The following is a 106,743-nucleotide window of genomic DNA, read 5'->3' on the forward strand; positions in this document are numbered from 1 at the left end:
ATGTAATTTGAGGAGGAAGTGCAACCACAGGCTGATCAGGAGGATGGTACAGATGGCACATAAGGAGCCAAGGAAAACAATCAAACCATTCAAGCTGAACGCCAGAGTCAAGGTATGTGGTCACATCGTCTATGAGCAACAGTGGGCTCCGTCCTTAATTACCTAACAAAACGATCTTCTTAAAAAGAAAAGAACTATTTTTTTAAAAATCAGATTCCAATTTGTTTAAATGTTTAAAAAGCTTTTTGGCAATAAAGCTTTCAAATAAAAAAGAAAAGAAAGAAAGCTCATGATGCCAGCTGTGAAACATGAAGGTCATGCTTGTTGTTTGGAGGCTGCTCTCCTCCGTCTGGCGTGGGGGCTTGAATCGGTCCAGGACACAATGAAACCTCAAGACTATCAAGGCATCCTGGAGGAGGAAGCCGCTCCGCCTCAGGAAGCTCAGCCTCCGTCAAAGATCACGGGTCATCCAGCAGGAGCTTCTGCTTTCTCCCCTTTGAGAGGAAATCCACAGTGGATCGTCCCGTTCCACATGTTTCAATGCCAGGTACCCTTCCTGACACAACTCCCCCCATCTATCCCATGGTGCCCGTCCCTTGGGTGGGTTATAGCAATGTGGCAGGAAATGAAGCATTACCCATGACCAGCTAATCAATAGAGATGAATCTCCAACCTATGGGGAGCTGGTTGTCGACGGCAACCCTCAGACCTGAGACAGCGGGAGCAGTTTGATGAGGAAGAGCGGGGTAACGTGCCCGTTAGACCTATGAAGAGCTCGTCTGTTAGACGTGACATCTCATTGAACTACAGAAACCCTCATTGTTGTTTAAAGTTGTGCAACAGAAAGTAAAGTTAAGGACACTATTATTGTCCGTGCCACCATTAACTTGTTTCCATTCCAAGTTATATCAGAGTTGGTAACGAATTTGTACACATCTGTACGTCATTTCCAGTTATTTAAATCTTTTAAATAGGTTCCAGACGTTGATGTCAGTTTTTCAGCATCATTGACGTGTGTGCTGCAGAAAGAGCACATGCCCTCTTTGTCACGCCTCGCATCTTAAAACTTTACAGAATGTATGTTTTACTTCAAGTTGAATTATTATGCTAAAATATTGTTGAAACTTGTTCTGACTGGGAAATATCTACGTTTTATGAGCTCACACTCAATATCACAAAGTCAAAATTCATCCTTGAACAAAAACTCAGATTTTTTTTTTACTTTGACCACTTTCCTTTGAAGATGTCCAGAGGTCATTTCAAGAGCTTCGTGCCAACATCCTCCCACCTCTCACCTCATTATCTTGAGGTTTTTAATTAGCTGCTCCGTACTGTACCGCTCTATGTCTTCTTTAGGCGTCGTCCTCGTGTACGTGTTCGTATGCTGAGGATCATTATCCTGTTGAAAGATTCAGCTTCAGGACTGAACTCTTGGACAAATGGTTTCAGTTTATTTTGTAGGACTCTTTGATATGAGTCAGAATTCATCATCAGATCAAAGCCTGTAAGATGTCCAGTGTCTGTGCCAGTTAAATCAACCGCACATCAAAGTATTTCCAGCCTCGCTTCCCAGTCTGAGATGATGTTGTTGGTCTGCATCAAACATGTCGACAGCGACTGCAGCAGCACAAACCTGTCTTTGATTCATCCCTCCCGAGCAGATTACCCTGAAAGGCCTGCTCTCTGTTTGTGTGTTTACTGAGAAAAATAAAAAAATCTAGTTTTGTTCACATGTTCTTTTAGGCTCGCAACAACCTCTCTCTGATTATAGATGCACGCACTTTGAAGACAACAGCTGGACGAGTTAGCCGCAAATCCTCCTGGTTACATTCTAGGGTTTTTGCAAACTTCTTTTCATCAAGCAATCTTCACTTGGGATTTGTGGGGGTCATCAGCTGTGTGACAGATGAACAATGTGTCCGTCTGACTGCATTTGAATGATTTCTTGAAAACAATTCAGGGGTCTTTACAAAAAATCACTACAGTTTTGAAATCCCAGTATTGGATTCTGAAATATTTAGTGCATTTTGCAGCTTTAATAATAAAATGAGCACCGGTCCTTGACCGGCTGCTAGGACCCTCAAGAGGACCTTCGGTCATGTTCAACGAGACATTAGGATATAAGGACATTATTCTCATCAACTGGTGGTGAGGCCTTTTATTCATTACAAACTGAAAAAACCCCGGCTGTACTAGTGTTACACCTTTACAGTCCGATTCTCCTGTCATCCAGTTGTTATGCCTCAACTCTTGAGAAGGACATTTATACTGTATTTACTGTCTGCAGTAAGATTTGTTTTATATAAGTAACTGAATCTTCAATGTTTATTTTCTGGCCTGTGTTCACATTTTTCAACTTCCTCTTCCCTATACATCATAAAGTATAATTTTAAAACCTGATGTTGCTGTTAGTCCATCATGAACCAGTAAGTAAAGTGCGGTGAACATATTTAACGTACAATCATCTCTGGAGCAGAGAGAGTTCAAGTTCTACTTGAGAACAGACACCTCGCAACAAAATTTCAGTTATTTCCTTCTGTTGCTGTTATCTTTGGACGTGTGACGTCACTCCCCCTAGACTTGCCCATGCATGTCGTGCCCGTGGCCCCGTCTTGTGTTACAGCTCCTGAACTCGGTGTCAGTGGAGCAGTGGAGCAGCAGTACCCGCCTCCGCCAGCAGATGGCAGCAGAAAACAAGGCATTTATTTAGGTCTTGTTTTTCATGACCTGGTGACTTCATTCTTCTCAATTTACCCACGTTTTTTTCTTTCTTTCTTTAAAAGGACATCTACAAACCATGTATAATTATGGGGTGGCTATAAAGGAGTTATTCTTGCAAGTAGATAGACACGTGTGTGAATTAAAGCAGATCTACTAATGAGGTGTATATATATATATATATATATATATATATATATATATATATATATATATATATATATATATATATATATATATAAATGTAGATGTGGCACAGATAGTCTCCATTCAGTTCATACTCTTAGGTGTGTTTGTTTTCCCAGCAGCTCTCTCACATTTCAGAGGAAGGGGGAACATAGGGAGCTCTTTGATAAGCAAAGGCGGAGTTGGAACAATCCGCCCGTGAAAGCTGCTTCTCATCGTCGAGTGTCGTCCGGGTTTCAGGGGGAAATATGTGCAGATATTCGGATCAATCAGCGCGCTGGTAGCTGTGCGTGTACATGGTGTAGTGATATCATCCTGGCTGTTTACCCGTCATTGTCACTATCTGATCGCACAGCTTCCTGCAGCAGCGCCCCCGCAAGGCCGACGGAGGAACTGCAGCGAGTACACAGCGTCAAGTTAGACGTGCTCAGATAAGGATTTCCCGGTGAGGACTTTGAAATTAAAACTCCGTCAAAATAACATGAACAAATATGAAGACATTTATGATGCATTCGTGCTCCAAAAAGAACTGATGTCCAGTTGAGAAGCTGGGGAAGACTCCAGAGTGTGTTTGAGAAGAGGGCTGGTACAACTTTAAAACTACTTTGCATTTCTAAGATAAAAGTAGGGAAACAAAACAGATGCTGCTCTTTTTAAGTCATGAAGCGAATATAATCAAGCAGTTGCATGATTTTCAGATCTCACCAAGGAGATTTTACAGAAATAATTCACTTTCAAACAGCAAGGCAACAAAAACGTTCTTATTCGCAAAAGGGACTTAATTAATTCAACATTTTGTCAATAATGAGTTTGGCCCTCAGACAGGTTTAACGTAGCCTTCAGCTGAGAGTATTTTTAACTTTTATGGATAACAGTGATATCAGGAAAGAATACGTGCCCTGGGTATTTGCATTTAATTGAATCTGGCCTTGATCACTTCCCGGCCATACATGAAGGGACATTTTATATATATATATATATATATATATATATATATATATATATATATATATATATATATATATATATATATATATATATATATATATGTATATATATAAAGCTTTCATACCATGTAAATAACAGTTTTGTTAAATTAAATTTTTACACAAATGGTTTCGTCTTGATGATTTGTTGTCTTAGCTGGTCCATCCATCCATCATCTATAACATTTACATTAAAATACATTTTCTGCTGTAATAAAGATGCCACATGTGGCAAATTTCCACAAAACGTGACAATATTAATAAAATCTCAACAATACTGGAAACACAATATTTCAGATGATCAAATAAACGTTATTTGTTAACCATCATTTAATCAAATAGAAGAAAAAAACATATGATTTAAAAATGTCTTCTTCAAAAATGCCCTGACCAAGACAGGCAGCAGCTAAAGAAGCTGAAGTGGTTGAGTGTAGGGAGTCCAGCCCTTTGAGGTCCAGGTCGAGGCTCTGGAACGATCTCCCGCTGTCTCTACGTTCTCTGGACTCCATCGATGCGTTTAATGCGCACATCCTGGGTCACCTTTGTACAGACTCATTACTCCGGCACTTTAAATCCAACATGCTGTACATTTTTTCTTTTAATATTATTTGTTCTTTTGTATTGCACCAATTACCATAACAAATTCCTTGTGTGTGTTAAACTATGTGGCAATAAACTTCTTTCTGATTCTGATTCTGATTCTGATTTTATGTACTTTTATTCTCAGAGCTTTTATCGGTATTGTCTTGTTTTTTATCGTATTTCTACTTTTATTGTAGTATTTTATTTGTGTTATTATTGATGTTGTTTTATTTTTTGTGAAGCACCTTTTTTTAGTTAGTTAATCTTTATTTCGGTCAATTTTAAGCATGAAAATCACTACGCAAAATAATAAACATTTACAGGTTTTTCTTTGGTCAACATGGTGATTATTTTGACCGAAAAGGTATGGGCTTGAAGCATAAACTTATCTTGCCTACCTTTTAACATAATAGAATATGCATAGAAAAAGAACAAATTAAGTATCATGAGGTTACACAAAATAATAATAATAATCCATCCATCCATCCATTATACCCGCTTTATCCTTTGCAGGGTCACGGGGTCTGCTGGAGTCTATCCCAGCTCATTTCAGGTGAGAGGCAGGGGTTACACCCTGGACAGGTCACCTGTATATCACAGGGCCACATATAAACACAAACCATGCTCACAACTGCACTCACACCTACGGGCAATTTAGAATCACCAATTAACCTAATATGCATGTTTTTGGACTGTGGGAGGAAGCCGGAGTATCCGGAGAGAACCCACACAAGCACGGGGAGAACATGCAAACTCCACACAGAAAGGCCCCTGCCGGGCCTGGGAGTCGAACCGAATAATAATAATAATAATAATAATAATAATAATAATAACTGTAATAACTGTAGTAATAATAATATTAGTAATGATAATGATAATAATAATGATAGCTCTGAAAACAGAAAGTGAAAAGATGCTAAAGAAACCGACAAAACCCTTTGACATTCCTATGTCTGTGAAAGGTGCTATATAAATACAATTTAATTACTTCCTATTTACTATGTCCTTAGAGAGTCGGAGAAGCATTTCTAAATGTACTTATCATCTCAGTTCACACTCCCACTGTTTTAGGGGGGTGTCTTTGACATTTTAAAGTAAATATGACTTATCATAAAAAGTACTTCATTCTGCTTGCAGGCACTGCGGCAAAAAAATGTATTTTAACAAACTGGAAATCAGAAAAAAAACCCAGCAACCAAACAGTGGATCGATGAACTTGCATCGTATAGCACTCCAGAAAAAAATACAGTATTCTGTTAGAAAAAAACCTAGAGACTTTGACCTTATTTGGGGACCCTTTTTGGATCTTTTGCCTTTTGTTGGACTAGCAAATGATCTGAATCATCTACTGCATAAATGAATGTGTTTTTTCAGGACTTGATTATTTACTTTATTATTCATTTGCTCCAGTATAAGCTAAATGGGTAAATCGGCCTTTTCCTTTTATGCACCGCAAGCTTGGAATGAGCCACAACACATACTCAACTTGAAATATTTACCCTCTCTTTACATGTTCAAACATATGTTAAAATCAGTTTTCACAGAACAATGTCATTGTTTTTAATCAAGTGTCATTATTTGTCATGAATTCTTTTTAGCTTTCTGATCCTTGTATGTTTTAATGTTTATTTGTTTCTTGTTTATATGTTTTTATTTTTTTTGTTGAGTTACTTGTCCTTGTATGTATTTTTTTTTTTATATGAAACTGAATTTATTTTTCTGCTGCCATCTTGACCAGGACTCCCTGGCAGAAGAGATATTGTATCTCAATGGGACTTTCCTGGATAAATAAAGGATAAATAAAAATAAAATAAATGATTTTTTTTTTAATTATTTTTTTATTGGAAATAGTTTCACATTGTACAACAGTAGTAAAGCAAAATAACTGGGAATACTTCCATCCTTCCATTTTTCCCATCTTTTTATATCCCTCCCACATTCCCATCCCCAACCCAGCACTCACAACAGACCCAGAGACAAGAAAAACAACCAAGTACAGTATAAAGAAAAAGAGAGAAAAAAAAACATAAATAGTAATAATGATGCTACTCATTAAAAAAAAAATAAAATAAATGATTTTGAATTATGTAATGTATTGCCCATATGAGGGAGGGAAGGGGAGAGGGGTGTGTTACAACCAAAAACGTAATAACGGCCAATAACGTAATAACTGCCAATAATGTAATAATTTTGGCCATTTCAAATGTAATAAAGCCAATAGTGTAATAATGTGCCAATAATGTAATAAAACTTTTGAGTCAATAATGTAATAACTTTTTGCCGATAATGTAATAATTTTGTAATAATTTTTTAATACCAGGCCAATAACGTAATAACCAGCCAATAATGTAATGCCTTATTACGTTATTGGCAAAAAGTTATTACGTTATTGGCTCAAAAGTTTTATTACATTATTGGCACATTATTACACTATTGGCCTTATTACATTTGAAATGGCCAAAATTATTACGTTATTGGCCGTTATTACGTTTTTGGTTGTAACAGGGTGTGTTGTTGTATTTATTTATTTATATTTATTTATTTATTTATTTTTCTTCTTATTTATTTATTTTTGTTTAATTATTGTTATGAAAAGTTTTTAAAAAAAGGGGAAAATATTGATATTTCTATTGTTATTGTAAATCTTTTTTTTTTCATATTGCCCTCAATAAATATATATATCTATAAAAAAGAGTGTGTGTTTTTACTGTAAAGGTGTTTTCTGGACTAAGCATGCATACAGCCTGTGCAGTAGTTTCCGTGTGTTTATTGTGCCCCTGTTCCGGTGCAGTGTGCTGCAGCGCCGCAGCTTGACAGCTGGCCGGGCTGCTGCTGCTGCTGCAGGCGTGCTGTGTGCGGCAGCGGAGGATCCTGCTGACATGCCTGGTGGACGCAAGGCGCTGCTGCTTTCTGCTCTGCTCGTGTTCCGGTCCGATCGCAGCCTTCATGCTCCGCGGGGGGTTCGGCGGGGCGTCCTAGCCGACTGAGCCGCTCCAGCGCGCAGCGGCGGCGGCATCGGCGGGTCCGGGGCGCAGCGGCGGCGGCGGCTTTTGCAGCCGGGGATGAGGCCTACTCGCTGAAGCTCCCCACCAACCCCTCCACCGCCATGGCCGAGGATCAACAACAACCTGCAACCCACAAGCCCGCCTCGGGGCTGGGCTCGCTCCCGGCGCTGGTGCCGGGGCTGCAGGGGCCCGAGGCCAACGCGCTGCAGTTCAAAATCAAGAATTCCATTTGGTGAGAATCATGTTGCAGGAGCAGCCAGATGCAGATGCGGGGTTTGGTTCGTGCAGCGGCGACGGGCATTAGCAGGCATGAGCCGCGGGAGGCCGAGCAGAGCAGTTCTGCTGCTGCTGCTGCTGCTGCTGCTGCTGATGATAATGATGATGATGATGGTGATGATGATGCTGACAGGTGTCATGCCTGGCACAGGTGTCACGGCAGACAGGTGTCACGGCGAGGCCTCGGCCCATGGACGGGCTGCAGCCGTCAGGGGGGATTATTAAAGATCACCTGGTGGCTGTTTACGTCCCTCCATCACACACGCGCGGCTCGTTTATCCACTAAATTACATTAATTTTTTTTAAATTTTAAATTTTTCTAACTGCCCATAACATACTGGTCGGTGTATTTTGAAATTATGATTTGCTATTGATGCTTTTGAGTGTTTATATGTGGGGATGTGCTAGTTTTCCTTGTGGGGCCTGAATCATGCCCTCAAAGCATCTGGGTTCACTGTTGATGTCTGGTCATGTCAGGCTGGACGTCATCAGAACAATTAATGTAATAATATCATCATAATAATGTAATAATACATACCTGAATCAGTCACGTGGGTTGACACACACTTTTACACAGAATAGAGGTCAAGTGACTGGTATCAGCAGCATCCCCACCACGGTTTCAACATTTTACAAGAACACAACGTGTTTTGAAATAAAATAAAATAAAAAGGGGAAGTGCTGTATTTATTTATTTAGTTATTTCATTATTTCAAGAGCCAAGTGAAAACCCCAGTTGTGCCACATCGGTCATTGATAACCAGATACGGAGTGCATAAATAAGTCTTACCTGTCTGCCGGTCCCCCCTGGGCGCGGTGGTGAGCGTGTCGGGGCTTCGGTGTAGCTACTGGACGCCCAGATAACGATGTCCATGCTAAGGAATGCCTAGAAATGTGAAAAGCTGATTAAAAAGCTAAATTGTTCTCTGTGCGGTTACAATAAGGGGTTCAGGCCTCCTTGCGTGGGTTGTTTCCCCTGCATGCTAAGACTAGATGCGTAACGAACAGACAACAGACACTTCTTCTTGTACGTCCCTTTGGGGATGAACGTACTATTGAGTTGAATTTTAACGGTGTACGTATCGATACGCAGACCTCCCCATGTAAAAAACAAGGTGTCACCCAAAAGCCAGGGTGAGGCCTGTAATCGGTAAAGCATGGCGGTGGCGTCATCATGCTGTGGGGTTGTTTCCCCGTCAGCATCAACATAACATGCCAAGGCAGTGTTGGGATGGCTTTAGGATAAATCTACGTTGGCCCCGATGGTCCCATATTAAAGTTCCAGTTTACTGAACTTCCCAGACCGAGGTTCCAGCATGTTTGACTCCAGATTAATGCACGTTCACTGCTGAACCGTTGATTCTAGCTGAATAAATGCAAATGATTGACTCTTGAGTGCTTAAATGATGTTGTGATGTAACTTAATGGGTGTCGCTTTCTTTCTCGTTGTAGCAAATCTGTACAATCAAAAGTGGACAGCATATTGGTGAGTATCCGTAAACACCGACGCAGACGTACAGGTCCACCACCGGGGGTCCATACTTTATAAATGTGCTTTCAGTACACTCAACATTTCCTATGAACAAGAAAAAAAGATCTTTTGATATTAACATTAAAGCATTAACAGTCACACTTTAGTATTTTTTTTTGTGTATCTTGTATATTGAAGTTCATATGTAGTGTCATTTTTAACTTTAATCCAGATTTTGCAATATTCAAAGGTATTTCTGAACTTATGTATTTGGAAATTTAAAGTTTAGATATCAGAATGAGTCTGATCTGTATGTGAATATCTGCAGTTTTAGTCTCTGGCCCCGTCTGATCTCTTCTCGTCCGTCTGTGCATGTTGGGAGCTGAGAGCGCGACGTCTCTGTTCAGGCGCCGAGATCACAGAAAAACCTCTTTTTTTGTTGTTTTTAAAATGGTATAATTTAATTCCAAGCAGTCTGTATTGAGTTTGGCAACTTTGGTCTATTTTTGTCTTGACGTGAAGTTCGGTGGCTCCGACATTGATGTCGCTGCAAATGGGCCTCGAGAGGAAGATGAGAATGCTGTCCTGGTCCTGCTTGTTTACAACTGTGATGTTGGAATTCAAATATTTGTTTAAAAACAATCAACACGCAGCATCATGGGGGGGGGGGCAGCTCTCTATTGATAATAATAATTTTCAGTTGATCAGCTTTATTCATCGGTGAATGACCCCTCACTTTTGACCATCACGAGGTGGACCAGGAGCGCCCACGGAGCGGTTAGGGCGTTGGGGAGACGTTGGGGGTGCGTGTCTTCAGTTTACTGAAGCAGGCGGGGCTGACCGACACACCGCTGTCGTCACGTGGTCGAGTCGGGACCAGAACGTGTTTTAGCCACCTTGGGTGTAGTCTCCCCGTGATGGTGACGGATGGAGAACCTGCTTCCTGCAGACCCACCGACAAAAACAAACAAACACAGCGACACCGAAGCTCAGGGATCCCTAAATGTACGACAGCGCTGTCCTGCGAGGTGACAGGAAGCAGAACGACACGTCTGAGCCTCTTAAAGCAGTTGACGCCACGACTCCAACTTCCTCGTTTTGAGCATTTCTTCAGTGCAGCTTCTGACGTCTGCTCCTCCAGACGGGGGGGCGTGGTGACAGTCAGCTGCTTCAGTGTGTGAACTGGATACCCATTCACACCCCATGAAACCTGCTTTAGAGGACCGGTTCTCCCTTGAACGAGCTTTAACCAACATTCTCTCACTACAAGAAGAGATGAAGTGTGTTTTTGAAGTTCCCATAAAGTTTCTCATCGTGCTCGGAAGAAGAAAAGAAACCAGCGATGGCCTCCGGCTTCGTCTTCGTGATCATCTGTGCTGATTAACAGAACACATGTAGTCGTCTGAGAGGAGAAGCTAATTAAAACCTGAAAACTGGGACATTTAGGCGAGAATAAAGCAAAGATGGTTTTAAGATGTCATTTCTGTTGTTTTTAGTAAATATGTAGAGAAAAACGCAACGCTTTGTTATGTTTCCAACCTCGATGTCAGACAAGCGTCCGCTGAGCGCGTGTAGCGGCTTGTAGCGGTGTCGTGGAGTAGGCAGCGCTCTCATTTACTGCTCATTAATAGACAGCACTCTGCTCATTCATTTAAGCATCTGTTCCCATGGCAACAGAGGGGCCCCCAGAAGAGGGAGAGGTGACATGAATCCAGCAGACGGGGAGTTAACCTGCTGACGTGGGCGTGTCCGTCGTACCTGTGTGGGTCTAACTCTTATTTAGGGCATGTAATCAGCTGGATGGTTTCTCCATTACCCACGTCTCCCTATCACGTGTGTGACGGCGAGGGGAGGAGCGTGGGGAGGATGTGAGCACTTGTGGTGAGAGGAACGTGTATTGATAGTGCTTCTTTCTTGTATGTATTTTTTTCAACAGCAAGATGTTGAGAAGTTTACAGACATTGAAAAGCTCTACCTCTACCTTAAGCTGCCTTCTGGTCCCAGCAGCGGCAATGACAAAAGGTATGTGACGGACGCGGCAGAGCCCTAACCCAGCTTTACCGCCTTCCTCTCGGGGGGCGGTAAATGTTTTGCTCTTCTTCTTTCTTTTTTCTTCCTTTCTTTCTTCCCTTTTGGTCTCTCTCTCACACGCGTTTGCACTTTGTTGTGGCTTTCATTACATTACTGGCACCGTCTCATTGCTGGTCAATTTCAGCCTGCTCTCTGACTAAAACACAGACACGGGTTAGGCTCACGCCCCAAAAGCGCCAGTGAAACCCAGGTTTAATTCTTGTGAAATTTTTTGGGGTCGTAGCTGGTCACTGTTGGATATTTTTCAGCTGTCTGATTGATTATCTCTATGAACCAAAGCGCTGACGTATAGAGACTTTTGCTATACCTAGCTGTCTGTGTTTCATTTGTTTCCCCATATCTATTCATCACCCCAACCCCCAAATTCTACCCATTTGGACTGAGAATGAGAGGGGGTCCTCCACTCCTGGATTATGGTATTAAAGTTTTTGTTTTAACAAGAAATGATGCACGGCAGTCGAGCGCTCCGGCTCACCAGACGGGTCTTTGTTGTGCGCTGATTGCAGTGATCAGAGTTCCATGTCGTCGAGCCGTACTCAGCAGATGTATGCATTCAACTGGATACGCAATCACCTGGAGGAGCACCCGGAGACGTCCCTCCCCAAGCAAGAGGTGTACGATGAATACAAGTGAGTGCGGCCCAGGAAACGGCGAGGAAAAAAACATGTGTCGTACGTAGTAAAATGCAGCACGTGCACTTTTTTGTGTCCACCAGGAGCTATTGTGACAATCTGGGCTACAGTCCTCTGAGTGCAGCAGACTTTGGGAAGATCATGAAGAATGTCTTTCCTAACATGAAGGCTCGCCGCCTGGGCATGAGGGGCAAGTCCAAATATCCTTCCGATCTGCAGCGTCTCTGTGCTTCCTGTCCTCTGTGAGCGGAGGAGCTGTGAGGTGGTGAGTGATTGCATCTGTGCTGCAGTGACCTGGAGCTCAACGCAGGCCGCGCTCGGTGCAGCTCGATCCGGGCCGCGCTCCGGAATGCGCTCCGGGCCACGCTTGCTGTAGGTAGAAAATAACCTGCACCTCAAAATAAAATGTGGGGTCATGTGAAAGTAGACAGTGACTGCGTTTACATGCACTCAATAACCCTTTTAAAACCCGAATATTGGCAATAACCCGAATTTGCACGGCCATGTAAACACCAATAAACCGAATTTGCTCATATTCCGGTTTTTAAAAACCCGAATATGACCCCTGGGTTACTCCTTTTAAAACCCGAATATTCGGTCATGTAAACGCCTAACGGGATATCCCGATCAAACGGAACAGGAATTTGTTTTCTGCGCATGCTCTGTTCGCAAGGAATCCTGGTCTTTTGAGTCCAGGAAGTTCTTCTAAAACACGGCGAAACGCAAGACCAGGAGGAGACTAATCACTTCATAAATGTAATGAAGAATATGAACATTTTGGCATTTGTAGACGGTAGAAAGTACCGGGATAGCGAGATTTACAAGAAGGTGAGCGAAAAGTTGCGCGAAGCAGCATTTGTTTTGAATTTGGATACAGGAAGAAGAAGCGGAAATGAGGGGAATTGCGTCATCACTTTCTCCGCGCGTCGCTGGTTTGATCCAGATATCCCGAATGATTAATTACCATGTAAACAGGGATAACCCTGTTTGCTCACGCATGTAAACGGAATATTCCGAATGTTTCAGTAACCGGAATATTAGTAATAACCTGAATTTTGACTGCATGTAAACGTAGTCCGTGATAAGTTGTATCTCTTGTAAACAAACATTTAAAATATTCACAGAGCTCTGCTGAGTGTTTGTTTTCATGCAAGTAACCACTTTTGATGACATAACGACCCCGGGGTGAATCAGTAACTGAAATCAGGGTGCAGCCGGTCAGCATGGTTGTCATCACGCTTTGAAACCCTTAACTCCTCTGCACATACTGTTATAGCGGGTTGAGGAAGAAGGCTTTTGTTCACATGCCGTCCTTACCCAACCTGGATCTGCAGAAATCTGGAGACGGGGTAAGTTGCACTACGCTGCAAAACATTTGACTAGAGTCGGACCTTGAAATAGTCCCTTGTTCTGAACCCACGGGCTGCTCTTCCCTGACTAGTGCGAGCTGATGGAGTCGTCGGGCCAGTCCCCGAACGCCGAGGATGAGATGAGATCTGCAGCCTGTGGACTGGTGTGTGAGTGGGCTCAAAAGGTCCTGAGTCGGCAGTTTGACAGCGTGGAGGACTTGGCTCGCTTCCTGCTGAATAGCCACTACATTGGTACCAAGTCCATGGCTGCGCTCACCGTGATGACGGGAACCCCCACAGGTAAAGGTGGCCCTCGACATGCGCAATTCACACTTAAGCCTAGGCCTGTGTTGAAAAAAATCGATTTCCCAATTCTAAATCGATTCTCATATTAATTCCAAAAAATCGATTCATATGTCTAAAGATCGATTATTTTATTTTTTTTTTATTTTTATTTTTTTTATGTATTTATATATATTTTTTTTTTTACATTACATTACAACTTTTGGTTATTTTTTTGTTTATCCCTAAAAAAGGAATGTTTTGTTGGACACGAGAATAACTGGTGCCATGTTTTTGCCTTTAAATATGTTTAAAGGTATGAAAACATTAAAGTGTTAGGTTATAATTCCATAAATTGTCTATATTTCATTACTTTATATACTGTCTTGGGGTTACATTTGCAAAAAATGCTAAAAACCAAATGCTCAAAAATTAAAAACCAAAATAGACCAAAAATGGAACAAATAAAAACGGAATGTGGGAAAAAATAAAACGGATTTCATACGACTCTGTTTCCTCCCTGGATCTGTTTGGTAATTCTGACCCACATGATGTTTCTGAAAGCAGTTCTATCAGCATTCTGGGAGCTGATTGGTCCTTACAGCATCATTAGCTGACAATACTTGCTGTTTAATCTCAATATAATACTAGTAGTAATATTTTGCATAACTACAGTCATATAATTCATGCAACAGCTCAAAAAACAGTTTTAATAACACTAACCCAAATCAATATCGGAATCAGATCCAATCAAATCTTGATAATCGATTCTGAATCTTAAGGATCGGAATTGAATCGATTCTTGACATTTGAATCGATCCCCAGCCCTACTTAAGCCTAACAAATAACCATGTGAAACCTTCATATGAAGTTACCGGGTCTTTGATATTTGTAGGTTGGAGGTGATTCAGTAGAATCAGCAACATCCGAGAGGATGATCAGTCTAGTATCAACCTGCCTCACGACAGCCTTGTACCACATTGTCATAATCCTTTTTTCTCCTGATTTGAAAGGAATGAAGACCCCGACTCCGGCCTCTGCGTTTGTGCCCACCGCCGAGGCGAACTCGTTCCAGCCCCAGGTGAAGACCCTGCCCTCCCCGTCTGTTGATGCAAAGCAGCAATTGCAACGTAAGATCCAGAAAAAGCAGCAAGAGCAGAAGCTGCAGTCCCCCCTGCCCGGTGAGAGCCAGATCAAGCGAGCAGAGACCAGCACCCCCGGTCCCACCATTCCCTGTGGAAGCCCGGCGCTGCTCTCCCCCCAGCCCACCATAGGGATCGTAGTAGCGGCTGTTCCCAGCCCGGTCACGGTACGTAGTAGCTACTATGTTTGCAAGTGTTGTGCGTGGATGTGTTTGAAAGTACTACAACATCGTATTGTCCCTCCAGGTACAGAGGAACCGGCAGCTGATGACCTCCCCCAGCCCCGTGGGGACAGCAGAAGGAAAGGTGTTGCCTGTGAACTTCCAAGTGGTCACTCAGTCCATCAAACAGTCTCCCAAAACCCCCCAGAATATCCCAGCGAGTCCTGTAGGCGACCGGGTGGCCAGACACGGTACACGATACGCCCAGATCCTGCCCAAGCCCTCTGCCACCAGTGCCATCACGCTGCGCTCTCCCCCCACCCTGCTCATCACCAACAGCCCCATTAAAACTGTGATGCCCAATCCCCACGTCAGCTCGGTCAACGTGGTGAAGATGACGGCCATTGCTTTAGCGCCCAGCAGTAACAGCAGCAACGTGCGGCCGGCTTCGGCTGGCCTCGGCAACACAGCCCTTTTGGACGATTCCCATCATCAGAGTTCGGCTGCCCCTCATTCTCCTGCAGTCAGGTCCAGCGCCCTGACGTTAACCCCCACCCTGTGTGCTGACCCCAAAGGGCTGTCTGAAGCTGGAAGTGACGCTAGCGCCATGAGCGTCAAGGAGGAGAGGGTGGCTAAGTTCAGGGCCGCCAGTGAGCCGAGCTTCCTGGTGAAGTGTTCCCCCGGATCAGACAGAGGGGTCAGGATAAAAAGCGAGTCCACAACCCTTCCCGCCCCCGTAGCTGCAGCTGGGACTCAGGACAGCAATAACAGTAACTGCCATGACAGTACTTTGTACTTGACTGTTGATAATCAGAACTCACACAGCAACACATCATCTAACGCCTCATCTGTCGTTTGCACGACGATGAAAGATGCCTGCCCAGATGCCAAGAGCCCGAGGAAGCGTGCAGCTGGGGAGCCCCACGTTATTCCTGTGAAGAGGGTGTTTATTTCCCAGCAGCCACTTGCCATTATCGACAATCCCAGACTTGGGGTCAGTATTGCAGACAAGAGGATTCCCAGACCAGGAACCCCTGCAAGACCGGAGAGTGCCCCCTGCAAAGGGACTGCAAAACACACACATATAGGGCCCACACAGATCCTTGCACTCACTGACATACCCATCGCACACAAAGAGGGGATGCAGGTGTCTGTCAAGCAGCAGGACATGCTGGTGAAGCATGAAGACCATTCTGCCAGCGCTGATACCAACGCTGGGGTGGTTGGCAGCAGCGCCACTGACCAAGCACTGCTGCAGCAGATCACTGGAGACCCTCGTGCCATACCAGCCAACTCAGGACCACACGAAGCCTCTGTGATGACTGAACTAAAAAGCACAATGTGGGACACACAGCCGATGTCAGCAGAACACAAACAAACCCCTTCTGACCATATTTCAATGATGGCCCAACCTTCGGAGCCGTCGGGCCAGCTCAGCCTCGCACAGGAGATGGTCGACTTTGGAGGGTCTCAGTCCAGCATCGACTATTTCCCGTTCAATGATGACGACATGACCCAGGACAGCATAGTGGAGGAGCTGGTCCAGATGGAGGAGCAGATGAAGCTGAAGGGCCTGTTTGTTAACTGCGTCGACGTGCCCCTGCAGGGTCAGTCGGCCGGCGGCCAGGGCTCCATGCTCGGCGCCCACCAAGCCGGCGCCACCTTCTACCACTCGGCCCACAGCAGCACCACTCCTGTCCAGACCCCCACTCCGACGCCCACCCCGACCCCGACGCCCACCCCCACCTCCGAGATGACCCTCTCCCACAGCCTGACGAGAGAGAGCCCCTGCTCCCGGATGGCCCCCATCACTCCCGTGGACGGAGCCATGGGTCGCCACACCCCCATCAGCACCCCGCTGTCCAACTGCAGCAGCAGCGTGCCCCCGAGCCCCGTGGAGTGCAGGAACCCTTTCGCTTTCACACCCATTAACTCCAGCATCACGGGTTACCACGACGCGAGCATCGTCTCCAGCAGCCCCGTCAAGCCCATGCAGAGGCCCATGGCCACACACCCGGACAAGGCCAAGCTGGAGTGGATCAACAACCGCTACAACAGCAACGCTGCCGGCCCTCTGTCCAACCACAGTATCGGCATCCTGCCCAGCTACCAGGACCTGGTAGATGACCAGTTTCGTAAGCCTCATGCATTTGCAATCCCCGGCCAGTCGTTTCAGGCTCAGTCCAGGCCGGACGCCGCTCACTTCGGCATCTTGAATCCCATTTCTCCGGTGCAGCAACAACAGCAGGTAACGAGTGTCGCTACTGCCACTAAACAGGAGAGTTTTGCCGTGCCCGCCCCGCTGGACAACAAAGCCTCAACCTCATCTGCATCCGGTACTTTCCGTTGCCGTAGCGTCAGCCCTGCGGTGCGGCAGCGGAACTTCAGCGGCAACACCGCCACGGCCACGGCCACCGCCACCAGTACCACGGTAACAACTCGAGCGGTGGTGTCGCCCTTCAGCTCCCCCATCACCTCTGAGGTACTCAGCATCCTGTCCAACAGCCAGGGCGTCGGCTCTGTGCACAGCATGGTCCAGCGCAGCCAGTCGGTGCCTCTGAACATCATGATGCAGAGCGAGATGCTGCCGGTCCAGGGCCCGAGCAACACGGCCAAAATCACCAACGTTCTTCTCAGTAAGATGGAAGCCGAAGGGGACGATTCTGTCCGTGGTCTGGGCATGAACAACCTCCCCTCCAACTACACGGCTCGCATGAACCTCACGCAGATCCTGGAGACCAACCCTGCGTTCGCGGGAGGGGCCGCCGGACAGACGGCGCTGCCCGGCGGCTCCACCCCTGCTGCCTTTGAGCTGCAGCAGCACGGCTACCTGGCCGCCGGCGGGAGCGAGCAGGGGAGTTTTCCTGCAGGGGACAGTCAAGCACAAGCAGGTGAGCAGGACCAGCAGCAGCAGCAGCCGCCGCTCCAGCAGGATCCGGCGCAGACACAACCACAGCTCCTCCTCCAGAGCACACAGCAGCAGGAGGCGGAGGACGAGCAACAGCAACTGGACTTCAACAACACTGTCAAGGACCTGCTGGGGGAGGACGGCCTCAACCCCAGCTCCCAGCTGGTGGGTCAGGTGGCCTCGGAGCTCAACGCCGTGGCGTCCGACTTCTCAAACGACATCAGACTGACCTCGGATCTGTCCAGTAGCATCACTGACCTTAACACGTTGGACACCAACCTGCTGTTTGATCCCAATCAGCAGCAGGAACAATACGAAGACTCGACACTGGAAGAACTGAAGAACGACCCGCTGTTTCAGCAGATATGCAGTGATACTGTAAACTCTGGTTTTGACTGGCTAGAAAGCAAAGACCAGCCCACCACGGTGGAGATGCTGGGCTAACATCGTCTTTTATTCCACATGGTTTCTGTTCTCTGTTGTTTGGTGCGTTATGTTGTACATTTGTTTTTCAAACCATAGTTTGTTGAGGTCGGTCTGGACTTCAGTTAAAGTGCCAGACTCACCGGGACATTTCTCCTACTGATGTTTGATTACTTCCCTCCCTCGTCGTCTGTTAACCAGGGTTTCATTATTTAACCACTTTCCTCCCTCATCTGAAATCGGAAACGTAAGCATTTCAAGTGAAGAGTGAGCGCGCTCGGCGGCGGCGTGCCCCTACAAAGAGCAGTCCGTGTGCTACCAACAGTGAGAGGATAATCTTCAACGATGCAATATTTGTACTTCACGAACAACGGAAGAAGGCGAGATGGTAGGAAATCTGGCACAAAAGACTTCACCAAAAAGGTCTGCCGCTGCAGACTACTTACAGCATGTGCAGTTCAAGTTTAACCAAATGGGGACAAAATTGCTCTTGTAATTTATGCACATAATAGTTCTAGTACGTTCGTCTGCCATATCTAAATAGTAAAAAGGGTGGCGTCCCAAGCTGCCAGGTGCTGAATTTATGACATAATCTTTATACTTTATCATATACCAAATCAGTGGAACAGCTGATTCACATCTGAGCGTTGTCCAAGAGTGAAACTTTCTTAAAGCCTATTCTTCTTGTACTGTTTAATATCTTATAAAGGGAGTAGACGAGTCAACAGGGAGGATATGGAGATGCAGGCGGCTTTGAGGACAATACATTGGAAGGAATCAACAACTGGCTGCCTTATTCCCAAAGTCAAGGCCTTACGCCATCTTTAGAGAGACTGTACACAGAATAATGTTATCTTTGGACCCATCCAGAGCTTCATCCTATTAAGGCAGCTGTTACTCTGATATTTTCAGTACTATTTCTTATTCTGTTTTGCTTGGCAGTGTTACGGTATAGATGAATATTGTATAGGCTAATGACTACACTGTGTGTGCCCATATAATTAATGGATTTCGAGGAATTTGCTGTCCTGTCGTTTCATGGAAACGGTGACGGGTGCACTTTCAGTCATGAGATTTTTTTTTTAAATTCTTTTAAAAATCAGAATATCGATGGTGCGGATGATGCTTCACCTCCAGGTCGGCGTGGAGGCCGACAACAGTCACGTTGCGGTGTCATCTAGAGTGGATATTATGTTTGTGGAGGTCCGGCCCGGCGTCCGTGCCGGAGATGGTCTATTTGAGGATCTGAAGAGATTATTTGACGTAGAAACACTCCTAGTAAACGTTAACAACAACAACAACAGCGGCAAGCGGGCAGCCACAGAGATATAAAAGAGTTCTAACATTTGAGGAAACGGGATTAAGTTGCGTAAATCTTATGTACAGTTTGTAAATTTGTGATATGGTCACTGTCCTATGTTTGATAGGTAACTATGGACCTGAGAGCATGTTGAAACCATCACTGCTAGCCAGGTAAGCTATGTGATACAGTAGGATGCTTGCTTGAGTTTTTGGCTATTGTCAATGTTGAACAAGTCATGTTTAAACTCCATCTGTAAATAGAATAGATACATAGAAGTTTGATGTATCAAGACACTATATTATGGCCATTATTCTAGCTAAGTATGTGCCATTTAAAAGGAAAAAAAAGCTTAACAGATTTATAGTCGGCAAAATACTGTATGTTGTGTGTTACATTTCTGGCTCGATGTGTCGTAACAGTGATGCTGTCTGGTCTCGCTTGCTGATTTGAGTTTATTATGAGTTGTTTTCTTTTCTATTGGAAGATAATAGGGCTCTGTCGCTGCAGAAGTGATGCGTCCTCTGAGCGGGAGCGATAGCATGTGTTGAGAAAACAAACAAAAACTCGTGTTACTGTTAGCTGGTCGCAGAAATCTCTGCGGCAGACTTCGTGCTCGGTCTTTCAGCAGACACTGGAAAAAAAAAATACTTGTGTTTCAACAAACTTTGGAGGTTCACGTTATTGCACTAAATTTTTATGACACACGGCTTTGCCACATTCTTACGGACAAATGAAATGATGGATGCCCGCAAAAAAAAATAATTTTTTGACAAGATGAGTAAGGAAATTGAATGGATTGTCAGAAAATGAATAATTGTCTTGTAGCAAAATGTGCATTAATCTCAGTGAGATACACATTTCTTACTTATTCTCATACATGAGAATACAAAGCATTGAGGGAAAAAAGTTGAATAACCTTTTAAAACCTACATGCTCATTATGTTGATAAATGATTGTACGCACGCATGTGTGATGACTTCTCTTGTACTTTGTATTCCTGGTAACCACTGTCTCTCGTGAATTGGGCAGGTTCTGTTAACCAGACTGGCAGTGCTAGTTTCATTACATTACTTTGGTTGTGTGCTGTTTACTAAGTTAATGGTCTGTATGTTATGTTGACGACTGTTTTCTGACAATTTACATATTCTTATTTTGCAAAATGCATTTGTGAAAATATGTGTTCTCCTCTCTTTTTCTTTCTTTCTTTCATAATATGGCACTGATGTTTGAATTTGAATGAAGGAAACCTTCCTTGTGATCACAGGAGCTCCATCACGCAGCGACTCTGATTCTTAACCTTTTACTGACCCGACTCTGTTTGACCATGTTGTCCATTTCTACCAGTAGAGAAAAAAGAGAAAAACTCAAACAAACCCTCCTCTGTGGTGTTGTCTGGTGTTCTGCTTAATGTACAGTAGCTTGTTAATATTGCAAACACGTTGTTTCTTTCTTTTTTTTTTCAATGGAAAGTACTCACTGGTGAGATTTTTAAAGTGGTTTTAAAAGCCAATAAACTTTTTTAAAGAATGTTGTTTACGTGGCGATGATTTCGAATTTTATTCCAGCAGTTTAAAGTCCGTTACCACGGGATGAGCCGTGGATAAAAGAACCGGTGATTTAAGAGGTCAAAATAATATTTAAATCCAGGATTTATCCCCAAAACCGAGCTTGCTAAAGAAAAACAACTGTTTTCACTCAAATTTTATCTAAAAAAAATCTCTCTGAAATTATAGTTTTTATCGTATTATTTTTTTTATGTTCATTTGCTTTTGGTTGAGCTTATAATATTTCTGTAGTCAAATTCAAACCCTTTTCATCAGGCTCTTAGCATGAGGTCAGAGGTCATCAGCTCCTCGGATGACATCTAAAGCCGGTGGGAGGGGGGCTTTTCTAACAACACGGGCCAGCCAATTAGAGCCCAGAGTAGAGGTCCTCTGCTCTGCTTTCCCAGGGCCTCGTGGTATTCATAACATGCTAATGACCTTAACCCCATTGATGGTGGCCGAGCAGCCGGACCTACAGCCGCGTGGCGCGCGGCGGTCACCTCTGCGGCCACCTCGACCTCCGCGGCACACCTGGCATCACGAGTCACACGTTTCATGAGAGCTGCAGCGTTGTGATTCTCTTTTAACAGTGAAGCAACAACAGACATGTTTCAGTGGACACTTGCACAGAAATATTGTCTCTTTATGTCATGATCAAGAGTAGCTGGAAGTGTTTGAGAATAAAACATGTTTGTGTTCAGAGAAATAAAACACCAGCATTGTTTGGGCTGAAAATAGATGATGTAGATAATGTTAAATGTATATTTGTGTTATTCATCTAAAGTCACGTACAAAAAATATAAAACGTTTAATGTTTAACAAATAATAATTTGTAATTTTGATAATATAATCTAAATGTTAACTACTGCGTAAACACATTAACAGATGCAATTAATCTGACAGCTGGTTTGAGCCTTAAATTTAGGCTTTAAGGCTTTAGATGATTAAATCAATAGTTAGGTTTAATCAATACATAATTACACTCTTCTCTCCTCATTTGATTGGATATTGAAGTGTGCAGATGCAGGCTAGTGGCAGTAATCCCTTAAACGCATCGCACAACATTCACAGATATAGTTTAGAATATCAATATGATATGTTTTGTTTGGCAGTAACCATCCTTAACGTGTGGACTTTATTTACCTGTGCGAGTGGAATGGTGTTTCGCTGATACAGCAGTGCTGATCTCACAGCTGGAGCCCATTGTGTTAGTATTGAATGAGGGCCGGACACGGGAGGGTCATTGTCAAAAGGCACGGTCGCAGGATCAATACCTGAATTCATTAAGCAGCTGACTTGCAGCCGTCAATACTTCTTCATAATTACCAGGTCGCGTGGTAGCAGCAGATGCTCTTCACAGGGATCTTTTCGCACACTGGTCACTGATAATTCACAATGTTCATCTAATTTTGTGGTGCAACTCATCAAATGTACGGAAAAAGACAATCTCACAAAGCCATGTTGCATCATGTGAAACGTAAGGTTACTGCCTATCGCTGTGTGGGTGATCTGTGGCAGATTTGATCAGAGCCTCATGTTTATAATCCACTTCAGCTCTGTATGGAAAACTGCCTGAAACAGTTGAGGATGCATTCACACTGTGTAAAAAGGGAAGGTAACATACAGGGAGACACCCAAATACCCACTCAACTACTAAATTACATGAAGCACAAAAAAAGACCATAGATCAGACACCTAGCTGGGACAATCATGCTTGACCAAAGCATGCCCCAATAAAATATGTGAAATATACCCCACAAAGAGTTTTCACCTAGAAAAAAAGCTATTTTTATGGTATTAATAAATCAGTTTTTAAGAGTCATAGAAACCGTACTCATTTAAATCATTAAAACAAGGAGATAGGATCCAAACTCAAGTAGATCCACTTCAAAGTGCACTTTATAAAGTTGCCCGTATAAACCTGACGTCACAGAGCCAGTGCAGTTAGTTTAGTTTAGTTTAGTTTATTTGCACATAAAAGAAAACAGTAAAAAACAATGGTCAAATGAAGCATTGTGCAGGAGAGGTGGAAGCCAAAAAGGCTTATTAAAATGCCTCCCCTTTATAAAACAATCATAACAACAATAACAACAGCAGTAAGAGCAGCAGTTGTAGCAGCTGACTTTAAAGCAAAAACACAATATAGAAATACATAATATAAAACAGAAAAAGACAATTTAGCATGAAAAGGAAAAAGAATACTGAATTATTGAAAGATAGGAAAAATAAAGAAGATGTAGGATAATTGCAAAAGTAACTCCAGAAGTGTTTCTGAGTTAGGCCTACACTGGAGACCAAATGAAAATTGACCTAAAATATCACTTTCAATCATTTTCATCGACAAGTTAAACTCTTAATGCATTATTTTGTCTTGTCACAACACTATAAAGGTATAACTTTATAGACTTTTCTGCTCGTTGTTGCCATGGTTGCTGGTTGGCGGTCGCTGTGCCGTAAACGCGCATGCGTGTTAAGGCTGACTTATGGTTCCGCGTTACACCAACGCGTAGCCCACGGCGTAAGGTACGCGGCGACGCACACGTACAGTGCGCGTCGCCGCATACTCTACGCCGTCGATTTAACGCGGAACCATAAATGAGGCTGTGAGGGGCGGGCCAGCGGCCCCAGCAGGAGCGCCGGTGCGCTCCGCCGGCAGAAGCTCCGCCGGCGTCTGGGGGTCAACACGCGGGGGGCCGCCGCTTCGTAGACGGGGGAAATGAAACCACATTCTGGATAAATGGCCAATTTTAAAAGGATTTTTTGCCATCGGTGGCTTCTTTTTGTTTTGTTTCTTCCTTTATCAAGTAAGTCTAATGTTTTTGTGGTTGTGTTTTAGTTGTTGAAGAGCTTTTCTGAGTGATGCAACTGTTGGTTGGTAATAAAGACACCGTTTGCTGGCTTTGTCAGTCACGTTCTTGAGATTGTTGTCTATTTTATTTAGTTTTTTTTAATTTAATCTATTATTTCTACTGAAATTGATTCAGAGGCTTTGCAAAACAACTTGGAAAAGGTGTGATTTAAGTTATTTTGGTCGGGATGCTCACGTCCACTTTAATGTCCGATATATCTGAGAAACAGCACATTTTATGTTATTATACAGTAATTGTGTGTCTCTCCCTTTTTTGTTTTCTTTTTTAAACGTGACATTACTCAAGAGGATATTATACCTTTTTTGTGGCTTTTATTTCATTATGAAATTAATTTATGGTCGATGATAATTTTTATGTGCATTGTTTTCTTTGTATATCACAGAAGTTTAACCTGGCATAAACCTGCGGGGCACTCATATATCAGCTTGTGTCCTCCATCACCACATCCTACCTTTCACTAATGTTTTATTTTCTTCCCTGTAGATGTTTCATGTTTCAGTGAGCTGTCCTTCATCACAGAGCCCAGCGATGTTACTGTGCTACCAAAGGACCCTGTTGTGTTGGACTGCCAGGCCCACGGGCAGCCCCCGGTCACCATCAAGTGGCTAAAGAACGGAGTTAAACTGGGAGAAACTGATCACGTGAAGTTTCTATCCAACGGCTCCTTGTACATACCAAAGACAAAGCGTACCAATGAAGATTCAGATGAAGGATTCTACCAGTGCCTCTCCCAAAACAGATACGGAGCTATCTTGAGCCAAAGATCACGTTTGACTATCGCCAGTAAGTATGGAGCTGCTCTGCTGCTGACATGGACTCGTCCCCACTGCTGAGCTTTCTCTGTGGTGGTGTCCACGCTCAAGCATCCGCGTGGCCCTTCATGGGTTGTAAACCTGGAGATGGGAAGCAGATGTATCCTCCACTTCTCTTTTTTTTATGTGGCGGGGCAGAAACCTCTAATGCTTTGGTCTCTGTGTCGTTGGAGGGTTGTGACTCTTGAGTTCAAAGATGTCAGGTCAGTTAGAGGATCATTTTAAGAGATAGTTAAAGACAAATAGTGAGTCAATTCAGATGCTCATAAATGCTCCATAAACAGGCAGCCCCACGCTTGTACGTTGTTGTTGTTGTTTTAAAGACCAACGTGCACGCTCATGGAGATAATCTATAGTATTGGCAGTGTTAGAAGTCACTCTCTTCAGTTTAAATGGTGTGCTAGGCGCAGGAATCCCGCGAAGGCCGCCTGCCCGTCAGCCATTGTTTGGAGGGTCTCTGACCCCCCCGAGACGAGGCCAGACCTCTGGACATTTTGTTTGTCCACATATCAGTGGACAAGACAGATGTGTCTATTCACTGAGGTCTGCTCAACCATTGACTCCCTCAAAGCTACTATGAGGGATGTCCCTCGGCTGGTTGCCATGGAAATGACAGTGACCTTTGGAGTAAACTGATTTTTACACTGAGGATTTAGAGTTGTTCCATTTTCAATTCAATTACATTTTATTTATATATTTACAACAGAAGTTATCTCTAAGCGCTTTCCAGAGACATGACCCCCCCGGGCAATTATTACATAAACATAACAAACAGCAGGTAAAACAGGTAAACAGGTAAAAACTCCCTAGTGGGAGAAAAACCTTAAACCTTAAGCCTTGTTGCTGTTTTTATTTACCATGTTGCTCCACTTTGAGAAAGTTTCCTCTGACGAGGGTTTTTGACTCTAGAGAAACATGCAGGAAAGAAGATCGTGTCTGCACCCTCACGTTGTGATTGTTCACTATCTTCAAATCCAAAGTTCCCAGTCTTCTTTACAAGGAGCCATGAACAACTCCAGCTTTGCTCGGGTTTTCTTTCGTCAGTGAAAGGGTTAAAGATTTCTGGTCAGCTGTAGGCAGCGAGTGGAGGAGGGGGCTTCTCCGAGCTCCCCTTCTGTCCAGAGGTCCTGAGGGTCAGGGGTCGCTGGAGGAAATGCTTTGTGATGTCACAGGCCTGTTGTGGCTCGGGACCCCTGCTGTTCCTCCCCCCAGCACACCGGCCCTTTCAGGGCTCCGCCGCTCATTCGCCCTGTCGAGCAGAGCGCTTTTGTTGGAGAAGTTTGTCATGCGATGAATAGATCCGGCTCACCGCAGCGGAGAGCAGTGCAACACTTTTACATCCACAACGCGTTTTAAACGGCGTCCTTTAGCTTCAGGGTTTCACAACTGTCTGGTGGATGTCACTATTTTCTTGCACAAAACGTATAAAATAAGCAGATACATACCTTGCAGATATGATCTATCACCATGGTGTATTTGGTGCAGGATATTGATTACAGCAGATTGATCAAACCTTCTTTTCTGGACTCTTGGTAAACTTGTCGGTTGAACTCTACTTTGGGCTAAAATGAACCGGACAGGGGGTTACGGTGAACTCTGACCTCTTCATAGAAACCTTTTGTGCTGCTTCATCTAGACATTGATTTGTTCCCTCCGACAGACGAGACCATATCCCCAGATAGGCCTCGGCCACCACCTGCATCGCCATGGAAGCCGGCCCGCAGCACGTTGTCGTTCACGTCCGACTAGTTCATGTTTCCGTTCCGTTCCGCTCGTCCGTGTTTTTACGAGACAAAACAGCTGACGAGGATCCGAACACAAGATGCTGCGACTAAAGGAGTAATTCCCAGATCTATTAGCACGTGAACAACAGTTTTAGTCGTAGTTGAACTCGCGAGCAAAATCAATAAAACCACTTCTATGAAACAACAACACAACATTAAAGACTTTATTTTGTTCTCTTGAAGCTTCTGGGTTAAATGTGAAGTTTTAGTGGGGGAATAAGAATATTGATTTTCTTTAACGTAATATTGGCTTCCTCCCCTTGAGTGGGGGGCGTGGGGGGTTATCACCTTAATGAATGAAGGTCATTGATCATACTGTATTGACTGTGTCTCGGCTAACGGAGCTTGAGGGTTGCTTCTTCCTGGCGATTATGGAAAAATCTTCTGAATGTGCATAAAACGAGTGTGACTCAGCAGATTGTGAAAAGTTTAGTTATTTATGGTTAATAGTTTTTACTTTTAGTCGGTTTCCACATTGCGGGATTAAGTGGAGTTGTGTGGATCCTGGTGGTCGTAAAAATCTGCAACTTCAGAAGTAAAGTGTATCTGGAAGGTTGTGTTGTGCCTGTTTGTAAAGAGATGGGCTACATTTCTTTATTCCAGTGTTTGTTTGTTTTTCTCTTTCTTGCAGTACTTTTAATGCAAAGATCATTGATTAGTTTTTATCTGTAATAATGCATCATTCTCTGTCATTCCTCTATTGATCCATGGATTTGAGCATCTGGTCAGAGTGGGACGTGTTTGCTCATCTGCACAAAAGCCCCTGGTGTCTTACAGAAATCAATTCATTTGTATGATCGGTTGACATCCATCTAAGTCAGGCCTTTGTAGGCATGAAAATAGATGAATTATGCGTGGTTTAATGGGGAATATGTTTTCAAGCACACATCTTTTTTCTTTTCCCAGGGATCTCAGAGTTTGTTTTGCATCCTGTCCCCACGGCGGCGGTGGAGGGTTCTGTTGCACGTTTCTCCTGCGCGGTCGCCGGCAGCCCTCCCGCCACCATCACCTGGGAGCTCAACCAAAGCTCATTACCCCTACAAACAGACAGGTGCTTACAGACACTGTAATATGCTTCTATCTGTAATGTACTACCAGGCCCCAAATTCTGTCAATGTCCAGATAAACCTTCTTTATGGACCCTTTCTTAAATGTTTTGTCTCTTCAGATTAACTGTTTTGCCCAACGGAGTCCTTCAGATTCATAATGTTCAACTGGAAGATGCTGGGTGTTATCGATGCGTGGCAACCAACATCGGCAGCCGCCTGAGGAGCAGAGAGGCCCTGCTGACCGTCAGCAAAGGTACGGAACTACACTGAGAATCATTCAGTGCACCTTCTTCTTAAAACGCATCATTCACTCTTGACATTTCTCCTCTGCGTTGAAGCTGTTGGCCCTAAACCACGCCAGAGGCCCCGAATCATAGCTGGACCTCAGAACGTGACGGTTTCCCTGCACCAGACTGTGGTGCTGGAGTGTGTGGCCTCAGGTAACCCCTCACCAATCATCTCCTGGAGCCGTGCAGACAGCAAACCCATCGATGTTTACAAGGCCAAAGTGCTGGGCAATGGGAACCTGGTTATTACTGATGTCAGTCCCAAGCACAGTGGAGTCTACATCTGCAGGGCCACCACACCAGGAACCCGCAACCACACCACTGCTGCAGCCAACATCACCGTTCTAGGTACCCTGAACTCTCCATGCAGGTCCTACGACCACACTGTGTGTTGATTTCTTGTAAAACATGCTATCACACAACAGAACTGTTGTAGAATTCTTGTTTGCGAGATGCTGCACAGATTTAGTTTTATGGGTCGACACGTGGGAGGCATCGGACAGTAGGGATGGGCGGTATGGACTAAAAAATGTATCACGATAATTTCTGGCATTTATCCCGATAACGATAAAAATGACAATTAAAAAAATACCAATTCAACTCCACCTTTTTAACTATAAATCTATCACCACATTCAGTCTTTGGAGCCCCAGAAACACTGCTCTAAAAGAATACTAAATGATACTAAACTACACCAATTAAATTCAATTAATAAAAACCAATTAAATTAGTACCACTGTACTGCAAAACTGTAATGACTCAAATGAAACAAGTTTGAAATGTAAGAACAGATTCAACATTTATTCAAACTGCATGGATTAAACAGTGGGATAACAGTGCAAACAGCAAAAGTACCATCATCCTTCAAGTTTTCTTAGCTTATAAAATCACAAAGTAGGAAAAAATACAACCTGATAAATAAAGAAACAGGACAAATAAATAAAAGTTTACTGAAAATAAAATCCAATCAGTGATGACCTCTTCTAATATAAATAAAATGTGCAAATTAACCTGTGGTTGGAACATGCCACAAATACTATTGCAATTTGTTTTCGTAATAGTCAAAGTTATATCAAAATGTAACAACCATTTCCTTCTGTTGGGTAACAAAATAGTGCAAAAGACAACATGATGAAGAACAAAAATATATAGCCATCCTTTGCACTCACTGTTTTTTTGCAAACTCTGCATATAATAGATGATGTTTGCTCCTCGTCTTTCTTTTTAAATCCAAACCAGTTCCAGATAACGGAGCTGGAGCCTCGTTTAACAACGAGCTCCTCGCTCTCAGATCCGCCTTCCGCCATGTTTGTTACACAAAAACATCATCAACGGGAATTTATCGTTTTTACCGCGAGATGACAAATTCTTACCGTGGGGAGTTTTTTTGACGGTATATCGTGAACGGTAAAATATCGCCCATTCCTATCGGACAGGTCTCTGAATGAGTTTTCTTATTCACATCTCCCCCAGTGTCACCAAGGATTGTGGAGAAGCCCGAGAGCCAGACCCGTCCCAGAGCAGGCACGGCCCGATTCATGTGCCAGGCCGAGGGCGTGCCGCCACCGCACATCAGCTGGCTGAAGAACGGGAAACAGGTGCACTTAAATGGGAGGATTAAGATGTACAGCAGGTACGGTCCCACGGGAGTGGTGGTGGTTCAGCAGGCGTATAAAAGACTTTCCCAAGTTAATTCAGTGGCTTTTGGTTGTTTTCACAGTAAACTGGTGATCACCCAGATCATCCCCGAGGATGACGCCATCTATCAGTGCGTGGCGGAGAACCGGCAGGGTTCTGTGCTGTCCTTGGCCCGCCTCATCGTGGTCATGTCCGAGGACAGGCCCAGCGCCCCCAGGAATGTCCACGCTGAGACCATCTCCAGCTCTGCCATCCTACTGGCCTGGGAGAGACCGCTCTACAACGCTGACAGAGTCATCGCCTACTCAATACACTATATGAAAGCTGAAGGTGAGACTGAGACGCAAGTATGTGTAATGTTGGGGGGCTGAAGGTGTGAAACAAATACTCGATCACCGTCGACCTCGATAAGCCACATCAGCCTCACATGCCGTGAACTTCCCTCGGCTGAAGGCCATCTGCCGTGGCTGCACGGGGCAGAGGTCAAGGGGGCTTCACTTAAATAACAAGAGGCGCAGTCGGCCCATTGTCGGCTTCCCAGCTCAGGCCGCCCGCTTTTAAAGGGACAGCGGGTTATTTAAGTCCGGCGGTGCTGCGAACCAATAGTGCAAGGAGATATTTCACTTTGACACCCACATTTACAGCTAAGCAGCAATATAAAGTCTTTTAGATGATTGAAAGAATTCGTTTCAGTGGTCGGGAAGCAGTGATGAGTTTGTACCGTGCACTATTTAGTTTCTAAACACTGACCATTTAAATTATGCATGCTCAGCCCCCCCACCCTCCTGGTTTGGTAATATAAGCCTGTTTGCTAACTTGTGTGTGATCTGTTGCTGTGCAGGTCTCAACAATGAGGAGTACCAGGTTGTTATTGGCAACGACACAACCAGTTATATCATTGATGACCTGGAATCAGCCCGAAACTACAGCTTTTATGTTGTGGCTTATATGCCGATGGGGGCCAGTCGAATGTCCGACCAAGTCAGTCAACACACCCTGGAGGACGGTAAGCACAACACGCCGAGGCTCCCAGCATCCTTGGCAGTAAATCAGTCTGGCTTTAAAGCAGGGAACCTGTGTTCAGAGCAAACGTGGCTATAAGCATGACGATACCGTTGTTTTTTATGTTCTTTGTAATTTTTTTCAAATTTCTCTGCCAAGTGGATGTGATGTGCAGAGGTGTCAAAAGTTTTTTACTCAAGTAAAAGTATAAAAGTACTGGTTTCAAAACTACTTAAAGTATAAAAGTAAAAGTAATGTAAGGGGGAAAAAAGCCATTAAGGACAAAAGCCAATGAAAATGAATGCATCTTAGTATAATGTAAATATATTAAAGAAGCATATATGTGTACTATTGAGCATTAACATGTGTTTCAGAGAGCAGGAGATATGATGACTAGTTGCCTATAAGTATTGTAATGGTGCAAAAAGTCAAACTTCAGAGGCATGTTATCATTTATCCTAACCTTTATTGGAATGTACATCCAAGTTTAGTTGCAGGAATCTGAGGGAACGGATGTAAGAACAAAACTGGACAAGAACATCTGAAACAACCACAACCAAATTCACTCTATCCGGATGGAGCAATTTAACTGGATAGTTTTTTTTTAAAGGCCGAAATGGAATAGCGTAACAAGGCTGTTTTTAAAATGTAAGGAGTAAAAAGTACAGATAATTGCGTGAAAATGTAAGGAGTAAAAGTAAAAAGTCGTCTGAAAAATAATTACTCCAGTGAAGTATAGATAACCAAAATTTCTACTTAAGTAAGGTAACAAAGTATTTGTACTTCGTTACTTGACACCTCTGGTGATGTGCGATGCATAACTGACTTCATATTGTTGCAGTTCCTCTGCGCACCCCAGAGCTAACTCTGGCCAGCCAAAGTTCGACAGACATCCAGGTGAGCTGGCAGCCGCTGCCGGCCAAGATCAGCCGCGGAGAGCTGTCGGCCTACAGACTCTCCTATCGCACCGCTGTGGACAACACCGTCACGTCTGTGGAGCTGCCGCACAACAGCACGGAGCATCTCCTGGAGGGGCTGCAGCCCGACACCATCTACCTGCTCCGCATGGCTGCAGCCACGCGGGTCGGGTGGTGCGAGCCCTCCGCCTGGACGTCGCATCGCACACCCAAGATCTCCAGCAAGAAAGGTATGAAAAGTATGAAGGCACGCTTCTGAAAACTGGTCACTTATTCGTTTCTTATCAGTATAATTGATCGTGATGTTTAGTTTTTGAGTTGACTTGCATGACGACGTGCACGATGAAGGGCATGCTAACTAACTTCTCTACCAGACCAATCGGCAGCTACAAGTGGGTCCAACCCCGACGTCCTCTTTGCTTTGGTCACATGTCTGCATGGCTGCATGCAGGTCACCGGCGTATGATCAGCGTGCTCTTGTAGCATTGTCCCGTAGCCGTTCTGATGGTTACCCAGAAACCCCTGCCCCTCGCTGTCCGTGATGTTAGAGTGGCCTCAGTCACGCATCATAAAGAGGGGGCCCCAGGCTTCTGTGTGGGGGGAAGAATAGCCGTTTTAATGGCCTGCTGCGTTCGGGGGGGTGTTTTTGTCTCCTAAAGCTGAACTTTACGTTTCCAAAGTTTTTATTCAATTTGTTTTTTTATTTCTATACTTGGGTTTTGTTTTATAGCCCATCAACAGACATGATCTCAGAACATTTCTCACTTAAAGTCTATCGTGCACAAAGTTCTTATTTTCATTTCAACACATCCAATCTTGTCTTGTTTTGTGCTAGCTTCCCTTTGTGCTGATTAAAATATGCTTCTTCTTCTTCTCTCTCTCTCCGTCAGTCCCTTCAGCCCCTATTCTTCAGCTGGAGCCTCTCAACTGCACCTCCATCGCGGCCCGCTGGCAGACCTCCGTAGACTCGGTGGCCGTTCAGGGTTTCAGGCTGTGCTACCACGAGGAAGGCCAGCCAGAGCAGCCCAGCGTCCCTCTGCCGTCTCACACCTATACCTACACTATAGCTGGTCTTGGTGAGCAATGTGGAGGGATATATTTGACTATAAGTTGTGGTTCTATCATCTGGACACACTGGTCGACCAGTGTGTTCTCACGTAAATGGATCTTTTTGCATGACCTCATTTAATTCAGTGGGCAGTTGGATGCTGCTTTGCATTTCCACCCTCTTCCCTAATCAATATGAGCTGACCCCTCTTGTCTGACCGGCCGTCTTCTCCAGTCTCACTGTGGTATTGTGTGAAATCAGGCTCCCGAGGTCAGAGGTCGGTAACCAGATGTCCCTCCCACTGGCGCTTGTCATTCTAAGGCTCGCTTAATTATGCACAGCCATTGTGTGGAGTCCTGGGCCAGACCTGCCCTGCAGGACCCGGGCCACCACCTCCCTTTAGCTGGACACTGGTGCACACAAAGACCCCTGGGATGGGCCAGACCCGGGCCGAGCCGCTGACCTCTGGCCGTGAGACGGCAGTCTTGGCTTTGAAACCCCGCCCCCACTGGTCATCTGTGCCGTCCGTGTAAATAACCCTCATCAGTATGTACGCAGCGTCAACCAGCGTCAACCAGGGCCAACCAAAGCGAGGTTTAAAGAAGTAATTTTGTCCTTCAGCACAGTCCACTTCCTGCTCAGTCCCAAATAAGAGTCTTTGTTTTGGTTTAGATGTACATATAACTAGGGCCGGGGATCGATACAAATATCAAGAATCGATTCGATTCCGATTCTTAAGATTCAGAATCGATTATCACGCTTTGATTCGATCCAATTCGATTCGATCCGATATTGATTTGGGTTACTGTTAATAAAACTGTTTTTTCAGCTGTTGCATGAATTATATGACTGTCTAGTTATGCAACATATTAATACTAGTATTATATTGAGATTAAACAGCAAGCATTGGCAGCTAATGATGCTGTAAGGACCAATCAGCTCCCAGAATGCTGATAGAACTGCTTTCAGAAACATCGTGTGGGTCAGAATTACCAAACAGATCCAGGGCAGCAAACAGAGGATGAAAGAAATCGCTTTTATTTTTTTCCCCATTTATGAGAATTTGGTTTTTAACATTTATGCAAATGTAACCCCAAGACAGTATATAAAGCAAAGAAATATAGATATAATTCATGCAATTATAACTGAAAACTTTAATGTTTTCATACCTTTAAACATATTTAAAGGCAAAAACATGGCACCACATTTTTTTTTTTTTTTAAATCGATCTTTAGACATATGAATCGTTTTTTAGGAATTAATATAAGAATCGATTTAAAATCGGAGAACCGATCGTTTCAACACAGGCCTACATATAACCATCATTTTGTAAACCGTCCTTCCAAAACCCTTCAGGCGGGTTGTTTGGTGAGTGATCTGTTGTGCTCCAGGGTTAGTGTTAGAGTACCAGAGTGCTGCTGATATTCTCCTCTGTGCTGTTGCTCCAAGCCTTCACCTCAGGAAACAACAAGCAAGGGGGAACAAAAGGGGCCCGCCTCCCGACCTGCAGCCCTGCGCCCAGATTCCTTCTGTTCTATCTTGGCCTGGCCTGCTGACCCCAGTCACCCCCCCCCCACAATCCCATGGGCCTCGGGTCCCAGCAGCTGAACACTGGCCCAGCCCCCAAAACAGGCCTGGACACACGGCCGCCATTGGTCAATACCCAGAGACCGACCTTTCACCCGTGGAGCATAAAACAAAGCTTAGCGCCTCCTAAAGCGTCCTGATTTAGAGTCTCGGGACGTGGTCGTTTTTCAAGCTTAAGCACTTTCCAAATGAAAGGTTCCCAGTGCCAGGGTTCGGTGAGGACTGTGAGTCCTGATCTTACGTGCCAGTACTTGACGCAGTTGTGTATTACAACGCTCAGAGTCTGTAGTTTGTTTGTAAAAGTAATTTGTGGGCACCAGAGCAGGAAGTGACTTTGTGCAGCTCTGAAAAGGAAGAAAAAGACCACGTCGTCCTTGTTGATATTATCATTATAATCCCGAAGTTTTGGGGGTCGCTGAGTTTCTCCTGCTTTCTGCACAACAACACATGATAAATGAGAGGCTGAGGTAATAAGTGGGCCGAGCGCTGTCCACGTATGGGGGGGGTAGCGCTCCCTCCTGCAGCTAATTGTTCTCATGTCAGTCTGTTTTAAACTATCCTGCTCTGTTATTAACCATCAGTTTTTTTATGTATTAGAGCTGCTCTGTTCAGCGGTTGCGCTGCTCTTTATTTTAAGAAAATTGGTAAAAATGGCTGAGAACGTCATTTAATGGGTTCCCTGTGTTGCAGATCCCAGGAGGAAATATCACGTCAAGATTCTGGCTGTCAGCAGCTTTGGAGATGGTTATCAGACGGACCAGACCGTCAGCACGCCCGGATGCTTGTGTGAGTACATTAGCCTGAACTTTATTCCAAATAACCGCAGCTTCAAACACGCGAGCTGTCTTCTGTACACGTGTCTGCCGTGCATGTGTCTTTCCTAAAAAGTGTTTTGCTTGTGCGTTTAGCGGCAAGAGACCAGCTCGCCGTGGCTCCTCCCCCTCCACATCAGGTAACCGTCCTGACCAGCACGTCCACCGCAGCGTCCCTACGTTGGAGTCATCCCGCGTTCCCTCCGGGGAAGCCTGTTAGCTACACGGTGCGCTGTACTCCCGTGGGCACGCACAACGTCTCCGCCATACGCTACCTGCAGATGTGAGAATCCCTCAAACACAACCATCACGCCGGGTCTGGTGCATGAAACCCTGAATCTCCTTTTATGTACGAGTGTTTTTTTTTCCACAGTAACAAGCAGAGCGTGATGGTTCAGGATCTGAGTCCGAACACGCGCTATGAGTTTGTGGTGCGTCTCCATGTGGACCAGATGTCCAGTCCCTGGAGTTCTGTTGTCTACCATCAGACCCTGCCAGCAGGTGAGGAGCTGAGCGCTGCCCTGACTGCGTAGCCTTTTTAAAAGCCTTTATCTTTCATTGCGTGCAGATGTGGTAATTGCATATTTTTAATAACATTTCTTAGCAAGGGTTGCTTATGTTGACCGTGAATGCTCTGTGTGCAGCGCCTCGCCGCCCACCAGCCGGGGTGCGAGTAACGCTGATCGAAGACGACACTGCGCTGGTGTCCTGGAGGGAGCCGAGCGAGCCCAACCTCTCGGTTACACACTACACCATCCTATACGCCCAACAAAAGTCCTGGATGGCAGGACACTGGCAGGAACTAAAGAGAGAGGGTGAGTCGTCCACTTTCATCACCTTTCTGTCAAATATGTGATGCAGAGTTGTTTCATGGGATGCCCCAACAAAGCAGAGCATCGCCTACATGAATACAGAAACAGGCATTCCAACCAGTCAGTAGTTATATATTTCTTATACAGGACTGTCTCAGAACATTAGAATATTGTGATTTTCTGTAATGCAATTACAAAAACAGAAATGTCATACATTCTGGATTCATTACAAATCAACTGAAATATTGCAAGCCTTTTATTATTTTAATATTGCTGATCATGGCTTACAGCTTAAGAAAACTCAAATATCCTATCTCAAAAAATGTAAATATTCTGGGAATCTTAATCTTAAATTGTAAACCATAATCAGCAATATTAAAATAATAAAAGGCTTGCAATATTTCAGTTGATTTGTAATGAATCCATAATGTATGACATTTTTGTTTTTGTAATTGCATTACAGAAAATAAAGAACTTTTATCACAATATTCTAATTTTCTGAGACAGTCCTGTAAATGTTTTAAAGTCATGTTTTTGTTACTGAATGTTGCTGATTATCAGAAGCAGCCACAAAGTGACATTTCCAAGCAGGTCGTTGAGGTTTTTGTCAGAACTCTGTGAGTTTCAAACCGTGTTTGATTGTAGGAAGCCACACGATGGCCCTGCTGGAGAAGCTGCAGCCGGGGAGTTCGTACCTGGTGAAGATATGTGCCTCTAACGGAGTAGGCGACGGGCCGTTCTCCGAGCCCGTGGAGCTGGCGCTGAGGCGAGGACACCGCAGCAAGAACCCCAGACACTCGGACCACGTCCCAGACGCTACAGGTCAGCAACATGAAACCAGGATGGAAGAGTCTCATCTCAATACCTTTACACTATGTGCTATGTAGTACAGTTACTTGGTAGTAGCGGTGTACCTGCTGGCAGGAATGTTTCCTTGCTGTGGTCCATAGTGAAGCTGAAGAAGGGCCAATCCCAATACACCCCCTACTTTCTACCACTAGCCCTAAAAAAAGAAGCCACAGATTTTAGGGCACTTGTAATCTTCCCAGGGGCCTGTCCCAATACTCCCACTACCCCTACTTTTCAGCACCACCCCTAAATTTTGCTGTCACTGCGTGGTTTACGTTCGGGTACGTAAGCGACTGCGTAGTTTGCACATACGTCACACCATATCAGGAAGCCGAGAGCTAAAAGCTGTTTTAATTTCAGCTGTAGCGCTGTTAATATGGCACTTTATTAAGTTTTAATATTTTTTCAGGTGTAAAAGTAACCGTTAAGATCCCCAACCTGGGCTCAGTTTATCCAAATAACGCCTGTTAAGAAATTTGATCCGATGTTTTCGGCGATGATAAGAGCCGCCGGTCCGGGGCGCAGCAGCAGCCGGAGTACAGACGTGATCGCCGGGTCAACCTGCACCAGGGAGAAACCTGCAGCTCTGTGGAGAATCACCGCTGGCTGAAATAAATCATTTAGGAAGATAAATGTTGGTTTAATAGATGAAATCTAACAGTTGTAGCTACGCCTGTTAGGAAATTTGCTCCGAAAATTTCGGAATGAAGACTGCCTGCCGGCTCAGGAACTTATTTATGGTTCCGCGTTAAATCGACACAGAGCCTACGGCGTAGAGTACGTAGTTTGTGTAACGTGGAACTATAAATCAGCCTTTATTCTGGCGAGGTTTGAAAAAGACTTCGCAACAACGGGCAAACGAGTGATTATGTACATTCACTGAGTGAATATTATTTTTTTTTTATAAACTTTGTTTATTGATTTTTAAGACACAAATTGACAACGATAAAGTGCATGTAAATAACACTGAGTGAATATTATGAAAGTAAAATATATATTTCTCACTAGAAATGTAATCAAAACGCATTTTTATGCAGAAACTAACTGAAAATATGGATTTTATTCACTAAAAAATAAGAAATGTCCGCCATGTTTTTTTTTTTTTATTCAGTCCGCAAATGACGACGAAAAGCATTCTGGGAAATTTTTCTGGCCCTAGGTCATCTAGGGTGCATCTGAAAACCCTCGCTCTGAAGGGCTAGATTCATAAGCACTACCCCTAAATAAGCATACTACCACTAGGTGAAAAGAGGAATTGGGACACCACTACCTTCACGGGAACGCGCAAAAATTAGGGGTAGGGCTGAAAAGTAGGGGTAGGGGGAGTATTGGGACAGGGCCGAAGTCTTTTCAGGATGATGATAACACTTTTAAAGAGGGAAGCACATCCCTTGAACGCTCCGGTTTCTCGTTTCATCTCAGTCATGTTTTCCTCACATGTAGCTGATGTTGTTGACGTTCCCTGGTTGTGTCTCCCAGTGTTCTCGGACGGTCTCTACCGCCTCGACCAGAGGTCTGTGACCGGGATCATGGTTGGTGTCAGCATCGCCTTAACCTGCATTGCCTTGTGTGCTTTAATCCTGATCAGCAAGGGTAGACCGAGGTACGGACAGTCATATTATAAGATACGGACAAAGTGACGGCGCACCTGTGTTACGTGACGTAAACAGTTTTCTCTGCTGTGTTTGTATGACTGATAGAAAATCCTGCAGCACCAAAGTCGTTGCTATGGGAGCTGCTGAGGGTCCACATGCTGGTTTGCCGTTGCCCCATCCCTGCCACTCGGAGAAGGGGGAGGCTGTCATACCTATGATGAACGCTCACTTCATGGATGCAAAGGTGAGACAAGCAGATCAACCAAATTTGATTAGATTGCTAAGTGCTAATTAGGTACAGCATATGCATACAGACGTGGACGCGTTTGTTGGTACCATCCAAGAACCAGCCCCCGATGTTTGAACCTGGCCCGGACCAATTAGCTGATTACCCGAGGTCTCACAGAGGGACTCAGAAACAGAAAGATTGAAGCGATTAGCTCAAAAGGTTGGGCAATAGAAATAAGCTGAGGTTACCACCTAATGAGTTCAGACCAGTTTAATTTGTTTTTGCTGTTTTTTTTAATGATTCTGTTGAACCGCAGTTCAAAAGCGCTGTCATTTCATTGGTCAAGGTTCAGTAAATGATTATTGTGGGGTTTTCTTCCTTGAATGGAAGGAGACTACCAAATGCATCCTTCTGTGTATCTAAACTGCTTCACGTTGGTTCCAGGGGGGGACCGATATGGTCATAAGCCGGGCCGGTCCGGTCAGCAGCAAGGTTCAGAGCAAGAGGTGGCGGCTTTTCAAGGAAAAGCTGAGAAATCCCCCCAAAAGTGACGTGAGTGAAGTGTTGTTACTCGTCTCATTCAGCCTCGTCACAAACGTGTGGTTTTATTCTAATTGAATGATCTTTCTCTTTTCAGCTGGAAAGGAGAGCCAGCTTGTATGAGACTGGCAAAACCGTCCTGAGATACGACGAGCATCTGGGCTCCGCCCCGCTGTCCCCGTCGTCCCAGGAGATCATCTACGGACCGCTTCACGTGGCGGGCTCTCGCGCCAGCGAGGGCAGTCAGGAGACGGGCGACTCCGGTCACTACTCCAACGAGGACAGCAACGAAGACATGAGCAGCACATCAACTAACCACAGCTCAAGAACTGAGTCTCTGGGGTCGGACAGCGGCACCGAAGACCCCAAGCAGTCTTGTAAGGTGGAGAATGAGGAGCTGCAGAGCCGCCGCTTCCATCGGTCGGCCAACGATGCTTCCTGGCTCTGCCTCTCCTCCAAACACCAACATCCTGCCCCACAAACTCCAGCAGCTGGCCTCTCGTGACATCACCTGGCTCGTGTCTCTGCGCTCCAGCGGCTGAAGCGACGCCATTTCTACCGTGTTCCCCTCCTGGCCCGGTGTTTAAAGACGAGGGCTCAGGAACAAGCTGCTGCAGTGGAAGAAATGTGCGTCTGCTTCAGACTCACCTCAGGATCTCGTATGAATGTTCCTTATGAAGTTTTATTTCAGTTTTTTAAACACTGTCTACCTGTTTGCGTGTTCGGCACCGTCGGTCCTAACCAAAGCTCACCAATGATGAATGTTTTCAAGAAGAAAAAAAGAATGTCAGAAATGTACAGCGATACGTTTTCCTTATAGTACTTTATAAGGAAGTGTGGTGGTGTCGTGGAGTCCGTTTGAATGGATCATCTACCTCAGTGCTCCGCTCTTTGTCGACATAACTACCTCCTCTTCAGCAGGACTCTTGCAGTATTCTCTCAGGATCAGGGGACTCAGTGAAAACACTTCATTGCCAGGTCTTTTTTACCTCTTTTAGTGTGTTTGATTTCCATGGTTGAAAGAGCTTTTGTTTAACACTGTTTGACTTTGTTGTGAATATGACAAGTGCATTACATTTTGCCAAACTATTTTTAGCTTTATTGAACAGTATTGTTTGGCGTTTTCAGAGCTTTATCATGGCCTTAATGTGGGAAGGGCTAACTGCTGCCGTAGCAGGTTGGATCCAAAGACAAGACGTATCCAAAGAATTTTGATGATACAATAGAAACTATAAAGTAACCAAAAATATTGGGGATATACATTAAGGGGGCATGTTCCACGTTAGTGTTCCTGCCAGAGGTGTGAATTCCTCTGAGAGTGATGCTAGTTTTCTCAGTGTAAATATCACGAGTGCTTTATCCTGGTGAAAGCTTTAGCACAAGCCTTGTGCTCCATTTGCCTTCGAGACCATTGCTAAATGCAGAGGTGATACCGATGCTATTATCCAAAGAGTTGTGTGCTTCCTCAGATGGGTATAACTTTTGTTTTAATGCAGTTGATACTCGGCACGGTGACGAGTGCGAAGACCAAAGATCTCGCGTGTCCTGCCTTTAACGGGTGATGATATTTATTCTTTTGAGAGAATCATCTGTTCCCATTTGCAAATGTTGTCATATGGATGAAGGATTCTGTTCTCTCTCTCTGTTATATTTCATGTCCAGGTGTGATGTGAAGAGAATTTGAATAATTCTGACTATCATATTGGAAACCCTCTGTGTGAAGAGCAACATAATCAATTTTTATACCTTTGTAATACTAATTATCCTAACCAAAGAATAAAAAGTCTGTCTTTTAGTGATTTTCTTTGGTTTTCAATTATATACATTATCTATAAGTTAAGGTGAAATGATTTCCTTTGGATTTGGTTACTGAATTTTTTTAAACTGAGATGTCAGAAACTGTTCGGCTCTCTGTTTACTACTTTGGATTTTCACCTGAATTATGCTTCGGTTGAGTTGGAATTTCTGTTTTAGATTTCCCTTTTTAATATGATGTAAATGAAATGATTTCTGAGTTTATCATGTGACATTTTCCAAAACATGTTTGATGTCAGTTTCATTTTTCAGTGTAATAAATATTCTAAACGACTAATTTGGAAGTCACTGGTAATGTTGGTGGTTTAACACGGACTTCAGATTTAGATTTAGAATGTAGATTTAACTGTTATTTAAGTTCTCTATTTCTGTTTTTGAATGCCAGACTACATTTTTGTAATCCAAAGAGGGAAACAGAGTATTATTTGACATGTGGAAATGTTGCAGCAATTTTCTTTGATGCTTCCAAGATGATCATTAAAAACTAGATAATAAAATTGTTCTTGTGGAAACAGAATTGATCTTGTATTCCTCTGTTTAATCCTACCACTGACTCTGGGCTGAAATCAAGTATCAATTATTTCTCACTGTATTTCAGATGTGAGGCTTTTATTTTGTTTTCTTGCAACGTGAGAGGTGTCATTACAACTTATTTCAAATGCAGCTGTTCTTTTATGTAACAGGATAATCCAAATTCAAATGAAGTACCCCTAATCTATACTCATCAGCACTGAGAGTACTTATATTATAATATATTTTATAATATATTTTAAATATTTTAACTGAATCGTAGTCGAATTTCAAGTATACAGCCAGAAGTATTTGACAAGTGGACGGCGCTACAGAGCACTGTACGCCAAAACCTCCAGACTGAGAGACAGTTTCTTCCCTCAAGCTGTTGCTCTGATGAACTCTCATCACTCATAGAGTTTCAGAGTAATCAATCACTGTGCAATAATAATTATCAGAATCAGTTTTATTGGCCAAGTTTGAGAATTGTCCAACAAGGAATTTCACTTGGTTATTTCGCTCACTGTAGCCAGATTTAAAAATAGAAAACAGTAAATAAATAATAACCACAATCATATGCTGTAACAATGCACCTTTCAATAACCATGTCTACCTCATACTGCTGTGCCTTTCACTTTTTTTTAATTGTATGGAAATAGAAATAGAAATAGAAATAGAAATAGAAAGCTTTTATAATCATTATAATGAGATTAGGCAGCAGCTCCATAAAAGTGCACACATGTAAAGACTATGTAAAAAAACAAAATAAGAAACAGGAAATATAACTTGGCCAGTAAACCTGATTGTGATTCTGAGAGGATCCAGCAGGGGGCAGCAGAGCTCTAACGGGAGCTGCGGCCGCTCGCGCGAGACTAAACGAAGAAGGAAGTAACGCGACGGTCTTGTTTTCATTAGCTGCAGCACGCAGCTCCGCTGCTGCCAACATGCGCATTGAAAAGTGTTATTTCTGCTCGGCCCCAGTCTACCCCGGACATGGAATGATGTTTGTACGGAATGACTGCAAGGTATGGCTTTTTTTCGGTACCTGAAAATGATTGTATATTAAGGGAGGTCGTTCTTGTTCTCCGTTAGCTGAGTGGCTAATGCTACCTTGAGAACGTGTTGGTCAGTCACGTGGCAGCAGAAAAGAAGACCGTAAAACTGTCCCCGGCAGGTTGATTAACATCTGTTTAGACGAGTTTCTTAGGTTGTAAAGTTTAGATTTTAAAAAATTTGATGGCATTGGCTGTGATGTTTCAAATTAAAGTGAATTTAGGGTAAAGCCGTAACCTCGGGTCTCATGATTGTCTGTAATAGAGCCACTGCGCCCCTTGGCGGTGGGTGTGGAAATGTTGTTAAAGGGCATCTCCAATCTTTCTATTTCTGGGATTCAATGGTTTTGTATCTTGCCGTTCTTTTTCCTTCCTTCTGTTTTTCTTTTTTATGTGAGTACACATTTTTCGATAGGAAAGTCCTTCTGTAGTTTGTTTAGTTACACCAGCAGTAATAGTTTGAAGTTATTATTTATATTTCGTTATGGGTTTTTATATTTATGTTGGTAATAAGTTACCGGTATGTTAACATCAGTATTTTGGTTGAATTAATGTTCCCTTTCTCTGCCATTACTGTAAATAATATTAAAAACAACACTCCAAAAAATAGTTTATATCGGACACTGCAGCCATAAACATAACTTCCTCAAGTATTCGTTAATTTATATCAACAAATGCAGTTCTTCCAAAAATGATTTGGCTCTGCTGTTAAGCAGGTCTATTCCTTGTGTGATTTCTGAGACCCGTCTCAGGTGTTGGTTTTTTTTTTTTTGGTAATTTTTTTTAAATTAGTTAAACTAAAATTAGTTTGTTTTACTTAATTTTTTGTGCCTCGTGTGAGTTTTTCTGAGTGTATATTTTAGGTTTTCATTCTATATTTATTCTTCTGTGCAACACTTTGCTCTGCTGTGGTTGTTTTTAAAGTGGAATGCTTTGTAACTTTATGTTTTCATAGTTTTATTTATTTTAGCCCAATAAAAAGGAAACTCACAAAATTTACATTTATATATTTATTTTAATGCAAATTGTCTCAGAAATGAATGAAAATCACAAAATATTTGATTAGATTATGACTCACTGTTTAAGAGAATTTGCTACTGGCTTCATCCAATGTTCACATATCTACAGTATTTTTGATATTTATTCACAGTAGTTGGTGAGATATGTAGAAAATATAATCTTGAAGGACAGATCAGAAGTTTACTTAGATTTTGATCCAACAAATAAAGCCATTTATGATAAACGTTGTAGTAATTTAGTCAAAAACGAAAGTGCTCCCTCTGGTGGATAAACTGTCACAACACTAAACTGCCTTAAAGTCTCCTCTAAAGCGGGGGTCTTCAACCCTGGTCCTCAGGACCCCCTGTCCTGCATGTTTTAGATGCTAACCTGCTTCAGCACACTGTGATACAAAGGACTGTGACATTAACACACATGTCCAGACCTGGATGAGAAGCTGATGACGACCATTAATTAGAATCAGGTGTGATGATCCAAGGAAACATCTAAAACATGCAGATCTGGGGGTCCTGAGGAGCAGGGTTGAAGACCCCTGCTCTAAAGGATCAGTTTTGTTTAACTACAGGTTTATTGCTTTATGCCAGAATCTAGGACCATAACGTTTTGGAAGAAAATTTTGAAGAAGAAAGAATCTCCATTTAATTTATTTATTTATCATATCCTGCAAAATTGTTTAAATGGGTTAGTCATACATTTTACATCCAATGCAATGTTTTTGAATTTCAGTAAAACTCAGGTGAAATGGTTGGTATTCCTCATCTTTACTGAAGTAGGGTAACTTGTTTTTCTCTGTAAATAAGCAGCCACAAAGTCATGGACAGGAAGTTTTTCTCAGCCATTTCTTTAGTCACTCCTTTTTTGTTTTAATGTATATTGAGCAATGTGAATGTTGGTTTGTGTCGCTCGTGCAGCTGTTGCCTGAACTGCGGTTCAATCTCAATGAATACAAGAAACGAATAACTTTGGACACGGCTTCAAATCTTTTGTTCTAATTCGGAATTTAAATCTGCTTTCTCTGTTTTTTGTTTGATGCATTCAGGCATTCAGATTCTGCAGATCAAAATGCCACAAAAACTTCAAGAAGAAGAGAAATCCCAGAAAAACCAGATGGACCAAAGCATTCAGAAAGGCATCTGGAAAGGAGTTGACAGTGGTAAGCTGTTCATCCATATTTGTGTTTTGTTTTCTCAATAAATTAATTCTGTTCCTGAACCCATATCCGTTTATGGTCTTGCAGGACAACTCTTTAGAGTTTGAAAAACGCAGAAATATTCCAGTTAAATATAATAGAGAGCTGTGGGACAAGACAGGTAATGTACACATTTATATTATCACTTTGAAACATGTCGATAAAACATCAGGTGGATTTCTCAGCAGCTTATTTGTGTGTCACTGTTTCCTACTTCTCCAGTTGAGGCGATGAAGAGGGTGGAGGAAATCAAACGCAAACGGCAGGCGAGATTCATCATGAACAGGTGAGAATTATGAACTTTCTTAAGTTATAATCATCCGGTTTGCAGCTGCTGTCTTTATATTCAGTGTTTTCAGTAGCGAGAATATCCGGGATCTGAGAAAAAGAAAATATTTTTTTCTGTCTTTTCTGCCGTATAGATTAAGGAAGGGCAAAGAGTTGGAAAAGGAAGAGGCCGTCAACGAAGTCAAGAAGAACATCCACCTCATCAAAGCTCCACATGCAGGTAAAGGATTTAGTTTGACTCTGGGGCGCTTTTATGAAGTGATTACAGTCCGATATGACAGGAAATGTGCCGAACCTGCACTCAAAAAATCCAAATAAGTTTGATATCCTTTTTCCCAAACTGTATTACATCCACACATAAACATGAAGCTTTACAGTTTAGTGGTGTATATTTATCAGATCCAGTTTATTAGAAAGAGCATCAAACTTGTAAAGATGGTACAGTAACGGTGTTATCTTTGTGACAATGTTCTAATTTTGTCTGTTTTTACAGGAAAAGCCAAACAGATGGAAGACAAGATGGTACAGAGGCTACAGGAGGATGTGCAAATGGGGGATGAAGATGATCTATCTTGAACCCAAGTGTGTTACTTTGGCCAAACGGCAGTGCACCTTGGCCTTGCGTTAATATAGTAACTTTGTTTGAAATAAAATTGGGAAAAATCATAAAATGTACATTCATATTTTCCCATGACTGTAAAAGGATTGGACTCACTGACGGAACCAAGCTCGGTTTTCTCCTCCTCTTTAAACTGTCATCATAACGGACTAAAGAATTTACAAAATCCTGATGTGTATTGAGATGTTTTGGATATGAAGCTAAAAAATGTTCAAAGCTTATAAACAATAAACTCATTTTTGGTTGACCTTGTTTTTCAAAGTATGTGAAACTTGAATTTTGTGTTTAAAGTGGTAAAACTCTGACATAACTCAACTTTGTGTCTTGGTTTTGGACAATCCGAGTCTGAAAGTGTTTGGTGAGCTGTTCAGATTATGCAGAGATCCATGACATCCCAGATCCAGATTACAGCAGTTATCCAGCCGTCTCAGTTTCTCTTAAATTCACAACATGCTTCATTCACTGATCGCCTGCAGTCAATAACACCAGGCTTTCATCTCTACCTGCATGTCTGGCAGAAGAGAGGCATGGAATGATGTCAATTAGCTGACTCGCCCCTAAAACCAGTTGCTATAGATGTTAAAGGGATGAGTATTGTACTATCACAGCAAAGGCATCAAAATCTTTCATGGAGGCCTCAGGATATTGCAACACCACTGGAAAAAAGATGCAAGATGTTTGCAGATGGTCACAAGGACAACACCACGCCTATACAGGAGGAACTTCCCCCAGCAGGACCCAACAAAAGCTGCTCAGGAAGCAACAAAGGATCAAAGTGTAGTGTCTGGATAGCAGACACCGGAGGACATCCTGAGAGGTTTTGTCTTCTTCACCGGTCACAGATTTTATGGTGGCACGAAGGAGATCTGTCTCGGTATTCAGCGACTGGTAATCATTTTGTGTGTAAATTGTACAATACAAATGCATGTTTCAACAAATAGGCATTTGTTGATTTCAACATATGTTTTAAATCTACTGTAAAAATACATATAACTGTATTAATATTGTAGCAATGAATTGTATATACAGGACCGTCTCAGAAAATTAGAATATTGTGATTTTCTGTAATGCAGGGGTCACCAATCCTGGTCCTCGAGGGCAGTGTCCTGCATGTTTTACATGTTTCGCTGCTTCAGTGCACCGTGATAAAAGTGACTGTGTCGTTAAGAGAATTGTGCAGACCTCAATGACAAGCTGATGACGATGATTAATTAGAATCAGGTGTGTTGAAGCAGAGAAAGCTCTAAAACATGCAGGACACCGGCCCTCGAGGACCAGGATTGGTGACCCCTGCTGTAATGCAATTACAAAAAATGTCATACATTCTGGATTCCTTACAAATCAACTGAAATATTGCAAGCCTTTTATTTTAATATTGCTGATCAAGGCTTACAGCTTAAGAAAACTCAAATATCCTATCTCAAAATATTAGAATATTCTGGGAATCTTAATCTTAAACTGTAAGCCATAATGAGCAATATTAAAATAATAAAAGGCTTGCAATATTTCAGTTGATTTGTAATGACTCCAGAATGTATTACATTTTTTTTTTTTAATTGCATTACAGAAAATAAAGAACTTTATCACAATATTCAAATTTTCTGAGACAGTCGTGTGTGTGTGTGTGTGTGTGTGTGTGTGTGTGTGTGTGTGTGTGTGTGTGTGTGTGTGTGTGTGTGTGTGTGTGTGTGTGTGTGTGTGTGTGTGTGTGTGTGTGTGTGTGTGTGTGTGTGTGTGTGTGTGTGTGTGCGTGCGTGCGTGCGTGCGTGCGTGCGTGCGTGCGTGCGTGCGTGCGTGCGTGCGTGCGTGCGTGTGTCACAGTATATCAAGTCAATTTTCAGTAATATTTACTACGTAAAATGTTATGCAGGAAGGGATTTTGTCATCAAGAACTTGAGGCATGTTTAGTCAAATCAATAATACTTGCCAGTACAAACGTATATATTTAATGTTGTACAACCACATGAGGGCAAATTACCAAATGTGTACAATCATGTTTATACTTTATACAAAAGCAAACAGGTGTTTTATTCCCACGTTTTTCACCCACCTGCAAAATGCTTTAACATTTATATACTTGCACATTGAAACAAGGTTGTCCAACTTAGGTGTTGGCATTTGCCCAGAAAATATGAAATAATTAAAATAATTGAAACTTGTATTAATATGTAATATAATATACTATAATATACATATATATATGTATGTACATATATATTTTATATATATTTATATATATAAAAGATCATACCGTACGTGAAAGTAAATTTTTAAGAAGTAATGCAGAAGCTGATTTTGCTATCAATAACTTTGAGGTGTGCATAGATGGAAACTCACTAATGCATGTGGACTTACGAAATGAAAGTAATATACAGGACTGTCTCAGAAAATTAGAATATTGTGATAAAGTTCTTTATTTTCTATAATGCAATTAAAAAAACAAAAATGTCATACATTCTGGATTCATTACAAATCAACTGAAATATTGTAAGCCTTTTAATATTGATGATTATGGTTTACAGTTTAAGATTAAGATTCCCAGAATATTCTAATTTTTTGAGATAAGATATTTGAGTTTTCATGTAAGCCATGATCAGCAATATTAAAATAATAAAAGGCTTGCAATATTTCAATTGATTTGTAATTAATACAGAATGTATGACATTTTTGTTTTTGTAATCGCATTACAGAAAAAAACAATATTCTATTCTTCTGAGACAGTCCTGTATAAGTAGAGTGACGGTGTAGCTGGCTGCATCTGCGTCTCTGGCATCTACATCTCTCTGCCATCGACGTCTCTGGCATCGACTGGACGGCCTGGTACTGCACAGCTTGGCGCTACTTCACACCTTCTGTTTGCTCAGGTTCATCCTCCTTTCGGTAAAAAGAGAAAAGCTTCGGTGCAACAATGTCTGAGGAGGTTGAAGGAACAAGGACCCCGGAAGAGCAGCAGGTAAAGTTAAAACCTTCACTTAAATCAACTAATCTGAGCAATTAGCACTGCTAGCACGTGAAAATTGGGGGAATTAGCAGGAGGAAGCTAGTTAGCCGGCTAGTTTTGATGGATTTAAACCTCCTGAATGCCACCGGAGTTGCATCAGTATATATATATATATAAACCCCATCGATCCCGCTGTGGTTACATCAACATCCTGCTGCCGTTTGTTGGTGGTATAAAGCGGATCTTGGGTGGATGTTGCCTACACCTTTGTTTGGCCCTGCTAACCATGCTAGGACTGGCCTGGTCTCTGCAAACACGTTATACTTTATTAGGGTGTAACGATGCACTAATCTCACGATACGATACACGATATTGAGGTCACGATAACGATACGATATTATAGCAGTTTCTTTTTAACAACCTTGAATGAGGAACATATGACTGGAAAAAATGTCTTTTATTTGAAAGACACAACATACAAAACAATACTGTGTGTTTGCCCTATTGTTACAGTTTGTAATGCTTTATAACTGTTTAAGTTTTAAAGAGAAAGCCAGGCCAACCATTTTCCACAAACTGAACTAAAAGTAATTGTCAGGTTTGCATTATGCATCTTCAGTTTCATACAAGTACAAATATTTTGCCACAAACTGAATAGTTTCTCTCGTGTATGATTTGACTTTTTTCCCTTCCAGAAATTTAACAACTAAAATTAAATAAATAAATACAAGTAAATAAATACATACAATTTTACATCATAAAAAAGATTGATTTATGCTCACTTAAGTGTAAGAGATTTATTTTTGTTAAGAAGGTTATTTTGGTAATTCAGGGTTGATTATTTTATAAATATTCTTTATATTCTGACGTAAATCAGGGACTATAATTACACTAGTCAGTTTATCTGTAGTGATTAGTCTGTTTTAGATTGGGCGGAGTGATACGCCACAGTACGGCACTAGGTGCTGTGTTGATGTTCTAAAATCCTACACTGTTGAGGGACATTAAAGTACACTGGAACTCAGCAGAAGTTGTCCCCGTGTTTATCCTACTCATGACCCCAAAAACGTTTAATTTAATAAGGTAAGGCTTAACTCTACACCAGCCTTGCATAAGTAAAAGTTCAGAGCTCAAAACGGGACCACAAAATGGGACTAGTTTCTTCTGAGCGGAGTAAGATTTTGGTCCGTGGGTCGAGGCGCGGTCGTCACCAATACACTGCACGTTTCTAGTCAACACAATAGATTAATATTAATAACCCAATATCGCGATACACTTTGTCACCTCCACGACACGTATCGTGACGTTTTTGTATCGCGAAATTTCGTGGCACGATATATTGTTACACCCCTATACTTTATTAACACGCTTATACTTAAACAAGTGCAAACATGCACAGTTTTAATTTTCCCCTATTTCACATGTGCTCTCGGTGGGTTTGTTTTGTGTCGTGATGGGGTTTTGTGCCCATGTGTGTGCAGGAGATGGACGACACCGTGACCAGCCCGGAGAAGGCGGAGGAGGCCAAGCTGAAGGCCCGGTACCCGCACCTGGGGGCCAAGCCGGGGGGCTCCGACCTGCTCAGGAAGAGGCTGACGAAGGGGGTGCGTTTCTACTTCAGTCTAGGGCTGCCACCTTTAGAAATAAGAGATGCCCCGATTTCAGCAGTGCAGGAGCCAAAAAAAAAACCCAAAACTTCTAAACAGCATAAAAATGTGTTTATTTTATATGAAAAAACAAAATGCTTTGATCTAAAGTTTAAAGTGCTTTAGTACCATTGAACCTGCAACAGCCAACCATACTAGCAACTGAAATAGCCTCCTATTCTATGTATGTCCACATCAGCCCAGATGTATAATATAACCTACAGGTGAAGAATATGGTGTAAAAGTTAACTTATTTCAATAATTCAACTTAAAAGGTGAAACTAATATATTACCTAGTCTTATTACATGCAAAGCAAGATATGTTAAACCTGTATTTGTTATAATTTTGATGATGGAATTGTTTATTGATTTCATAAAATATTCTCTAATTTATTTTTTATTTGGGATTTTCATAAACTGTGAGCCCTCATCAAAATAACAAATAAAGGCTTGAAATATCTCACTTTGAATGTAGTGGGGAAATAATATATTTTATTTCACCTTTAGTTAAATTTACTACGAATGAAGTTTTGCAATATATTCAAATTTTCCCACCTTCACCTGTATATTATGACATCAATAAATAAGAGCATAATATGTGTCCGTATTGGTTCAATACAGAACGCAACTTTTAATTCCAACCCCTACCTGGAGGTGAAGCCCGAGTCCTCCCCGCTGTCTGGCACACACATAGAAAGATATGGGCACAGACGCAGCAGGTCCTGTTGTCCCGCCACAAAGATTTTGCTGGCCTTAATGTTTCCTGTTTTATTGTGTTCATTTTTGTTAAATTTAGTGTTGATGTGTGTGTGACAGACGTTTGTGTGTATGGGGCGTTAATGAAAATACGGGACAAATCCATATTTTACGGGACGGGTGGCAACCCTACTTGAGTTACTCACAGAAATAAAGTCCAGGCTGGTAATGGCTCTCATTTTTATATACCTGCCTCTTTGTTCAGCAAAAGTATTTCGACTCTGGTGACTACAACATGGCTCAGGCCAAAAAGAAGAATAAGCAGTTGCCTTCAGCCCCAACGGAGAAGACCGAGATCACGGGGGGACACATCCCAACACCTCAGGACCTGCCTCAAAGAAAGACTTCCATTGTGGCCAGCAAGCTGGCCGGTTGACGGTTCCCGGTCACTGTTTAGCTATCATTCCACTGCCCACTTGACATTTACCTGCTGTTTACATCTTATTTTTTGCTTTGTATGTATTCTCTAACATGGTATGTACTAAAATGAAAACTCGAGAACAACTGTTAGGAGCTGATTTGTCTGATAAATCCATTTATAGCTGAAAATTTATTTCAAGATTTTGAGGACTGAATTGTTTTTGAAGTCTGAACATAATATCACACACATTTTCATCATTTCATGTGAAACGTTCACATTTAAGGACCTGCCTCCATAGAAATTGTCAGTGGAACAGCATATACAGGGGTTCTGTTTTCACCAGGAAACAGGACTCTGTTGATAATTGAGGAAAAAAACGACGGCAGATGGACTAAATACCAGGCACTGTTAATGTATGTTAAAAATAGAAATACAGTTATCAGCTTTTCTTGAAACGGTTTCGGTGTTCACCTGCTCAAATGGAGGCAAGTCTGTTTTAAATAGTGAAATGTGAAGCAATCTTACTTGATTTCTTTTTTCTCATCTACTCTTCTGGCTGTGAGATTTAATCTAACTTTGTGCTTTGAAAGTACTAAAAACTGGATGATACATAGCTTTGTTCCCTGTTGCGTTAACCTGAGTTTGCAATGACTTGCTGCTGTTCTTCACATCCTTCTGACCTCCTAGGATAACCTTAAAAGTAACAAACCATCGTTCCTCTTGAGCAATATTTGCTCCATCACTGAGAATGTTGGTTGTGAATTTTGCCTGAAATGTTTTTCTCTGTCCGACTGGAATTACCGAGGATTTTATGAGAAGAAACCCACCACACGTCTGGAGTGTGCATGTGCATTTACTGTGCAGGAACACTGTGCCATTTGTTTTGTAAATAAAATAGTTTTTCATAATATCTTGATTTCACGTGACTTTACCATTGTGTTTATTACTTCGACTTCTTGACATGACTGACATCCATCCAAGAAAGAGCAGTGTGTTATGTTTGAGCTCAATTCAGTTTATTTGGGAAGGGACAGTGTACATTCATATACATTTAGAATTAAAAATGCAAATGCACCCAATTTTAGCTACAGAGCTAGTTTCCATTGGCAGTCCCCTGGCTAAAAATATAAAAGACAAGTTAGGACAAATACAAATAAAGCGTGCAAAAAGTTTCTGTTCTTGTTATTTTGCTTCTATTTAAGATAGAAGGAACAGGAGGACAACCTGCATCAACCAACATCAATCTTCATACTAACACGATCTTAGACAAGATGTACTCAAATGTACATTCGAATTTTGTGTTATTCTAATTGAAAAACATCCTTTAGTAAAAGCACGGGTTAAATGTTCTTTATCTCTGCATAATGGCAAAACAAAATGCTGATACCTATGATAAATTTTTTTTTTTTTTAAATACACAAATGTATATAATGCAGTGTTGGAGTTTAATTCAGTGTTCCAACATCTGAATTACATTTACCTTTGGCAATCAAATTTCAGGACTTTTTTTTTCAATTAAATGAACCACAGTCATTCAAGGGAGGTGTTTTATTCTCAAACTTGAGTGGAAACCAAACCAGGTACCAATATTAGATGCCAATCAAAGTCAGTCCAGTAAGGAAGGAGCAAAAATTGCAGTGTTACTGACCACTGGGGGTGGCTCCGAAAACAAGTCGGTCTCCACTGATTTTCCAGCAGAAATAAACATTTACAGAGGGTTCAAAAAGTTTTGCTCTCCATCGTTAAGAGTTCACATTTATAACAACTGTACCAAGCGGAAGTATTTAGATCCCCTACTCAACCAGCCTGTGATGCCTGGAGCAGTAGGGCCCAGTGGAGATGTGCTCGTCCCCATTTCAGCTCTGGAAGCACCCAGTTAGAGACACCATTCAAGGATTACAAAGTTTCTAAAGATTTAAGTCTTGAATATGTGGCTGTACAGCTGAAGGCCTCATCCAGAGTCATGTTTCTGAATGTTTACACCCCCCCCTCACACACACAAAAAAATACTGTGCAGACTTCTCGGTGAACTGCCGTCTATGATCTGTGTTGATTTAACAGTGTACTTATTGTTGGGGATTTTAACATCCATGTGGACAACTGTCAGGACAAAGGGACTAAACACCTGAGTTAACACACTGGACAACTTTGGGCTGACTCAGCATGTAACAGAGGCCACGCACAATGGGGGGGACACTCTAGACCTGCTGGTCTCTGAGGGTCTGAGCATCTCCAAGGTTACTGTGTCTGATGTGGGCCTGTCTGATCACTCCTGGTGTGGGTGTGTCTGGTCACTCTGATCACTCCTGGTGTGGGTGTGTCTGATCACTCTGATCACTCCTGGTGTGGGTGTGTCTGGTCACTCTGATCACTCCTGGTGTGGGTGTGTCTGGTCACTCCTGTATCTTCTTTGAGAAGACGATTTTCGTGGACCCAAATGTCTCGACAGTGATCTCTAAACGGTGTATAACTGAAAACAGTAGTGAGATCAGCTGCACCTGAATATCAGAATCTGTAGTTCTACTGACTTTATCTCATTGTTCCAATGTCTTTCTTTTGTATTTACATTTTAAACCCTGCCCTTTATTTATGTTTTAATGTATTTGCAAAGCACTTTGGATCACCTTGTTGTTGTGCTATACACAGTACTGCAGTTGAGGGGGGATGGCATCCCCACTGAAATAAAAACGGTCCAAATCATCCCCCCTGTAAAACTGCCATCCCCCCTTTCCATCCCTTATGTCATTTCATCAACATTTAGAGTCATCACCAGAAAAATAAAACCAGAAAAATGTGACAATTTACACCTGTTTCAGGTAAATCTTCACTTGAAATAAGTAGGAAAATCTGCCAGTGGGACAAGATTTATCTTCTCATTACAAGCAAAAAATCTTGTTCCACATGCAGATTTTTCTACTTATTTCAAGTGAAAATCTACTTGAAACGGGTGAAAATTGTTTTTTCCAGTGATGAGTCTTGTTTTAAGTGTAATGAGATTTTTTTTACTAAAATGAGACATTTTAACTAGAAATAAGACAAATATTCTTGTTAAGATTTAGAGTTTTTGCAGTGATCCATTTTACTTATCCTGTGAAGGACAGAGGCATATTGATAAGTTCAGAAAACTGTTTTTTATTGTTGTGTTTTGATGTATTTGATGTAAGCCCAGTGGATATTTAAAGCTTACAGAAGGCTGCATTTAACTGCTGCTATGTCATTCCTGCAGTATTTCTGCAGGTGTTTTGGTCAGTGCTATTATTTGTAATATATTATATTATTTGTAATCAGCACAAATTATCTGTCCCCATATGATAAAATCCACCACCCCCCTGATTTTTTTTTACAACTCGAGTACTGTCTACCAGTGAATGTGAGAGTTTTCTTGTGTACACATAATTTGTTTGGAAAATTCAATAAAACAATTTTCTTTTAAAAAATCAGGATAATGTCCTAGTATTTAAATATATCACTTAATCTTCTGCTGTTACCCACCGCCTAATTTAACTGACATCAGTTGAATAAGCTGGCACTTATTTTTGTCCACTTAAAGCACTGCATCCATGCCATCATGTGCGCGAGACAACTGTTCCAAAACATTCCCCATGGTCATGATGTTCATATCTGCGCACGGCGCAATTACAATGCAGAATGCATTGTGATCCCTCAGTGGTGGCTGCGCACATCTGCGCAGTGGGTGGCACCGCGAACATGCTGTTTCTGAAAGACGGAAGTGAAATGCTACACTCAAGCTAGCGGGGAAGCGAGTTGTGAGAAGTTGAACAAACTTTTGAAATTAGCGAAATGAAGCGCCACTATGAAAGTGGTGCTTCCAAAAGGAAGAAAAAGGAAGAGGCCAAATCAAAGGCTCACTCACTCACTCACTCACTCACTCACTCACTCACTCACTCACTCACTCACTCACTCACTCACTCACTCACTCACTCACACACTCAGATATCTATCCCTCACTCAGACCTCTCTTTTAAAATATTCTTTAAATAAATACCTTGCTTTTTGATATACAATGGTGTGTTATCTGAAACTCATTGTTAAAAGTTCGATGGGCCTCCTAGATAATTTCGCCTTGGGCCCCCAAATGGCTAGGACCGCCACTGACTTGTGGTTGTGACAAACGGACGCACCGCTGGGAGGCGCGCGTGTGTCGGCCCTCACTGCCTGACAGCCGTGGAGCAGCAGCAGCAGCGGTCCTGTCGTGGACAGACTTCACTCCAGCAGCGGAAACAGCAGCAGAAACAGCAGCAGTACCCGCGTCTCCGCCGCGGAGCTGCGTGAATGAGCCCCGGTTGTCCCCCGGGGGAGGTTTGAGGACGCGGACATGGAGCTCTACTCCCAGGTAGGTCTCCCCAGCCGGGGGGGAAGTTAGACTAAAGTTAGACTAAAGTTAGTTTGGTGTGTTTACGAGCGTTTCCGCCGGTAAGGGTTTACTTCAGACGCGTTCGTTGTTTTTTTTAAGACTTCGAAGTTTCAGAATGATGATTTATGACTTTTTCTATGAACCAAAGTTATCCATCCTGTCCACACTGAAGCCGAGGCTCTCTCTCCCTCTTTACCTCTCTCTCTCCCTCTGTCTCCCCCTCTTTCTCTCTCTCCCTCTCTTTTCCTCTTTCTCTCTCCCCCTCTCTTTCTCTCTCCCTCTCTATTCCTCTCTCTCTCCCTCTCTATTCCTCTCTCTCCCCCTCTTTCCATCTCTTCCCCTCTTTCCATCTCTCTACCTCTTTCCATCTCTCCCCCTCTTTGCCTCTCTTTCCATCTCTCTCCCCCTCTTTCAATCTATCCCCCTCTTTCAATCTCTCCCCCTCTTTCCATCTCTCTACCTCTTTCCATCTCTCCCCCTCTTTGCCTCTCTTTGCCTCTCTCTCTCCCTCTTTCCCCTTCTCTCAATAATAATAACTGTATTTGTCCCCAATGGGGCAATTAATTTTGCAGCAATATATACACATAGTAAAAAAAGACGAGTTTAAATCTAAAAATCCAAGCACCACAACAGCTACCCTTTCCTCATGGAATTGAGAAGGGAGATGCAGAAGGTACAAAAGAATATTTATGTCATGTGTTAGTTTTGACAAGTGGAAGTCTGAGCAATGTACCTGATGGGAGAAACTGAAACTCTTGGTGTAGAGGATGGAACAGTCTGATAGGATAGTTGTTGCTTTCCTATACAGCTGTTTGTTATACAGGTCCCTCTCTCCCCCTCTCTCTCCCTCTCTCTCCCCCTCTCCCTCCCTGTCCCTGCCCAGCGTGCCCGTGTTTGGCTCCCCGATGCCGTGGAGGTGTGGCGGTCAGCAGAGCTGCTGCAGGACTACCGTCCCGGGGACACCAGGCTGTCTCTGCAGCTGGAGGATGGCACGGTGAGATGGACCCGCCCTGGAGATGGAGACACCCAGGGTGGGGTTGGTTGGGTGGGGTGAGGTGCATAAATCCCTCCGTTATGAAAGATTGTCCTGGCAGCCGTGTTGCTGGAGAAGTAAACAAACATTCCCCTGCAGGGAAGAACCCAGTGTTCCTGTGTTGAACCCCACTAGAGCGACTGCTATAAGCCCCCAGCTGCAGAGTAGATGGACTGGAGGGTAACAGAGTACTTGGGAGGCGTTTCTGCAGCGCTGCTGCTCCTGCAGCGGCCCTGTCGAGTTGGGGCATGCACCAGATATGGAAATGAGGCCTGAAGTTATCTGAGCCGAGCACATTGGTCCTGTTGTTAGAGTTTTTCTTTCCTTCACCACTTGTTTACATTTGTATTTTCTGTCTTCGTCGCCTCCTCACAGGTTTAGCATTATTTTATGAGATGGAAGTGACTTTTTTTTTTTTGATATCCTGTTTCCAGAATGTGGAACACAAAGTAGAGCAGGCCAGCAGCCTGCCGCCGCTCAGGAACCCCGACATCCTGGTGGGGGAGAATGACCTCACGGCCCTCAGCTACCTCCACGAGCCCGCCGTGCTCCACAACCTTAAAGTGCGCTTTATCGACTCCAAGCTGATTTACACGTACTGTGGTAATGATCTTCACCTCCTTTCACTCTCTCCCTATCTCCGTCCCCGTCACCGTAGACTTTGGAGCCGTGCACGCTGGACGTACTGCCATAACCTGCCGCGTATCAGGCCCATGATCGGGATGAAGGCGGCCTGTAAAGGAGCACACGGCTGATAAAAACACTGCACTCTCCCCTCGGTGGACTAGTGGAAACATTAGTGTCAGGATATCTGAGCCTACGTTTCTTCTATTTGCAGTATAGGAGTGATGTTTTTTTAGGGCTGGGCGATATGGACCAAAAGTTATATCTCGATATTTTCTAGCTGAATGGCGATACTCGATATATATCTCGATATTTTTTCTGTGCCTTAATTGGGGTTTCCCCCAAAGCATTATAGCATAGCATCTCTGTTAGCTTCATTTTTTTCTGAGGCAAACCCTTAAAAAAACCTTCAGTTTTAATACAAAGGCTCGTGCCAAATGTCACACAGGTACCTTTGTTAACAGAGGTCTGCACAATATCAAAATGTATAAAACAAATGAAATAAAAATAAACTGCCTGCATATATAGAATAAAAATGCTTCTTGAATAAAATAAAACAAATATCCCTTTCCTGCATAACAATTAAATTAAAATACACTGTGCAATTAATACAATGTAGACAGTAACAGGCCGACTTTTCCACTGAGGTTGACAGTTGTGCAAATAACAAAATATTTGTGCAAATCTCAAATAAAACATTCAAGTCAATTTGTCAAAATCATTAAATTTTTTTTTTTTTTTTTTTTAAGAAATCGATATAAACGATATTGTCTCGTACCATATTGCGTTTGAAAATATATCGATATATATTAAAATCTCGATATATCGCCCAGCCCTATGTTTTTTTATAAACTTTGAGAGCATGTGAACAAAGCTGAGACTAATAATTCAGACTTGAAGATGGTGCTTATGATCCTTTACTCATGCATTTGCATCAGTGGCAAATAACAGCAGAGCTAAACTCCCGGTTTTCCTCCTGGAATGCAGGGATCGTCCTGGTGGCCATCAACCCTTACGAGAGGGTGCCCATCTACGAACCCGACATCATCAATGCCTACAGCGGGCAAAACATGGGGGATATGGATCCCCACATCTTCGCCGTAGCTGAGGAAGCATACAAGCAGATGTCCAGGTGTTTACCCACCAAAAAAACATTGTGTTTTACATTCAATGCCTCAAATGTCCTTTATATTTGATATGTATGTGCTCACCGTTTCACGCAGAGATCAGAGAAATCAGTCCATCATCATAAGTGGGGAATCTGGAGCCGGAAAAACCGTCTCCGCCAAGTACGCCATGCGTTACTTTGCCACGGTCAGCTGCTCGTCGGGGGGGGCCAGCATCGAGGAGCAGGTTCTGGCCTCCAGCCCCATCATGGAGGTGAAGCTCAGGGGGGCAGGAGCAGAAACACGGCTCACGGCAGGTTCCCAGATCACCGTTTGTGCTTTTTTTGATTTCAGGCCTTTGGGAATGCCAAGACTACGAGGAACGACAACAGCAGTCGCTTCGGGAAGTACATCGAGATCGGCTTTGACAAGAAGGACTGTATAATCGGGGCCAACATGCGGACCTACCTACTGGAAAAGTCTCGAGTTGTGTTTCAGGTAAAACTGCTCAAACTGGGCTGATTTAAAGCTTTTAAGACGTGATGTCGGGTTTTTAAAACATAACTATGGTGGATACGGTGACGATTATTTAAGATTAAGCCTGAATTGATCAGTGATCCTGTTTTAGCTGCACGTGGTTCCTGTTTTAAATCTGCTTCTCTCAGGCTCACGGAGAAAGGAACTACCACATATTCTACCAACTGTGCGCCTCCTCTCATCTACCAGAGTTCAAAGCCTTCAGATTAGGTCTGTGATGTCAGACGTCAGCTTCCTGTGCAGCATCGTCTTTAAATAATCGTCTCTAAATAAACGCTAGCACGCACGTAGTCAGAGCGATGACACCGTGTCTGTCTGTCCTGGGTTAAAGGGTGTGCAGATGACTTCCATGGCACTAACCAGGGTCAGAGTCCGGTCATCGCTGGAGTCGACGACGCCAAGGAGCTGTGCAGCACCAGGCGGGCGTTCTCACTCCTCGGTTGGTGGATGCAAACCTTCAGGGTTAGCTGACGTGATGGATCATCACTCATTGTTTTCATTGTCTCTTTGTAGGGATTTGTGAGACGAGTCAAATGGACATTTACCAAATTCTGTCGGCTCTTCTCCATCTCAGCAATGTGGAGGTGAAAGAAATGTCATCTGACAAATGCAGCATCTCGGTAAACTCTTTTTTTTTTTTTTGAAATTCTCTTTTTATTTAGAACAGCAGTATTCCATCTTACACATTTATGCATTCAATCTTTAAACTTAAATGATTCTGTCCCTACTGTCCTCCAGGCATTTTTTATGAACAGTAATTGAAAACACTATCAGAAAGATAAAGAAAAAGAAAAAATAAAGAAAATAAAAATAAAAACCAGGGAGCGCACCCATGTTTACAGTCATTACATCACATAAAAAAATAGTTCACATGAAATCGGATGTGATTGGTTTCACATACTCAGTCCATTTGGACCAGATCTTATAAAAGCTTTCTTTCTCAACCTTGAGGGAGGAAGAGATCTTTTCCATAACATAGATCTCGTAGATGATCCCAATCCAGTCGTCGATAGTGGGGGGTTCTACTTTCAACCATTTCCTTGTAAGACATTTCTTACTGGCTGCCAACAGTATAGTCAGCAGTTTTTTGTCTTTTCCATTCCACGTTTCGAACATTATGTCTCCCAAAAATAACGTTTTACAATTCAATGGCATGGTTACATTAAATATATTCTCCACATGCATCTGTATCTTCGGTAAACTCTTTTATCTTCGACCCTACATTTGACGTTGGAACACGTTGGTCTGTCTTTGGGTGACGTGGTTTCTGTCGCTGTTTCCAGCCGGACGATGCCCACCTGATGGTGTTCTGCCAGCTGATGGGGGTGCCTTGTGAAGAAATGGCCCACTGGTTTTGTCACCGGAAACTCAAGACCACGACAGAAACCTTTGTTAAGTCCGTCCCCAAGAGTGGTGCGGTCCACGGCCGAGATGCCCTCGCCAAACACGTCTATGCCCGACTGTTCGGCTGGATCGTGGACGGCATTAACAAGGCCTTAACGTCTGCAGGGACACAGCGCTCCTTCATCGGCGTGCTTGACATTTACGGGTATGTTTCCATAGCTGGGTTCATGGTGTTTCCCACATCCTGCTCCGTCTGGCCACATGTGGAGTGTTTCAGCGTCCGTGTGTTTCAGGTTTGAGACGTTTGACGTGAACAGCTTTGAGCAGTTTTGCATCAACTATGCTAATGAGAAGCTTCAGCAGCAGTTCAACCAGGTACAACCTTTCACTCCAGCAGGATGTGCTTTTTTTTTTTTTTGTCAAAACATGTGAAAACTTGTGAATCACACACACCCCCCACACCCCTCCCTGCAGCACGTCTTTAAACTGGAGCAGGAAGAGTACATGAAAGAGGAGATCCCTTGGACGCTGATCGACTTCTATGACAACCAGCCCTGCATCAACCTAATTGAGGCCCGGCTGGGCGTTCTGGACCTTCTAGACGAGGAGTGCAGGGTAAAAAGTCCCCACCCCTCCTCCACTGCAGCTCTATCCACGGCTCTGTGGACTCTCCTCCACACGCTGTGGAGTCTCTGAGTAATGCCGTGACTAACGGCTCTTAGTCATGCCTCTTCCTCTTCCCGCAGATGCCCAAAGGCTCTGACGACACGTGGGCCCAGAAAATGTACAACACCCTCCTGAAGCAGAGCGCTGGCTTTGACAAGCCCAGGTGGTCCAACAGCGCCTTCATCATCCACCACTTTGCTGACAAGGTGAAACCCAGTTAACGCGGCTCATGCTGAAGGGCGGCGGCGGCCCTGTGGTCAGCACGGCCCACAGAACCACGTCTCTGCATGTTAGAAGGCCATTTCAGTTCATTCTGGGCAGAACTGTTCAGCCTCTGAAGGACCTTTACACTCTGGGTCAAAGAGCACGGCGTGACTCGCTGCTTTGTGCCTAGGTGGAGTACCAGTGCGTGGGCTTCCTGGAGAAAAACAAGGACACAGTCAACGAGGAGCAGATACATGTGCTGAAGAAAAGCAAGGTGACCAGATGTGCACCCTCACTTCTGTCTGTGTCATAACACCTCTTCAGCAGCCGACAGGTCCAGAGCTGCTCATTTTGAATTACCTCTGAGTCGTTGGTCCGTGGGCACACGCCCTGCAATTGTTCAGCTCGAACTATCGGAGGAAATGCGCTCACGTTTGGGTTTTAGATTAAAACACTGCCACCTGGTGTTCAGTTTTGCTGTTTTAATCTTTCCAACTGGTCCTTTCAGTTTGACCTGCTGCTGAAGCTGTTTGAGGATGATAGTAAGGCGACGGGATCCGCTAGAAAACAGCCCAGCATCCCTGGAAGAGCTGGGAAAGCCCAGAGGGACAACAAGAGGACAGTTGGACTGCAGGTGAGAGCTTTACGGGGAGGCAACCTTTGAAAGTGTAACAGTGTTTGGCAGAGTTGTCGGTCTGCTCGTCTTCAGGAACGTTTGAAGGCATTTCTTGTGTTTTCATCCAGTTTCGACAGTCTCTGCATCTGTTGATGGACACCCTGAATGCTACAACGCCCCACTACGTGCGCTGCATTAAACCCAACGACAGTAAAACCCCTTTCTAGTGAGGATCTGTCTTCATTGGCACTCATCGTTGTCCTGATCCCCGGTTGAGAGACATGATTTTGTAACGACTGTCCATCCTGCTATCCGTTTCCTTGCATGAAGCCTGGATCCCGTCAGGACGGTGCAGCAGCTCCGGGCATGCGGCATCCTTGAAACAATCCGGATCTCAGCGGCAGGCTTTCCCTCCAGGTAACTCGTTTATCAGTAACAGAGTCCCAGGAGGATCGTTGATGCTGGTCCCATTTAACTGTTGAAATGACACATCCAACATCCTCACACTGCAGATGGAGCTATCAGGAGTTCTACAGCCGCTACCGGGTCCTCATGAAGCTGAAGGACGCCCTTCCCGACAGAAGACAAGCCTGCAAAAATCTCCTCGAAAAGCTAGTGAAAGTATGTTTTGAACACCGTGAACAAAAGCCGCCTCGTTTCTCCCTGAAACATCACACTTTTCATGCCGTGTCTCGCTCTCAGGACCAGGAAAAGTACCAGTGCGGCAAAAGCAAGATCTTCTTCAGGGCCGGCCAGGTGGCGTACCTGGAGAAGCTCCGTTCAGACAAGCTCCGCTCGGCGTGCGTCTCCATTCAGAAGACCATTCGCTGCTGGGTCGCCCGCAGGAAGTACCTCCGGATGAGAGAGTCGGCCGTCACCATTCAGAAGCATGTACGCGCTCACCAAGCACGCAGGTAGGCGGAGACGATGGACGGCCGCAAAATCTAGATGTTCTGGAGCAGCAGAAACATTAAAAGGAGGAATCTTTTCTCTTCTTCTTTTGTTTGGGTCAGCTACACCAAATTCCTGCGGTGGACCAGAGCAGCGGTCGTCATCCAGCGTCATGTGAGAAAGTGGGCTTGTAGGAGACGCTACCTGCGGCAGCGCTCTGCAGCCGTCGCCATCCAGAGCCTCTGGAGGGCGCGCACGGCGAGACGGCAGTACTATAAGGTAAAGTCAAACCTAACAGTAACAGAAAAATATTGACACTATCGTGTTTTTGATTCCTGCTGTCGACCCTGACGTCCGCCGCTTGTTTCCGTGCGTGCAGCTGGTGTATGAGCAGAAGGCGGTGGTCGTCCAGAAGTGGGCGAGACGCTGGCTGGCCAGGCAGCGCTACAGACGCGCCCTCGCCGCCGTCACCCTGCTGCAGAGCTGCGTGCGGCGCGTCCTGGCCAAGAGGGAACTGAAGAAGCTGAAGGCGGAGGCGCGCTCCGTGGAGCACTTCAAGAAGCTCAACGTCGGCATGGAGAACAAGATCCTGCAGTTGCAGCACAAGATAAATGAGCAGGTGGGTGGTGCGTGAGAGTCTGGAGTTCCCGGGCACGGTTGTGAGAACAGTGCAGACCGAGGTCGTTGGAGGTTGTCGTATCACATGGAGAGCATGAGTTTGTTTCCTCCCCCCTGCAGCACAGAGAAAACAGAGAGCTCAGTGAGCGGCTGGCTGCTCAGGAGAAGACGCACTCCTCCGAGAGAGACGGTCACAGCAGGGAGACAGAAAAGCTGCGTAACTCGGAGCACGAGGCCCGGGCCAGAGCAGAGAGGGTTCCTTCCCTGCTGGAGCAGCTCTCCGTCCTCCAGCACCAGCTGGACACCGTCCGCAGGGAGAGGGACGACCTGGAGGAGCAGACCAAGCTCTACAGGGAGCAGACGCAGCAGGTCGGCCCACGCCCTCACAAGCCTCACGACGTGTTCTGTTGCTGGGTGTCTGGTCTGGTGGCATGAGGGATGAGAGACTGAGCATTTTACAAAGTGACTTTTAGTTGATTTTATGTAGAACTGTACATCTTCTACTCTTGTATGTAACAGCTGGGTTGTGTGTCATGAATATACACGGTGTGATTATCTAAAACCTGTCCAGGTGGTGGATGAGCTCAACACGAAGAACAGCCAGTTGAAGAGCAACGTGGACCAACTGAACGAGGACCTTCTCAGACGAGCTCGACAGGCGACAGGTATTCGTGCAGCTCACTCCAGATCCTAGCGGTCACCAGGAATGGCCGAATGTGGAGGGAATAAAACCTGACTGTTTCCACTCAGAGTTTAACTTCGACAACAACCAACAACTGGAGAAGAACTTGACCGAGGAGCGTTCCCGCTACCAGAGTCTGCTGGGAGAGCACCTGGACCTGGAGGACCAGCACCGCCGCCTGCAGGAGGAGATGGACCTCAGCGCCGTGAGGACCTCTGTTGTTGCTTCACTAAATTACTGTAAGATCTTAAGTCGGTAACAAACCTCAGTCGCTCAGAGGGAAGTTTTTATCTCCCTATAAAGGTGGAGCAGAAATCCAGCAACTCCAGTCACAAGAGAACCGACTCCAGCTACAGCAGCAACTCATCGGACTTCTCTGAGAGCTCGGCCTTCTCCGACGGTGAAGACGGCTCCGCCCAGAGTCAGGTGAGGTGTCAACGCTCTGTCGCCGGCTGTGACCTGCTGTTTTTATGGTTTCACTTCAATTATAAGAAGTTTTTGTTCTTTAAACTCTTTAATGTAGTTATTTTCGTATATGTATACATGTAACAGTACATAATATAAAGTAAAATAGTACAAGAGCGGGCATACAAATTCTCATTAAGTTGAGCGAGCACTGGCTTTGTCTTTGAATAATGTCAATTTTCTCCAGTTTTGTGTAAAGTCACCTGCTTTGATTTGCAGATGAAAGGTCCTTTTTTCCATTGCGTAGATCTCCTCCATAATGTCCATCCAATGTCCTGTTTGTGGAGCGTCACTTTTCAACCAGTTTCTCGTAATGGCCTTCTTATAGGCAACAATCATTATTTTGAAGAGGTACCTATCTTTTTTCATAACAAATCCTTCAATGGGATCAATACCAGATACAGTGTCCCTGGGAACCTTATAATTTAAAATTACTTCCAAAAGCCCAAAACTGTCATTCCAGAAAGATTGTAATTTGGTACATGACCGACAGAAAATAAGACTGTGATTGGCATTATAGCTTCCACATTGTCTCCAACATTTTTGTTGTAATCTACTCTGTGTGCTTCTAATTTGAGGCGTGACAAAGAAACGTGTCAGATTTTTCCATCCAAACTCTCTCCAGCGTTTGGAGCTTGTAGAGCTATGTTGTGTTTTGCATAATAGGATCCACTCACACTCTGAAGTTTTGGTCTGTAATTCACCTTCCCATTTAGATTTTATATACAGTGAAGTGTTACCATTACGTTTCTGTAGACATGTGTATAGTTTAGAGACAGCTTTGGAGGGCATTTCCTTGTAGGCATTCAAGATCATTTTAATCAGCACATTACTTTCTGATGATATAACAATTTTTACCCGTGTATAAAAAAAGTGATTTAGTTGTAAGAAGCTAAACAGATCTCTGTTTTCTAGTTCAAATTAGTTTTTAAGCCTTTCAAATGATTTAAAAATGTTACCTTCTGTCATTGTGCATATGGCTGTAATACCTCTATCTGTCTATGTTGTAAAGGTTTTGTCAGTTTGTCCTGGTCTGAAAATATAAGAGGTTTGAGGTTTTAAAAGCAGCACATTTTAATTTGGTTTTCTTCTGGATTCCTGAGCACCTTTTATTCAAGTGGAATTCACTTTTACTTTAATGACACTGCAGAATTATTTTCCATGAGACTAATTTTCTTCAGGGGAAGAATGTAAAGGTCTGAAAGTGGAGGACATTAACACTTTATGATATTTTTGGTTTATTGAATAGCAGGTTCAGAGAGAACCTGCTGTGATCTGGATTCATTGATTACCTCTGACTGAGTTTGGGTGAGGAGGCGGTCGGCCCAGCCCTCCCTCTACCTAGTTACCTCCTCCAGCTACTGGGAGACGTAATCGCCCCAGAGGGGTCCAGTTCCAGTCCTGGAGGGGCTTTAGATGTTTCCCTGCTTCACGCACCTGATACACCTGATACACCTGGCCGTGTGCAGACCTGGAGGACGTGCTGACGGTGACCGTTAGTGAGAATCAGGTGGGTTCAAGCAGGGAAACATCTAAAACTAACCTGTCACAGGCACGGACTCTTGAGACGAGATGTTCCTTCCTTGGACTAACTGGGGAGCTATTTGATGCTCTTCTGTGGTATGATCCCATCAGTGCAGCATTCTGGACGGCTTTATCCAGCCAGGCTCTCTGTGCTTTGTTAGGATAAGACCCCGGCGACGGTGGACCTGCCAGTTCTCCTCAAGCTCCAGAGGAGGGTGAAGGAGCTGGAGCAGGAAAAGCAGTCACTATGGCAACAGCTGGACACAAGAGAGGAATCTCAACAAGAAAAGGCAAAAGTATGAAAACCTCTACTTAAAATCCATGAAGGTTTTATCTGTCATTAGTCATAATTTTGGATGCTAGCTCATGTTTACGTTGTGTGATCACTTTCTGAAAAGGAGGCTGAGAAGCAGAAAAGTGTTGGTAGAACAGAGCTGGACTTGGAGACGCTGAAGGTACGACCGCTCAACAGGTTCTACGCATTAAACAGTCCGTGATAATGTTTCTTAACATTGGATTGATGAGAGGAAAGAGACACAGCAAATATTGATTTGTGTAACTCAGCGACGAGAGCTGGAATCTGAGAACAAGAAACTGAAGCAGGATCTAAACGAGCTGCGGACGTCTCTGACGAACGAGAGCAGCGCCGCGGCGCCGCCGGCGCCCGGTTCTCTGCCCTACGACGTTCTGCTGGAACAGCTGACCTCCTCCAACGAGGAGCTGGAGATGCGGAAGGAGGAAGTGCTGCTCCTGCGCTCACACATGGTTCGCCAGGAGGCCCTCAAACACAAGGTGGGACGTCAGATCAGGGTTTTTACTATTTAGGACGTAATATTCTATAATAATCATTTTTAGTTAAAAAGTCACTTTTGGAATAAAATGTAACCTAAATTAAGAAATATAACAATGTTAAGTGTTTGTATTATTTAATACAGAAGTATTTTATACTTTTTCAGGACTCTGTACTTGGAGAAGGTGTTAACTTAGAAATGAGCGACGTCCCGTCCTTTAAAGACGTTGACAGGTAAGAGCACTTTATTTAGGTTCTGCACACCAGTGAGGGTTCTTGAGAATTCCCTGAAGTTTGTCTCCAAACGGAGGCCGTAGAGCAGGGGTATTCAACTAGATTTGGCCGGGGGCCACATCTGCAAAAGGACTGTATGGAGAGGGCCGCACAATTTGAAAATGTGGGGGTTTTCAAAATGTATTTTGCACTCAAAGACGAAGACTTATGTAAATATAATACATTTGTATTATACATTTGAATATATCTAGTTTACATATGAATTATGTATTAATTGTCTCCAGATTTAGTAATTGTGAATGTTAAATATAATATTCAGATAAAGAAATATTATTTTGAATGCAAGTTCATTTTGAAACCATGCATTGTGCAAACTTAATGAAATTGATATTGACCTACTTTTAATAAAACACGCCATAATGACAAAGCACCACTTTCCACCAAGATTTCCTTATTTTAATATTATATTAAGCATTGAGCACAACCATTTTAGTCCATAGTAGCCAGTTATAAAAATATTATTAAAAAAAATAAAAATTAAATTTTTTTTTTTTTCAAGAAACACCCCCTTTTTTTAAATATGACCGGGGGCCACATAAAAGCTTCTGGCGGGCCGCATGTGGCCCGCGGGCCGCCAATTGAATAGCCCTGCCGTAGAGGGTTGTAAAGGGCCTTGAGATGCATCTCTGATCGTCTGAAGGTCCTAACACCTCAGTACTTCTGAGTATGTTCACTTGTATTTTCTGCCACAACTGAAATCTTCTGTAAATTGTTTTTAGTGCACAATACGTTTCTTTAAACTTAATCCACTTTATGTTTGTTCAGGCCCCAACTGAACTGAGTATTTCACAACAAAAGTAATTTTAGGTCACTTTAAAGAAAAAATACACAAGTAACATTCAACTTCAAAGAAATAAAATCCAGTTCAGTTAAATTAAGGTGTAATTCAATGAAGTTATAACCCAGTTCCACGTGGTATTAAAGTCCTTATATATACATAAATCTTTACTTTGATTCAGCCTCTCTGAGGCAACAAGCCTCACCCTCACGTCAGCTGAGTGGAGGAGGGCTTTTAGAAAAGGAAACCTCCAGCAGGACTGGGCTCGGGCAAGGCGCCACCTGCTGGAATGTGGGAGTGGGGGTGGAAAAAAAAACAAGACAGATACAGAGCAAATATAAAACCGCTAGACCAGCGACACCTGCTGGAACCAAAGGAGAAGTTAACAATGGTTGTAGTTTCAACAAAGAGAGCAGAGCAAGGAGTCTCACGCTTGTAGCCGCCAGACTCGGGAGCATCTCGGGAGCATCTCGGGGTACTCTGAGCCAGTGTCAATAAAAAGCTCCATCATTCAGAGTTGATGCAGGTTTCTGTGTTTGTCCTCAGATCCACGGACATCCACACGCTAAACGAGGACGGAGAGCTGTGGCTGGCTTACGAGGGGCTGAAGGAGACCAACAGGTAGGGAAGTACGGGACGGTACTTGTTGTGTTTCATGCTGTGGGGACGTTAACAGCGTCCCTCCCACCGGCAGGCTGCTGGAGTGCCAGATGCAGGAGCAGGAAGGGATTCATAATGAGCGGTACCTGCAGCTCCTTGACGAGGTGAACAAGCTGAAGAGTGAAAAGGACCAACAGCAGAGACTCCTGGCTCAGAGCCTCCTCTTGCCCGAAGATGCTCGAATAGATGCGAGTTTGAACCATGAGATCACGCGGCTCACCTCCGAGAACCTGGTGGGTCTGAACTTTAGAGCGGTCCCGTTTTTACACGGCACTGTTAGTACTTTCTGTAGTACTTTTAGTACTAACCCAGCGCAGGGTCTGTATTCATGTCTTTTGCTTGTGTCATTTCAGGAGCGAATGGAGCAACAAGAAAAACAAGACAAAAGCATACGCAAGCTGAAAAAGCAACTTAAATCCTACATGAGAAAAGTGGAAGAGTTTGAGGGTGATTTATGAATGAATTTATGCACAGTTATTGTAAATGTAGCATTTATCCTGTCATTGCTAACTTTGTCTTGTTGTTGTTAGCTAACGCTCAGCAAACAAACCCTCCCCCTGTGATGAGCGCTCCCGTCCGAGTGGTGAACATCACCCGCAAGGAGAAGGAGTACCAGGGCATGCTGGAGTACAAGGAGGGCGAGGCCGCCCGCCTGCTCAAGAACCTGGTCATAGGTGAGCCGGGTTTGTGTTGCTCTCACAGATCCATCTACACACATGTAGGTTTCATGTACAAAGCTTTGTGTTGTCGTCTTCTCAGACCTGAAGCCTCGCGGCGTCGCCGTCAGCTTCCTCCCGGGGCTCCCGGCCTACATCATCTTCATGTGCCTGCGGTACGCAGACTATGTCAGCGACGACAAGAGAGTCAGCACTCTGCTCAACTCCACCATCAGCAGCATTAAAGGGGTCATCAAGGTGCAGTATTTGACCGCCATCTTTGTAGATAACACGGCAGATGTGGGCATTGTGCTTTAAACCGTTACCTGTTCTTGCAGAGGAGGGGGGATGACTTTGAAGCGGCGTCGTTCTGGCTGGCCAACACGTGCCGTTTGATGAACTGTCTGAAGCAGTACAGCGGAGATGAGGTGGACTTCTGGAGGCCGTGATACCACTCTCACGTTTGCAAGTGTACTCGTCCCTGAATGAACCCTGGGTGCTACCCTTGTGTGTTACAGGCCTTCACGGTGCACAACACCCCGAAGCAGAACGAGCAGTGCCTGACTAACTTTGAACTGTCGGAGTATCATCAGCTGTTTGGAGATCTGGCCATCCAGATTTACCGTCAGATGATCAAATGCATGGAGAACAACTTGCAGCCCCTCATAGGTGGGAGCAGGTCACCTCACACAGCACAACAATTAGCATTTATATCAGTATAAAGTCTCTCTAAATGTGTGTTTTTGTGCATAGTGGCGGGCATGCTGGAGCATGAGGCGATACAAGGGGTCCTCGGCTCCAAACCAACCGGCCTGAGGAAGAGAAGCAGCAGCTTGTTCGGGGCGGAGGCTGTGACGGTGGAGGTGCTCCTGGAGCGCCTCAGCTTCTTCCACACCGCCATGAGTCAGCACGGGATGGGTGCAGACCTCATCAAGCAGGTCGTCAAGCAGCAGTTTTACATCATCTGCGCGGTCGCACTCAACCACCTGCTGCTGCGGAAGGACATGTGCTCGTGGAGCAAAGGCCTGCACATCAGGTACCGCAAAACCCTTTTATTCACCAAGATCAGATAACCACCAGCCCCCCCTGGTTCAGTGGGAATGGGGGCGGCATCAGTCCAGACAGACCCTCGTGCGTCACGGAGACGCCGCGACAGATGGCCGTGCATGCGCTCATTCATTCCCACCGCTAAGTGCTGTAATTAAATATCCAAGTCTGACTCTTAAAAAGAGCTTGATTGTTTCTCACTAATCCACTAAAAATTACATTAGCCTTAGATTTAAAGCCCCCATTTTCCCCCATGAAGTTTTCTCTTTCAGGCAAAAGCACAATGGGTCACATTTACTTTATATAATGTAATTGTGTGTACACGTGCTCAACTGGAAACTAGCTGTGTAGCCTCATACTATAGCCTCATAGTGTAGCCTCAGTGGGAAACTGCCAGGTTATATTCCAGATATTGTAGGAAACATTTTTATATACACGCATATATACCTGTATAGTTAAAGCTTTATATTATACAAAAATGTAGAGAAATCGCTAATCAATTTTTTGTTTTAGGATTTTCCTCAAAGGTCCAATGAACACTTAAAATTCCAAAATCAGAACTATTAAAGGAGCATGAGGCTCCTTTTAAGATATGAGACTCTCTAGCACCACCCTTCGCCACGACGGCCGTCGGGGGTACTGCAGCCAACAGCGAAGCCGGCACGGGAAAACGGGGAGAACCTGCATGCAGCGTCATGTTACGTCACATCCGCAGGACAGCGCGGGAAATTCGGGCCCCGAATTGCAGCACATTTTGCAGCACACAGCCTGTTCAAGGCAACGGAGAGATATACTAGAGGGCTCATTCATTTTGGTTTGGAACGCTTCATCTGACATTATTACTAGAAAACTTAAAACATATACAAATTTGTTTTCATAAATCCTGCCTCAATCCTGCCTCATGCTCCTTTTAATTCTTTTTTTTTTTTAATCAAATTTGAAGTTTAAATATATATTGATATTGGTAATATTTCATTTAAAGGAGCTTGAGGCCGGATTGAGGCAGAATTTATGAAAAAAATTCGTATACGTTTTAAGTTTTCTAGTAATAATGTCAGATGAAGCGTTCCAAACCCAAAAGAATGAGCCCTCTAGTGTATCTCTCCGTTGCCTTGAACAGGCTGTGTGCTGCAAAATGTGCCGCAATTCGGGCCCAAATTTCCCGCGCTGGGCTGCGGATGTGACGTCACATGACGCTGCATGTGCGTTCTCCCCGTTCTCCCGTGCCGGCTTCACTGTTGGCTGCAGTACCCCCAACGGCCGTCGTGGCGAAGGGTGGCGCTAGAGAGTCTCATTTCTTAAAAGGAGCCTCAAGCTCCTTTTTAAACTGTGAAAATTTCAGGAAATGTCTCAGTTCTTTACTAGTACGGGTGCGCGGCCCTGCAAACCCGACCTTTAACCGTCCGCCGTCCTCAGGTACAACGTTTGGCAGCTGGAGGAGTGGTTGGCGGAGAGGGATCTGACAGACTGCGGTGCCAAGGAGACGCTGGAGCCCCTCGTTCAGGCTGCACAGCTCCTCCAGATCAATAAGAAGACCGACGCAGATGCCAGAGCCATCTGCGAGATGTGCACGGCCCTCACCACGGCCCAGGTCCAACATCTGCAAAACTTCAGCCATCTAAATCTCCACACCCAGATTTTGCAAGTGCTCTTACCATTGTTGTTGTTCTGCTGACAGATTGTCAAAGTCCTGACCCTGTACACCCCCGTGATCGAGTTTGAGGAGCGGGTGACGACTGCCTTCATTACAACTCTCAAAGTGAGTACATTGAGGCTGTTTAATTTTCACCCTGGTGTACACCAGCAAGACTGTCTCAACTTGTCTCTATTTTCCTTTTTTATTATTGTTTTAGACTTTTCTGAAAGACAGGGACGAGCCTTCGTCCTTGATGATGGACGTCAAGAGAATCTTCTCCGTCACCTTCCCCTTCACCCCGTCGTCTGTTGCCTTGGAGACAGTTCAGATCCCAACCAGCCTTAACGTGGGCTTCCTCAACCGCGTCTAGACATGACACTTGTGGTCTAGCTCCTGTTTACATGAGGAGAGAAAAACAACAACAAAATTATACAAGATTCCATATTTATGTTGTTTACATGCATGTGCATATCAGGTTTGTGAAATTTAAACCAAAGAATAACAGTTTAAACCAAAAAGAAGGTGATCTCTTGCACACTATAAACTTGTTCCGGCGCCCGGTGTTGCTGATGCTGGTGTGAACGGTGGCTCATTTTATGTATAAAGTATTTGATTGATGATATCTAAACCCAGGCAAGGAAAGTTTGAGTTTTACATGTTGTGTCGGATTTTTGGAATATAATTATTTTCTAGATATTATGAATTTTGGGGGTTTTCATGACCAGATTTTTAAAAAGAGGAAAGAGGAAGACTTAAAAGTAACTTTCAATTCGCACCCATTTAAATGTCACAGATGTCTGTATTATTTGACTATATATATATATATAACTATATTTCTATTATGAGTAATGTTATACCAAAGGTATTTCTGCCGGGACAAAGCTGGAGCAACCAAAGAATAATTTATTTATACATCTATTTAACATGTCTTAATGTTGTCAGGCTTTCCTTTAAGGTGGTTTTATTGCCTTATAAATTCTGCACTTTTCTTACCGCTTAACAGTGGGGGCAGCGGGAACCTTTATTCCTAAATAAAACAACAACAAAACAAAAACATTGCACACAACAGTAAACCTGAATTATCTGGACTTCATTCAACACCTTGTTTAAGACCTTTTAAATGTATCCTGATTCAGAAATGTACATCTTAGCTGGTTTGCAAATGTTTAACATAAAAAGGCCTGCAGTCTCATAACTGGTTAACCGGTAACCTTGGAAACGAGGAATGTGTTAATGTGTTTCCTTATAAAATGTTTTCTCTGAAGTCAGAGTTCAGCACTCCTCTGTTTCTCACTTATGTTGTTCTATTTTGGATAATTTTTTTGTTCATATTATGTCAGTGTGATGATCAATATTTTTTTGGGGGGGGGGGTGTTGTTGCTTGGATGAGTCGCTCCTGTATCCGGTTTCTTTTGTGATGAGTATCCTTAATGAAACGAGCACACCCACTCGGTCAGCCGCTGTCACAAGACGGGGGGGCGGAGACAAGCGAAGCCCCGGCAGGTGAGCTGCAAGTCAGCGAGCAACAAACAACACCTGGAGCGTTTCCGCCTGGACTTTCACAATAAAGCTCTTGTATCATTAATACGCCTCATATTACCGAACATTGAGCCAACATTGAAATATTGATTGGGAAGAAAGCGTGAAGGAAAGAGAGTAATGTACGTATACGTGAATCCAAACATACCTGAAGTTGGTTGAACGTCAAATAATTCCAGCGAGTCTCTTAATTTGAAGGCGAGGCCCCGAATGGGACGTAAGTGCGTAAAACTTGACGAATGATGCAGCCGTGCGAGAGAGAATCTTCAAGTAACCTGGAAAGTACACACTGCAGGTGTTAAACAAAACACATTCCTCAGAAGTTACAGGGAAAATGCTCAAACATGGCTTTGTTCGAGCTGTACTCGAAGGTAAGAGCAGGGTTCACCTCTGACCTTTAAATGATCAGCTGTTTTTATCCCGTATGGAAGAAGTTAGATTGAAACATATGGAAACTTTGTCAGTTCCTCTGCATCTTGCGTGGATGTTCAGTTGTCTGGATTTACATGAATTTAAAGCCTAAACGTGGAATAACATGTCTTTACAATCTTTATTTATGACCAAATCTTATAAAATATGATTGTTTAAAGAGTTGTAGTTTACCAGCAGATGAAATGGGCTGAAAACTTTAAAAATGTAACTTTTTTATAGCCATTTTGTAAAACATTACTTTTGTATGTAGACAAAAAGAGCCTGGAATGTATGAACAAATATATGTCTAAATGCTCGATAAAAAGACATGTGGAAAAAAAAATGTAACTCTTAAAATCTTATTTTCAGTATAACAGAGTTTGGATACCAGATGCAGAACATGTGTGGAAATCGGCTGAAATTACAAAAAACTTTAATTCTGGAGATAAAAATCTTGAATTACTCGTCGAAGATGGCACTGTAAGTGAAACACAACAAATACTTGTTACTACAATGGAATTACAGCAGTAAGAGTCATCCACCTGTTGTTCCACAGGAGTACCAGCACCCCATCAACCCGTCCAGACCAGAACTCCCTCCTCTTAGAAACCCGGACATCTTGGTGGGAGAGAACGACCTGACAGCTCTCAGCTACCTGCACGAGCCAGCGGTCCTGCACAACCTCAGAGTCCGCTTTGTGGAGTCCAGGATCATCTACACCTACTGCGGTACGGCTCCTCTCGCTCCACGTTTGACCCCGAGGCCTCACCCGTCTGCAGCCTGAACCGGTGGTCTGATGCTGCTGCTGTTCCCTCATTTTCAGGTATTATTCTGGTGGCAGTGAATCCCTACAGACAGCTTCCCATCTACGGCGATGCAGTCATTCATGCCTACTCGGGCCAGAACATGGGAGATATGGACCCTCATATCTTTGCAGTGGCAGAGGAGGCGTACAAGCAGATGGCGAGGTGATGAACCCTCAAGACGCTCACGCACAGTCTGGAGTTGGTTGTAGCTGCGTTATACCCAGTACTGCAGTTGAGGGGGGATGAGGGGGGATCGCATCCCCCCTGAAATAAAAACGGTCAAAATCATCCCCCCTGTAAAACTGCCATCCCCCCTTTCCATCCCTTATGTCATGAATCCATGAATGTGGTATTACTGCTATTTCAACATTTAGAGTCATCACCAGAAAAATAACTTATTTGACAATTTTCACCTGTTTCAAGTAAATTTTCACTTGAAATAAGTAGGAAAATCTGCCAATGGGACAAGATTTATCTTCTTATTACAAGCAAAAAAATCTTGTTCCACTGGCAGATTTTTCTACTTATTTCAAGTGAAAATCTACTTGAAACAGGTGAAAATTGTTGTTTTTTCCAGTGATGAGTCTTGTTTTAAGTGTAATGAGATTGTTTTTACTAAAATGACACATTTTAACTAGAAATAAGACAAATATTCTTGTTAAGATTTTGAGTTTTTGCAGTGATCCATTTTACTTATCCTGTGAAGGACAGAGTCCTATTGATAAGTTCAGAAAACTGTTTTTTATTGTTGTGTTTTGATGTATTTGATGTAAGCCCAGTGGATATTTAAAGCTTACAGAAGGCTGCATTTAACTGCTGCTATGTCATTCCTGCAGTATTTCTGCAGGTGTTTTGGTCACTGCTATTATTTGTAATATATTATATTATTTGTAATCAGCACAAATTATCTGTCCCCATGTGATAAAATCCACCATCCCCCCTGATTTTTTTTTACAACTCGAGTACTTGTTATACCCCCTTCTTTTCAGAAACCACAAGAACCAGTCCATCATCGTCAGCGGGGAGTCTGGAGCCGGCAAGACGGTCTCGGCTCGATACGCTATGAGGTACTTTGCTGTTGTGAGCAAATCTGGAAGTAAGACTCGGGTTGAAGACAAAGTGCTGGCGTCCAACCCAATAACGGAGGTATGGTGTGTTTTTACGAGATCCAAAGGTTTACAGTAGCAGCTGACACGCTTTCATGCTGTCGCCTTGATGCACGGTGACGGTTCTTTGTCTTTCAGGCGATCGGAAACGCAAAAACCACCCGGAACGACAACAGCAGCCGTTTTGGGAAATATACCGAAATCGGCTTCGATAAGCGGTACCGAATCATCGGGGCAAACATGAGGACCTACCTGTTGGAGAAGTCCAGGGTTGTTTTCCAGGTGCTGTAGGAGATGAAGACATTTTACTTTCCCACTTCTGGTCAACAGTAATAAATGTTAGTGTTTTTTATTTTCCTCAGGCAGAGAATGAGCGAAACTATCACATATTCTACCAGATGTGCTCCTGTGCAGACTCGCCGGAGTTCACGGACCTCAGACTGTGTGAGTTTTACAACATGAACATGTCTTAACGATTTTGAAATCTTTCTGGAGCATCCAGGAGTTTAACTACTTGGGCTCAACTGTTCAGAGCAATGGGAGCGTAGGAAAGAGCTGAAGAAGATGCTGCAGCAAGGGCGGCGTGGTTGGAGAAGAGCATCTAGTTATCTGTGATAGAAGAGTAGCAGCGGGAGGTAAAGGGGAAGGGGAGATCAGCCAAGAGGCAGGAAGCAGCGCTGGAGGTGGCAGAGCTGGAGGTAGTAAAGATGAAGATGTTAAATTGTTCTTTTGGAGTTACAAGGATGGACGACATTAAGAACAAGCCCATCAGCCAGGGCTTGGATGTCCTGCAGATAACGTAAGAGAGGCCAGATTGGGAAGGTTTGGGCGTGTAAAAAGGAGGGAGGGCTGAGGGCCTGGGTAGAAAGATGCAAGAGATGCAGCTGCCGGGTAAGAAAAAGGGGAAGACCAAAGAAAAGCTTTCTGGATGTGGTGGAAGGCGTGACAGAGGATGATGCCGAGGACGGGTAGATGGGAACACGAGGTCCACTGTGGCAACACCGAATGTGTGTATCCGTCCACAGTGGCTGCAGATAAGTTCAGGTACACCAGCACGGGCGGTGACGTCACCATCGAAGGTGTGGATGACAGGAAGGACATGGAGGAGACTCGACGGACCTTCTCTGTGCTGGGTAAAAGGCCGGCTGTCAGACTTCAACTTCAATGTCAGTTGTACGCCACATTCATCCTCTTTTCTCAACCTTCCAGGTTTGAAGGAGAACTTTCAGTCAGATGTGTTTAAAGTTCTGGCCGCAGTTTTGCATTTGGGGAATGTGGAGATCAGAAGCTCAGGAGATGACAAGTCTGCGGTTCCTGTAAGTGTTTTTCTTTAATATATGTGTGCAGATTGTAAAATATTGATCAGGCGCGATACAAAGCTTAGCTTGTTGTCCTGCAGCCCAGCGATGCACATCTGGCAATCTTCTGCAAGCTGCTGGGAGTTAGCGCAGAGGCTCTGCTGCGCTGGCTGTGCAATCGCAGGATCGTTCTGGCGGCTGAAACCGTGGTGAAGCCGGTGCCCAGGGAACGGGCCGTCGCCACCAGAGACGCTCTGGCCAAGCAGATGTACGCCCACCTGTTTGACTGCATCATCGGCAGGATCAACACCGTGCTCCAGGTTCCTGGGAAGCAGCACGCTTTCACGGGGGTCCTGGACATTTACGGGTAACACCATCACAGCTGATGTCTTATTGGGGCCTCCTGTCAGCGTCTCGTCTCATTCTCTCAACGTAATCACGCCGTTTGTGCTTTTCAGCTTCGAGACGTTCGACATCAACAGCTTTGAGCAGTTTTGTATCAACTACGCAAATGAGAAGCTGCAACAGCAGTTTAACATGGTATGAACAGCCACCGCCCATGACCCCCGTTCAACACCGCGCACGCCATTCTGTCAGCCAGAACGCTAACGCCAGCGGCGCCTCTTACTTTCAGCACGTGTTCAAGCTGGAGCAGGAGGAGTACATGAAGGAGGGCATCCCATGGACGCTGATAGATTTCTACGACAACCAGCCTGTCATTGACCTGATTGAAGCCAAGATGGGGATCCTTGACCTGCTGGACGAGGAGTGTCTGGTAGGAGTCGGAACCGCTCACCCCCTTATGTTGTCTGCCTCTGACTTTGTTGAAATGTGTTCTTGCTTCAAAGTTCCCTCAAGGCACCGATCAGAGCTGGCTTCAGAAGCTGTACCGGTATCTGGAGGCCAACCCTCTGTTTGAGAAGCCCCGGTTGTCCAGCCAGGCGTTTGTGATGCAACACTTTGCAGACAAGGTGTGTCCAGGGACTCGGCGCCTGCTCATCACATGTTTGCATTAGAGTCACCTGTTGTCTGACTTCCTGCTCAGGTGGAGTATCAGTGCAGAGGGTTTCTGGACAAGAATCGAGACGCTCTCTACGAGGAGCTGGTGGACACGATGAAAGCCAGTCAGGTGTTTAAGGACTTTTTTTTACGTAAAGTTAGTTTTTTAATCTTTTAGCAGATAGAAGGATGTTCATTTGCCAGCTGTTGACAGACAGCATCAACATGACATTAATAGAAATCTACAAAGTTTAATGTTCATAAAGACACTAAACAGGTATGCCGGTGTCGTGCCAAAAAGTGAGTTGCCTGCCAGAATCTGATTTCTGGCCGCAGGAGCGCGCACAGCAGCCCGTTGAGTGATAGCGCTAAAACGTCAGATTTTCAGATTATGAAGCTCAAGAATGAGATCAAATCATATTTAGGTAGAAACAACCTTTCATTAACTGTATTTGGCCTTCAATCAATTTTTGGCAGGTAAAAAGACACATTTTCAGGGGAGAAATCAGATTCTGGCAGGCAATCACTTTTTGGCACGACACCGGGACACATGGTAGCAGGTTAGCCATTAGCATCATTGTCCTTTTACTTTCTGTACAGCAGCAGAAAATGACGTTGCCACGCGCCGACTACAAAATAAACTACATTTAATACGGTGTGGGCATTTCAGGTTTCACTTCAAAACCATGAAGTCTTTTACTGAGATAAACGGTGCTGGTTGTCCTTCTCGGCTCGCGTCTTGTGGACATTATGAGAACTTCAAACCAAGCAACAGCATTTTCCTCATCATTGTTTGAAGCTTTTTATTTTTTTACAACCATATAAGAGGGGGATAGGAGGTGGGGGGGCATATGCTGCAAGTCTGAATTGAGAGAAACACAAGAAAACACACAACAAGCCTTTGATATCTGCTAGAGAGAAGAAAAAAACGGAAACAGGCAGAGACACAAACAGCAACCATTCCAGGTCTCTAACACTAAATCAGGACTAGGCTACTGTAACTATCTATCCCTGAAACTGTAGGGCATTAAGGACTATTTTTTGCAGGGCAAAACTAACTTTTTGGAGGCCCAGTTGTTGTTGTCTCACTACGTTTCTCCCGTGTGTCTGTCATCAGTTCCCCTTTCTGGCCGGCCTTTTTCAAGAGGAGGAGCAGAGCGCTGGAGCCAAGAGTGGCGTGCAAGTGAAGCCGGCCAGGCCTGCGGTGAAACCAGCCAACAAGCAGCTGAGAAGCTCTGTGGGAGATAAGGTGGACGCTCAGGTTCCCATAATCCTCCCTGGTCACACGTTGTGCAGTAAATCATAGTTGTGTTTTGTGGACGTAGTTCCGGACCTCGCTGTCTCTGCTGATGGAGACGCTGAACGCCTCCACGCCTCACTACGTGCGCTGCATCAAGCCCAACGATGACAAGCTCCCGTTTGAGTGAGTGCTCGTCAATGTCAATGTCAATTTTATTTATATAGCACATTTAAGAACGGCCGAGGTCGACCAAAGTGCTGTACAGTGTACAGGACTGTCTCAGAAAATTAGAATATTGTGATAAAGTTCTTTATTTTCTGTAATGCAATTTAAAAAAACAAAAATTTCATACATTCTGGATTCATTACAAATCAACTAAAATATTGCGAGCCTTTTATTATTTTAATATTGCTGATTATGGTTTACATTTTAAGATTAAGATTCCCAGAATATTCAAATTTTTTTAGATAGGATATTTGAGTTTTCTTAAACTGTAAGCCATGATCAGCAATATTAAAATAATAAAAGGCTTGCAATATTTCAGTTGATTTGTAATGAATCCAGAATGTATGACATTTTTGCATTACAGAAAATAAAAGGACTTTATCACAATATTCAAATTTTCTGAGACAGTCCTGTACATTTAAAATGAAACAATACCAAAAGAAAATACAGTACAAAGTGTAGAAACAATAAAATCACTAACGTGCTAGGATGATCAATAAAATAGTAATAGAAAATAGAAAATAGACGGCAAAGAACAGACACACAAAGTGCACAATCACTTCTCGCAGATGAATTTCTAAATAATAAGCCGTTTCCTCGTGAAGCACATGCGCACGTTTGTGTTGATCTGTGTGATCGTGTGTATAAGAGTGTTTGTTGGTGTTGTGAGGTACGACTCCAGGAGGGTGGTGCAGCAGCTGCGAGCGTGCGGCGTCCTTGAAACCATTCGCATCAGCGCGCAGAGCTACCCGTCCAGGTGACGTCACTCCAGACACGCTGGCAACTTCCAATGCCGTCGCCTCAACACCTGTCGCCGCTGTGACTGACGTGTTCTCTGATTTCAGGTGGACGTACATTGAGTTTTACAGCCGCTACAGTATCCTCATGTCCCACGTGGAGGCGGATCTCAAGGACAAGAAACGGACCTGCAAGGATGTGCTGCAGAGACTCATTCAGGTCAGCCGCCTTTCTCCTCCTGACATTCTCATGACCACCAACTGCACCCTGGGCTGAACGTCCTCGTCCTCAGGACCCCGACCAGTACAAGTTTGGCCGCACGAAGATCTTCTTCCGGGCCGGTCAGGTGGCGTATCTGGAGAAGCTGCGCCTGGACCGCCTCCGGGGCGCCTGCGTGACCGTTCAGAAACACGTCCGCGCGTGGAGCCAGAGGAGGAGGTTCCTGAGGACGAGGGCGGCGGCCGTCACCCTGCAACAGTACATACGGGGAACGAAGACGATCCGGTGAGAGCTAGCTGGCTACAGGAAGGTGGTGCTTGGGTGAGTGTGTCCTCTGAAGGGAACTTTAAAGTTAACAGACGGTCTGAACCTCCAGTAAACCGGTGAGTGCAGCGACGCTGAAGCAGGGCTGGGCCACGGTGGTCATTCAGAGACACTGGAGAGGCTACCGGACGAGGCAGATCTTTCAGGCGGTCCGCCTGGCTTCCATCACCATCCAGGCCTTCACCCGGGGCTGGATGGCCCGCAGATGCTACAAGAAGGTCTGTAACAAGCACCGGCGCTTCATAAGCTGTAAAATAAACATCGCAACTTCACTAAACCCATGATGCTTTGTGCTCTTTCAGATGATGAAAGAGCACAAAGCTCTGGTTCTACAGAAGTACGCCAGAGCGTGGCTGGTTCGGCGGCGCTTTCAGACCATGCGTCGGCTGGTGCTCAACGTCCAGCTGTCCTACAGGGTGCAGAAGCTCCGGAAGAAGATAGACGAGCAGGTGACGATGCTCCTGAGCTGCTTCAGCTGTGGATGTGGGGCCGAGGACGTGAATTAATCTCTCTCCTTACAGAACAAGGAGAACCGTGGATTGATGGAGAGACTGACGAGCTTAGCCAACTCCCAATCTCAAGCTTTGGACAGACTTCACGGTCTGGAGGCCCAGCTGGACAAAACCACCAAGCAGAAGGCGGCTCTGGAGGCGAGAGAGCAAAAAGCAAAAGAAGACGCCACTTTGGTCAGTCTTGAAATCGGTGTCTATGCTGTGAAAGAGAAATGTACCCATTTTCTTTGTTTGATCGTTGAGCTAACTGAATGAACATGTTCATCCTCACGCTAGACAATCGCACAGCTTCAGCAGGAGATAGATGCTCTGGTGTGTGGGAAGCAGAGCTCGGAGAAAAGGTTTGAAGCATCCATGAAAGAAGTCAAAGGTAGCGTGAGTCAACAATGATGCAGTGGTGTTTGATTGTTTGTTTCTGCAGGACAAGGGTGTAAAGTATTGTCAGATCAATTCTAACAAGTGAGACAAGAATATTGAATTATTTGTTTAAAAAATAAAATAAAATGAACAAGTTCTAGATATGAGGTGGCTTGAGGAGCGTAGTCCGGACTGCTAACCTCTCAGAGCGGGGATGATGAGGGGAGGGGGGGTTGCTAGTGTTTAACACCTCCACTGAGATGAAGATGTAGAAACATTCAACCACCATTTCAGTACACTGACTATGTGCAAGTATTTGCCGTTTGTGACCAGACGTGACATGTTACAGAGAGCTTTGACCAGGTGAAGAGGACTCTGCAGGAGGAGAGAGAAAATGAGGCGAGACTGAGAAAGTAAGTAGAAATGTGCAGCGCAGAGCTGGAGCACACTCCCCAGACACTGAAGGGCCGTCTCTGCTCAGGATTGCAGAAAACAACATCGAGATTCAGAAGCACGACCATGAAAAAGAAATAGCAACTCTGAAGGAAGAGATGAGGAGGCTGAAGGAGGGGAGAGTGGTGCTGCAGAGGCAGGTGGAGGAGGGCGTGCTGGGGAACGCTGAACTGCAGGAACAGGTCGTCCAGCTCACCAAGCACGCTAAAGTCATCCCGGAGCTCCGCAGGGACCTGAACAACCTGCAAAATCAGAAGAGTGCCGTAGAGCAAAGGATGAAGCAGCAGTCAGAACAAACAAGAGGTGCACATTGTCAAAGTGGTCCCGTTTATGTGAGTGAAGCATGTTGTTGTGATCACTGAACATTTTTCTGCAGCTAAAGTGAAGGAGATCGTGAGGCAGCTTCTCGGGGGTGTCGTTGAGGAACAAGTTCTTTTGGGGTAAAGAAGCATTTTAGGATCCAGTTTCCTCCTTGAATCTTTCAAGCATTTGATCTCATACGCTGTTTCTCTGAAGGCTGACGGCCGATGATCCCGAGAAGATTAGTGAGCCTGAAGACCTGCTGGGAGCCCTGGGGGGCCTGCAGAGAGCCACCAGGTCTGCATGTTCACCTCCCCGGCGCTGCTGTACACGGCTCGAGTCTGGTAATAACGGCTTCACATTGGTCCTCAGGATTCTGGAGAACCAGCACAAGGAGCACAAGGTCAGCTCTGAGACACAGGCGGAGGGCTGGAGACTGAAGGTGGAGCACCTCCAGAACGAGAACGGCACGCTGCAGAGCCTGTTCCAGGAGAAAAGTGACGTCAATGACAGTATTTGCCAGGAAGTGGCTCGGCTCAGCAGCGAGAACTCGGTATGTTTCTGCACGCCTTCCTCGGCATCTCCTTGTGGGGGCAGATGGACGTTAGTTTAACGTGCTGATGTGGCCCACAGCTCATACCGGAGCTGAAACTGCAGGTCTCAGAGCTGCAGAGGCAGAAGCAGGAGCTGGACGGCCGGCTCAAGCAGCAGAACAAGGAGCTGACAGGTGCTTGTCTTTGTCTCCAAGAATCTCACAAAGTCCTCTGCTGCTCGCCGTCCTGACTGATTGTTTTTATTGTATCATCCGAAAGAAAAAAACCAGGAGATCACCAACGTTCTCCAGATGAAGATTGCAGAAGAGCGCTCACAGCGCACGTAAGTCCAGCGTCTGTTTGACGATCAAAGTATTGACGGCCTTCGTCATCCTGACTTTTACACCTTTTTAGGCATTTTGAGGAGAAAGCCAGAGAGCTGGAGGAGGCAAGGGAGGAGCTTCGAGGGAGGATGGAGGAGCTTGAAGAGGAGAACGAGCACTTGAAGAGGCAGCAGCTGATGGAGGGCGAAGTGAAGAGGAAACTGAGAGAGGAGACGTCGCGGTTAACCGCTGAGAGCATGGTGCGTTTGAGTGCCGGGGAAGTGTGAGTGTGTGCGTACCGACGTGACGGACACAAATCATTCCTCTCTCCCTCCAGGACTTGGAAGAGCAGCTGGATCAGAGGGACAGATTAATAAAGAAGCTCCGGAGTCAAATAAAAAGCCTTGAAAGATCCCAGAAAGGTGTTTTTGCAGCGTCACCAGTCGATGCCACATGGCTGTAACGTGACAGTGTTTTCTCACCTGTCTTGTTTCTCATGCAGCCAAACAAAACCCTGTGTCCACCATCCCGAAGGACTACCTGGGCATGTTGGAGTACAAGAGAGAGGACGAACCCCGGCTCGTTCAGAACATCATTTTGGGTACTGTAATAGCATGTCCTGACCTCTGACGGGGTTAAAGATCTGTGACCTTCAGAAAACCTTCACAGGACTGAGCCGTTACAGCTCCTACGATAAGATGAGTGACTTGTCGTGTTTTCCTGCTTCTTCACGTCCTCAGACTTGAAGCCCAAAGGTGTAGCGGTCAACATGCTTCCCAGTCTGCCGGCGTACATCCTGTTCATGTGCGTCCGCCACGCCGACTACCTCAACGACGGAGCCAAGCTCAAGTCTCTGATGAACGCCGTCATATTTGGCATCAAGAAAGTCATCATGGTGAGGCTGATTCTGTTAGTCTGACGTCTGTTTGCTGAGCGATTACCTGAGTGGAGAATAAAGACGAACCCTGCACCATGAAAATTAAGATAGCGACCCTGTATTTAACTGAAAATGTTTAAGGACTTGGTGGCTCTGTGGGGTTTAACTGACGGTATAAATACTTGTACTGCTGTCAGGCCAGCACATCAGACGTTAAAGAGAGGAACAAGAGGAGCTACGTGCATTTACGCACAGTGTGAATCACTATCAGTGATCACTTTGAATCCTCAAATGCGAGTAAAAAAACTAACATGCGAATAAAACCACATTCTCTCGGCCCAAACTCATTAACAGAAGAAAGCACTGAGACCCCGATAAAAGCACTGAAACAGCAGGTTACCAACAGTATGTGACAAACGAGGCCCTGAATAGTTGGCATGGTACTTTTCAAATAGAGTTGTTATGTAATAGATTTCAAATGTTCAAATGCTCCGGTTTAGAAGTTGAGTTCCTCGTTCGCCAAGTGAGTTTTGGAAATGAGACGACGGCCTCCATGCTCCTGTTCTAGGGTCACCACAAAGACTTTGAGATGCTGTCCTTCTGGCTGTCCAACACGTACCAGCTGCTCAACTGCCTGAAGCAGTACGGCGGGGAGGAGGTAGGCGCGTCCTGGCCCGAGGCTGCCCCGAGGCTGCCCCATCATGGTTTTAACACACCCAGGTGAAGTTACCACTGTTTTCACTCGTTTCTTCTTCTCGTAAGGAGTTCGTGAAACACAGCACGCCTCGGCAGAAGAAGAACTGCCTGCAGAACTTTGACCTGTCTGAACACAGACAGATCCTCAGCGACCTGGCCATCCACATCTACCATCAGCTGGTCACGGTCATGCAGAAGACGCTCGCTCCTACTATCGGTACTCGACACCATAATCACAAGCTGCTTTATTCTTTATTCTTTGATTTATAGTGATTCTTTAGTCAGAACTTGTACTTCTGTACTTCCTTCAACAGTGCCTGGCATGTTGGAGCATGAGAGCTTACAGGGGATCTCCAGCATGAAGCCCACGGGCTTCAGAAAACGCTCCAACAGCGTTTACGACGAGTCGGAGACCTACACCATCTCCTCCATCCTCCAGCACCTTTCGGTCTTCCACTCCACCATGCTCCACCACGGCATGGACCAGGGCCTCATCAGACAAGCCACCAAGCAGCTGTTCCTCCTGGTGGGGGCCACCACGCTCAACAACATGATGCTTCGCAAAGACATGTGCTCCTGCAGGAAAGGCATGCAGATCAGGTTTGGATCCTCGTTGGAATAACATCTGAGCAAGAGGCAAGAACACGTCCAGTTATGGAGCTGCTCTGTTCCTCTAGGTGCAACATCAGTTATCTGGAGGAGTGGCTGAAAGAGAAGGAGCTTCAAAGCTCTAATGCCATCGATACTCTGAGGCCGCTGGCTCAGGCCGCCTGGCTGCTGCAAGTCAGCAAGGCCACGGATGACGACGCCGGCGAGATCGTTGAGAAGTGCACTGAACTCAACCCAGTTCAGGTGCTGAACTCAGTAACTTCCTCTTTTATTAAATGTCAAAAAGCACTTAATTTACACTAAAATGGAAAATAAATTATCAATTTATTTTTGTAGATTGTCAAGATTTTGAATTCCTACACACCTATTGATGATTTTGAGAAAAGAGTAGCGTCATCGTTTGTGAAGAAGGTTCAGGTGAGTTGGTTTTAATGCGACACGCCTCTCTTACCTAACTAAGACGTCTTATCAAACGTTCTCGCCTCTTTGTTGCAGTCGTTACTTCAAGATCACGACGGGTCGTCACATCTGATGCTGGACACAGACTATCGGTTCCAGGTCACGTTTCCTTTCTGCCCGTCCTCGCAGGCTCTGGAGCTGCTGCAGGTCCCGAGCAGCCTTCACCTCAGCTTTCTGACCCGGATCTGACCCGGATCTTACCTGGATCTGACTCGGATCTGACCCTGCCGACCTTGAACCCTTCACTGATGGATGCTCTAGTGGCCTTAACTGCTCATTCATATATACGCAACACTTATCATCGTATATTTAAAAGGCAGATTCAGAGGTGGGGTTTAAAAACATTTGAGGTAAATTCTGATGAGAAAACAAATGATAAAAGTGGATATTTTATAGTTAACATATGCGTAAATGTTACTTGCTATGATGTGTGTTAAGGTCAATAATTCTTTAATTATGCTGATATTTACCGCTGGCGTCAGCTCTGCTCCTGGTTTGCTGATGCGTCGCTGTTTCCATCAGTGAAGAAGAGTTTATTCAGATGGATGTAAACATTTCCTGCTGCAGGTCTTTTATGTGATTTTATTTCTACAGATCTACAGTGTTTTGTTTCAGATTGATGGATGTAAATACCGTTATGCAACAACACATGGTTTGTAAACAGTTAATAATAATAATAATAATAATAATAATAATCCAAAATTACTTAAATAAACAGAGTATGGCGAAGTTGTCATTGTTAAAGTACATAGTGTGTACTTCTATAAAGCTTCTATGACCTAATCCAGGTTCTACTGTGTCTCCTGTCATCACTTACACTCAACACTCTTATTTTACACTCTTACAGACATTAAGAGCATTTATGATGAAACACATTGATCTATGAAGTCTAATTTGTCCATCAATAAAAGCAGTGTAGGGTATCTGACGGGCAACATGAGAGCAGCTCATCTGGGACCCTGGTGGACCGTGACTGACCCCCGTTACTGTATGAGGTTTTCAAGAATCTTTCATATTCTGGTCGTGCATCTAAAGAGACTGGTGCGTTATTAAAAGATGAGGTGTGTACTGACCCGGGTCTGGTCGGACTGCTGGGCCCAGACACGACTGACGTGACTCAGAGAAGAAGAGGCCCGGTGCTCTCGGGGCCCAGACCCCTGGTTTTGGTCAGAGTGATGCTTGTTCATGTCAATTCATCTGCTGCATTTTTATAGTTTTATTCATTCATCCATTTCCTCAGAGACGTCATAATAATGCTATTTTATGTACAAAGTTGAGGAGGTAATCCACAACGATGCTAAAAACAGAAGATTTTAAAAGACTTGAAGGTGTAAAGTTACATCATCAAAATGAATAGTTTATGTTGAAGCTGCACTTGTGACGAATGCGACGTATAAGACAACAGTAAATGCTATAGTCCTCTTACAAAAACAGGCATACGTATTATTAACAGGGTGGGATACTATGAACATACAAATCCATTGTTTATAAAATCCCATGTTATGACATTTTATGATTTGGTTTATATAAAATAATGCAAATAATGTATAAAGCTAAATTAAAGTTACTCCCTGTCTGTGTAGGACGTTTTTTCTCAATACATGAGTAAAAATATAATTTGCGTGATGTTTGTAAATTTGTTGTACAAAAAGCTAGAAAAGGGACTAAAAGGAGATGTATATCTGTTGTGGGAGTTAAACTATGGAATGACGCTAACCTAGATATACGAATGTGCAGCTCATTTTCGGTTTACAAAAAAAAGATTTGTAGAGCAATCTTTGAAAACTACAAATGTTAATGTTTATTTGTTTTTGTTTCTTGCTGTTCTCTGATATTTATATATATACCGGTATATAAAAATGTCTTTACTACTATATATGTAAATCTTATTGGTCCTCCTTTTCTGGTTTAGTTTTGCTATTGTTTGTTTGTTTGTATGTAGGACAGGCATTAATATAAGCATTATGCTTCTGCCTGTGCCTTTTCAGTCACTATTTTTTGATAATGTTTGTGTTTAATGCTTGTAGTGTGATGTGACTGAAAAAAATAATTTCAATCAATCAATCAATCCTTCAAGATAACATGTAACAGATTGAATATGGACAGATATTACCTCCACTGAGCCTGTGAGCTTGCTCGTGGTGCACATACATACATTTATTTCAAATAAATATTTTTTTTTCTTGGTGTCGCTAGTGTAAGATGTGTAATTTGTGACTGGGGCTGCTGCACTGATACAAATATTGTGCTTGATCTACTTAAAAAACAATAAGTCAACTTTTTGCATGAGATTATTATGTAGATCAAGAAAGACTAGTCTTTGTATAAACTACTTAATTTTATGTATGTAAATAATACATTTTGCAAGTACAGTCAACTTGATTGTGTTAAGTTTACTTTATCAAAATTAAGTTGAGTTTAAAAAGAAAAAAAAGAGAAAAAAATGAAAAAAAGAAGAAAAAATTAGAAAAAGAGGAAAGAAAAGGAAAAAAGACAAAAAAATAAGTTGACTTTACTTGCAAATTAATTTTGTACATAGGCCTACTGAAAATTAAGTAGTTTATACTAGGCTTTCTTGATCTACATAAAAATGTAATGCGAAAAAGTCGCCTTAATTTTTAGAAAGGTCAAGCAAGATATTTTTTACTGTGGTGTTCTACTTAAACGAATAAAGCATGTTTCATCTAAACGTTCATTTAGATGAAGATCATTGCTTGTTGTTTGTGTGTAAATGAAAAGATTGCCTGGAATTACATAAATACTGCTTGTTAAGGAAAAAATGCACAATGTCTTGTTTTTTGAGCAGATTAGGTTCAAAACTAGATGTATTTATGTAGCAACAAACTTCATTTTTAATTGTTAATATCAAAGATTTAAATATGTTATATTTACATGCGCTTAGATGTATTTCTTTCAGTGTATTTCATCCACAGAGCCTGTGAGCTTGCTCGTGGTGCACATACATACATTTATTAGTTTTTTTCCTTGGTGTGGTTAGTGTAAGATGTGTTATTTGTGACGGGCTGATGGGCAGGAGGATGCAGGATGCAGCTCAGCATCCCCGGGATACTGGTCCCTCCTCCCTGGAAGCTGGGGCAGCATCTTCTCCCTGTGACGTCAGCAGCATCAGCTGTTAGCTCCGCCGCCAGTCTTTCCGCCGCCGAGCCTCTCGCACCAGGGAAATATATGAGATCCCCTCCGATCCCTGAAATGGCGACACAGGAGGTACAGCTGAACGAGACTCTGGCTCACCTGAAAACGGAGTCGGACACGCTGAAGTCGAAGCTGGAAGACGAGAGAGCGAAGCTGCACGACGTCGAGCGTGAGTGCTGAAAAATGGAGAGGCCTCGGTGCGCTCCGGCTTTCTGCGCCGTGCACGGGATGAGAGTCCTGGTCCCGAGCACCTGGGGAGGGGATCGGGCAGGGATCGGGCTGGGGTCGGGCAGGGATCGGGCAGGGGTCGGGCAGGCGGTGCAGGGTGCAGGTCTGAGCGGGGGAATGTTTTCCCGACCGGGAGCTGTTTGCTTCCCCATTTTGGACCCCAGCGCCTCCATCCGAGCCCCTTCCCTGGGCTGGTCCGGTCCCATCCAGTGCTGTCACATAGGAAGGCTTTTTTCAGTGAATGTTGGCCCAGATTTATTCTGCATGAGAGCAGATTAAACTAAAATTGATTTACTTTAGTATAATCCTAGCTGCTAACAGAAATATTAATCAAGTCTGTGCAACAGAGGCATGCAAATGATGTGGTGTGTGTGTGTGTGTGTGTGTGTGTGTGTGTGTGTGTGTGTGTGTGTGTGTGTGTGTGTGTGCGTGTGCGTGTGTGTGTGTGTGTGTGCAGTACATCAGGTGGCGGAGAAGGTGGAAGGCCTGGGTCAGTTTGTCATGAAGACCCGCAGAACTCTGAAGGGACATGGAAACAAGGTTCTGTGCATGGACTGGTGCAAGGACAAGAGGAGAATCGTCAGCTCCTCGCAGGTCACAAGCTTAACGCTAACATAAACTTCAAAGAAAGTGTGTTTGTTTTTTTATGAAAATACTTCCTAATGCTCTCATTTCTTGGCACAGGATGGAAAAGTGATCGTGTGGGATGCTTTCACCACCAACAAGGTACATCATCTGTCTCAGTAAATGTTTTTTAGATCCCTTTTCCTGCTCTGTGTAAATTGTGGATTAAACGGATCAAATGGCGTTTACTGTTGAGTTATGACAGAAGCGGCTAAATGTCCTTAAATGAGAGCAGATGCAGGTGATTTGACCTGAACCACATTCAGAGTATTGTTTAAACCAGTGGTCCTCAACCTTTTTTCAGTGATGTACCCCCTGTGAAATATTTTTTCAACCAAGTACCCCCTAACCAGCACAAAGCACTTTTGGTTGTAAAAAAAAGACCTAAAACAGAGCACTGTGCCATCAGTAACTGATTTATTAAACATAAAAATATTGCTGCTACGCTTCAACCACGACTCCACCGTTGGTCCAAGTGATTGACAGGTGAAGCCAGGTGATTGACAGGTTAGGTGGAACCATCCTGGTGTGGGGGAGACTCTGCGGTTTAGGATAATAAGTTGAATAGCTTACTCCTGAAGATGAAATTCATTTTATGAATTTAGACTTATATTTTCCTCAATTATTTATGAAATATTTATTTTTAAAGGATTTTTGCATGCAATCTACTTTTTAAATATATGTATATTTTAAAATCTCACGTACCCCCTGTAGTGCCTTCACGTACCCCCAGGGGTACGTGTACCCCCATTTGAGAACCACTGGTTTAAAACATGTCTAAACAGATTTAAAATGGTTTTATATCTGTCATGTCAAAGCTCTCTGCTCAGTTTTAACGATGTTTGATGACTGCGTCTCAGGAGCACGCTGTGACGATGCCCTGCACCTGGGTGATGGCCTGCGCCTACGCTCCCTCTGGCTGCGCCGTGGCTTGTGGGTGAGTGTGTCACCGCTGCTGATTCTCCATCTGCTGTCTGGGAGGGTGTCCTCTTCCTTCATACGCTGTCTGTTTTTCAGGGGCCTGGACAATAAGTGCTCGGTGTATCCTCTGTCTCTAGACAAGAATGAGAACCTGGCTGCAAAGAAGAAGTCCGTGGCCATGCACACGAACTACCTGTCGGCCTGCAGCTTCACTAACTCCGACATGCAGGTGAGGGGAGAAGAGGAGGTGCTGGTTTACTCATACCACACTGGTACAGCGTTTCTATTTCTTATTCATGTTTAAAGATAAATCTCCCTCCTGCCATGGTCCAGCAGCTCCTTCTCTCTTTAATAACTCTCAGCAGCCTCGATCCTGGACTGATGTCCCAGTAACGTGACGTCCCACACAGCAGAGACGAGCCATTTTTAGCCATGTGATATATGAATCTTTTTTTAAACCCGAGAGCCATCATCATTCTTCCTCCTCGTTCCGGGTGTCATATAGATCCTGACATCCAGCGGGGATGGGACATGTGCATTGTGGGATGTGGAGAGCGGGCAGCTGCTGCAGAGTTTCCATGGACACGCAGCAGATGTGCTCTGTCTGGACCTCGCCCCGTCCGAGACCGGAAACACCTTTGTGTCAGGGGTGAGGATACGCTCCTCGCAGCTGTGTGTGCATCCAAGCTTGTTTCAGCATTGAATGTAAACTGTTCCCTTTGCTCTCGTGGCAGGGCTGCGACAAGAAGGCCAACGTGTGGGACATGCGCTCCGGCCAGTGCATTCAGTCCTTTGAAACCCACGAGTCAGACATAAATAGTGTGCGGTAAGTCCCTCGCTCAACTTTGACCTCTGATTGAAGCGTATACTTCAGTCGGTCCTGAAGTGATCGTTCACTGCAGGAAATGTGCTGAATTATTATAGGTTGGTTCCATATTTTACTGATTAAAACAATGATGAGACCCGGATCAGTACAGACCTCGTTTTTTAATAATGAACCGGTGTCTTTAGTTGCACGACCAGAATATGAGAGATTCTTGAAAACCTCGTACACTAACTTGCTTTTATTGAACTTAGACTCCATAAATCAATGAGTTTCATGATAACCATTCTGAACGTCTGTGAGAGGATTGTGAGTGAAGTGATGACAGGAGAGACACAGTAGAACCTGGATGAGGTTAAAGAAGTACACATTATGTACTTTAACAATCACAACGTGGCCATACTCTGTTTATTATGTAATTCTGCATCATTCTTCTTATTATTAACTGTTTACAAATCATCTGTTGTTGCATAACGGTATTTAAATCCATCAATCTTAAACCAGTGGGAGAAAAGTCCCAATCAAGAAGCACCACTGAAAAAACACGCTGTAGATTTATACAAGTAAAATCACATAAAAGACCCTGCAGCAGGCAACATTTACATCCATCTGAATAAACTCTTCTACCTCACATTGTGTCCGACTGTCTCCTCTCGTAGGTATTACCCCAGCGGAGATGCGTTTGCATCTGGCTCAGATGATGCTACGGTGAGTTCTCAGGCATTATTTCTGCACTAAAATGTGCTGTTTTGAATGAATTTAAATGAATCTCATTCCCTTTCATTGCAGTGCCGTCTGTATGACTTGAGGGCGGACAGGGAAGTGGCTATTTACTCCAAAGACAGCATCATATTTGGGGTCTCCAGTGTTGACTTCTCCCTCAGTGGTATAGTTAGATTCATGTCCTGTTACTTCATGCATGTTGGTGTTAATAAAGTTCAGCTGTTCTTGAACTAAGAGGGGAAAACATTTTGTCTTCCTGTCGTTTCCAGGGCGACTGCTGTTTGGCGGATACAACGACTACACCATAAACGTCTGGGACGTTCTCAAAGGAACGCGGGTGTCTATCCTGTTTGGACACGAGAACCGCGTCAGCACGCTGCGCGTTTCCCCGGACGGGACGGCCTTCAGCACCGGGTCCTGGGATCACACCCTTCGGGTATGAAATACTAGTAATCGTCTGATTTAAGACATCTGGCACAGCGCTGTGACGCCTCCGTTGACATCTGTCTCTCTCCTTCCCCCAGATCTGGGCCTGAGCATCCAGACGCCAAGGATCCAACCGGAGACGCACTGGCGTTTCTGTTCGCTAGAGTACAATCACAGAGAAAGAGACTCGACCCTGGTTGTACATAGAGCATATCAATAGCACTGTACATAATCCAATGTCCTGTTCAGGCTAGATCTGCATATTTCAAAGAGTAATAAAACCAAACGGCACGCTTGCATTCAGTACGAGGAAAGAAACTCCTGGTTAATATTAGGTTGTAAAAAATATATTACAGAAAATATCCGTGGTAGTAGCTTGCATTGGCCTAGGATATGAAGTGACACAGTAAAGTGACGTGTTGTATGCGCTCAAATAAAGGACTATATTTGTTAGTTTATTTATATTATGAGCGATCATGGAAACAAATGTGAGCTTTTTAGACGCACCAGTGGGGGTGGAGGGTTCGTCTGGGAAGATAGGACAGACTTGTAGAAATTAATGTTATTTACTCTGATGTCAAGTAAAAATTCATTTTGGATATGAGAGACGACTGTCTTGTTATATTATATTAAAAAAAAAGAAGTTTGCACTCAACAAAGACTTCTCCTTTTTCAACAGTCACCCATCCGCCGACCTTACAGGCACATTTACACATAAACCTTCATGGTGGTGATTTCTCATCCATGTCGTCACTTCTCATCTGTTTTCAGCTCCAACTTCCTCCCAACGTGCACATTCAGCCACTACAGACATGTGCATTTGTGATCCCCCACGAGTGAATGAAATACTGATACGTTCAGAATAAAAGGATGAGAAAGTACTTCTGCTCATGCCGTGGCTGTAATTTCATATTTACTGTAAGTATTTTATTGTAGTTTAGTGTACAGATATACAAGAGACTGTTAATCTGAGTATTACAACCATAATAAAATCAGTTTTGAATATCAACACTGTCTTATTCTTTTATGTCTCTCAAATTGTTTCCTGGAGGAAACAGTTGCCTGTCAGGGATAGTTGCATGTAAACAGTCATCCCCCCTGAAATAAAAACGGTCAAAATCATCCCCCCTGTAAAACTGCCATCCCCCCTTTCCATCCCTTATGTCATTTCATCAATGAATGTGGTTTTACTGCTATTTCAACATTTAGAGTCATCAACAGAAAAATAACACCAGAAAAATTTTCACCGGTTTCAATTACATTTTCACTTGAAATAAGTAGAAAAATCTGCCAGTGGGACAGGATCTTCTTATTACAAGCAAAAAAATCTTGATCCACTGGCAGATTTTTCTACTTATTTCAAGTGAAAATCTACTTGAAACAGGTGAAAATTGTTGTTTTTTCCAGTGATGAGTCTTGTTTTAATTGTAATGAGATTTTTTTTACTAAAACGAGACATTTTAACTAGAAATAGGACAAATATTCTTGTTAAGATTTTGAGTTTTTGCAGTGATCCATTTTACTTATCCTGTGAAGGACAGTCATATTGATAAGTTCAGAAAACTGTTTTTTATTTTTGTGTTTTGATGTACTTGATGTAAGCCCAGTGGATATTTAAAGCTAGAAGAAGGCTGCATTTAACTGCTGCTATGTCATTCCTGCAGTATTTCTGCAGGTGTTTTGGTCACTGCTATTATTTGTAATATATATTATATTATTTGTAATCAGCACAAATTATCTGCCCCCATATGATAAAATCCACCATCCCCCCTGATTTTTTTTTTACAACTCGAGTACTGCCTGTAAATGTACAAGTAGCCCACCACAAAACAATTAGTTTCATTTTTCAGTATCCTTAAAAGTAGGAAAAAAAGTAGGACAACCTGCAAATGAGGAGCAATACCAATATATTCAGAAATTATCAGAAAGCTTGTCAGTGTTCTGTTGAGACCGGTACATGTTTATAATGAGTGTTAACGTTATGATTTAGTGCGTGTACATGCAGTTTGCGTACAGAAAAACAAATGAAACCCCATCGTCTCATCAGCTTTGGTCCACACAGCACCCTCTACTGGCAGAGACACGCAACTACACGACAAATAATTAAATAAATAACCAACAAAACGATTGGTTATAGAGAATAAACAAACAATAAACATAGTTATGCTCCAAAACCGTTTATTCTTATTATTCATTTTAATTAAAATTAAATATAGAATTACAGCTCAAAAACGAATTTGACATAATCGGAAGTGACGTCATGAAAACTCCTTGCGATGCCTGCCGATTCAAAATAATGGCCGACTTCAGATGTGACATTTCTTTTCTTATAACGTTTTTAAATGTTTAAGAAGTAACGCTGAACAAAGCATCATTAGAATGGATAAAAGCTTGAATAAGTGTATTTTTTAAGAGAGACCTTCGCTGCAAAAGGCGCTTTTTTGCAGCCAAAATGAGTGATGTTGTGGAGAAAACGCTGACAGCTCTGCCGAGCCTGCTGTCTCTGGACCCCCAGCCTGGATCTGCAAAGCTGTCCTCCACCTCCAAACTAGGACACCTGATCAGGGGGATCACCGAACTGACGTCCAAGCATGTGAGTCTGGCTTGTAAAACCTAAAGCAGGATAACCTGATCAGTTTATTCGGCTGTTAGCTTGCTTAGCTGCCTGAGCTACTTCATAAAGGTGGATTTTAACGCAGCCCAGTAAAGATGATGATATTGCAAAGTTAAAAACGAATGTACAGACACCCCCTCTTGCTTCAGATGTGTTTTTACCACCTTGCCAATTAAGTGAACGCTGAGCTGAGACTGTTTTACAGACTTGTCTGTGATGGTGTGTTCACGTGTTTGTTTGTAGCTCAGACATTTGAGTTCTGGTTTGTTAGACTGGAAGTATAATAACTAATACTTAAAAAGAACAACAATTTCCATGTATTATTAGGAAGAACAGTTGATTAAACATGTGAGTACATTTAATAATTTCATGAAAACAAACCTGATGCATTAAGATTCATCACAACAATAAAACGACTTGCAAATTAATGTGTAGGTCCGGGATGCCAAAGCAGCTCTGATCCACTTCCAAAAGACCCCTGAGCATGTTTTGGGATACTGGGCATCTGAATGTTGATAGCCTTCATGGCTCACACCAGTCTTTCCAGTACAGTTTATGCTTCATCAGATTGAGAGCTGGGTAATACCAAGCCAAGTGAACAGCTTCAACTCAAGATGCCCCACAAACCACTAGACCTGACTGATGCTCTAACCCAGAGGATGATTTTCAAACACACTTATACATTCATTTATACGGGCTGGCGTAGCTAGACCCTTGACTGATAACTTAAGTGTCATGGCCCGGTGGCGTAGAGTTGTGCAGATTTTAAACCAAAAACCAGTGAATTTGACCTTTGACCTTGACGACGCAATTAAAGGCATCAATACATTGTTAACGAGGAAAGTTTTCAAACGTTATAACATTAAATGTTGCTCTGATAGACAGAGGTGTAACATTTTACTGTAATGCACTGACTAATAATAGAAACCTCAATGTAGGTGATGCCCCTGTGTTTGATCTTATTTATGTTTTTGTGCATTTCTTTCTTTGCAGGAGGAGGAGAAACTTATTCAGCGCGAACTATCGTCCATCAAAGATCAGGTGTCCTCCCCCAACACCACGATGGTACTGTTCTCCTGGTTTTCGATCCTTTCTTCTTCTTTTTTTGCGTATGAAACCACTCGGTGATGTCTGACTTTTACTCATGTTACAGCTTCTGTCCTGTTTTATGATTTTGTTCAGAGGCAGATGAAGGAGCTCATGGTGAGAGCGATATACTGTGAAATGTTGGGCTATGAGTCTTCTTTCAGCTACATTCATGCCATTAAACTGGCTCAGCAAGGGAACGTTCTGGAGAAGCGAGTCGGTATGTGACTTTCTCATTTTCCTAATCTACGGGTTATTAAAAGGCTGTCTTTAGTTGTAAAAGTTAATGGGCAGAAGCTGACTAGGGAGGATGCTTGACGTTGTCAGAAAAACGGAGACCTCGATTTTTGTCAGCGTCTTCATGCATAGCAACTTCACACTGCTTAAGTATTCAGAATTCAATTTTAATCTGTTGCAGCTTGTCTTGTAATAAATTTAAAATGCTTATAAAAAGTATTTTGATTATTTTTTTAAGGTTACCTTGCAGTTTCCTTGTTTCTGAATGAAAGCCACGAGCTCCTACTTCTCCTGGTGAACACCGTTTTAAAGGTGGGTGTTAAGTTGTTACAGCTTCTGTCATCATTTCTTAAACACTTTATGAAGTGATATTGATGAGTGATATTAATATCAATCAAAAAAATTCTCTTTGCTGAGTTATTTCATTTAGATTAAATCCATTCTATGGCGCAATACCACTTCTCACCACACGGTGTCAGCATATCACAAGAAAGTTAATCCGTTTATTTATGTCCCCACGTGGTTTGGAGTGGTATTGCTACATAAAATGGCTTTAGACCAATACTGTTATGTAAAGAGCTGGTTGAAGTGGAGCTACTTAAATATTTAATTCCACCACATAAAAAGTGGATTGTGCTAACTGCTCTCATAGGTGACATTAAACCACAGCAATAGAAGGTGGAAACATTCATCATGAATCCAACTATTTTCACATATCAACAATCGCACTCTTCTAATGCTATGCATTTTTTTTTACTGTCAACTCTGTAAATTGTCATCAAGTTATGATGATGTAATGGTGACAATCCTACAGATTTCAAAGGGAGATTACGTGGTGTTGACGTATTTTGTTTTTGCAGGATCTCCAGAGCACAAACCTTATTGAAGTGTGCATGGCTCTCACTGTTGTCAGCCAGTTGTTCCCCAAAGATATGATACCTGCAATCCTCCCCCTGGTGGAGGAGAAACTCAATCATCCCAAGTAAGAAACTCTTGTCGTCTGCTCAGACACATGACTTTCTCCAGATCATTCACTGGAAAACCTGCTTGAATGTCATCCTTGATAAGTATTTTTGAAATTTATAGAGAAATCATTCGACGAAAGGCGGTCCTGGCACTGCATAAATTCTACATGATAGCACCAAATCAAGTTCAACACATCCACAACAAGTTTCGTAAAGCCCTGTGTGACAAAGACCCCGGAGTGATGTCGGCCTCGCTGCACATCTACCTGCAGCTCATCCAGGTAACAACCTCGAGTCACTGCTCATGAAACACGTCGGACTTTGGTCCACTGGGGTGTAAGCTGCTCACGCCACATTTCTTTTCTGGGCTGCAGGAGAACCCAGACGGCTATAAGGACCTGACAGTAAGTTTTGTCACCATACTAAAGCAGGTGTTGGGAGGAAAGTTGCCCATGGATTTCAACTACCACAGCGTTCCTGCTCCGTGGCTGCAGATCCAACTCCTCAGAATACTCTCCCTACTCGGGAAAAATGACCAGAGGTAGTCATTTGTTGCTCGGTTTTCAGATGAACCAGATGTATCTGGTCATAAAATAAAATCTCGTGCCGTTTTCTCTTCGCAGCACAAGTGAGATCATGTACGAAGTCCTGGACGAGTCTTTGAGAAGAGCGGAGATGAACCACAACATCACTTATGGCACGTTCACGTCTCCAAGGCTCCTTGGTTTTGTTCTTTTGAACTCTCCCATCATCCGCTTACTCTTCTTCTCTTCTGCTTTCCAGCAATTTTATATGAGTGTGTTAAATGTATTTACACAATTCATCCTAAATCTGAACTTCTGGAAAAAGCTGCCAAGTGCATCGGCAACTTTGTTCTGTCACCCAAGATGAATCTGAAGTATCTCGGTAAGACTGAGAGACAGCCATCACCAACATCGCTTGTTTACATTCAAAAGTGGGATCTCCAGTGTGTCTTTTTTTCCTCCAGGCCTCAAGGCCCTCACCTACGTGGTCCAGCAGGATCCAAAACTGGCCCTGCAGCACCAGATGACCATCATCGAGTGTCTGGATCACCCTGACGTCATCATCAAGCGGGAGGTGGGCTGGCGGCTGGGGTGCTCTGGGTTGTGGGGGTCCGAAAGTTTGCAACTTTAACGGTGTTTCTTTTCCCGCAGACGCTGGAGCTGCTCTTTCGGATCACTAACGGCCAGAATGTCACAGTCATCGTAGAAAAGATGCTGGATTTTCTCCGCCTCAGTAAAGACGATCACACGACCACCGACCTGGTGGGGAAGGTGGCAGAACTTGCAGAAAAATATCCTTTGTCTCTCTTGCTAAGCTGTGCTAAGAGGTTTTTATTGTGTTACGTCCCACAAGCGGGTCGATGGCTGAGCGGGGTTCCACTCAATCTCATGTTGGGCGTCTTTCATCTCATTTTGGTTATTTTGGGCCACTGAATCATTGAGATGAGATAACGCACCATTTGTCTCGTTTTTTTTTTTTTTTTTTCAAAATCTTTTTTAATTAATTTCAAAGCTTTTCAACAGTTGTTCATGTACAGACAGTGTTAAATGAAACAGCCATTTTATAAACACCAAACCCACTTCCCACCCCACCCCCCACCCAGCTCAGGTCATGAGGCACATAGAGATACAAAAACAACAAACCAAAAACAGACAAACCAAGCAAGTAAACGAACAAAATAAATAATAGTAAAATAATTATAATAAAAAAATAATAGTAATAAAAAAAAAAATCAAAGAGGGGAAGGGATACATAGGGAGTCAAAGAGAGGATGATTTGGGTAGTTATTCAGTCCTCTTCTGCGTCTGGAATAATGAGCAAATGGTCAACATATTCCAGCAAAGGGTTCCAGGTGTCCTGGAATTTCTTTATCGAGCCCATGAGGGAAAATCTAAGTTTCTCAAGTTTAATATTGTACAAAACTTCCTTTAATCTATTGATTGTGTGCCGGGGGAGAAGTGTGCTTCCACCTAAGCAAAATCAAGCGCCTGGCCAACAAAGTTGTGAAGGCCAGGGCTCGTCGTGCGGCAGTGGGAAGGTCAGCATTGGGAGGAACGCCAAAGATAGTCATTTGTCTCGTTTTTGTCTTTTTTCCTGCTGTACATTAACTTACTTTCCTATAAACCGTCATACATATGCACCGGACAACGAATGGTTCATTGAAACTATGAATGAGGTGTTTTCAGTCGGTGGAGACACGATGCAGCCGGACATCCCAAACAGTTTTCTTAAATTGCTCTCTGAGGGTGAGACGACCACAAATCCAACTTATTCTGGCTTGACCTTCTTTAACCAGAGACAACCCTGCTAGTAACCCTTCACTGCTCACTGTGTCTGTAATTCCCAGGATTTGACGGTGTGGAAGAGGACAGGAAGTTGAGGCTGTTTGCTGTGAATTCCTACATTTCCCTGCTGCGAGGAGAGCCCAGCAAGCTGCCACAGCGCTTCCTCCAGGTCATCTGCTGGGTGAGTGCTGCTGGCGCGGCCGGCACGACGACAGATCCATGTGAGAGCTTCAGCAGCAGAGAGCTGAAACTGTTGGTGCAGAAGTAACTTCTCTCTGCTGTGTTCAGGCTCTTGGGGAGTACGCTCACTTGAAGGAGGATCTTGAACCTGCTGCAGTCCTGAGGCTTCTGGCCAAACTGTTGGACATGAAGAGCAACGCCGCCGAAACCAAGAGCTGGGTCCTCATCGCCATGACCAAGCTGTGTTCTGGTGCAGCGGCCGTCTCTGTGGCTCAGGACGTCTCCGAGGCGTACAGCGGCTCGCTCGATACCTTACTGAGACAAAGAGCTCAGGAGCTGCAGTGCCTCAGCCAGGACTCTGACCTGCACGCCAGGGTGTTGCCCGGCAGTGGTCGCCTGGAGCCCGTGGAGGTAAAGTACATGCAGCGGCTGCAGGACCCATGTTTAAAAATAGAGGTTTGCCAACACGACTCCTATATGAGCTTTTGAGCCGGGTACATTTTGGCAGCAGTCTCTTGTCAGTTTGGCTCGAGGCTTTGAAACAAAAGGTTTAAAGAAACTGGAGGTAAACGGCTTTGCTTCCCGAGGGAAGTGCATCCGCCGCTCCTTATCTCTTGTTTTTGTACTACAGTAAAGAAAGATTGAGTCATGAAGAAGAATTGCACACCCTGTTGGCCTCTTAACCCCCACCTGTATTTCACATGATTGTCTGCTCGAAAAGAAAGATCCACCCGTTCAGATTCCGGTTTTAAACACTCAGGTGTCCTTCGCACACATCAAGAATCTGAAGAAGAGTGAATGAAAAGCACGAGGACAGGACTGGACTGAAACTGGATGTAAAAGGAAAGAAAAACACAAATACTCAGTTTTCAGATGCTTGCTGGGTATTTAAGCCCTCACTGCTGTCTAGAGGTAGCGCTGGTTGAGCTATTGTTGGAGGAACCTGCAGTCACCTGCCCTCCATGGTGATCAGGCCGATGGCGGTGGGAACCAAATAACCGGATTAAGGACTGCAGCCATAATCGCAGCAGCTTGTTCTGGCATGTCCACAAGAGAGAGAAGACTTTGAGAGCTGTTTCACTCATTTCTTAAACAGTTCCCTTGCTGCATGTCATTGTTCTTTCTGTTGTGGTTAGAGAAAGCGTTACCATGAAGCTGCCTGTTGGCCGTTTCTGAGGTCTCTTCCAGCCCGACTGAAGGGAGGATTAATTAGCAGGTGTGTCTCCATCTCCAGGTGGATTCCTCCCTGTCATTTCTGGATGGATTTGTGTCGGAGGCTCTGGCTGCAGGCGCCGCTGCCTACAAACCACCTCATCAAAGGCAGGAGGAGCTGACTCGATCCAAGGGTAAAAAAAACATTTGAGCAGCACTCTTGACTATTGTTTGGTTCTGTTTTTCACTTTGTTTTGTCCTTTGTTTTGTCCGTGGCAGCACTGAGCCTGGAGCCCTACGGCCTGTCCCTGCCCATCAGCATGTCCTCCAGCAGCATCACAGACAGGCAGTCTCCCACACTGCTGTCCATGAGCTCGGGTCTGTCCGGCAACAGCACCGACCTCTCGCACAGAGGAGGGTGGGTAGACCCGGCAGCCGCTCAACGCCGGCAGAACCGAGTCCGCTCGTTTTCTTGACCCTGCTGGGCGCTTGCTTGTGTTGCAGCTCGGCTACTCTGAAGCTGGACGGCGTGAAGAGGGTTTGGGGGCGAGAAGGCTATCTGTCCCAGCGGGAGCCCGTGGAGGAGCCGGCCCGCGTGGAGACCCCCAGCCCGCTCCGGTCTCCCGGCCAGCAGGGAGACGGCGGCCCGAACAGCCAGACTCCGACACCGACTCCAACCCCTGAATGTGACCAGGACAAACAGCAGCTGGCCTCCTCGCTCTTCGTCGGCGTTTCCTCCCAGAGCCCCGTGTGTCTGGTGAGGTTGTTTACTCGTTTAGTTTTTTTAGATCCTGATCAATTTGTTATGATTGCAAAATGAGATTACACAAACATTTAAATCATTTAAATCTGGAACTCGTCTTCTGAGAAGCAGCTGCAGACACAAGACAATGAAGCCACTGAGCTGCTCCTGGAGCTTTACCCCCGGGTCCAAATTAGGAACTTTTGTTTGGCGTCAAAGAAGCACAGATTTAATAATAATAATAATCATAATAATAGTAAATATTATTATAATGAACAGTATTTAAGCAGCAATATCCCACATTTTAGTCAGAGACTACCGTCACTATCCAACTGTGCATCCATCACTTTTTTTATGGCAGGAAACGTTCAGTATATTCTTGATGAGTAACTTCAGAAATGGAAACAAATATAAAACCACCCCGCAGACAAAGATGGTTTAAAATAAACTAAGCAGGAAGGAGGACGTGACCTTCAGCCGTTGTGAGGTGTGAAGTCTAAGATGTGTCGTTCTTGGCTGCAGATGTGCGCTACAACTCTTCCGTTTCCGTTTGCACAGATGGGGAAGTCCGAGCCGGCGCCGCAGCGATTCAGACGCAAAGCCAAAGATTCGGGGGCGTCCATGACCGCAAGTGAGCGGGCCGTCAGCTCGGTGGCGTCGCCTTCTAGTTCTGTGGATAACATGCTGTGTACCGACCTGCTGGAGCCCGACTTCACCTCAGAACCGCCCGTTTCCTCGACTGAGCGGACACGTCGGCTCTCTCTGGGCCTCTCCGCCTCTAACGGTCCATGTGAGGAAGAGGCAGAGCAACCTGATGGTGGCGTGGTGGGAGGAAACCCCCCGATCGACAGAGATGATCCTCGCCCACAAGACGACCCAGACGGGGACGCGTGCCTCACTTCTCACCTCCCCGACGAGCTCTCTGGACTTCCTCACTCGGAGATCCTTCCCGTGTGTTCCAGCCAGTGCTTGAATCTGTCCGCCTGCCACGTGCAGAAGGAAGATGCCTTGGTGCTGGTTGTTTTCATCTCCAACCCCGATGAGGCTGCCGTTCGGCAGGTTTCAGCGCAGCTCCGATCTGAAGAGCTTGAGGTAATTTACACAGTAGGACACCATCATTGGGGATGTGAGTTATCTTTAGTCTTGAACCCAAACATGTTCTTCTGCTGCTTCTACTGCAGGTATCCTCCATGTGTGAAAGTCCTCTAGAGGAAGTGAGCGGGAGCAGCGTAGCAGTTCGCCAGTACTCCCTGAAAGTGAGAAGCCCCTCTGTGCACTTTGAGCTGGGTGGGATGGTGTCGTACCAGCCGTCTGCTGGGACGCCTCAGACCATGCAGTTCTCGTACAAGCTTCCTCTGTCCAGCTTCATCAGGTGGGGTTGTGTTTGCTGCAGCTGCTGCTGGGGGTGTGGCCTTGTGGGCTCCGTAGTTAATGAGTGCCACGTGTTTCCTGCAGACCCCTGACGGTGTCTACAGAGGAGTACGGGACCATGTGGCTGGCCTTCTCTCACGACACCAAGCAGAACCTGACCCTGATGGGTGACGACCGGGAGCCTCTCGCCGCCACCCTGAACGCACTGAAGAGGAAGCTCCAGCTTCATGTTGTGGAAATAATAGGTGGGGATGTTTGTTTGACACGAGTCGGCATGATTTAATTTCTGATATCAAGAAAATGACACGGGGAAGGATTTCAATTTCAATTCTCAACACTGAGACGATAACAGCATCATAACAACTTGCTGAAACTGGAAGAACAGAAAGAAAGAAGGTAGATTTTGATTGTTAGGCCATGTATCACATATAGTTTTGTAGCCATATTTGATCTCGTAGAGGCGTGCACTTGCACGTAAACCTTTGTTTATTGAGTGCAGTGATGCAGGAGGACAGCGTCTGCTCTGATTGGGTAACACGCTTTGGTTTGGATTCATTATGTTAAAGCTGGGCACTGTGACGGGATGGGTCTCCGTCTTTACCCACCCCTCTTCAGTTTCCATGGTACATGAACTGGGTCAGTGCGATGCCATTGACTAACTGTGCAGAGAAAACACCAGGTGTCAGTTTCTATGAATCAGGACATTAAAGATGAGAATCATAGTCATCATCTTATCTGTGAAGTCTGCTAAATGCAATCTTGGACAAACAACCACACAACGTATTAATACTGTGGTTATTCTTTTTATTTCTATTTTATTTCTTGAGGAATTTTTGTTATCCCCATGGAGGCAAATTCTTTTACTGTCAGTCTTTTCTCTTACTTCTTGCTTTCATTTCATTACTTTAATTAATCTTTTTGAGGGTAGGCAAATAATAAGCTTTGCTTCAGCCTACACCTTTTTCGGTCTAGATGGTATTTGTATATTGGAAATTTTTGTAATGTTTTCTTTGAACAGTGTATTCGTTTTCTTGTTGTCATTTTTATTCTTTTTTTTTGGGATGTCATGACCAAAATAAACTAAACTAAACTAAAAACTAGAACAACAAAGTACTGCTTCCAATGCTAACCGTGGAAACCGCATGTTTACAAACAAGGCCAGCATTTTAAACATCTTCTTTAGCTTTCAAACTCATCTCTTGACGGTAGTTTAGCACCAAGAGTCTTAAACGTAACGGCTCAGGAGAGAAGTTGAGTGATCCCGAGGAAGCAAATGTGCCGTGGTTAGTTTTTTCCAGTTATCAATTGTTGGCATCGCATAATTTCTGAGATGATTATTGACAGAACCTCTTAGTAGGGCAAGCATTTAAATGAAGGTGGAGCATAACTCCACCAGCAGTAGTCCTTGTTGAACACCATCACAGACGGATCTCTCTTCTCCTCCTCTTCTCGCAGCAGGTGTGGAGGGTATTCTAGCCTGCTGCCTCCTCCGGGACCAGCCGTGTCTCATGCACTGCCGCGTGCATGCCGGCATGCTGGCCGTGTGGCTGCGCTCGCCCATCCCCGACCTGCCCGACTGCCTCCTGTACCACTGCCAGAGAGCCTTGCAGGAGCTCTGAGCCCCCCCCGCCCAGCAGCTACGTCAGCAGACTCACAACCGCTGAAGAGACGAGCGGACGGAGCCGCCATCCAGGCGGTGGGATCTGCTGCTGCGACTCCTGTGTCTCGTCGTTCCTCCCGCTGTACGTTGTGTTGCAGGCGTTGTTGCCGTGTGCAGGACTTCTTGTTTTTGACTGTTGAATAGCAGGTTATTGAAAACTGTTGAGAGATATGACGTGTAACCCCTCAGGGCTGAACCACTTCTACCCTGAGTAGATGAGTAGATCTCTGGAGGTAAACGTGAAGTACTTTTTTATTTGATTACAGACTTCAGCCTGTAGAAAGATGTTCGGTCATAACTTTTCATTTCAGACATGAGTTTTAAAATCAGTATTCATCCAGTTTCTGAGGATAGAAGAATGTGGATGCAAAAACTCTGTTAGACAGTTTTATTTTTATTTATTATCCTGTTTAATTTATTCAGACTTCATGATGAGAGTCAGACAACAAGAGGATCATCTTTACATCTGGACTGATTTTGTATGAACAACAGTGTCACCTAATCATGAACTTTGGTACAAATGACATATTTGTGAAAATTGCCAAAAGTTATCTTCACTAGCTGGTTTTAAGACTCTGCCTCAGAGTCACGCACACGTTTGGTTTTACTTTTTATATATTTGTTTTCTCGTTATGGGGAAAAAGTGATGAAATGTGGGAAATCATGAAAGGGACTCTGATAAATAGTGATAAAAACCACTGATGTGGTGCGGTGCAGCAGAAATAAGGTTTACAGTCGTCTTTGTGTAAAAGTGCGTCACCAACACTAACATGCTCCCGGTTCTTTGATTCATGGCAGTTTTAGTCTTAAAAACAGCAGCGGTACTCTGGCCCGTGCTGTCTTTGTCTTAAAGAAGCTTTGCAGATGTGTGACATGATGATCTATGCAGAGCTCAGACGGAGCGCTCTCTCATCAATATATTTTCTTATCAATACAGTGTTGAAACATATTTATTGAACTTGTATCGTAAATGTTTTGCATTACTTTCAGAGACGGAGAAGAAGGAGCTTCGTCCTTGTTTGACTGCTCTGTGACGTTTTTGTTTTTGTGACGTGTCTCAGCCTGTTTTAGTCCGAAGGGGCAGTTCAGGGGGGTTCGTGGTTCTGATGTTTGTAAAAGGAACATTTTTACCTTCTGCCTTATGTTCAAATGCCAAGATGGCGTGCTTGACTTGTGCCTGTGGTACAGATACAGAGTCCCAGTTTCTTGGAGTGCCTGTCACTAAATACTGGTAAAACAGAATAAACTCAACTATTGACCTGAATTTGTCTCATTATTCCTTCAACTGAGGTCTTAAATTCAGATACACACATGTGTAGGAAAGGTTGATAACATAAAAGTAGTTAATTCCTTTTCATGCTAAATGCAGATCCGTTCACTGTCATCCCAACGTGAAGGTTCTCAGGGACACCTGGAGTCCGTCTCCCCGCCATCACATGACGCGCTGCTGCAGGATCACAGGGACGGACTTCACAACAACTTTGCTTTTTATTATTTTACTTCTTATCATTTTATTTCATTTTATTTGTTATTTACTGTTTAATTGTGTCTTGCCGCTTTTAATGTGGATGTAAATCACTTTTCATTACCTTGTGTTGAATTGTGCTATACAAATAAACTTGCCTTGCCTATAAAGAAGCAGGAGATCAATAAATGAACAAGCAACATTTCCCTGATGGTTTGGGTCTGCCTTTAGTTATGTCCACATCTGTATCCAGTTAAAGCAGCACTATGTAACTTTTCCACCTTAATATAATATTTCCAGAGTCATTGTGATGGTAAATCAACTTACAACAGGTTTAATGAACCTCTGTCATGGTCTGAGGGGTCTGTATCGCCTTCACTGGCACTATGTAACTTCGAGGAGCATGG

At 44.0% G+C, this 106,743-nt stretch overlaps 8 protein-coding genes across 10 annotated transcripts; all 8 read left to right on the top strand.

Moving 5' to 3' along the window:
* The first annotated feature begins 7,324 nt into the window (after positions 1-7,324).
* On the top strand, positions 7,325-21,024 carry LOC133444113 (DNA-binding protein RFX7). Of its 2 annotated transcripts, XM_061721634.1 has the most exons (10): positions 7,325-7,709; positions 9,206-9,239; positions 11,161-11,245; positions 11,692-11,731; positions 11,822-11,944; positions 12,031-12,147; positions 13,212-13,296; positions 13,389-13,596; positions 14,592-14,887; positions 14,967-21,024. In XM_061721634.1, the coding sequence occupies exons 1-10, from the start codon at positions 7,579-7,581 to the stop codon at positions 18,231-18,233; spliced, it is 4,386 nt and encodes a 1,461-aa protein (XP_061577618.1). In that variant the 5' UTR covers positions 7,325-7,578; the 3' UTR covers positions 18,234-21,024. The 2 variants fall into 2 exon arrangements, with proteins under 2 accessions (XP_061577618.1, XP_061577619.1); XM_061721635.1 differs by lacking the exon at positions 11,692-11,731 and having other exon boundaries at positions 11,161-11,246.
* Positions 21,025-23,796: 2,772 nt separating this feature from the next.
* On the top strand, positions 23,797-39,507 carry LOC133444159 (protogenin B-like). Its single transcript, XM_061721714.1, has 19 exons — positions 23,797-23,863; positions 24,413-24,712; positions 27,432-27,576; positions 27,694-27,827; positions 27,913-28,209; positions 29,335-29,494; positions 29,582-29,829; positions 30,341-30,505; positions 31,343-31,648; positions 32,309-32,494; positions 34,744-34,839; positions 34,962-35,148; positions 35,239-35,366; positions 35,510-35,680; positions 36,323-36,499; positions 38,006-38,129; positions 38,227-38,365; positions 38,795-38,902; positions 38,988-39,507. The coding sequence occupies exons 1-19, from the start codon at positions 23,797-23,799 to the stop codon at positions 39,393-39,395; spliced, it is 3,546 nt and encodes a 1,181-aa protein (XP_061577698.1). The 3' UTR covers positions 39,396-39,507.
* A 2,593-nt stretch (positions 39,508-42,100) lies between these two features.
* Positions 42,101-45,630, top strand: rsl24d1 (ribosomal L24 domain containing 1). Its single transcript, XM_061721706.1, has 6 exons — positions 42,101-42,240; positions 44,327-44,440; positions 44,525-44,597; positions 44,699-44,762; positions 44,899-44,984; positions 45,258-45,630. The coding sequence occupies exons 1-6, from the start codon at positions 42,160-42,162 to the stop codon at positions 45,338-45,340; spliced, it is 501 nt and encodes a 166-aa protein (XP_061577690.1). The 5' UTR covers positions 42,101-42,159; the 3' UTR covers positions 45,341-45,630.
* A 2,548-nt stretch (positions 45,631-48,178) lies between these two features.
* Positions 48,179-51,997, top strand: arpp19b (cAMP-regulated phosphoprotein 19b). Its single transcript, XM_061721707.1, has 3 exons — positions 48,179-48,336; positions 49,806-49,928; positions 50,932-51,997. The coding sequence occupies exons 1-3, from the start codon at positions 48,292-48,294 to the stop codon at positions 51,100-51,102; spliced, it is 339 nt and encodes a 112-aa protein (XP_061577691.1). The 5' UTR covers positions 48,179-48,291; the 3' UTR covers positions 51,103-51,997.
* Positions 51,998-55,324: 3,327 nt separating this feature from the next.
* LOC133444117 (unconventional myosin-Va-like) lies at positions 55,325-72,973 on the top strand. Of its 2 annotated transcripts, XM_061721641.1 has the most exons (40): positions 55,325-55,441; positions 56,346-56,456; positions 56,930-57,098; positions 58,107-58,251; positions 58,343-58,499; positions 58,580-58,723; positions 58,891-58,972; positions 59,094-59,201; positions 59,276-59,382; positions 60,046-60,311; positions 60,400-60,481; positions 60,581-60,721; positions 60,853-60,978; positions 61,167-61,250; positions 61,485-61,610; positions 61,721-61,818; positions 61,923-62,009; positions 62,105-62,213; positions 62,295-62,506; positions 62,606-62,762; positions 62,863-63,102; positions 63,222-63,470; positions 63,673-63,766; positions 63,852-63,988; positions 64,087-64,209; positions 65,934-66,068; positions 66,171-66,227; positions 66,337-66,564; positions 66,729-66,796; positions 68,181-68,255; positions 68,329-68,527; positions 68,648-68,741; positions 68,825-68,968; positions 69,054-69,208; positions 69,289-69,378; positions 69,469-69,619; positions 69,704-69,986; positions 71,414-71,588; positions 71,676-71,756; positions 71,851-72,973. In XM_061721641.1, exons 1-40 carry the CDS (start codon positions 55,424-55,426, stop codon positions 72,001-72,003), a joined length of 5,460 nt encoding a protein of 1,819 aa, XP_061577625.1. In that variant the 5' UTR covers positions 55,325-55,423; the 3' UTR covers positions 72,004-72,973. The 2 variants fall into 2 exon arrangements, with proteins under 2 accessions (XP_061577625.1, XP_061577624.1); XM_061721640.1 differs by having other exon boundaries at positions 68,329-68,741.
* A 326-nt stretch (positions 72,974-73,299) lies between these two features.
* Positions 73,300-87,213, top strand: myo5c (myosin VC). The gene is made up of 40 exons (XM_061721643.1): positions 73,300-73,543; positions 73,953-74,063; positions 74,140-74,311; positions 74,407-74,551; positions 75,379-75,535; positions 75,634-75,777; positions 75,858-75,939; positions 76,521-76,628; positions 76,705-76,811; positions 76,895-77,160; positions 77,252-77,333; positions 77,428-77,568; positions 77,642-77,764; positions 77,839-77,922; positions 78,910-79,041; positions 79,118-79,215; positions 79,928-80,014; positions 80,103-80,214; positions 80,288-80,499; positions 80,591-80,756; positions 80,841-80,987; positions 81,060-81,224; positions 81,327-81,420; positions 81,757-81,820; positions 81,889-82,163; positions 82,237-82,300; positions 82,377-82,457; positions 82,533-82,713; positions 82,794-82,887; positions 82,973-83,036; positions 83,108-83,276; positions 83,354-83,438; positions 83,519-83,617; positions 83,757-83,911; positions 84,462-84,551; positions 84,656-84,806; positions 84,904-85,189; positions 85,267-85,441; positions 85,535-85,615; positions 85,694-87,213. Exons 1-40 carry the CDS (start codon positions 73,517-73,519, stop codon positions 85,844-85,846), a joined length of 5,229 nt encoding a protein of 1,742 aa, XP_061577627.1. The 5' UTR covers positions 73,300-73,516; the 3' UTR covers positions 85,847-87,213.
* A 1,567-nt stretch (positions 87,214-88,780) lies between these two features.
* gnb5a (guanine nucleotide binding protein (G protein), beta 5a) lies at positions 88,781-93,564 on the top strand. The gene is made up of 11 exons (XM_061721694.1): positions 88,781-88,979; positions 89,496-89,632; positions 89,723-89,764; positions 90,523-90,599; positions 90,680-90,812; positions 91,089-91,232; positions 91,318-91,409; positions 92,066-92,114; positions 92,196-92,292; positions 92,399-92,565; positions 92,654-93,564. Exons 1-11 carry the CDS (start codon positions 88,844-88,846, stop codon positions 92,663-92,665), a joined length of 1,086 nt encoding a protein of 361 aa, XP_061577678.1. The 5' UTR covers positions 88,781-88,843; the 3' UTR covers positions 92,666-93,564.
* A 1,274-nt stretch (positions 93,565-94,838) lies between these two features.
* On the top strand, positions 94,839-106,299 carry ap4e1 (adaptor related protein complex 4 subunit epsilon 1). The gene is made up of 21 exons (XM_061721711.1): positions 94,839-95,148; positions 96,163-96,234; positions 96,352-96,475; positions 96,731-96,804; positions 97,353-97,474; positions 97,579-97,738; positions 97,832-97,998; positions 98,081-98,154; positions 98,241-98,363; positions 98,446-98,555; positions 98,633-98,772; positions 99,615-99,727; positions 99,829-99,947; positions 100,055-100,357; positions 101,181-101,292; positions 101,378-101,516; positions 101,603-101,855; positions 102,399-102,932; positions 103,022-103,212; positions 103,296-103,456; positions 104,670-106,299. The coding sequence occupies exons 1-21, from the start codon at positions 95,008-95,010 to the stop codon at positions 104,828-104,830; spliced, it is 3,393 nt and encodes a 1,130-aa protein (XP_061577695.1). The 5' UTR covers positions 94,839-95,007; the 3' UTR covers positions 104,831-106,299.
* Positions 106,300-106,743: the final 444 nt, after the last annotated feature.

This window comes from Cololabis saira, chromosome 5, assembly GCF_033807715.1.
Source record: "Cololabis saira isolate AMF1-May2022 chromosome 5, fColSai1.1, whole genome shotgun sequence".
Taxonomy (NCBI): Eukaryota; Metazoa; Chordata; class Actinopteri; order Beloniformes; family Belonidae; genus Cololabis; species Cololabis saira.

Excerpts from the sequence above, each read along its gene's own strand:
- LOC133444113 (XM_061721634.1), top strand. The coding sequence starts at position 7,579 with ATGGCCGAGGATCAACAACAACCTGCAACCCACAAGCCCGCCTCGGGG. Across the intron at positions 13,597-14,591 it reads GATGACGGGAACCCCCACAG|GAATGAAGACCCCGACTCCG; the intron begins GTAAAGGTGGCC and ends CTGATTTGAAAG. Across the intron at positions 14,888-14,966 it reads CTGTTCCCAGCCCGGTCACG|GTACAGAGGAACCGGCAGCT; the intron begins GTACGTAGTAGC and ends TTGTCCCTCCAG.
- LOC133444159 (XM_061721714.1), top strand. The coding sequence starts at position 23,797 with ATGGCCAATTTTAAAAGGATTTTTTGCCATCGGTGGCTTCTTTTTGTT. Across the intron at positions 27,828-27,912 it reads CCTGCTGACCGTCAGCAAAG|CTGTTGGCCCTAAACCACGC; the intron begins GTACGGAACTAC and ends TCTGCGTTGAAG. Across the intron at positions 35,149-35,238 it reads GCCATACGCTACCTGCAGAT|TAACAAGCAGAGCGTGATGG; the intron begins GTGAGAATCCCT and ends TTTTTTCCACAG.
- rsl24d1 (XM_061721706.1), top strand. The coding sequence starts at position 42,160 with ATGCGCATTGAAAAGTGTTATTTCTGCTCGGCCCCAGTCTACCCCGGA. Across the intron at positions 44,441-44,524 it reads CTGGAAAGGAGTTGACAGTG|GACAACTCTTTAGAGTTTGA; the intron begins GTAAGCTGTTCA and ends ATGGTCTTGCAG. Across the intron at positions 44,763-44,898 it reads GCGAGATTCATCATGAACAG|ATTAAGGAAGGGCAAAGAGT; the intron begins GTGAGAATTATG and ends TCTGCCGTATAG.
- arpp19b (XM_061721707.1), top strand. The coding sequence starts at position 48,292 with ATGTCTGAGGAGGTTGAAGGAACAAGGACCCCGGAAGAGCAGCAG. Across the intron at positions 48,337-49,805 it reads GGACCCCGGAAGAGCAGCAG|GAGATGGACGACACCGTGAC; the intron begins GTAAAGTTAAAA and ends ATGTGTGTGCAG. Across the intron at positions 49,929-50,931 it reads GGAAGAGGCTGACGAAGGGG|CAAAAGTATTTCGACTCTGG; the intron begins GTGCGTTTCTAC and ends CTCTTTGTTCAG.
- LOC133444117 (XM_061721640.1), top strand. Across the intron at positions 61,251-61,484 it reads ATGTGCTGAAGAAAAGCAAG|TTTGACCTGCTGCTGAAGCT; the intron begins GTGACCAGATGT and ends TGGTCCTTTCAG. Across the intron at positions 63,989-64,086 it reads AGGAGATGGACCTCAGCGCC|GTGGAGCAGAAATCCAGCAA; the intron begins GTGAGGACCTCT and ends CTCCCTATAAAG.
- myo5c (XM_061721643.1), top strand. The coding sequence starts at position 73,517 with ATGGCTTTGTTCGAGCTGTACTCGAAG. Across the intron at positions 80,988-81,059 it reads GGAAGAAGATAGACGAGCAG|AACAAGGAGAACCGTGGATT; the intron begins GTGACGATGCTC and ends CTCTCCTTACAG. Across the intron at positions 83,037-83,107 it reads GAAGAGCGCTCACAGCGCAC|GCATTTTGAGGAGAAAGCCA; the intron begins GTAAGTCCAGCG and ends ACACCTTTTTAG.
- gnb5a (XM_061721694.1), top strand. The coding sequence starts at position 88,844 with ATGAGATCCCCTCCGATCCCTGAAATGGCGACACAGGAGGTACAGCTG. Across the intron at positions 90,600-90,679 it reads GGCTGCGCCGTGGCTTGTGG|GGGCCTGGACAATAAGTGCT; the intron begins GTGAGTGTGTCA and ends TCTGTTTTTCAG. Across the intron at positions 92,115-92,195 it reads CTGGCTCAGATGATGCTACG|TGCCGTCTGTATGACTTGAG; the intron begins GTGAGTTCTCAG and ends CTTTCATTGCAG.
- ap4e1 (XM_061721711.1), top strand. The coding sequence starts at position 95,008 with ATGAGTGATGTTGTGGAGAAAACGCTGACAGCTCTGCCGAGCCTGCTG. Across the intron at positions 102,933-103,021 it reads TCCGATCTGAAGAGCTTGAG|GTATCCTCCATGTGTGAAAG; the intron begins GTAATTTACACA and ends CTTCTACTGCAG. Across the intron at positions 103,457-104,669 it reads TCATGTTGTGGAAATAATAG|GTGTGGAGGGTATTCTAGCC; the intron begins GTGGGGATGTTT and ends TTCTCGCAGCAG.